This window comes from Pelmatolapia mariae, linkage group LG20 (genome assembly GCF_036321145.2).
Source record: "Pelmatolapia mariae isolate MD_Pm_ZW linkage group LG20, Pm_UMD_F_2, whole genome shotgun sequence".
Classification (NCBI taxonomy): domain Eukaryota; kingdom Metazoa; phylum Chordata; class Actinopteri; order Cichliformes; family Cichlidae; genus Pelmatolapia; species Pelmatolapia mariae.
In genome coordinates, this window is record NC_086244.1 from 9,786,549 (window position 1) to 9,922,263 (window position 135,715).

At 40.3% G+C, this 135,715-nt stretch overlaps 5 protein-coding genes across 5 annotated transcripts; 4 read left to right on the forward strand and 1 right to left on the reverse strand.

Moving 5' to 3' along the window:
• Positions 1–18,348: 18,348 nt before the first annotated feature.
• LOC134618376 (zinc finger protein 501-like) lies at positions 18,349–22,279 on the forward strand. Its single transcript, XM_063463743.1, has 3 exons — positions 18,349–18,380; positions 19,623–19,886; positions 20,919–22,279. The coding sequence occupies exon 3, from the start codon at positions 21,107–21,109 to the stop codon at positions 22,277–22,279; it is 1,173 nt and encodes a 390-aa protein (XP_063319813.1). The 5' UTR covers positions 18,349–18,380; positions 19,623–19,886; positions 20,919–21,106.
• Positions 22,280–26,195: 3,916 nt separating this feature from the next.
• Positions 26,196–119,944, forward strand: LOC134618430 (PAN2-PAN3 deadenylation complex catalytic subunit PAN2-like). The gene is made up of 25 exons (XM_063463815.1): positions 26,196–26,389; positions 29,958–30,057; positions 30,407–30,634; positions 30,732–30,901; positions 30,990–31,107; positions 31,229–31,306; positions 31,384–31,639; positions 31,776–32,064; positions 32,274–32,391; positions 32,496–32,606; positions 32,736–32,855; positions 32,954–33,082; positions 33,208–33,407; positions 33,533–33,675; positions 33,853–33,959; positions 34,056–34,154; positions 34,260–34,388; positions 34,648–34,785; positions 34,868–34,927; positions 35,018–35,266; positions 35,516–35,659; positions 35,758–35,937; positions 118,818–118,911; positions 119,566–119,769; positions 119,886–119,944. The coding sequence occupies exons 1-25, from the start codon at positions 26,196–26,198 to the stop codon at positions 119,918–119,920; spliced, it is 3,693 nt and encodes a 1,230-aa protein (XP_063319885.1). The 3' UTR covers positions 119,921–119,944.
• LOC135932278 (adhesion G protein-coupled receptor F5-like) lies at positions 44,747–88,014 on the reverse strand. The gene is made up of 14 exons (XM_065469680.1): positions 87,975–88,014; positions 67,025–67,117; positions 65,680–65,835; positions 65,400–65,567; positions 63,105–63,260; positions 62,825–62,992; positions 61,563–61,718; positions 61,283–61,450; positions 60,634–60,783; positions 51,546–51,724; positions 48,176–48,352; positions 46,708–48,075; positions 46,572–46,613; positions 44,747–44,755 (listed from the first exon to the last, which is right to left on the reverse strand). The coding sequence occupies exons 1-14, from the start codon at positions 88,012–88,014 to the stop codon at positions 44,747–44,749; spliced, it is 3,030 nt and encodes a 1,009-aa protein (XP_065325752.1).
• LOC134618378 (trace amine-associated receptor 1-like) lies at positions 89,311–90,300 on the forward strand. Its single transcript, XM_063463745.1, has one exon. It carries the CDS (start codon positions 89,311–89,313, stop codon positions 90,298–90,300), a length of 990 nt encoding a protein of 329 aa, XP_063319815.1.
• LOC134618377 (trace amine-associated receptor 1-like) lies at positions 98,678–99,667 on the forward strand. The gene has a single exon (XM_063463744.1). The coding sequence runs from the start codon at positions 98,678–98,680 to the stop codon at positions 99,665–99,667; it is 990 nt and encodes a 329-aa protein (XP_063319814.1).
• Positions 119,945–135,715: the final 15,771 nt, after the last annotated feature.

Sequence of the window (135,715 nt, forward strand, 5' to 3'; positions counted from 1 at the left end):
CAGTCAGCAGCAGATGAGCTTGTAGCTTGTTAGTTTGTTGTCAGCCTTAATTTGTGAGTGTTCTATAAAACTATATTTACTAATTATTCTGAGTTATTTCTACTAGCAGTTCAAATGTTTACATTTTTCCATTATAACCTTGAAAATAAAATACAGAGGTCTGTATTGACTTAAAATGTTTAGACTTTCCAAAAGAATTTTACAGATATTTGTCATAAATTTCCAAACTGTCTTTTTTTTCCTAAGATAGTATAAATTAGACACCGTTTTGTGAGTGAGTTGATTTTTTCAACGTCGTACACACACTCACACCCCCTGTGTGAGTACGGGGAAACTTGTGAACACAAAAAATAAAATAAACCATATGTATAATAATATTTGAAATCCATAAATGACAGCCAGTGACAAAAATAGAAACATGATGATTTATTTATTTATTTCTAAGCCACACCTGCAGACACATGATCTCTTTGTTAGAGCACAAAATATAAACGTTTGTACAGGAAAGATAAAATTTAAGGCACGTTTTATTTCCCACGCACAAACAGCAAAACTGCAGAAGCGCATGAAGCTGCTGAAACTCAACTCCCTTTAGCATAGCCTGCCAACACCTGGACCCAACACCTGGACTCTGGTTGTTCATGGTAAAGCTCAGGTGTAGGGCTGGGTTTCAAGTAACGATTTTCCGATTAAAATAGATTCTAGCTTTAATAACTCGATATCGATTCGTTAAAATCCTGAATCGATTTTTAATTTTTTTTTCCTTTTTTAAATTTTTTTTCTTTTTTTTGTCACAATACAAAATGAAAACGTTGCGATTATACATAATAAACAAAAAACAAAAAGAAAAAAAACAACAAAAAACAAACAAACAAAAAAAAAGCTAAACAAAATCGATTTTTAAATATAAATGTATTTTGCCAGAAACGCCAGAATCTCAGGTTAAAGCTTTAATTTCAACAACCACCAAATCAAATCAAATCAAATCAAATCACTTTTATTGTCACATCACATGTGCAGGTACACTGGTACAGTACATGTGAGTGAAATTCTTGTGTGCGAGCTTCACAAGCAACAGAGTTGTGCAAAATACAATAATGTAAAACAAGCAAAATATAAAAATGGCTAATCTAAAAAGTAATAAATATATGTACAATATGTAAAGGTATATACATTACTGAATGTGTATACTAAATATGTTTTTCTACGTGTGTGTGTTTGAGTGTGTATATAGTATGTATATACATGTTTTATACATGTTTTACAAATGAAATAAAGCAAAAATAGCAAATGAGAGCAGATAAACAGATTCCACACAAAGACATAAACACAAAGCGTGGCCCCGATGCATCAGAATCTGTGACATTTCAGCTTCCTCACCCGATGGCACGTACACAGACACGCCGTCGGGGCTGAAAGCCGACAGCTCACAGATTCTGATGCTACAGGTTTCATCTCTCTCCAACCAAAAATAGCTGAACCAGCAGCAAAAGAAGATCAAAACTATGCTTCACACTTAATTAGCATCGTCATTAATTCTCTCTTACCTTTGCTGTTGTGCTTTCACCACGATATAAATAAAAATATAAATCACACTTCCTGCACAGCTCTCTCTCTCTCAGTGCACTTCAAGAACAGTTTACCATCTCAAATCTCTTTTTTCTGCATTATTTGCTTGCTCATTACCCATCAGTCTACTATTGTGTACAGTACCGAAGAAACTTTTTAAAATGATGCCGAACTGCAAAACTCTTAGTTGTGTCTCTAATAAAACCTCTGTAATTTTGCTCTGCTTCACTTCTGCAGCATCAGGTAATGTTAATATGTTGGTTCATGGTTTTCTTCAGTTTTTGATCTACTGCAAAATATTTTTAAGGTTATCTGCTATAAAAAGCTAGGCCAGGAAAATCCCCCTTTTTTGTTTTTTTTATCCTCAGTTACTTTGACACAAAGGCACCTGCTGTGATACTTAAAGTAAAAGTAAAATTTTATTTATATAGCACCAAGTGCTTCACAGAAGCTAAAACATCAACAAAAATCAACCAAAAGCAAGTTTAAAAAGAGTTTTTAGCTGTTTTTTTTAAAAAGAGATTGCACAGTCCACAGATCTCAAACTCAATGGGAGAGAGTTCCAAAGTCTGGGGGCCACAGTTAGAAAAGCTCTGTCACCTTTTGTTTTCAACCTCATGTGCTGGACAACCAGCAAGCCCTGACCTCCTCCATCACCGTGTGGTACGCTGGAGCCACCACCAGGGACAAACAGAGACTGCAGTGAGTGCGCAACTCGAGTGTGGGAGAAGTCCGCAGATGCCATGGAAAAAGACTTTCGGACTACCTCAAAGAGATTCTGGCCAATGGTCAGGCGACTCAGGAGGGGAAGACCCACCTGCATTGTGTATAGTGTGGGTGGAGCGCTGCTAATGTCGACTGAGAACATTGTCGGGTGCAGTGGCGGTCCTAGCCTGTTTGGCGCCCCGGGCGAACACGCCCTCTGCCCCCCCCCCCCCCCCCACACACACACACACACGCACACACGCACACACACACGCACACGCACACACACATATATGACCCTATATATGAAAAGAGAGAGTATGCATAGTATGCAAACGGCTACCAAACAGACATCATAATTCGTCATACAATGAGAACAGGACAATTCAACAATTGACACTGACTAATTAATATTATATTATTGTATATATTGTTTGGAGTTTAGTCTCTTACTGTTACTATTTTTACCATTTCTTCTTGGAGGAACTGTAACCCACATAATTTCCTTAGGGATTAAGAAAGTATTCTGATTCTTAATGTTTTAGGATACATGACCTGCCATTATCCAATGACACATCTGCTTACCTGTATCTTTTGCTCGTTTCTCCTTGTAGGAGCCATAATTAAATGTATTGAATTTTAATGATCACTGGGTTTTCATTTGTTTGGTTGCTATGGTGATGTGTAACGGGAGTCACGTGGGTGCTAGCGGTGACATTAAGAGGGCGTTGTCAGTATGTCTTTCACTGGTTTGATTTTGACAGAGAGGAGGGCTGGGTAGCCGTAGTTTTTGTTGACCGCAGCACAACGAGTTTCCCCTTGTTGCATTAGAGCTGTGATGTTTTAAGAGTTTGAATCGCGAGCCGATCACATTGCTCTGTAAACTTTTCAAGCACTTTAATAAACAAGCAAGCAATTCCACCTCTCGCATTATTGCGTAAAGTTGACAGCGCGTCAGGCAAATAGGCAGGCTCCATCCCCGGCCTCTAGCGACTGTGGAAGTCGCTACACTCCTCCTCTTCTTTTCTCTTTTTTTTAAACTTTAAAAACGGGTTGTGTGTGAGACTTTAAATCAACAAAATATAAAATATACATTTTAAATTGTTATTGATCCCTTTACCCCTGGTCCTAAAGTGTATATTTATTTTCTTACTCTTCTTATATTTATTGTTTGTTTACTTGCACTGCTGTAACTGGAGCCTCGTCGTCTCGTCTCTCTATGTACTGGACTGTAGCGGAGATGACAATAAAGTTTACTTTGACTTCAGCAGCGAGCAGGCGCACCGAGGGCTCTCGCGCTCACTTTTCACGTATAGAATTTCGAAAAAACATCGGTGCAAATTATAAGTCTGTATCATAATGTCTGCTGTTTTCGTGTTGTTGGTTTGTTTTTATTTTGTTTTATTTTGCAAGTTGGTTATTAGATGCTGCTCCAACCAGCCAGAGAATCCCCCGCCGCCCCGCCCTCTCCTCCCTGTGCCGCAAGCAGCAGGCGCACCTGGCAAACGGAGGGCGCCCTTACTCCCAGCAAATGGGCGATAGAAAACCAATCGGTGCCTATGCCATTCCCAATATGCGCTGGCATGATGTCGGGGCAGCATGAGTACAAGCAATTTTTTTTTTTTTGCCGATGCCCGTGATGCCGCCCCCCCACCACTATGCCGCCCCGGGCAACCGCCCGTGTCGCCCGTATCTAAAACCGCTACTGGTCGGGTGGTGGAAGGAATACTTTGAGGGCCTTAATCCCACTGGCATGTGAGTCTGGGGACATTTTTATCTGCTATTCTTATCATTTAATTTCATAAATTAACTTTTTATTTATTTGTAAATGTTAGAATTTTAAAGTTTTTGTTTTTTTCTGTTCCTATATTTTATGTTTTCAGATTTGATGGGAGGCGATGAGTTTGGTTTCTTTATTCACACGTTATTACAGTAATTTTAGAGGTTCTGCAGGAGACACACAAACACTCCTCCTCCTCACCTTCCTCGCCGTGGCCGGGTGCAGGCATGATGCAGTCATCGCTGTCAGACTGAGCGAATTCCTCTGCAGCTGCTGGGACGCCCTCCACATCTGGACAGGAAGAAGAATCGAGCAGATGATCAACAAGCGTCAATATTTTATATATATATATATATATATATATATTTTTTATCGTTTAGACCACAAATTTATGTCCGAATTTTTCTCATGTTGTTTTTTTGACTTTTTTGACATTTTTCTCTGTAATCTTAAATCATTTGATCACTTTTCTGATTATTTGTCATATTTCTGCTTCATCTCACACCTTTTCTTAACTTGTATTGTTTTTAGACAAAATGTGTCATGACCAGACGGTCCTTCCTGGGGCGACCTGCCTGTGTGTGTGTGCGTGTATTAGTGATGGTAAATTTGATTCTTTTTACTGAATCGAGTTTTAATGAGTCACTCACCAAAGTGAATCGGGTTTTTTGAGTCATTTGATTCACTGAGTCAGTTGACCAGAGAGTGCAAAAAATGTACATTTTCACTCAAACTTAATTTCTTTTCTCTTTTCATGTAAATCCTACTGCTAAGATGAGTGATTCTAAAAGAAAACAACAATTTTATAAAGCAAAAAAATTTCTAAAGGGAACATTTATCTTGTTTATTTTTATTTTATTAGTATTTTCCTTAAATGTGTCAAGTATATATTTTCTCATCTAAATGTCCACTGAGCCGTGAGCCAGGGGGCGGTAATGCGCCTTAACATTGGTTGCCAACCAAGAAGAAGAAGCTGTGAGCCCGGAGGGAGGGGGTGAGTGAGTGAGTGATTCGTTCGCTCTACGATTCAGCACAGGAGGGAGGGGGTGAGCGAGTCCTGAGTGACTCGCTGGCTCTACGATTCAGCACAGGAGGGAGGGGGTGAGCGAGTCCTGAGTGACTCGCTGGCTCTACGATTCAGCACAGGAGGGAGCGGGTTAGCGAGTCCTGAGTGACTCGCTGGCTCTATGATTCAGCACAGGAGGGAGGGGGTTAGCGAGTCCTGAGTGACTCGCTGGCTCTATGATTCAGCACAGGAGGGAGGGGGTTAGCGAGTCCTGAGTGACTCGCTGGCTCTACGATTCAGCACAGGAGGGAGGGGGTTAGCGAGTCCTGAGTGACTCGCTGGCTCTACCATTCAGCACAGGAAAGGAGGGGGTGAGTAGCTCAAATGTGCTGTTAGCATGTTAGCAGAGCGATGCTACTGTGAACCGAGGAGCTATTGTCTTGATGTGAGCTTCTACTCAGGGTTTTTTCTTCCAGTTCAGAGCAGAAATGTTTTTGTTAAGATACTGGATGTTGTGTTTTTCTCCACAATTTTAATTATAAGCTAGATATATTGCTGCTAACAGCAACAGGGATGAGTCAGTGAGTCAGTTGGGCTTGTGAATCATGATTCATGAGTCAGTAAAGTGATTCTCGAGTATTGAACGATTCGTTCATGATTCGCGCATCACTAGCGTGTGTGTCTCTCTCTCCTCCTCCCTACCCTTGCTGTCTCCACCCAGCGGCTGACACACCTGCACCTAATCGACCACCCAGCTGTCACTGATCATCCTTCGTCATGAGCTGGGGTATTTAACTGTGTGTCCAGACGGCAGTCGACGCTGGATTGTACTTGAAGCTCGGTAGTTAAAAGTGTTGTTAACTTCAACTTAGCTTTAGCCGGCTAGCCTTCTCACCGGTTTTGTGTCGCTCGTTTTCAGGAGGAGGAAACACGGAGCAGGAGGTTGGGGAGAAGGAGCCCGCGGAATTAAGCTCTCGGAGGAGAAGAAAACACACTCGGATGATCACTGTGGAAATTCACCTGTGCACCACTGGGAGTTGGAGGAGATCACCATTGGACTTTGCACTTCGCTTTGTTTTGGGATTGTTTTTGGGCACTGTAAATAAACACACTGTCTGCTTCGCATCAAAAGCTCCGCGACTGAGTCCGTTTTTCCCATTACCCGTGACAGAACAATCCAGCCAGCAATGGACTCAGCGGACTCAACTCCCGTCCAGCGCGAGCTCGCGCTTCAAGCTGAACGGTTGGAACGACATGAAAAAATGCTGCAGCATGTGGCCGAGGAGCAGTCCGCGCTACTACAGGTGGTATCTGAACTGAAAGGTATGTTGCTAGCTACACCTAGAGCACCCGTTCACCCACCAGAGCCCGTTACACAACCACAACCACCAGTAGAGCTTCTTAATGTAGCAGCGGCCTGTCCTCTTCCTCCATCTCCACCTCCGCCGCAGCGAGAACACACATTACCTGTACCTGAAAAATTCAGCGGAGATTTGGACAAAAGCCGGGGATTTTTGACTCAATGCTCTCTGATTTTTAGGCAGCAGACTCGAGCTTATGCCTCTGATATTGCCAAGATCACCCTCATGGTTGAGCTCATGACCGGACGAGCACTGCTATGGGCTCAAGCAGTTCTGAGCGCCCAGCCTTCCATCTCATATAGTGATTTTTTGAGCAAATTTCGGTGTGTGTTTGACAAGGGATCAAACCCAGACAGTGCTGCTCATCGCATGTTTACTTTAAAGCAGGGCCGGCGGAGCGTGGCAGACTTCTCCGTGGACTTTTGGATCTTGGCCGAGGAGACTGGCTGGGAGGAGAAGGCGCTCCGAGGAGCATTCCTAAACAGCTTAAATGAGAATGTCAAACGTGAGTTGGCCACTAAAGAGCTTCCTAAATCACTAAGTGCCCTGGTTAACATGTGTATCAGTCTAGATGACCATATGCGGGAGTTTGGCAGGCGGACTGGAGAGGGGCGACGGTCAGTAGGGGGCGTAGGAGTTCCTACTGGACTCCCATCTCTCGAGTGGAGAGAGGAGGAACCGGATTCACATGCTGACGAGGAGCAACCCATGCAGCTGGGACGGACTAAAATCACCCGGAGCAGAAGACAGCTGGTGGGTGAGTGTTTTGCGTGCGGGAAGAAGGGGCATTTCGCGGACGCCTGTCCCTCACGGCTAAAAGACTCAGCCCGTCAGTAAAGGTGGGGATACTGACGGGTGCGCCGGTTAAGACATTCCTCCACCTCAGCTGCCCCGCTAAATTACGGTTTCTTTCCCGCACCCATTCTTGTGATGCACTAATAGACTCGGGAGCTGAACAAAGTTTTTTGGATGAGGCTTTGGCCCGCAAGATGGGGTTGCCCGTTGTTCCTCTCCCTGAAACGCTTCAAGTGTCAGCGCTTAATGGCAGACCGTTAGCTGCTGTCACTCACCGCACGCAAGAAATCACACTCACTCTCTCCGGCAATCACACTGAGCAGATGTTCCTTTTTCTCTTCGAGGCACCTGACACACCCTTAGTTTTGGGATTCCCCTGGCTCCAGCAACACAATCCACAGATCGATTGGGCCAAGGGATGTATCGTGGGGTGGAGCACCCGTTGCCATGAGCAGTGTTTACGCTCTGCGGTGCCGGGTTGTATGTCAGATGATCCTGCTGGGCCGCCCACTCGCCCCGACTTGTCAACCGTGCCTGCCGAATATCACGATCTCGGTGAAGTCTTTAGCAAAGACGGGGCCCAGTCGCTGCCCCCCCATCGTCCGTACGACTGTGGGATTGATTTGCTCCCAGGCGCCCCCTTGCCCACTAGCCGACTCTATAGTATCTCTAAACCTGAGCGCGAGTCTATGGAGCGCTACATTACGGACTCCCTGGCAGCCGGCATCATCCGTCCCTCCACTTCCCCCTTGGGCGCAGGCTTCTTTTTTGTTGAAAAGAAGGATAAGACCCTACGCCCCTGCATTGACTATCGGGGACTAAATAAAATCACCATCAAAAACAAATATCCTTTACCTCTGCTCGCCTCAGCTTTTGAACTCCTTCAAGGAGCCACCCATTTCACCAAACTTGATCTCCGCAATGCTTATCACCTGGTCCGCATCCGCGAGGGGGACGAATGGAAGACGGCCTTCAACACCCATCTGGGTCACTTTGAGTACCTGGTAATGCCGTTCGGACTCACAAACGCCCCTGCTGTTTTTCAAGGCCTGGTAAATGATGTTCTACGAGATTTTTTGAACCACTTCGTGTTTGTTTACCTTGACGACATTCTGATTTTCTCCAGGTCCAGAGCTGAGCATGTTAAGCATGTGAGACTGGTGTTACGCCGCCTGTTGGAGAATCGGCTGTTTTGTAAAGCGGAGAAATGTGAGTTTCATGCCTCAACTGTCTCTTTTTTGGGTTTCATCATTGAACAGGGCCAGTTGCGAGCGGACCCGGCTAAGGTCAAAGCTGTGTTGGAGTGGCCTGTGCCCGGCTCCCGGAAGAAGTTGCAAAGTTTTCTGGGATTCAGCAACTTCTACAGACGTTTCATCCGGGACTTCAGTAAGGTAGCATTGCCTCTCACACAACTTACGTCACCCAAACAGCCGTACCTGTGGTCTCCAGCAGCCCAGCAAGCATTCGACCGTCTCAAGAGCCTTTTCGCCTCTGCCCCCATCTTGGCCCAGGCCGACCTCGCCCTGCCGTTCGTGGTGGAAGTGGACGCTTCTGATTCAGGAGTTGGGGCGGTCCTCTCTCAGCGCAAGGAAGGTAAATTACACCCTTGTGCCTTTTTCTCCCGTCGTCTCACTCAGGCCGAAAGGAATTATGACGTAGGCGACCGGGAGCTTCTTGCCATCAAGTTGGCGCTGGAGGAGTGGCGGCACTGGTTGGAGGGGAACGAACATCCTGTTGTCGTGTGGACGGACCACAAGAACCTTGCCTACCTCCAAGCGGCGAAGCGCCTGAACGCCCGACAGGCGAGGTGGGCATTGTTTTTTGCACGGTTTAACCTAACCATTACCTACAGGCCCGGGTCCCGGAACACGAAACCAGACGCCCTATCACGCCAGTTCGCGCCAGACACGGACCCCGAGGAGAAGGAGAGACCCATTTTGCCGGCCTCGTGCATTGTGGGGACCCTCACCTGGGAGATAGAAAGGGTGGTCCGAGATGCCCAGCAACAAGAGCCTGACCCCGGCACCGGTCCAGCAGGTAGATTGTATGTACCCTCAGCGGTCAGGGGTAAGGTCATCCACTGGGCACACACTGCACGGTTTACCTGCCATCCGGGCAGGAATCGAACTGTCACCTTTTTGCAAAGGCTGTTTTGGTGGCCCTCTCTCTCTCAGGACGTCCGGGAGTATGTGGCCGCATGTCCTGTGTGCGCCCGAAATAAGACGTCCAACTCACCTCCATCGGGACTCCTTAGACCACTGCCCGTCCCCAGCCGGCCCTGGTCGCACATCGCTCTGGACTTCATCACTGGTCTCCGGCCGTCTTCTGGTAAAACTGTTATACTCACCATCATTGACCGTTTTTCTAAGGCTGCCCATTTTGTTGCCCTTACTAAACTTCCCACCGCTCTAGAGACTGCCCAGCTCTTAACCCAGCATGTTTTTCGCCTTCACGGCATTCCTCTGGACATTGTTTCTGATCGTGGGCCCCAGTTCACCTCTCGGGTGTGGAAGATGTTTTGTACCGAGCTGGGGGTCCAGGTCAGCCTGTCTTCTGGTTTTCACCCGCAGACTAACGGGCAGACTGAGCGGGCGAACCAGGAGCTGGAGGCCATGCTGCGCTGCGTCGTGTCCTCCAACCAGTCGTCATGGAGTGAGCAGTTGGCGTGGGCCGAATACGCCCATAACTCCAGCACGTCGGCCGCTACGGGTGTTTCTCCCTTCGAAGCATCCCTGGGGTATCAACCCCCACTCCTCTCCATCACGGAGGGAGAGGTGGCCGTACCCTCTGTACAACATCACATGAGACGCTGTCGACGGATCTGGCGGGCGACCCGAGCGGCTCTGCTACGTACAAGCGCACAAAACAAGAGACTGGCTGACCGCCGCCGCGTCCCTACACCGGCCTATCGGGTGGGCCAGCAGGTATGGCTGTCCTCTAGGAACATCACTCTGCGGACTGAGTCCAAGAAGCTGGCTCCCCGGTTCCTTGGACCCTTTTCTGTGCAAGCCATCCTGAATCCGGTGACTGTCCGGCTGGCCCTCCCGCACAACATGAAGGTACACAATGTGTTTCATGTTTCTCAACTTAGGCCGGTCCGGACCAGCCCGTTGTGCCCGCCTCCCGGGCCCCCACCACCCGCCCGGGATATCGCTGGTGCTCCGGCTTATTCCATTACTCGCATAATGGATGCCAGGCGCCGCGGTAGGGGCTTCCAGTTTCTGGTGGATTGGGAGGGGTACGGTCCGGAAGAGCGTTCCTGGGTGCCGCGGTCCGCGATTCTCGATCCCGGTATGGTGAGGGAATTCCGCCGTCGGCACCCGGACAAGTTTCGTGGGTCGCCCGGAGGCTCCCGTTAGAGGGGGGGTACTGTCATGACCAGACGGTCCTTCCTGGGGCGACCTGCCTGTGTGTGTGTGTGTGTGTGTGTGTGTGCGTGTGTGTGTGTCTCTCTCTCCTCCTCCCTACCCTTGCTGTCTCCACCCAGCGGCTGACACACCTGCACCTAATCGACCACCCAGCTGTCACTGATCATCCTTCGTCATGAGCTGGGGTATTTAACTGTGTGTCCAGACGGCAGTCGACGCTGGATTGTACTTGAAGCTCGGTAGTTAAAAGTGTTGTTAACTTCAACTTAGCTTTAGCCGGCTAGCCTTCTCACCGGTTTTGTGTCGCTCGTTTTCAGGAGGAGGAAACACGGAGCAGGAGGTTGGGGAGAAGGAGCCCGCGGAATTAAGCTCTCGGAGGAGAAGAAAACGCACTCGGATGATCACTGTGGAAATTCACCTGTGCACCACTGGGAGTTGGAGGAGATCACCATTGGACTTTGCACTTCGCTTTGTTTTGGGATTGTTTTTGGGCACTGTAAATAAACACACTGTCTGCTTCGCATCAAAAGCTCCGCGACTGAGTCCGTTTTTCCCATTACCCGTGACAAAATGTGTTTTTATTGCACTTTAAACAATTTTACCTTTAAATTTGAATTGTTTTCCACTTTTTTCTTATGCCTTGAGTTTATATTTAATTAGTTTCATTTTTTTTGTTACATTTTTCTCATAGTATCGTCTTTCTAAGTCATAACGTCATCACTGACATATTTTTGGACATTGTAATTTCATAATTTTAACTGAAATTTTGAGTTGGTTGCAGGTAAACCATAAATTAATTATTGCTTACTTATTAGGTCAGACCTGTTTTTAAAGTGTGTTAAATAAAGTTTGAATTTTGATGTATTTGTTTTGTGTCTTTTGTTGAGCTGCATGTCCAGATTTTGCTCTTTTGCACCATCTGGTGGTGAACTGTGGAGGGTACAGTTGTTTGCAGTTTGGGTCTCCACCCAGCCACCTTTTTGCTAGTTCACATGGTGTCTGCATGCTGCAGCTCTCGGTTAGCTCCACATATGGAGACAGTAATGTTCAAAGTTAGATAAAGACAAGAAATAAGTGAGAAAGAAGACAGAGAAGAAGATATTAAGGCCATAAAGGACTATTTAGCCCCCCTGGATGTCAGCTCACAAGGTTTGTGTATTTTAAATGTTTCTTGTGATTAATGACTTTTGATTGATTTACACAAAGTACAAGAATGAATTCTGATGTTATGGGTTTTTTTTTTATCGTTTTCTTCCGTGAGCAGTTCTCACGGGTTGTCAAGACCAGAATAAACCCTGTTTTATAACTCTACATCTTGCCTATGTCAATCCTTGAGGGTGCTACATTTGATGTAATGGTTTCTATCGGGGTTGTTTCTGTCTGTGTGTGTGTGCTTTAATCAGGTTACCTGTACAGGTGCTGCAGGTAGAGTCTCCACCCCCTGTGCCGCTGAGCTCGAAGCATCTAACTGAAGAAAGATAAAGCAGAAGAACATCAAACTTCATGTGTTGTTTTATCCAAACTCCACCTGAGCCTTGAATGGACCTGCTGAGCTGCAGGTAAACTCCTCCCTCTCTGATCACCTGAGAGAGGCAGTGCCTCTCACCTGTCGGTTGGCAGCGATTTTTTTTTTTGGGGGGGGGGTCCCTTCACCTGAGTCTTCGGTCTTGGTTTGGGCCTGAAGGGGGAAACATTCAGAGAGGTGAGGGAGGAGCACACCTGGACAGAGTTACTGCTAAACATCTGGTGAAGGCACAGGAAGGTCACAGCCTTCAGGAGAAACAGGTTCATCTGGGAATTATGGGAATCGTTCACAGTAATGGTTTATTTTTGGATCATCTGGACGATCTGATCTGAGATTCGGCAGGATGACGGTGGGCTTCCTTGTCCGTCAGCATCTGCTTGCCGTCCGGCTGTTGTTTGGCCCCTGACATTGAAGGAGGCTTCTCATGGCTCTCCTTCAGCAGGTCTCTCTCCTGCTCCAGCTCACCAATCCTCTCCTGCAGCTGAACGCACACACAGACAGGTGAAACACCCACACCTGTACAGCAGAACACCCCGACAGCGGACTCGGGTGCGTCTGCCGGTTCACCTGATCCATCCTCATCCTGCAGATGCTGGCACTCTGCAGCTGCTTCTCCAGCTCCAAACTCTTCAGCCGCTCGTCTTTCAGATGAGCCGACAGCTCATCCACCTTCGCCATCGTCGCCTCATGACTGACCTTTAGCATCTGGAGACTCTGGAAACCGCCGCTGTTAGCTCTCTGTGCACACACACCTGACATCTAGTCAGACCTAGTTGATCTCGTCAGGTAAGGCCAGATGTGTCTACAGATGTGTGCCACAGTCAATGCCATTTTATTTCAACTAGAATTATAAACCAGCAGCAAGAAGGGACGCCGACATCAGGAGGGACATCATGTGTCACATGACCTTTGAGCTCATCATATTCAGCTCTGGTGTTTTGTCCCTACTGTTCTGCATGATTCACAGTTCAAAACAATCCTGTGCACTGAATCAAGCCCCTCCCCTCTTAAGAAATGTTTCTCCTGATTGGCTGGATTTGATTGTTTTTGAAGCTGCAGCATTGCAAAGAAAAGTCAAACCTGCTGCAGCAGTGTGATAATTTGTTGTCTCACAGACAGACAAGATCAATGCTGATTACTGGATATTGATCTCGGTCCTGCAGGGTTTCACTGAAGAGGAAGAGGAGGAGGCCGTCTCCTGCGGAACTGGCTTTTCACCTAAATGGCCTCAACATCATGGTCTAAAAATAATATTTATATACAACTAAATTTTCAGTGAACATTTTAACCCCACTCGGTCGCGACAGATGGCCACCCCTTCCTTAGCCTGGTTCTGTCGGAGGATTCTCCCTATTAAAAGGGAGTTTTTCCTCCCCACTGTTGCCAAGTGCTTGCTCATTGAGGATTTTGGGGCTTTTTAAAAACGAACCGAGAAAAACAATAAATAAAAAAATTTAAAAAAATTGATGTGTACTTGTTTCATATAGATTTTAAATAACATACCAGTTAATATTGACATATTTTTGTTACATTTGCAGTGTTGTGGTGTTATATTGTCATGATTCTGTTCATTTTATGAGTATATCCTTCTGCCTTGCTTCAAAATTTAATGCTGCTTGGCTAGTTTTAGTCATGCTAGCATCAGTACAGGTAGAAACAGAGAAACATCAGAGAATCTGGCATGCATCGCCCCATCTAAATACAAATGGAAAGTACGAAAATAAAAATATAGATAACTTTCAGATTATTAAAGCAATCAATGTTCCCAGTTTTCCCATGTTGAAAACACATTTTTTCATATTATGTTCAAGTCAGTTGTTATCCAATTTTAAAACTATAAAATATAATAAAGTCTATTTTTAGTTTACTTTGTTAATAAATAGATTTCTTTTAGGGTTTTCAGAAACACTAACGTTATACATAGCAAAATATCTGTAGCCGTATGACAGCCATAGTAGAAGTCCAAGATATAAGTCTACTAGCGTTAGGTCCTTCCTGTCAAACTTTTTCCCTCACTGTAGATTTCTTGCAGTGTTTGTGTTTGTACAAAAGTGTTGCTCCTTCATACTAACTGGGGTGTTTTTTCCCCCTTCTTTTTCGGTGCTTAACGGCAGCTGGTGCTTAACTGAGTAAAAAGAAACCAACTGATAATTCAAAAGTCTTTTTGACAATCAAAAACAATAATAATTTTAAATTATAATATAATTAAAAAAATTAACACAAAAATTAAACTTGGCTTTAGCAAAGTTGCCATTTTTTTTTTTAATTTAAATACAAAGTGAATTACCCTTGTTTAGAGGCTCTAGACGAACTTGGTCATACACCCAGGCCATTTTATCCTTCTATAAAGCTTCCGGAAAGTTTTCTCTGTCTTTGAGTTTTGTTGGACATGTTTTCTTTCGATTTAGAATAAGAAAAAATATTTCTTAATCGCGACATTTTTGCTCCTTCATACCAACTCGGGTGTCTTTTCCCCCTTCTTCTTCGGTGCTCAACGGCAGCTGGCATCCTTTTCGGCGCATTACTGCACTATCACTTTGAGGTCACTCAGTACTGTCGCCCTTCCTGTGCCACTGTCCTCCCACTTCACTGTACTTTCGACATTATGTACTCGAGCCAGCCGCCGTAATTTCCACCACCTTTAGAGTTACCTACCGTGTATGGCAATGGGAACAATTTATTCTTACAAACTTCTTAAAGTATGTTTATAAAGAACAAAGAAAACAAAATGAATGCATATGAAATATAAAATACTAAAACAAATATAACAAACGAGAGTAGATATACTAAACCTGTAGGCATTAATTATTCCATGCCTGTAGTTATTCGTGACTGCGCTACACACTGAAAGCAAACTACTGACAAGCGTCATAATTCGGTTAGAAGAAACTTTAAAGTTTCATAACTGCATACCTGTGTCTAATAACAAATGCATAAATGTTTTTTTTTCACTATCAGTCGCTCGGAAGTAGCTGTCAACGTACGTAATCTGGGCGCTGCAGCTTTATAAGCAGCTGCGCGCGCTCACGGCAATCACTTTCTGGCAGACAATCACTTTGTCTGCCAGAAGTTCTCATTCCCACCGCTTCGCACTCGGCTGCGAACCGTTCGAGTGCGAGCCGGAGGCCATCACCCGATGAAGCGGGTGATGCGAAAAGCATAGATGAGATTTTGAGACCACCCAAGTGAAAGTCTTCCGCCACTTGGCTACGCCTAGACATTCTGTCCATAAAAATTACGAACAGCATCGGTGACAAAGGGCAGCCCTGCTTAATGATATACAGCAGGAGAATGCATGGAGCACCTGTAATAAATACTGTATCAATAACAAGGTTAATAAAGTGTATTTCTTAACCTTTCAGTTTGTGGGTAATGTCGCATATTTTTTGTACGGACCTGTTTACACTGTCTCTATAAGTTTTGAAAACCAAAAACAAACAAACAAACAAACAAAGGCGTCTGTTTAGTCACTTGGCCACACAACAACAACTCACAGCAGAGCAGGAGTGGAGGGGGAGGGGCGTGATTGGCCGGTTAGGCTGTGACTGGACAGCAGGCGGGAAAGTGATGTGACGGAAGTGAAATGAGAACAGTAGATGGCGGGAGAGATGATGTAGAGGTGAAATAAGATAACGGGAGGAGGGATTTCAAGTGATCATAAAATCCAGAATGGCTGTCGTTTGGTGAGTGGAACCAGATTCAGCAACAACACCAATAAATAAGCATGTAGGGAGATTAAGAGTGCTATCTGAGCCGGTTCTAGATGAGGGGGCAGACAGAAATGTAAAGGGGGCACATGATGGCAACAGAGGCGGGAAAGGAATGGGGTAGGTGGTGGTGGGGTGCTCTGGATTACAGTTTTTGTCATGTAAATGGATTACACTTTGTCAGGATCTACCCTAACCTCTGACCAACTTGGGTGGTCCAACTGAAGGCTAAGCTTATGCTGGTGTAGCTCTTAGGGTCACTGAGGCACGCAAACCCTGACTGAGCGATTTCTGGAAAAATTAAAACACACAACTCTGCTATCACTTGCGACATAAATTAAGAGAGAAAACTAAATAGCAGTGATGTTTGTAGGGTTACTGAAGTTGGGCTAGCTGGTATATAATGATGTGCTACGTGGTGGCTAGCTGCACAGCTATGGTTAGCATAATATAAACAGTGAAGCTGGAAGATGAATGCTAACTGTTTTCCACTTGATAAGAGTTAATGTGAGGATTCCCGATGGTTAGGGACAAATGTAATCACATGGCAGGATGCTGTAAAGGGACCAAACTTCAGTTAGCAGAACAACAATGGGCTGGGCTGCAGTTACATCGTAAGATTTTAAAAACTGAGCTTTAAAATGAATGGTGGTAATGAAACCGAGAGAGGCCGACAGTGATCACTGACTGTTTTTAGGTGCTTGTTCAGATTAAATAAAACAAAATACAAAGGATTAAAACATGTTAAACGCACAACAGCCTTAATAAATGCAGAGTAGCTTATATCAAATATGACATTAACACAATGCCAATATTAACAAAACTAATAAGGGTAGGCCAAGTGTTATGACCCGGCTTGGGGTCGTGGGAGGTAACATAAACGAGCCCATCACAAGGGAGGTCAATATAAGAAAAGGGTTTATTACAAACACACAGAACTGAAAACTGTTAGTGTAGCTCACAGCGAATCACTAGGCAATTAAACAACACAAAACAACTCTCACACGTTCAAATACAAATGAAAACTAGCCACTCAGGTAGAAACACATCTCAAGGCTACTCAGGCAGAATTCCAACGCTTAACCCGAGTAAGGCAAGGCGGGGTCAAAGACAGAGGCAAGTGGGACAACCTGCACGCTCAGTCCAAAAACATAGTCTCCCCCTGAGTGAAGGATCCTCAGGCTTTCGTTGCCACAGTGAACACAGTTAGTCGCTTCATTGGTCCCTGGATCACCACAAATCCCCAGGCAATCAATGGTCTATGAGGACTGGCACATTAAAATCTACATGCAGGTGGGCGGGCACGAGTCCCCAGCCAGCCAATCGTCTGTGAGTCCTGGCACGCTTGGATTTCTTTACAGGATGGCCAGCCACTTCCTCCGAGGCCAGGGGCCTTAATACCAAGTTATTTTAAAAAAAGAAAAAAAAAAGTAAATTCAGCAAAGCTTGAAAAATAAAACTGAAAACTAGAATAAAAAATAAAATCAAATATCCATCAAGATCTTTACAACCAACAACATAAAATTTATCTTAATTGGATAGCGTAATTCAAATAAATAACCCCTAAAGCCCTGCCTAATGAGAAACCTGAAGCAGGGTCATTTGCATACTAACAGTGATTGGATGTTTAGCTCGGGGGAGGGTCACTGCTGTGTGAGCCTGCGCACAAACAGAGCACAGAGGGAAAGAGCGAGGGAAAGAGCGAACGAGAGGTGAAACCTATAATCTCATGTGTGCCTTTTCCAGTGGATTTTTCAACTACTGTAGTAAATCTTGTCCATGTTCAGTTTGTGGGTAATCTATTAATTTCTTTCTCAACTTCTAAAAGAAAACAGATTAACCTGATTTTTAGATACTAACAGTCTCTTCTCTGGGGATCAGAATGGGTTTCATAAAGAAAGGGATGATGGATAGTTTATTATGTTTGGAATCAGAAATCAGGAAAGCTCAAACAAATAAGGAAATGATGAAAGCTGTCTTCTTTAATACAGGCATACAACGTGTTATGGAAAACATTAAACCCAGAAATCTAGGCGTAAATGGAAAATTGTACTATTGAATTATAAGACTGATGAAAGAATATAATTATACTTGTCTTCCCTGCTATTCTCCTGTTCACACTCCAGTCCAGAAGGTGGGATAAATGCATCGGTAAGCTGATATGTCAAACGCCATCAAGCCCCAAAAAAGAAGGGAGTAGGACAGCACTACTGTGGTAGAGGAGCAGTGTGTATGCAGACATAGCTGCTGCTGATGAAGCGGACTGAACTTAGAGAAGAGACAGAAGCTAAAGTATTGATCCCGTCAAGTTAGTGTGGATCTGATACCATTATCAACATCTGTGTCACTTCTATTGATGCTTGTATCGATCCGCCCAGCCTCAGTTGAAGCAGCAATGGGTTCAGTACAGTATCTGAGAGAGTTCATCAAGGACAGACTAACTGCTGTTTGTGAAGAAATCTTCTCAGAGGTTCAAAAAACCATCATCCAGTATGAGGAGGAGATCAACCGTCTACACAGACAGGATATCAACCGGAAACCTGACAGAAACTCACACATCATAGGTATGGACATGTTTTTAACAATGTGCTGTTGAAGTTCAGATTCTTCAGTGTGATTAGCTTTACTAGAATATGTTAAACTGGGTATCCTTCTCTCACCCCAACCGGTCGCAGCAGATGGCCCCGCCCCTCCCTGAGTCTGGTTCTGCCGGAGGTTTCTTCCTGTTAAAAGGGAGTTTTTCCTTCCCACTGTCGCCAAAGTGCTCGCTCATAGGGGGTCATGTGATTGTTGGATTTTTCTCTGTATTTGTTATTGTAGAATCTACTGTACAATATAAAGCGCCTTGAGGCGACTGTTGTTGTGATTTGGCGCTATATAAATAAATAAATTGAATTTATCAGTGCTGTAGTTCAATGTTCAGTGATGGACTATGTTGAACTGGTGCAGGTCAACATAGTCAAATGTAGGTTTTAATGTAGGTTTTAATACATTTTAATTCATTTATTTATTAACCTTTTTTCTCTAACAGATTCCAATGTTGAGTACATCAGGCATTAGTGTTTTAGATCAGGGGTGTCAAACTCAAATACTCAGTGGGCCAAAATTCAAAACTGGAACAAAGTCGCGGGCTAACATTAATATTTATTAAAAAAAATCTTCCTCCAGATATAAGAATTAATCTTTTCTTATGGACTCAAACAAGTTTTGCTGAAAAACTGAATATGGAACAAGCAAAGCTTAATACTAAACAATATATATATTAGCTGTATAATACCAGTAGGCCAGCTCTAATAGTAATTTGGTATGGCTTCGCGGGCCAAATGTAATTAGGCTGCGGGCCAAATTTGGCCCGCGGGCCAGAGTTTGACACCTATGTTTTAGATCATCTGTAAACACTGAGACTGTGCAGTAAAGATATAGTTAGATGTCAGCGGAATACACATTTAACAAGTTGTTAACAGCCTTCTCTGAAGTTGAAGTGAAACTTCATTTTAAAAATGATTTTACACACTGATGTTTTCATGGTGGTCACATTGCAGTTTAGTTTGGTGAATTTTGTGTCTTTGCTCACAGTGAGGATCCTTGCTGTGAATGTGCACAACTATTTCCCTGAGCTTTTGTGTGTGTGTGTGTTTGTGTGTGGCTCATGATGGGTCATATGATAGGCTGATCACAATTTCTTGGGTTTTGATTCATGCTTTTAAAAATATTAGTTTTTATATCACTAAATATATATATATATATATATAGTTCTTGTATCACACAATAGTGATTATTGTTCTTGTGTTTCTTTATTCCTCAAGACCTCCCAAAACAACATGACTGTAAGGAAGAGGAGGATCTGGATGAGCAGCAGGTCTGTAACCAGGAGAGGAACTCCAGTCTGGACCAAGAGGACCCAGACACTCCACAGATTAAAGAGGAAAAGGAGGAACTCGGCAGCAGTCAGAAGGGAGAGAAGCTTGGGCTGAAGCAGGAGGCCGAAGGCATTATTGTCTGGACTGATAAAAAGCAGCTCAGACTGCTGGAGACCATCTGGAAACCTGTGATAAAGTTACACAGAATAGGTATGTTACACTGTGTTGATTTAATAAAAGTGAATAAAACTCACAGACAGCACAGTGGACCAGTGGTTAGCACTGTTGCCTCACAGCAACAAGGTCCTACTCTACCAAGTAGCCAGGCCTTTCTGTGTGGCGTTTGCATGTTCTCCCCTTGTTCACTCTCCAGAGACATACAGACAGCCGGGTTAGGTTAGTTGGTGATTTTAAATTGCTCATAGGTGTGAATGTGAGTGTGAATAGTTGTCTGTGTTTCTGTGTTGACCCTCTGACAGACTGGTGAACTGTCCGAGAATTGAAGGTCAAAAAGTAATAAGCAACATGAATGAATCTCTTCAGCCTGATTTTCTGTTCTTTACTTAAACACATTTCCACCATTAACTTGTGCAAAACGGTGAAAATTAGTGCGTAAAAATTCACCAGAATGAAAGACGTGAAACATCTGAGTTTCAAATTTCCACTCACTGGTCAGACAAAATCTACACAGAGACACAAAGTCAACAACACAAGTTTAATTTTGTTCTGTTATCAGTTAAAGAATTATGTTTCCTCTGCAGCATGGAAATGGTAAATTTGAACAGTTTACAGGTCTGGGTAATATGAATAAATATTTCTATTCTGTTTTGGAAAATATGAAATTCAGAGTTTCCAAAGTTAAATTTGTTAGACAAGAAGAGTGTTTTCATGGCATTTTAAGCACAGCCAAAACGTTTACTACTGTGTAAGAGAGCTCTTCCCCAGCATGCCTTCTTGTAACTGTAGCTAATTCAGACATCCACGTTCATTTAACAAAAGACAACATCTATTTATTTTATATATCACAGACATAAGAAGCTGAACTTTGATCTTTGCTAATAAGAGTGTCAGAACTAAACATTTGCATCAGTGCCCAAATAATTTGTCACGTTTGTACACTTAAATTTCAGTGGTATATGTGAGCAACAGGCTCACTATGTAGAGACCTGCTAATGGTTCAGACCAGTAAATATTTTCTCAAATGTTTGTTTTGCTATAATTTTTTCCCCTTTGTGTATTCAGATGTCCTACAGCAGCATGCTTTTGAGGAAGAGGTGGTTCTTACAGACCAGCACGTCTTTAACCAGGAGAGGAACTCCAGTCTGGACCAGGAGAAACCAGAGAATCCACAGATTAAAGAGGAACAGGAGGAACTCTGCAGCAGTCAGAAGGGAGAGCAGCTTGGACTGAAGCAGGAGGCTGATACCTTCATGGTGACACCCGCTTATGAGGAAAGTGCCTACAGTAAACCAGAACCAAACAGTGAGCAGCTCCTTTCTCACAGCTCTCCTGAAGCAGAGACCCGAGATAATGAAGAAAGTCAGCATGTGGACTCAGGAACTACTAGAAATACAGAGCTGAATAAGAGACGTCACAGTCAGAGAGTAGACAACCTACCTGTGTCATCGAGTAACTGTAGAACGGACACAAAGAACAAGTCTGTACAATGTGAGGTGTGTGGAAAAACTTTACAGGATAAATACAATATGATTACACATCTAAGAGTTCACACAGGTGAAAAGCCGTATTCCTGTAGCACCTGTGGGAAAAGATTTGCTGACTTATCAACATTCAAAAAACACAAGAGAATTCACAAAGGTGAGAAGCCATATTCTTGTGACACCTGTGGGAAAACATTTGCTACTTCATCAGAAGTCAAAAAACACATGAAAAGTCACACAGGTGAGAAGCCGTACCCTTGTAGCACCTGTGAGAAAAGATTTGCTACCTCATCGAAGGTCAAAAGACACATGAGAATTCACACAGGTGAAAAGCCGTATTCTTGTAGCACCTGTGAGAAAAGATTTGCTACCTCATCAAAGGTCAAAAGACACATGAGAATTCACACAGGTGAGAAACCATATCCTTGTAGCACCTGTGGGAAAAGTTTTGCAACCTCATCAGCATTCAAAACACACACGAGAATTCACACAGGTGAGAAGCCGTATCCTTGTTGCGCCTGTGAGAAAAGATTTACTCAATCAACAACATTAAAAACACACATGAGAATTCACACAGGTGAAAAACCGTATCCTTGTAGCACCTGTGGGAAAAGTTTTGCTGACTTATCAACATTCAAAAAGCACATGAGAATTCACACAGGTGAAAAACCATACTCTTGTAGCACCTGTGAGAAAAGATTTGCTACCTCATCAAAGGTCAAAAGACACATGAGAATTCACACAGGTGAAAAACCGTATCCTTGTAGCACCTGTGGGAAAAGTTTTGCTGACTTATCAACGTTCAAAAAGCACATGAGAATTCACACAGGTGAAAAACCATACTCTTGTAGCACCTGTGAGAAAAGATTTGCTACCTCATCAAAGGTCAAAAGACACATGAGAATTCACACAGGTGAAAAACCGTATCCTTGTAGCACCTGAGGGAAAAGTTTTGCTGACTTATCAACATTCAAAAAACACACGAGAATTCACACAGGTGAAAAACCATATTCTTGTAGCACCTGTGAGAAAAGATTTGCTACCTCATCAAAGATCAAAAGACACATAAGAAATTCACACAGGTGAGAAACCATATCCTTGTAGCACCTGTGGGAACAGTTTTGCAAACTCATCAGCATTCAAAACACACACGAGAATTCACACAGGTGAGAAGCCGTATTCTTGTAGCACCTGTGGGAAAAGTTTTACTCAATTATCAACATTCAAAACACGCACGAGAATTCACACAGGTGAAAAACTATATTCTTGTAGCACCAGTGGGAAAAGATTTGTCGAGAGGAACAAATTAAAGAAGCACATGAGAATTCATACTGTTTAAAATGTTAATACTTATAAAATGTGGGACCGCTGTGAGTCATCGCTGAACACCTGAGTGAAAAGATGGTCCATATTCAATCATTATTTTTCTATCCAGAGCAGTAAAGAACTCTCAGCATTGTTTTTTCAGTTTATTACGTTATTCTATTAATTGTTTCAGGGAAACTCTGATCTTACATTTCATGAAAGTTAGAGTTCTTCGTGCTCCTGTTCTATTGGTTCATTGTTTAGCTCTGTTCATTAGTATTGCTTTATACACTATAATAGCACAAATGGACCAAAAACCAGTCCAAATCTTCTGGGTAATAATTTTAATCCTTTGGTCAAGTGAGTTTTTGCCACAATAAAAATGAACAAAAATGAGCAACAGTCAAGAATTGTGTTTATTCTTGTAAGGGAGCAAAAGTATGAAATACAAAGTTTCATGCTTGAAGGGGGAAGTCCCCAGTACATTTTGTCAGTCCCACCCTTTTTTTGCCTTAAAACTGTCACACAATAGCGCTTTTCCTTCTAGGGGCTTCTCACAGGGACAGTTATGAGTGTGTGTGCACTATAATGAGCAGATAAAATATTTTTGAAATCTGGGCGTATTTCCAGGCACTAAGTGTATTCTTGACTATCATACAGCTCCCACAATTAGAACATTGCATAACATTTTTTTTCCATCAGTTTTCAAATCCAAAAAATACATTGTAGCTGCAGTGATTCCTTAATTAGTCAATGATTGGAGTTCAATTCAGCTGGGAAATATTAACTGCTGTCTTTGAGAAGTAGTGTTTTTAACACAGGAAACATAAAAAGAAAATATGAGAGAGAAAAGATGGACGTTCAGCTTTAGAACTTTTCTGCTCTGGTTCAAAAACGTCCTCCTGTTGGAGCAGTTTAACTGCAGCAAACCAAAGGTGAACACGGTGCACACGGGCAGAAAATAGATTTGTTTGTTAAAGTCACAACCTTTGGTTTAAAGTTCACTAGGAAACTGAAGTTCCTGGTTTATTGGAAACCACAGTATATATTAACCACAACCAAGTACTTTATTGACAGATATGACAGTGAACAGTGAGAAAATATACATAACACTGTTTTGTTATATTTTTGCATGTATCAGAGACCTGATTAAATACTGCATAGGTCAGTATAAAGATTTCAATGTGTTGGTGACTGCATAAAACACAAGTTAACACCAGAGAATAAAAGGATATAGTTTAGCTAGCAATCATTTTTGCAAGCCAGAATTTTATAGTTAGCTAATTTAGTTGGCCAATTTACCAGCCAGACAAGCCCTGGGAGTTTTTGTGTTTCGATAACATTAGCAAGAAAGGCAGCAGCTCAGTGCTGGTTTTGATCGCCGAAACCAAATGAAGGTTCCTCCATTATTCAAATTCCTACTGATGCTAAATAGAGTTGACCCTGATAGATAAATTCCATGACTGTTCCCTTTCATGATTGAGTGATATTGGTTTTTGGTGTCTTCTCCCTGTCGTATGATGCAGGTAGAGCTGTACATTTTAGTTAGAACATGGTTTATCATCTTTAGGTTGAAACTAACTTGCTAAATTCATGTGAACTTCTAACTCCACTGAACTTGGTGAAGTCCTTATTGTAACACCTCTGAGAACAGCTGCACATTGAAAGACCATTTTTAACTCTCAGAGGTGCCTCAGTCGGTTTGACTGTGGGGACTGAAGGAGCATCTGGATCTGGAAACTTCTAACAACATCAAACAACTTCAGACAGGACAACAAATCTTTCAGCCAGGTATTGCCCCTTGGAGAGCATAAGAAAGAATGCAGCTGTAAGACACTTCTGTGTCAGCTTCACTATTAAAACCCTAAAACACATCCATCTTTAATACGATCTATTATTGTTACCGATATAATGCCTGAAGCAAGAGAATCACTTGCATTTTAAATGAAGCAAATGTGAAAATCAACCATAAATTAAATTATATAATAAAACAGTATCTAAAAAGAGCTTCTTGCATTATTTTAATAATCAAGATCAGCGCCTCTTAAAACTTAGAAAGAGAAATTTAAGACCAAACCACATCAACACAGACAAATTCAGCGTTTATTCTGATCTCAATGCAGCTCCTACAAGCAAATATAAAGTTTTCAATCCAGCTACTGATTAAAGTGAATAAAATTTGTCATTATCAAACTTGTTGCAAAGCACTTGACAGCAGTCAGACACTTTTCTTTTTCCCTGCCATGTTTTCTTTACAGCCCAGGTTTTACCGCTCAGGAAAAATAACTGTAAGGGGAAGCCTTTGTTACTCAGTGAGAAGTCAAGACCAGGGTTATTTTTTAAGCTCATTTAAAATACCTGCTGTACAGGCTATAAAAAATGCCCATTTATGATCACTATATCAACAAACATGCACAGAAATACACAATAAAAACATAACACTCAATAAAACATCAGATAAAACAGCTGAAACAGCTAAAGCTGAAAGCCAGTCAGAATAAACTGATTTCTAAAAGAGTCTTAAAATGATCAGACCGCTCTTATGTTAATCGGGGAGGTTATCCTAAAGATTAGTGGCGGCCACCAAAAAGACTCTGCCACCATGTTCACTAGATACTAGACATATTTCTTTGGCTGAATGTGATTGTGCTGCTGATTTTATTGCGTCTTAGTGAGCTGGATGTTTCACAGATGTGCTGAACAGGCTCACTTTGACTTAAGCTACCACTGTACTGATTCTTTGGTAAGTGTTGTGTTTCCAGGTGCTGAATTGTACTATATGCTGTTTAGCCAACAGAAATCTGAATTTAATTAAAAATACACTTAATGACAAGAGATACTTGACTGTTGATTTGGTTTACCATTAATAATCCTGGAAGTTAGACGACCTCTGGAAGGTGGACTAACTTTAGATGAAAACCATTCTCAGGTCTCTCCACTTATGCTTATTTTTAACAGTGGACGTCTTTCAGGATCTCTCTCCACCAACCAACATGGAATCTACTGCCTTTATCAGATGCTGCTCTCCACATAGTTTCATTTACCTTTCATGTTAAAAGTGACCACTCCATGAGAACTATGAAATACTCTTCAGTGTGTAACACAAATTTCACTCTTGAATTGACAATGTGTAGTTTCATAAGCATTATATGTCTAAATGATGTAACACAGATACTCATTTTTTCTTGAGCCACAAGCATGTCTGCAAGAAAAATGTCATCTTCCCTTTCTCTCGCTGAGCAGGCATTTCAACTCTACTAAAAGAATATGTAAATGCATACCACCAGCGGACCTGATCAAAACCAGGTTTAACCAAGTGGAACACAAAATAAATCTTCAGAAGTTTTCATATTTAATGTGAAACTTCTGAAGATAAATTAGGAAGATAAATGAAAAAGACCAAACAACAGATGCAGGGCAGGCAAAGGCACTTCCATGCTCACGAACAAGAGAGTGCAAGGTGAAGATAAGGGTTATTTGAAATCAGCAAGGCTTCCAGAAGAGCTTGTGAAAGAGAGACTGAGAGAGAAAGAAAGGAGAATTATTCCTGATCATGTCCACAGGCCTCAACATCCAGGGAGAAACCCATGACAGCACGGAGGACTCATGCACGGCCCTGAAGCTTTACAGGAAGTACCTGGAGCTGTATCAGGAAGGAGGGAATCATTACGTAACGAAGGTGCTCTACGAAGTCTACGACAAAGGCTTCCAGCTGAACTGGAAAGTCCCGGATTCGGACATGAGATTGTCCGTCTGAGTGGACTGAATGCACTCTCCTTCCATCCACAGGTGCTGCTGTGCTTCCCTCTGTGATGGGACTGTGAGCAACACCATGACCTGAAGATGCTCGGGCTGCTTATTCTGTATCATATTTTATAGTTATTTGCTTTGAGTCAGTGAGTCAGTTGTTTTTATCATATCTAAATGTAAGCTTTTTATATCAGAGAGGTTTACGGGGGGTGATCATTCAAAATATGAATTTGAAGCATTTTTGTTTAAAAAAAGAAAAAGACAAAATTGTTGCATGTAAATGACGGCATCCTGAGCACTGTAAAATGTTTGTTGTTTGATACCAGGAAGTGGAGAATGTGCATGAATCCATGAAAATCTTGATTAAAACAGATTCCAACCACAATTCAATTTTTTTCTCCAGCTTCTGTGAAATCTGTTGCACTGTTCATGTTCCAGCTAACTTTTTGTAGCTTTCTTAGAATTCAGATCCATTTTGAATCTTTTAAAAGCTGTTATTTCTCTTCTGTAAATGACACATTTAACATGTTTGAAAAAAGTGTCCTCAATATTTCATCTTGAGATCTTTAAAATGCCCTAACTGGTAAGGACTGTGCTTCAAGTGCAGCATTTACATCCACCACCTTTGAAAAGTAGTAACTATACTTGATTAGACGTGCTTCATTTAATAAATCTTTAAGTCACATTTGAAAGATATTTTGATATAATGGTGCCCTCTGCTGGATGATCTGCACACTCTTACCGTTTCCACAGTTGTTTTTAAAGGTTTATGACATTATTTTCATTGTTTTTCAGCTTGTTTTAAAAAGAGCAGTAGCTTGCCGCATTTAAGGGCGTAACATGTACACCGTGATATCACTTTTGGCGCAGCTCCATTTGGGAACCATAAAATGAAATTGTTTGAGCTCCTTGTCTGGTCTTACCAACAACTCTATAAGTAAAACCAAACATACAGTTAGTAATGATCCAGGAGATATGTTAAAAATCTACACAACACAATGGATTTCAATGTTCCATGAAAGAATGTGTAAATCTACACAGAGTATAGTGATCCTGTTCAGCTGGATATGAGGAGGTCAGGGATGAATGTGTTGTGTAGTCTCAATAATATTAAAGCAATAGTGTAATCACAATACTGATAACTGGGAGGTTTAAAAACGAGCTATTACAGTCTCAGAAATATTGTAATATCGAAAATAATACTAAAATAAATTATACAATTTTCATTCAATATGTGGCGAGTAAGACAATGAAGACCTTTGAACCAATTCAAGGCTCCAAAATCAACAAATTCTGTGAGAGAGAGGAAGCATTTTTTCAGGGGTGCCAGAGTATTGTTTAAACTTATTTTGGTAAAAGATTCTCTCTGAAAACAGTGTGACAGTTCAGATAAATCAGAGGATGCTGCAGGAGAATCAACACGGTTTTCTATAAGGATGAGCTCGCCTGTTAGAAATGGTTGGGACCAATGACTGTACAGTCATTGGTTGGGACTGACACCAAAGACACCAACTTAAGTTGCGCGTGTAGCAATGTAACTGCGTGAAAGGTTGAACTGATTGTTAACATTCATCAGATCACAGATCAGGTTCTGTCAAACCAGCAAGTAAAAACATTTTTGAGACACTAGAGGATGTTACCTTTCAGAGGTCCTACAGATGCATTATTTATGGGTCTTAAAGTTTTTCTGAGGGTTTTCTTTTGGGTTGTGCAAACATACTAAATGTAATTGATAAATATAAGTAATTAGCCAGTAAATGACTTGGCAATGTTCATGTAATACAAATATATGTATTTTTTTTTTCCTGGATGGCAGCCATTTTTAAAAACAAGATGGCAGCTGCAGTGTAAGTCAGACTGTGAAATAAAAGATCAAAGAAGACTTAAACAGTATTTAAATATTCAGGCTTTTTCAACATTTAGAAAAAATGTGTTTGAAATTCAAACTAATCTGCTGTACAGCTTCTCTAACTCTGCTGCCACAAGGACAGATACAGGAAGTCTTTCAAACCACATGAAATAAATCTTTTAAGTATTTGTTTTATTTTATTTCAGGAGCAAAAGATGTTTTAGAAAAAATGGGACAAACTGTTGTTTAATTTTAGGGTTGGTGTGGTCCTGAGAATCGTTGAGCTTGTCTTTGTTTTTAGGGTCACAGGTTTCAAGCTGGTAATCGAGGTGTGAATCAAAAAGGGTCAAATGAGCCCCTCCTGGTCTCCGACAAGCCTGCCCCATAAAGGACTTGTTCTTTTGTTTCGGCCCAATTCATGTCTGTGGATCTTTTCTTTGTTTGTAACACTAAACATGTTAAAAGCTGAATTAAGGCTACACAGGGTTTATTTCCTCGCCTGATGAGTTAAATTTTTTGCTAAAAAAGTTAAAAAGCTTAAATTTTCATGTTCTGTTGCTGTGACACAGGTGAGTGGGTCAAATATGAAACAGGAAGTTGACCCAGAAAAGCACAGGCTGAGGAAAATGACTTAAGCTTCTTTATTGTAAGATCAGAAACTTGTTATAGCTAGTTTGTGTATGTATGTGTATGCATGTGTAATGTATATATAGACACGTGTGTGTGTGTGTGTGTGTGTGTGTGTGTGTGTGTGTGTGTGTGTGTGTGTGTGATTTACATTGCTGTGCTTGAGAGCCACCATCTACCGGAACCAAATTCCTTGTATTTGTCTGCACATATACTTGGCCAATAAACACGATTCTGATTCTGATTCTGATTTGTTGAATAAACCACTGATGGAAACAGAAATATGATGAAATCAATAAAAGTGCTCATTTTTGTGTTTTTGGATGTTGGTTGTCATTTATTTTATTCACACAAATACAGTTTGGACAAGTGCTAATGGTCCTTTGTTAATTAAAACCAAACAATCACCATTCCAAGGTTAATCAATACCACTGAAACAGATAACAGACAATAGCTGAAACTATCTTTAATCAACAGTCAACTATCAGCTTCAATTGAACTGACTTAACCAATGAGGGCATCAAATTTGGATTATATGGTTTCAGCTAGGGCTAAACCAAAAGTTGTATTTTTCATTGAGAGGATGAGAAAATAAAGCCTGTAAAGTTTAAAACTTTAATTTTATTTAATCAGTGTTGAACTCTGAGATTAATCCAGTCAACTTTTATTTTAATTGTTACTGAAATGTTGAATTCACCGCTGACGATAATATTTTTCATTTATATGGATCCATTTCCACAACTTTTTGATCACCACTTCAGAACAATAATTACCTGACTACACAGGATCAAGACTGAACTCTGACATTAATCCAGTGAATTTTAACAACAGTCACACTAAAGGACTATTTAATTTATTAAATCATGGTTAGTTTGTTACAATATGTGTAACATAACTGTCGTCCAACATGCAGCAGATTTGTTGGAGAAGCTCAGAAGAATCAAACTCAACATCTGGTGCATCTCGGACACCAAGGAATTTGGTGCTTTTGATGACCTGTTGACGACGGCTGTTAATCAAGGTGTGGATTAAGCGTGCTAAACGAGGTCCTCCTAGTCTGATCAAACTCAGTATCTTTGTGCTATTCAGAAACAACACGCTCAGGCAAAAACTGGGTCAACCCCCCACTGACACCTTAAATGAGCTTAATGAGGACACGATGCCCACGTCTCCCAAAGAATTCACACCTGTATTCATGTAAACTCAGCCACACCCACTTTGATTCAGACCCTGAAACCTGTGAGCCTAACGTTGAATACAGGGACAGTCAACGACTCTTAGGACCGCCTTGAATCCCAGTGGAGGTTAAATGCCCGGCTCTCTCCATCAGACTTTAGATCTGGACTCCAGTTTTCTTCATTTCAAGAGATCAGGATTAAACCTGCAAGTACTACTATTTACAGAAGTTGCTGTTCCTCTGCAGGCGGATTTAGCTGAAGAAGATTTTTGAAGCTCTCAACACAAGATTAGGTGAATACTGGGCCAGCCATCACAGCACTATGAACTCTCCTCACTGGACTCCTCACTGGTCTCCTCAGTGGACTCCTGGGGTACTGGAGCCCTCCATGAACTCATATCTGAATCCAAACCTCCACCAAGATGTGGGAATGAACACACAGGAGCTGGCTGTGACCGTTCCTAAGCCTGTGCACGTAAGGAAGGGGATGTTTTCTGAGCTGCACAGTAAAGTTTCAGAAGCTGGCATCCCCGTCACTGCAACACATTTTGACCTGCAGCGGGAAATGCTCTGGATGGGAAACTACACAGTAAGAGCCAAAATGATGCTTCGGCAGATTTTGTTTCTTCTACATTCACCTTAAACGTTGCACTCTGTAATATTTTATATTTGTGCTCTTCTCTTAGGGTCATGTAAAATCCTTCCTTGGACCTACGATGGCACGCTACTCTTCTTTCCAAGTGCACGCAACTGATGCCATCAGACACATGCAGAGTTTGGACACAGGCATGCTGTTCCTTTCTAAATGCAACCTCAGATGTTACACTCGTGGAGGCCTCGTCATGTTTGATTATCGGTAAGTGTTACATTGACTTTTGATGACCTGAAGCTGTGAAATTATTCCTTATGTTATTGAATTAATGGCCATTTTTGGTGCTTTGCAGGATGGAAGAAGGAGCTGACATGCACAGTCTCCTCATGACTGATAACATGCTGCTCATGGGGGGATTACAAAACTATGTGGTTGAAGTTGACTTGAATACACTTCAAGAAACTCAAAAAGTAAGACACCAGGCTTATGTTTATCAAAATCCACAACTATCTATGCTTACACCACTGGCACATCATACAACTGACTTCACAGCGAGTGTCTGACTGTCTGCTGTCTTGATTGTCCTTCCAGTTCACAGTGGAGGCACCTGGAGTGACAATAATGCGTCAGACCAATCGTTTCTTCTTCTTTGGGCACCCTTCTGGCAAAGTAAGTCTCACCTGATTGCATCAGTTTGATGAGGTTTGGTTTATATCTCTCTAACACTGACCATCTCTTGATAACAGGTGACCCTTCGAGACTTACGTACCTTTAGGACGCATGGTTTTGACACATTTCCTGGCGGCCTGTCAGACTTTGATGTTCACGGAAACCTTTTGGCTGTGAGTGGGTTCTCCAGCCGAGGGCTGAATGAACGTTTCGTCATGGTGTATGACCTCCGCATGACGCGAGCTGCAACCCCCCTTTGGATGCATGTGGATCCCTTCTTCGTGCGCTTCATTCCTACCTACACGTCACGGCTCGCAATCATCTCACAGACAGGTATGAAGCTGGCTTCAGGTTTTCTGTAGCATAGTCTTACTGTTTTTAGTATGTTTGGCCAATAAATGTGACACACAATTTATTTGTGTGCTTTGTGGCTTTGCTATAACTGCCTGCATTCTGTGTCTTTTTCCAGGTGAGGGTCAGTTCTGTGAGCCCACTGGCCTCGCCAACGTGGCGGATATTTTTCACGTCAACACAAACGGCCAGTTTCTCACAAGTTTTGAGGTCTCATCCAGCAAACGAGCCTTAGCCTTTGGAGATTCGGGGGGATGTGTGCGTCTCTGGTCCGATACTCGGGACATTATGTTTAACGTCTACTCCAGAGAGCCCTGCATTGTGGATGCACTGCCTCAGCTGGCCTGGAATCATAACCTGCAGCCCTGCTCTCCCATCCCCACTGTCCAGGCTACACCCAGCTCAAGGTAACACAATCACTAACGAGACTGAAGAGTTTGCATTAGAGCATTCATAAATATTGTTGTCAGATCCAATAAAAGTTTGTAAGATAATGTTGAGTCTTCCCCAGTTGATATAAATGGTTTGGTCAATATTTTAAAAGCAGTTCTCAAAATGAGAGTCTCATGTAGTTTCCATTAAAGGTTTCCATCTAAAACATGTTTCTTTTCAACAGATGGGCTCCTGGGATGGAGCCAGAAATCCCACAAACTATTGAAACTGTTGGCTTCAACAGTTATGTGGAAAATCCTTACGCCTGCCCCTGTAACCAGGTATGTAAAAAACTTGTTGCTGTTTTAAACGGTCACTTTTACAATATTGTAATAAATTTACAAAAAAAATTAAACCCATCTCCACGTGGTGTATTTTAAGTTTTTTTCCTGTTTGTTGTTTGCAGGTCCCTGCAAATGAAGAAGGGTCACCTGGTTATTACAACCACGTCCCTGAATCTCCAACAGAGAGTGATGAAGAGCCGCTCCTTCACACTGTTCCAGAAAAGTACAGAAAGGTTGGACTTGCTATGTTTTACCCTGGTGTTCATAGAGATACAGTTAAATATGATATGTAACAATTTATAGAGTGTTGCTACAGGCTTTGATTTCCAAAACGTGATGAAGATGTGTTTGTTGTGCTTCAGGTGACAATTAAATACTCTAAACGTGGACGGGAAGATTTTGACTTCAAACATTACAACAGGACGTTGTTTGCTGGCCTGGAGCCGCAGATTCCCAACGCCTACTGTAACTGCATGATCCAGGTAAGAAGCTGAAGATTCACAATGTGTTTGGTACATTTTAGTGTTAATATGAGACAATTTATAAAACTTTCTATGTGGCTTTTATGTTTGCATCTTAGGTGTTATATTTCCTGGAGCCAGTTCGCTGCCTTGTTCAGAATCATTTGTGCCACAAGGAGTTTTGTTTGGCTTGTGAACTCGGCTTCCTCTTCCACATGCTGGATTTGTCACAAGGAGATCCATGTCAGGTAAGTTTCTTCCTTCTTTTAGCCACAAGCAAATTTTCAATCTATTTGGGATTGCAAGGCTCTTACATTGAAACCTCATTTTGTTGTAACTGCCCAAAGTAACCTCTAATGTCTTCTTCCTTAAGGCCAGCAACTTCCTCAGAGCACTTCGAAACATCCCTGAAGCCAAAGAGATGGGCCTGATCCTCTCAAACTGTGAGGAGACGACAGGAACAGTCGAGCTAGGTCGCTTAATCCAGAGATGGAATCACTTCATCCTCTACCAGCTCTTCCAGGAGACACAGGAGCAGGAGGATCCACGGGCCCAAAGGACGACCAGGAGCAGGTAAAACACTTCGTTGTTGACCTGCAGTCTTACTGGATGCTGTCCCAGTCTTGTCATTAAGTTTGTTTATAAATGCAGAGTTTTCCTTCTGGTTTCTGAAATTGTGATTTGTGTTTGTGTTGCAGTTCTCTGGGCTCCAATGGCGACTCTGTCATTAGAGAGCTGTTTTGTTCTGAAGTTGAGAACCGCAGCCTGTGTCTCTGTGGCATAGAAACAGTCCACTCCTCCCTCATGTCGCTGTTCAACATGCATTACCCCGACTCTCAAGGTGAGTCTGAGAGCACTGAGAGCATGGATATCTGCACTGTGAATTACTCTGTCTTTGAAGCTTGAACTATTAATGATTACATAACGGTTTGAATGAATTTAGTTTTTGAATGAGCAGAGGGAAATATCTGCTTGACCTGATGTATACACTGATATTGATTGTACTTTGACACTTCAGGAAAAAGAATAAGGGAGTATGACTTTGCTGAGATCCTGAAGAAAAGCATCTGCCTGCAGCAGAGATCTCACACATGGTGTGGAAACTGTGACAAGTATCAGCCCACAGTGAGTTACAGCTTTCATTCACTCATAATGACAAATCATTTATGGTTGATTGTTACCTGTTGTGCAGGGTAATCATTTCTTTGTGTTACACTGTAGGTGCAGACTCACAACATTCGACGTCTCCCAGATGTTTTGGTCATAAACTGTGAGGTGAACAGCATCAAAGAGGCCGAATTCTGGAAGGTTCAGGCCGAGGTAAGCAACTGATTCACCGTGTTTAAATACAGTTAAAAGAAACAAAGAAACTAATGATTTAGCTGTTCATTATTTACATGATTGTCCATGTTTATGTTTTTATAGTACGCCTTCAACAAATTCATGCAGAAGACAGATCAGGATCAGCATCATGTGTGGATCCCCGCCACTCTCAAGATGTCCCTCAGCAAAAGTCAGAGACTGGAGATCAGCAGCTGGCCTGAGGGCGAGGAGGTGAGGACTTTAGATTTTCAGCTGATCTTTGCACTTGAAGAAATAATTTGAGTAACTTATTATCACCAAGTTAAAATTTGACTTCAAAACAAATCCACATTTCCAGGAGCAATATTAAAACATTATTACGCTAATCTGAAGCATTATAGATATTGAACTATAGGTTGGTTTTAGTGTTTTTGTTTAACACATGAATTTCTCAACTTTTGTGAAATGAAAGTTTATTTTACCTTTTATTTTGCATTTTCTCTGTTACTAGTTAAGTGTTGCTGAAGAGGCGGAGGGAGCTTCTCTGTATGACTTGGTGGTCATGGTGCCGCACATCCTGGATGCTGGCACAGGTGGTAATCTGGTCGCACACATCAAAGTGGGTGAGACCTACCATCAAAGAAAAGAGGTGAGTGACACTTAGATAAGAAAAGTTCTGCTGACTACAAAAAGTTTAATTTTTAACATTCAAAATCATTTTATTATTTCAGGGAGTCTCTCGCCAACAGTGGTACCTCTTCAATGACTTCCTCATTGAGCCGATTGAGAAGGTAAGGATCCTAGATAAGATTCCTGGTTGTTTACTCATGCTAACCTTAATGCGTGCAGTCGTTTAAAAATGTTTCTCCTTTTGTTTTCAGGCTGAGGCTGCACAGTTTGATGTGAGCTGGAAAGTGCCAGCCATCCTGTGTTACACCAAGAGAAACTACCACAACAAATACGACCTCCGCAGTGAGTGTCAGCACAATCAGTCTGAAGTCAAATCTGATTTACATCGGACTCAGAAGCAGAGCAAGACAGAAGCCACTTTCATCCCACTCACAGTCAGTGAGATGCCGCGGGCTGGTGACCTGGTGGGGCTGGACGCTGAGTTTGTAAAGCTCAGTGAGGTAAGTCTGGCTATGATGCCATCATTTATTATAATATAGGATTAAAATCTATTTAAATATTCCTAATATATATATATATATATATATATATATATATATATATATATATATATATATATATATATATATATATATATATACATATATATATATATATATATATATATATATATATATATATTCAGTAGTTCAGCTAATCTGACTCATGCATTTAAAACAAATTTGACCCCTGCATGTGTGCGTCTGCAGGAGGAAGCAGTGCTGCACAGTGACGGCACCAAATCGACCATTAAGCCCAGTCAGATGTCTGTGGCCAGGATCACCTGTGTGAGGGGTCAGGGACCCAACGAGGGGGTCCCCTTCATCGATGACTACATCTCCACTCAGGAGCAGGTGAGAAGCTGCAGAGAGAAAAGACCACGATGACCTAAAAGAATGAATATATAATGTTTCAAGGATCCACCCGCTAACTTGTCAATTTGTTCTTTCAGGTGGTAGACTATTTGACACAATACTCTGGAATCAAACCTGGAGACCTGGATGCCACAGTATCCTCTAAGCACGTGACCACACTGAAGTCAACCTACCTGAAGCTACGCTTCCTCATCGACGCAGGAGTTCGCTTCGTCGGCCACGGCCTGCAGAATGACTTTCGTGTCATTAATTTAGTGGTACGTTATTTCTCCAGTTTTAAATTTCAAATTAGTTCAAAAAGTTTAAAGATGTGATTTTGTTTAGATGTGCTGTAATTATAATTTTTGTTTTTTTAATTTTCTGTTTCTTAAGGTTCCCAAAGATCAAGTTATCGACACTGTCCACCTCTTCCGATTGCCCTACAAGAGGATGATTTCTCTGAAATTTCTTGCTTGGTATTTTCTTGGTAAGTTAGTAGAAATAAAAAAACAGAATCAAATCCAAATAATCCAAATATGAGTCTGTAATCAAATTAAATCACATTATTACTGTGAGAGGGATTAGGATCCAAACTGGATAATCCACTCATATTACCGTCAGTATTAAGTTAAGTATTCAGTATTAAGTCAGTATAGTTCATGATGTTTTAGTTGCCATGAAACCCAACTTGGAATTAAATCTGAAGACTAAAGTATTAAGAGACTTTTTTGAGTTCATGCACTAAAGCTAGTGTTAATTCCTCATATCCACACTGTAATCTGAAGCTGAACACTTTCATTTTAATCATTCCTGACCTTTTTTTCATGTCCACAGGCCTCACCATCCAGGGAGAAACCCACGACAGCACGGAGGACTCATGCACGGCCCTGAAGCTTTACAGGAAGTACCTGGAGCTGTATCAGGAAGGAGGGAATCATTACGTGACGAAGGTGCTCTACGAACTCTACGACAAAGGCTTCCAGCTGAAATGGAAAGTCCCGGATTCAGACATGAGATTGTCCGTCTGAGTGAACTGAATGCACTCTCCTTCCATCCACAGGTGCTGCTGTGCTTCCCTCTGTGATGGGACTGTGAGCAACACCATGACCTGAAGATGCTCGGGCTGCTTATTCTGTATCATACTTTATAGTTATTTTCTTTGAGTCAGTGACTCAGTTGTTTTTATCATATCTAAATGTAAGCTTTTTATATCAGAGAGGTTTACAGGGGGGAAAGTGATCTTTCAAAATATGAATTTGAAGCATTTTGGGTTTTTTTGTTTTGTTTTTTAAAAAGAAAAAGACAAAATTGTTGCATGTAAATGAAGTCATCCTGAGCACTGTAAAATGTTGTTTGATACCAGGAAGTGGAGAATGTGCATGAATCCATGAAAATCTTAATTAAAACAGATTCCAACCACAATTTTTTTCACCAGCTTCCTTGAAATCTGTTACACTGTTCATTTTCCAGCTGGCTTTTTGTAGCTTTCTTAGAATTCAGATCCATTTTGAATTTTTCAAAAGCTGTTATTTCTCTTCTGTAAATGACACATTTTACATGTTTGAAAAAAGTGTCCTCAATATTTCACCTCGAGATCTTTAAAAAGCCCTAACTGGTAAGGACTGTGCTTCAAGTGCAGCATTTACAGCCACCACCTTTGAAAAATAGTAACTATACTTTAATAGACGTGCTTCATTTAATAAATCTTTAAGACACATTTGAAAGATATTTTGATATAATGGTGCCCTCTGCTGGATGATCTGCACACTCTTACCGTTTCCACACAGTTGTTTTTGAAGGTTTATGACATTATTTTCATTGTTTTTCAGCTTGTTTTGTTTTGGGAACCATAAAATGAAATTGTTCGAGCTCCTTGTCTGGTCTTACCAACAACTCTACAAGTAAAACCAAACATACAGTTAGTAATGATCCAGGAGATATGTTAAAAAACTACACAACACAGTTGATTTCAATGTTCCATGAAAGAATGTGTAAATCTACACAGAGTATAGTAATCCTGTTCAGCTGGATATGAGGAGGTCAGGGATGAATGTGTTGTGTAGTCTCAATAATGTTAAAGCAATAGTGTAATCACAAAACTGATAACTATAACATCGAGTAAGTAAGTGCATGTATTCGGAAACATATACTTCAAAAATACTTTTATTGCACCATGTTCATTCACTCATGAGCTGCTGTAACGTGAATCAAATGGCTGAATTGCCAACTCAGCATGCAGTCAAGTTCTATAGTCTTGCTAATGACCTACTAGGTGTGTTGCAACAGGGACACATGGAAAAGTTGCAGGACAGCGGCCCTCGAGGACTGGGGTTTGAGACCCCTGCCGTATAGTGTTCATGCAGTTTTCTACCCCACAGTTACAGCATGTCTGACTGCCTGTTCAGCATATGCAAAAATATATGATGAGTTTAAGCATGTGATGACAAACATTACGGTGTTTGTCATCACATGTCACAGACATCTGGATGATCATTTGGAATAAAAAAGAAACTAAAAAGTTGTTACTTCATCTTTTACCTTTATTATAATTATTATTATTATCATTGTTCTTATTTTACATTTTTCATTGTTAGGCATTAGGTTTATTTTTAGTAGTCCTTTCCAACTTCTTTCCCTCTTCCATGTTACTGTGTCAGCTTGTCAGCATCTGTTTGGGGTTGGGAGTGGAACAGAAAGTAAGGAAATCCAAAGTGCCATTAAAACCAGGAGAGGTTCTTATATTTCAGAAGAAGGCATTAATTCAAAAGAAATGACCTTAATGCCATATTTTATTTAGGAACCCTAGAGAGCACTTTGAAAAATAACACATTCTTATAATTTCACCCTCAGATGAGCCAAGCTACGACTGTCAGGGAAGGTGATGTAGGTACAGAGCATGTGAGAGTGGTTTAGTTAATGTCTCTTGTCTAGATGAAGGCACAAGAGGGATCAATGGCAAGGCGTAGAGATTCAGTGTCTTCAGTCTTCAGTGGGCACTCCATTTCTGGCACAAAACACCTGTAAAAGATGATCGATTTAGGAGGTGACCCGACAACTTCAGCCTGTCAAACATAGCAATGGAGCAGTATGTTTAAAAAAAACAAAAAAAACCTAATTAAGCATGCACTCAGTACCCTAAGAATTATTATGGTAGTTAAACGCAGTGATAGTCACATATCATATCACTTCAAACAGAGGTGATCCAGTAATGCTGCACTAATGAATTAGACTAACTATTCACTTTAGCTAAAGTTATTAAGTTAGCTAAAGAGTTGGGATGCTGTGTAAGACATAAATAAAGCTAAAATACAAAGGTTTGGACACTGTTTTGCATGTTTCCCTACTGTAGGGGTCTCTGCAAGCATACAGGGCTCTGACAGGGTACAAGATGACAACTTTGGAATTCTACTAGAAATTCCAAAGTTGTTTGTCAAAGTTTGTTTGTCAAAGCTGAATCCAGGGCAAACTACGCTAAATTAGCGTTTTTAGCTAACAGCTACAATAAGCACAAAAGTTACTGTACGGCTATCATTTGTTAACATGACACTTGTTCTTATACATGTAATACATTTATTACCAACCTAAGAGTTTATCTGCTGGTCATTCGACATGACGAATGACTTCTGAAGTCTTAATTCAGAATTCATTCGAAAGGCGAAGAAAGATGCCCAACGGATTTACTTTACCAAATGGACCATCCCAGCCTTGCCGTAATGGTCTATTTGATTCACCTTTTATTGTTTATTTTATTTTATTTTATTTTATTTTCACTTGCTAAATACGGGACAGACACGACTGAGGAAAAGAAAGGGGAGAAAGAAAGAGGGAAAGAAAAACAGCGGAGAAGAGGGACGGGGATAAAGGGCAAAAAACAAAAACCAACAAAATAAGCAGACAAAAAATACATATATCAATCACCTGGATCACCTGTTGAGAAAGAAAAAAGAGAAAACAAGCAGAAAAAAAAGAGAGCAATATAATAAACAACATCACGATGATCTATGTGTATATAACAGTAAATACTAAATATTAAACTTTATTGTGCAGCACGTAAGATCGACAGCGCACAGTGTGCTTTGAGGTAGGAGCCAAAAAGGGTGTAGTTTGTGTGTGTGAGCACCCGTGTGTACACCTGTGAGCATGAGCGCGCTTGTATTTAAAAGGTTCCTTCATGTAATGATCTGCTAGAGGGTGTGGGGGGCCATAGCCCTGTCCTCCAGGGCATGAAGCAGGTATGGAGGAGATCAAAACTCCAGACATCCAGAGGCCCCCAGAACACAAGAGACCAAGGAAGACCAACAGAGGGGCAGCCGCACCACTATCCCAGAAAGAGCTGTTTCATTGTATTTCATAATACAATATATAATTGCATTATGTAATTGTAATAATAATATAGCTTCATAATGATTACAGGACATCAGACTACTTGTTCTTATTGCTTAATGATGCAGAATAATCACATAGAAATAAAAAACCTGAAGTTGTGCGCTATTTGAGCATGTTGCCTGCCTGCAGCACTAAAGGACTCCGCGAGACGTCTGTCTCTGTCATGGTCCCCGCATTTCGCCAGCTGACGTCATGTTTTGTTTTGTTTACTTTCTCTCTCTCTCTTTCTCTCTCTCCCGCTCTCTCCCTCCTCTGCTGGGGCGGAGCTCAGTGTGGGCTCCCGCCCCTGGCCCACGCACCTGGGGATGATTAGCACACCTGCCGCTGATTTGGACAATTAGAGTGCTACTTAAGATGGCGGACCTGCTCTACTTGTCGCTGGATCGTTGAGCCATCAGCGTCAGTCGCCCTGCAAACCTGTAATTTGAACTGAGTACTTCTGAACCTGGAAACTAACTGATTTTATGTATGTGTGTAGATCTCCCCTGGACCCGTTCCCTGTGCAACTGTGACTGAAGAGTGGTGGAGAAAAGAGGAGCTGTTTGTGTGTGGAAACCCCCTCCCCTGGACTCCTGCCCCTTTCACTCCTGGACCCTGGCCCTTTTTCCCAAACACCTTTGTATATATATTGCACTGTGGGAGATCACTGTAAACAAATTCACTCTTGTATGAAAGGAGTTTGTGGTCTGCTCCTCTAGTCGTGACAGAACGATCCAGCCACAACATGGACTCAGCAGACCAGAATCCCGTCGGACAGGCACTGGCTGCCCAAGAAGCAGCGTTGGCCCGCCACGAACAAATGTTACACCAGTTGTGGGGTGAGATTGCCGCATTAACCCAAGCTGTTTCTCGTTTAACCACACTAGGGAGCGCGCAGCCGGGGAATCTCCAGCCAGCTCACAACAGCCAGCCCCCTGCTGACAGCCACTCCATCGCTTTCATGATAATGACGGGGCGAAGATTGCATTTTTCGTACAGATGCTGAGGGATCGTGCTTTGAAATGGGCCCAGGTAGTACTAAACTCTGACCCTGGGATTCCTTTTGAGGACTTTTAGGCTAAGTTCAAGACTGTGTTTAACAGGGGCTCCGGGGCCAAAGCTGCTGCGCTCCGTCTCCTCAACTTCAAACAGGTTAAGCGGAGTATGGCAGAATATTATACTGACTTTTGGATTTTGGCGGAAGAAACCAGTTGGGGACCGGATGCGCTCAGGAGCACCCTGTTAAATAATATTCGTGAGGATCTGAAAGATGAACAGATTATGCGGGGCCTTCCCACCTCTTTTGATGTACTTATGTCTTTGTGCAAAAAGGTGGATGAGCAGCTACGGGCGCGCCGACAAACACGGAATTCCAGCTCCCAAGAGGGACACCTCGGCCGAATATCAGGCCTCTTGGACACCAGAGGGCGCTGACGGAGAGGTACAACCAATGTAAATTGGCAACTCCAATCTTTCAGCTGTGGAACGCCAGCGACGCATCTTGGCCGGTGAGTGCCCGTCACAAGCAAAAGGCCGCGCCCGTCAGTGATGGTAGGAGTACTGGTGGGCGGTTTAAATCAGGACAAATCTCCTCCACGGCTAGCGCTAATGGCTAAACTGCTAGTCCACTCCGAGTGTCATTCACTTTCAGTACTCATTGATTCTGGAGCAGAACAAAACTTCATTGACTGTGAATTAGCGAAACAACTCTGTGCAACTGTGGAACTGCCTCACGCCTTACGCGTCACGGCTTTGTCTGGGCAGCGCCTCCCCGACATCACACACATCACTGAACCACTCACACTGTCTGGCAATCATTCTGAGGAGATGAGTTTTTTTGTTTTTCACACCCCCCCAAACACCGCTAGTTCTCGGGCATCCCTGGCTCCAGCAACACAACCCCACAATTAATTGGCAGAAAGGATGCATCACTGGCTGGGGAGAGGAGTGTCGTATGACCTGCCTTAAGGCTGCCTCACCTCCTAGCACGTCAGTCTCCAGTCCAGAGCCACCGCGGTCCTCCGATTTAGCTAATGTACCTTCTGTTTACCACAATTTCGGAAGGACCGAGCCCAGTCTCTGCCACCCCATCAGCCCTACAATTGTGCCATAGACCTCCAGGAACTCCTTTACCCACCAGTCGCCTCTCTAGCCTCTTGCTGGGAAGCTATGGAGAAATACATAACCAAATCCCTCGCTGCCAGCATCATCCGTGCCTCTTCATCACCCATCGCGGCGGGATTCTTCTTTGTATAAAAGAAGGATAAGAGCCTTCGACCCTGTATTGATTATCGAGGCCTCAATAACATCACGGTTAAGAATAAATATCCACTGCCTCTGCTCACATCTGCTTTTGAACTTCTCCAGGGAGCGACCATATTCAGTAAACTGGACTTAAGAAACGCCTACCATCCAGTTAACCGCTCCCAAGATTGGGTGGCGTCATTCCACTGGAAAACAATCAGCCTTTCAGGAGCTCAAGAAACGGTTTGCCTCAGCACCCATCCTGGTCCAGCCTGACACTACTCTTCAGTTTGTGGTAGAGGTCGACGCATCCGACTCTGGGGGTGGGGGCCGTCCTCTCCCAACAAAAGGAGGGTAAGCTGCATCCCTGTGGCTTTTTCTCTCGTCGTCTCACCCCTGCAGAACGTAATTATGATTTTGGCGACCGGGAGCTGTTGGCGATCAAGTTTGCTTTAGAAGAGTGGTGGCATTGGCTGGAGGGCACCACTCAACCCTTTGTTGTCTGGACAGATCACAAAAACTTGGCCTACTTCCAATCAGCGAAACGTCTCAATGCTCGACAAGCCAGGTGGGCTCTGTTTTTTACTCGCTTTCACTTCTCAACCACCTACAGACCTGGTTCCCGGAATGTCAAACCTGACGCCCTCTCCCGTCAGTTCTCTGCTGCTGAAGACAAGGCGGATCCTGACCCGATCCTGCCAGCAACCTGTACTATCGGAGCCATCACCTTGGAGATTGAAGCGGCTATCCGAGAGGCCCAAGGAACCGAACCGGATCCGGGAGGAGGCCCCGCCCAACGACTTTATGTGCCTCGCTCCATCATGTCCCAGATTCTGCAGTGGGCCCACACAGCCCGTTTCACCTGTCATCCAGGTATTTATCGCATTTATCGCACCCATCAAATTTCTCCAACGGTACTTCTGGTGGCCCTCTCTCGCCCAAGATACTCGGGAATACATCACCGCTTGTACTGTCTGTGCCCGAAACAAACCGTGGAACCAACCTCCGGTGGGCCAGCTCCATCCATTATCCACTCCTTCCAGACCATGGTCTCACATAGCGCTAGACTTCGTCACTGGGCTACCCCCTTCGGCAGTAACACCGTCATACTCACCATAATCGATCGCTTCTCCAAAGCGGCACATTTCATCGCTCTGCCTAAGCTTCCCACAGCCCACCGCACGCCTGCTCGCCACTCACTCATTTGCATGGGATCCCGGAAGACATTGTGTCCGACAGAGGGCCTCAGTTCACTTCACGGGTCTGGAAGGAATTCTGCAATTCCATGGGAGCAAAGGTCAGTCTATCCTCTGGCTATCATCCACAGAGCAACGGCCAGTCCGAGAGGGCCAACCAGGAGCTAGAGGCCGCTCTGCGCTGCGTCGCCTCCACCAATCAAACCATCTGGAGTGAGGAGTTGCCGTGGATCGAGTACGCCCATAACAGCCTGACTGCCTCTGCCACCGGCCGGTCTCCATTCAAAGCCTCCTTGGGATATCAGCCTCCTCTATTTCCTGCTGTGGAAGGTGAGCACTCTGTACCCTCCGTCCAGGCTCATTTAAGCATGTGTTGTCGAGTTTGGCGGGCCACTCAAGCAGCCCTACTACGCACAAAAGAGAACAACAAACGCATCGCAGATCGGCACCAGACCCGTTCCCTCTACTCATCTTCAGTTCGCCTCAACATAAGCTCATCATATTCTATGATATGATTTACTCTCAGGTGTTTGACGAGCTTAGTGGTGCTGCCACAACACCTCACTGTCTTGCCACATGTATCGCAAACCGCGTCTTGGCTGTTTGTGGAGGTAAAATACATCCACACATGACTCCGTTTACGCTCAGCTCAGAGTGCGCGCGCCAGGGGCTGCGACACATTTATCCAGCCGTATTTCACATATGTCTATGAAAGGCGTAAGAGGAAGTAGTTCCTTCCAATTTAGACGATCTGAATGATATAGTTTCTTTCCACCGTTCCTGTTAATGAAACACTACAAATTTACCCCAAAGTACTAAAATATCGATATTTTAATATGAGAATCGATTCTAGAACATAAATTACTGGTATCGGAAGAATCGATATTTCAATATCGATCCGCACACCACTATTATGAACTACGTCTGTGTGTCATTCCAATTCAGTTTTTTTTTGTTTCTTTTTAGGAATTTGGATTTTAGGATACTTCAAACAAATCTGCCAGATTAACAGGGTGTGTGAAGCTGGAGTTTGACACAAGATTGGGATTTTTAAAAGATTTTAATCACCAAATTCTGAATAAAAGTTTAACAAATTCAGGACATAATTAGTAATAGAAAGCTAGTTTTAGTTTTATACATTATTAATCAGGATCAAAATTAAGGCATGTCAAAGCTATCCAAAAACATACCACATTAAATGCACAAAAGGCGCACAGAAAGCATACGTAGTTAATCTTTTAGTAGCCAATAAAGATTATGAAGGTGCTAATTAGAATAACAGTTATCTGGTCTGCAAAGAAAAAAAAATATGGGTAAAATTAACATGAGTATGAGAAATTTCAGCATTTTCAGTATTAAGATCTACCTAATGTGCAACAGTGCCCTGACATCTGTTTTATATTTACAACACAGGGCTACTTCACAAAATGCACAAAATAAAAAATTACCAGAAATTATTGAATAACAAATGAATGAAATTGTTACAGCTCAATTAATAGTTTTCATGAGGATCTTTGTGGGACTGTGCCATGATACATACTGACACAGAATGAAACGGCAAGATTTTGAGACAGTAGATGTCCCCAACACAAAAACTTAAAAAAAAAAAGGTAGTTTGTATTTCTGTGTATATTGCGAGTACAATGTTTTACTTATGTTTACATCAGACATCAAATCTACTCACTCTTCAGAATATAAGAACACTCAACTCTTTTCTTTAAAAACATATATAGATTGATAAAAATCTATTAGAATAACTACAAATCTATGCTCTGTGCTGTGTTGATAATCATGCATGCAAATCAAAATCAAAGATGACAAAGATTACATAATTTTTTTTAAAGTTTGATTACAATTCCAAAATTTATTATGCCATTCAAAAATATTTTGGTGATCACACATTTTTCCTTATTTGTTTTCCTTAAAAACCAAGCCAAATTCTTCTGGGATTAAATATTATATAAGCTATTAATAAAACCATAAAAGATTAACTTACTGATACTATGGGAAAAAGGAACAAAGAAAAGCCTGACTTCTTGTTGGTTATCTGAATAACCATAGATTTCTGCATTCATTATGTGTTGCTAGCCGAATGTAAATCACTGGATGCACTGGATGTCATGTTGTATCCATCTAAAAAAAACAGAGCAGTATAGTTAATCTGTGGCAAAAAAATAATACACAGTAGACACAGTACTACAACAGGATGTTGACGTAAGAAGTAAAATAATTGTATGAATAAATAAAATTAAAAAATACATTTTATATGTGTTAATGTGCAACCCATCCAATTGTTTTCTGTGTTGGACTGCCTAATTAAGGTACAAGCACATCTAACAACACACAGCTTTTCCTGCATCTTTATATGTTCTTTTTTTAAATTGTTATTTACCTCTTCCACGTCTCCAGTTCCTTAAAAATCGAAGTCCACTTGACGATGAGTTTCCAGCACTTGTGCTCTAAAAAACAATACAAAAAACAAATCATGCAATATTTGAAAAAAACAAAACAAAAAACAAGTTGGCTGAGATCCAAAAATAAGGAAAGAAAAAATGAAGACGAAAACTGTTCTTACCCCTGTCCTACTTCTGGACGGTTGTGCATATGATGCTATTGCTGACCGCACCTGATAAGTGAAATCTCAAGTGTTAGAACACTACAATGGAAGTTGCACAAGTTAGCTGTAAAATTAAATTAATTCATGATGCCCAGCCGAACACTAAAAGGAATCTTGTATTTTTGTAAGTCTATGGTGATGTTTATCTTGCTTTTTTGTGTGCTTGTGTGGGATATGAACACATACATATAACTGTTATTTAATGAAGTGTGGGCCCACCTGCTGTTTGCTACTTTCACCATCAAGTCTGAATTAGTCATTTATATGGACTTACAGAGAACCCATGAAATGGCACTAAAAGGCAGAAGTTTGACTTGACAAGAGGATTTTAGTGTAGTATTATTACAATTCATATTCCTTTGTCAGTAAAGGTTTGTAGACAATAAGCACTTTGTTGGTTAAACCAAATTATATCATTTAACATTAATTTAAAGTAATTCAACAATAAGCACTTATTTATTAACCTGACTTAAAATTGAGCTGTACATACCTTACCATCCAGCAGTGTCCCAAACACCAAAATAAAGAAGCCCTTTTTTAAAAGACAGAGTAATGTCCGTTATCAAGGATTCAGTGATTAAATATTCTGCTATTATGGTATAAAGAGGTAAAAAGTTTATTTGTACCTGTAGCGAATTGAAGAATGCGAATGCAATATTGATTCCCATGTTTTTTGGATCCGCCAGAAGTCCAGCTCCCAAACCCCAAGTTATTCCAAAAAATGGTGTAAGCACAGCCAAACTCTTGACAATAACCAGTAAAACGCTCCTTTCACCTGCTTGTGCAGCAGTTGTTCCAACCCTTCTCCTTATAATTTTGTACAAAACCACAACCAGGATAATGAGATTTATCAGCACTATTGAAAGTGCAGGAATCACAAATGCCAGTAGAGCTTTGGACTCATCCCAGTTGAGCCAGCAGATTACATTTTCTCTGATATATTTGTTGTCAGGTACAGTTGCAGCTATAGTTACTATTGCTATGATTAGAGGAGCTCCGTAGCCTAGAGAAAATCCAATGGCCAGCATAGATGCTTTAGACAAACCCCCACCAAAGACATTAGTTGTACGGTAGAGCAGCAACAGAGCTGAGGCAAACATCCAGAAGAACAGAGCTAGGTAGAAAAAATGGATAAAAAATGTAGCTGCAGTGCATGCTGAGTGGTTTTTTGCATGTGAAATGGCTGCTCCAGATATAAACCAAATATCTGCAATCAGGAGGGACACAGCAATGTTAACTATGGAAACATGACGCAGGTAAGAGGTTTCATTCGTTCTTATTTTTCTCCATATGAGTCCTTCAATGATGAGACATATGACCAAGGAACCCATGGAAATGCCAACTCCGATGTAGGTTATATAGTCCAAAATTGGGCTATCTGGACTGTTTGGTGACATCAGGATAGAGAATGAGGTCAGGTGGTTGCAGTTGCAGGTGACAGTTCCAGTTTCATTTGAATTTACCACTTCACAGCCCTCATCGTCCCATCCTCCGAGATTATTAAGGAGACTGAAGTTCCAGAAGACACATTTTGGATTTCTCAGTGTATCAATTAAAATATCAAATGTCAAAGAGATATTATTGATTTGGCCACTTGACTGAACAAGTACAACCCTGCCACCGATGACCTTAATCGATGAATTGTCTATTTCTCTTGCAGGGAGTACATTATTCAGAGAGGCAAATGTTATCACTGTGATTGACTTATTTTTACCCTCATTCTCTGGTATTTCTATCTCCACTGAAGAATTAAAATCACCAATGATAGGGTTTGTGTAAATAGTTCTGTTCAAGATGATTAAAGGCGTGTCAATACCAGAATTATTGAAACTGGCAAGGTGTTTTGTTATATTTTCAAGAGACTGCAATAATGATGAACTAACAATGTCAGGTTTAGAGATGTTATACGAGATACTTTCATCTTTTTTGTTCAGAATGTTCCATGAGTCCCTTGCCTGATCTGTGGTGAGAACACCTGCAGTTCTCAGGATATCCTATAGTAAAAAAAACTGTATTAGATTAAATAAACAAATACAAAATTTAAAAAAGCATGTATTATTTAGAATACTCAAACTTCAGTAAACTAGCATGTACCTTCATTGAGTTTTCATTGATTGAGATGTTTAATAATTCTGTTCTGTCTGCTACATTTCTGAGGATTTGAACAACAGCATCAATATTTTTAGGTGAGTTAACCACTTGATTAGAATTCCCATTAGTAACATTACTGAGCTGTTGCAAAAATGCTGGCAGTGTAGTGGCAGTCAAGACCTGCAAGAGTTGAAGAGAAAAAGTATTTAGTTTCACAATTTAACTCAATGTTGAAGTTAGAATGACAAACTTGGGCTTCCTATTTACTAATTCCTATCTCAAAGGTTTTTGTTTGTAGAAATCCTCACAGAATCCGGCTTACGTTTACTATACTATAGTCTTTTAACCTTAATCTGCCTGCAGTTATAAACAGAACAGTGAATAATGTGTTTCATTTGTGCTTTCCATGTCTTCTGATCACAAATTGTAAATAGTGCTGTAGTGGCAAAACAAAGAAACACTACTTACTTAGTGGTTATTTATTTGACAAGTTTTATTTTTATTAAATGGGTTTATTTTGTATTAACAGTTTGTCTGTCATCACAAATGGTATAAAACTGTAAAACTTGTATTGCACAAAGTTAAAGGGCTTGATAATCATTGACTCATTGCAACTTACTTTAATTTCTGTTGGGTGGGGTTTTTTAGTACAGTAGTTATCCTTTTTTTAAATCTTTTTTTTAAAACTTTCTGAGGTTTGTACTATGAAGCAGAATGTTGTCTTATCCGGGTAACTATATATATATGTTTATATATAAATATATACGGTGGGCCCTAGAGACAAAGCACGTACAAACTCCAAAGCACATACAAGCTCCAAAGCACGTACAAACTCCAAAGCACATACAAGCTCCAAAGCACGTACAATTTAACAACAATTTTAAAAAACCCCAAAAAACACCCATCTCGCCCCTGCGGGCGGTTTATCCTTCAAGCTCGGGTCCTCTACCAGAGGCCTGGGAGCTTGAGGGTCCTGCGCAGTATCTTAGCTGTTCCCAGGACTGCGCTCTTCTGGACAGAGATCTCCGATGTTGTTCCCGGGATCTGCTGGAGCCACTCACCTAGCTTGGGAGTCACCGCACCTAGTGCTCCGATTACCACGGGGACCACTGTTACCTTCACCCTCCACATCCTCTCGAGCTCTTCTCTGAGCCCTTGGTATTTCTCCAGCTTCTCGTGTTCCTTCTTCCTGATATTGCTGTCATTCGGAACCGCTACATCAATCACTACGGCCGTCTTCTTCTGTTTGTCCACCACCACTATGTCCGGTTGGTTAGCCACCACCATTTTGTCCGTCTGTATCTGGAAGTCCCACAGGATCTTAGCCCGGTCATTCTCCACCACCCTTGGGGGCATCTCCCACTTTGACCTCGGAAATCCAGGCCATACTGGGCGCAGATGTTTCTGTATACTATGCCGGCCACTTGGTTATGGCGTTCCAGTATCCAGCTGTGGGGCATTGAGTCGTAGGCCTTCTTGTAATCAATCCAGGCTGTGCACAGGTTGGTCAGTCTGGTCTTGCAGTCTCGGCTGACTGTTCTGTCTACCAGTAGCTGGTGTTTTGCGCCTCTGGTATTCTTTCCAATCCCTTTCTGTGCCCCGCTCACGTATTGACCCATGTGCCTGTTCATCTTAGCCGATATGATGCCTGACAGGAGCTTCCATGTAGTACTGAGGCAGGTTATTGGTCGGTAGTTGGATGGGACCGGTCCCTTCTTGGGGTCCTTGGGGATCAGGACCGTCCGACCTTCGGTTAGCCATTCCGGGTGTCTCTCGTTAACTAGCAGCTGGTTCATTTGTGCTGCCAGACGCTCGTGGAGTGCAGTCAGCTTCTTCAGCCAGTAGGCGTGAACCATGTCGGGCCCTGGTGCTGTCCAACTCTTCATACTGGAGACCCTTTCTTGGATGTCTGCCACTGTGATGGTTACTGGACCCTGTTCAGGGAGGTGGCTATGGTCTGCCCTCAGATCCACTAGCCACTGAGCATTGCCGTTATGGGTTGCGTCCTTCTCCCATATGCTCTTCCAGTATTGCTCCGTCTCCAGCCTTGGTGGTGCTGTTCTCTTATTGTTCCCTTGCCACTGAGAGTACACCTTTGCTGGTTCTGTGGAGAACAGCTGGTTTATTCTCCTGCCTTCTATCTCTCTGGTGTACCTCCTCAAGCGGCTGGCTGGCCAAGGCTGTGAGTCTTTGCTTGGCAGTTTCCAAGGCCTCAGGTATGGACAGCTTGCTGTATTTCTTATGTCGCACCTTTCTGCAACTCCGTTAGTTGGCTAACCTCCCTCCGTGCTACTTTGATCTTGCCCTCTAGCCTCCATCTCCATGGAGGGTACTGCCCCTTGTGGCTGTTCAACTTGTAGCCAAGCATCTCACTGATCACTGCTGCCGTATTGTAGATCAGCTTGTTAGTGTCGGTAATCGTGGTTGTAGGTATCATCCGTAGTGCTGTATTAACATCATCTAGCAGTAATCTTGGTAACCGGCTACGGGGGATCCAGGTTTCAAGCTTGGCCATGATCCTATCTTTCAGGTCAGTTCCTCTTGCACTCAACGATCCTTCTCCTATCGCACTTGGGGCTATGTACCCAATCTCGGGTGGGGGTGATGATATCTCCCCCCTGACCTGAGCTACTAGTTGTTTCGCCGTCATTGTGGATGTTGGGTATCGAAGAATCCATAGGTCCCTCATCCTATTCATGTAACCCCTACCCCTTAGTTGTTGTGATGTTTGATGTTATGGCAGTTGAGTCCAAATAATGGAAAGAATCCCTGTATATATTTAACTTACTTTGTAGTACATAGAGCCCTGGAACTTGAAACTAACACTAGAAAACTGAAATCAACTAAAACTCAAGTATGTTCACCAAGAAATAAAAACACCACTTAATCCTAAGACATGATCGTTTTGCTGTCTAACAGGATACCATCCATTTGAAAACTGGTTGAAGGAGCTGTAATAATTTGAGAGGTGGATTCATCTTCCATTATAGCCCAGAATAGAATCAACAGGATTGTGTTGAGAACCATTTATATTTTACATTACATTACATGGTCATTTCCATCATCAGCAAAATTGAAATGTATAGGAGTAGAAAAACCTAGTCATTTAAGAGCCTATCTTACCATTTGATATAATCTAGTTTTGAAATTTATAGTCACAGTTGTCAAGTAAAACACACAGCAAATTAACTTTAATTAAAAGAGTAACTTAAAGAGAGGTTTGTGTAATATTTTTGTGGCTTCACTTAGGTGAACTTTCTAAAGTGTCCAATTACACAAACTCTTTAAAATATGTAATACTGTGATTTATCTCCAAGGTACATTTTCCACAATACAAAGAACAAAAAAGAACATGGCAGTTTATATAAGTCACCTCAGACTGGTCAAGCAGCTCCTTAATGGGTTGCAGTATGCAGGTGTCTTGTCTATCAGTATATGTTCTGTTGTTGCACAATGCACTCTTTTCTCCTTCCTCATTGTTTGCACAGGGTATTCTGGCTCTGAAACCACTAACTGCCTTTCCAAATGTTACATCATCACATATTTGAGGATCTAATAAAACAAAAACAAAAAAAAGACCTTATTAAATGTAGATAATTTTTAACCTGAAATTAATAAATTGCTTTGTTATGTGTTAATACTCACTGCCTTTGTAAAATCTGAGTGTTATTGTCTTTTTGAATTCAGGATAGGTATTTGATTGACAGGTAATTGTATCCTGCTCTTTGCCTGCACAGCTATCAGTTTTATATTGATAGGAAATGCTTGTTTTACCTTTGGATAAACCACAGAAACAACAAAGTCAATATGAATAGCAATACAACCTAAACATTCAGATCTGATGTAATATTAATCAGACTAGTTTTTAAAAAGTTTTGTCTCATATTAGTAAATAACGTAAGCATTGCAAGATGAGCAGAGAAAATATTTCCCAATAGCTGATTTGCATTTTGTTGATTCTTTGTTTCAGATTTACCGCTAATATTCGTGTTTGTGAAACTAATATTGTCGTCATTGTTGACAATGCAATTTAGTGGCACATTTTCACCACTACACTGCAAAAATTTTTCAATTGGGTCCACTCTGATCAAGGGTTTCTCTTTGAGTGTGAAGGCTCCATTGGATCGTTGTCGATAAAATGAATCATCCTTTTTCCGTATGAGCCTGCATTCATAATTTCCTGGAATGAAAGTAAATTATTATATACATAAATGAAATAGTATTGCCAAACAAAAATAAGAATATATGGGATGACAGTGTCACTTATTTCTGTATTATACAGTTGTAATATGGCTGGTTCTCCTATACAGATTCAGTGTTTCATTTTACATCCTACAAAAAAGCTGTAATGTAGCTAATAACGAGATTGTGCTTCATTTTGTTTAAACAATACCATTCTCTGTCTAGCAACATTTTATATTACTGTTATATTATTAAGAGCTCAGCAACCACTTATTTCCAAATTTAAATAGGATTTCTAATAAGAATTAGTTGACATCTGTGTTCACACAAGTACACATTTACACTGGCACTTGTAATTTGGTATTTCTTTCTCTTGAGAAAGGCTTGTGCAACAGCAATGGTTTAACTATTTAAATCAAATGATTTCAGTCCTTCTACACTAATATTGATTGCTCCATTGCAGTAATAAAGTTTTCCTTAACCCTCTGGGGTTGCAGCGACCCAGCCAATCAGAATGTTGTAATTGCACTTGCTGAATCACTGAAAAATGCTGAGACTGCACTCGCATTTTAAATGTATATGATTTGTGAATTTCCTCAAGGAATGCAGTTGTGTGCTTCTTACCACTGTCGGCACGAATGAACTGCGACACAGATAAGACTGAGTAACTTTCGTTTTTTGAAATGCTGTGTCCTACATCTGGAGCTATGACATTGCCATCACGTCTCCACTCTGCTCTCCAGTCAGTACCAAAGAGATCCAATGGTGGAGGGCCACATGTTACAATGACTTTATCCTCCCAAAATCCAGTACCTTCAATTTTAAAACCCAGAGACCCTGGGTCTTTAAAATGAACATAAATATAAAAAAATTATCAAACAATCATATGATCTCATGTGTTTTTTGATATGACATTAAACAAATACGTAAAATTGAATAAAATCACAAATGTAGACAAATGCTTACCATCTGATATCATAGAGTAGATTTTTGCTAGCTGGTCAAAAATTCCATTGTTTAGTGTTTGGATGACTGGTAAAGTAGCAGCAGTGACATTGTATTCAGCGATGGTGCTTCCACGCCTATAATATGGAAAAGGATTGGAAACGCTAACATTTCTGGCATGTAATGTACATTTTCACTCTCACACCTACAGATAAGTCAATGATAGTTGAGTCACAGTTTTATATTTTTAGTCTACTAGCACTTGGAATCCAATCCCCTAAATAGCTTTGCACTATACCTAACTTAAAAAAGAATTCTCGAAAAATTTACAAGTTAGTAGTTTACCATTTGGTAAAATCAAGTTGTTGTTATTATTATTATTATTATTATTATTATTATTATTATTAATAATAATAATAATAATAATACATTTTTATAGGTTCCATTAAGACCCCCAAGGTCACCTTACAATAGTACAACAATACAATATAATAAAATATAGCAAAACAAAATTTAAACATAAGGTAAAAAAAAAAAAAAAACAAGCATGAAAGTATATAAACAAGTATAAAAGGGTATGGAGTTCTGAATAGATGGGTTTTGAGATGTTTTAAAAGTACAGAGAGAGTTTGTAGTTCGAAGAGCTGGTGGAAGTGCATCTAAAGTCTAGGGGCAGAACAACTAAAAGTCCTGTTAGAGAACTGTGCATCAATATGGTCGTCATTGTGCAAGATGATTAGATCTTTAGCAAGAATGCTCAGCTCTGTTTTCTAAACACTGGTTTGTTAAAATGTTAAGCCATATATGGGGTGACTGAGGATATTGGTGACATCACATGCTCACACATCGCAGACACACACGTCACATGTTCACAGGTGGGTGTCTTATCTGTCGCATGATTAATGAGATGTTTGTGTAAATACTGATGTTAATAAAAGGACTGTGAGATGGCCCCAGAGTTTGGAGTTGGCTGAGATCAGATGAAGCGCTCAGGCTCCCCTTGCAGCAAGTAAAAGACAAAAAGCACTGTGGTTGTACACAAATGATTGTTCTCTGAGCCAGCGGCGTTTAAGTGTTAGACCTAACAGGTCCCATTGTAGTCAGGCATACATATGGAGGAGATCAGATAAATATGGAGGAGCGAGGTTATGAAGCTCTTTGAAAGTAAGAAGCAGGATCTTGAAAGTGACACAGGTGAATTGGAAGGAAATGGAGCTGTTCAAGAACAGGCGTTATAGGTTCAGTGGATCTAATTCTGGAAAAAATTCGAGCAGCTGTATTTTGAACCAACTGCAATTTATGGAGATATTTATGAGGTAGACCATAGAGAAGAGAATTTCAGTAATTTAAATGAGATATAACAAGAGCATTGACAGGTATGGAGGTACTGTTTGGAGTGAGTGAAGGAATGGTCGCCTCTGTCAGTGCGCCCCAGGGCAGCTGTGGCTACAATGTAGCTTGCCATCACCAGTGTGTGAATGTGTGCGTGAATGGGTGAATGACTGAATGTAGTGTGAAGCGCTTTGGGGTCCTTAGGGACTGAGTAAAGCGCTATACAAATGCAGGCCATTACCATTTGGTCAAAATGTTTAGATCCCTATCCTTTTTACTGAAGTGTAGATGGATCATATCCCACAACATCCCAAAGATGCTCTATTGGATTGACATCACGTGATTATGGAGCCCATTTGAGTACGGTGAACTCAATGTCATTTGAAATTATTTGAGCTTTGTGATGTGGTATAAAATCCAGATCAGGCAACATTTTTTCCAGTCTTCTGTTGTCAGATTTAGAATATGTACAAACTATTTGTCAGTGTTAGTTGACAGAGGTATCAACCTACATGGCTTCTGCTGCTGTAGTGCATTTGCTTCAAAGTTTGATGTGCTGTGCATTCACCAATGTCTTTACTAACTAATGTATACCATAGTTGCAGTGCTGGGAAGGTTACTTTTAAATGTATTCCACTACAGATTACAGAATGCATGCCCCAAAATGTATTTTGTAACATATATATTATATTGGTATTGGATCGATACTAGCACAATTGGATCGATACTTTGCTTTTATCGTTCGAGTTGAATATGTAGACCTTTGTTCCTTTGAAAAAAATAAACCTCAACCATGCACAATGAAAAATGTCTGAACCATTTTGCTCTACAGACAGAAACATTGACATACCAGGTCGCCAAAAACCCAGTTTCAAAACACATGTAGAGCTGAAAGGTGTGTTTTGTTGTGTTAACTAATTATTTTGGAAAGTAACAATCACGGTGATATAGTGGTGATTAAAATGTGTTCAGAGATTTCATCTCATAAGTCACGGCACACTACCCTTTACCCAGTTAGCTGCCTGATTGCCTTTGTAGTGTGGCAGAGCACTACTGTGAATGAGTGAAAGTGTGAATGTTGTATGTTTTTGTTGAAATGTCCAGGCAAGTATATACATGTAAAATGAAAAGATAAACGTGTTCAAATAGCGTCAATTAACACACAACTTCAGGTTTTTTAATTTCTATCTGATAATTCTTTCATAACTAAACAATGAGAACAAGTAGTCTGATGTCCTGTAATCATTATGAAGCTATAATTTGAAATACAATAACACACTAAGTTTTTGAACAAAGTATCGGTATTGGATCAGTATTGTCAGTACCAGCCTGGATTTTACTTGGAATTGGATCAAAAAGGATATCAGTGATATCGTACATCACTATAAACAACCAAATGCCACATGTTGCCATATCATTTTTTGATTGGCTAACATGGTACACTTTAACACCAATAGGGAAGGGGTGTTTTTTCTTTTTCCACTCGCAAGTGGAGAGTGTTTGCTAGCGCTGTCCTTAGAAAATGCTGTTTTTACCATTTCTTACTGCTGTAAACACCACTGTTTTGTTCAGAAAAAAACATTGCGTGTATCTTATATCATAACTTCGGTTTTACATGGCCTATTGACACAATTTAAAAACTGGTATATAGTTTGAAGTCCGCACTTTTGACCCAAGTTGAAATGGAGACTCTGGGTTGCTGCATCTTGTTGCTGTTTCATCTTAAATTGGTCATGTGATTTTGATGCTCCGGCGCGTTCGTCGACCCCAGTGGGTTAAATAATTTTTTGAATAATAATTTTTAAAAATATTTCTTCATGTCATTATGCAGGCCGCAAGTAGGGGTGACATGGGCCGCAAGATTGAGACCCAGGCATTAGATCCTCTTAATGCATTTTTTGTTTGGGTTTCCACTGGCGTGGAATTACCAAAAATAGAGAGGGCATTGCCTAACATATGAAACAGGAAAAGACCGCTGTGTAATCCTTTTATTTGTAACTGTATTCTGAATATCACCATTTTAAATGGTAACTGTAATGGAATACAGTTACTCATATTCTGTATTTCAAATACGTAACGCTGGTACATGTATTCCGTTACTCCCCAGCACTGCTTAGTTGCAACAAGTGGTTATTTGAGTTGCTGTTTCCCTCCTATCTGCTCAAAGCAGTTAGGGCACTTTCCTCTGAGCTTTGATATTAGCAATGCATTTTTTAAATTCATTTATTTATTTATTTTTTACAGAGAACTGTCGTTCACTAGATACACAATATTGCCAAAGGTTTTCACTCCCCCACCTAAATCTTGGACACAAGCATTTCACTACATGTTGAACTGTGTATGTGACAAATAAAATCTGAAATTGAACACTAGTGAAAAAATGGGTCATTCTCGGAAGCTCAGTGAATTCTAGAATGGTACAGCTGTGAACCTTTCTTAGTACTCAATATTCTACAGACAATTATTAGTGGCAAACAATCAGTGGGTATTTTATGTGATGGGTAATGTAAAATAGTGCTCAGATGTTGCCAAGTTTCAGCAGAGTCAATTGTTACAGCCAATGACTTGTCAGATACTTAGACAAATCTGTCTAATCTTCATGTGGCCTCCAGGTTAGCTCAAGAACAATGTGTAGAGAGCTTCATGGAATGGGTTTCCATGGCCAAGCGGTTTGCATTAAAGCCTTACATCATCAATTGCAATGCAAAGTGTAGGATGTGGTGGTGTAAAGCATGCTGCCAGTAGACTCAAGAGCACTGGAGCGATTAATAACGCTTCTCTGTATAGCAATCTTGCTCTGGTGGTTGCCAGAAAAACTGTATATGACTGACTGTCGAAGAGACTGAAATCCTCAAAGCCTCATCCGCCTGAGTCGGTCTAAATAAGGGGCTTAATGTTTAGCTGTATAATTATTGGTAAAGTATGGAGTTCTGGAATATATAAAAGTTGTTTGCGCTATGGTTATTTTCTTAAAATTCAGCATTATAAATGTAACAAAATAAGTGGAAGTAATCATTCTGTAATGATTCTGAATTAATGAAGTGCAATAGTATCATGAATAGGAGGTGTTTTTGTACAAAGGTTACGATGAACAGTAAAAAAAAGGATTTAAGCATGGTGCAACTGGTGTCATTTGGGTCAAAAGTGATTTCAACAGGACTAGGGAAAGGGGAGAGTAAAGTTTGTGAAAGAGTATAAAGTGATGTTTCTCTTAATAAAGAACTGCTCTCCGGATTTTGTCACAAGCAGATGAACCATTCAGAGAGCAAACTCTTCCTCGAAATGGTCCATCTGCTTCGTTTTTAAAGCGAGGAGCACTGAAGGATTAGGCATGGCAAAGCAAATGTAATCTAAAAATTGGATTTACAAATTGGCCCTTTCTCTGCTCATCTTACTGTTTTGGATTGAAGCCTTGAGTAAGCTGGGCATTTAGTACTGATTCACTAGATCTACATTTGGCCAAGAGAAGATTATGTCTGCAGCCTGCTAAATTGACTAAATAAAATATCCTATCTCCATTTAAAGTCTAATATTGTGGACAATCCTTTTTTTTTTTTTTTAATTCTTTGTGAAACATCAAAAGTAAAACAAGGGTATGAATATCACATCTCATAATGCTTCTTACAGGTTGTTCTAGCTCTTAAAATTAACAGATCTCTGGGACCTATTTTCCTGGGCACTAAAGTTTAATCTTGCTATTCAACAAGTCCATAGATGACTCAGGAAAACTGATTTTATAGATGTGGCAGTTGAATGTGCCTTTAAGAGCTTTAAGATTGCTCCTGGGTTGCATCATCTGGATTTACGTGAATTTCCTCACCACCAGCTTAGGCTACGTCTAGACTAATCCGGATAAATTTGAAAACGGTATTTTTATCTAGAAACACTCCGCGTCCACACTATCGTTTTCAGTTGTTTTCATCCACACTGAAAAAGCTACGTTCCTGTACTGCCTATGCATGAAACGTCTGCCGTTTATTTACTTTACGGCTCTTTGAAATGTTGCGGCAAAATGTCGAGGAAAAGTGCTGAGTTTTATCTGAAGCTTTCTGGAGCATGTAGAAACTTATATTATTTTTTAATAGGGCTGTCAAAATTGAGAGCAAACAAACAACTGCTGTACAATGCCGTCCGCCATCTTAGTTGAATTGGTCACATGACTGCATCATATGACTAAAATGCGTCATCGTTTTCAAAAGCCTCCGTTTTCGCAGCCCACACTGCGACGCATACACGGCGTTTTTAAATTTATCCACTTTGGAGAGCGTTTTCAAAAAGCTCCGTTTACCTTGACCAAAAACACCATCTCAGTGTGGACGGAAGGCCAAAACGGAGAGAAAAAGATGCATTTTTAAATGAAAAGTGTGGACATGGCCTTAGATCAGTTTCTGATAACCTATTAGCATAATATCCCTAGGATCAGTAACACACAGATCCGGTCGAGACTTCCTGTACAGGGGTAACTGGTACCTAACTGAATATATTGTGCCAAGTGTAGATAGGATTTTGGTGTGGGGTAGTTTTATTTAGAAGGAAGTAGTGATGGGATTTTCGGCTCTTTTTAGAGAACCGGCTCCTTCGGCTCGACTCACTAAAAAGAGCCGGCTGTTTTGGCTCCCAACCAGCTCTTCAGGTTGTTTTGTTCCTTTAATTAATTTATTATTAACAACAATATAAAATTATGCACAACAGGAATTACTAATGTAAAAAAAGTAGTTTTATTTATATATGTTTATATATAAATATTTACGGTGGCACCTAGAGACAAAGCACATACAAACTCCAAAACATATTTCTAGCGTTAACTGAACTTCCAAAACAGAGCTACCTAGATCACTTAAATTACACAATTGAAAGCATATATGTATTGTTTGTGTATTTATACACAAGCACTCCTATATATTCAAATAATTTAAAAAAATTTTCATTTACCTGTTACTACCACACACCAAATCCGATCGTTGGTACTTCCTGGCTTGTGTAGCCACTATGTAACAAAAGCTCAACACTGCGCCTAGCATCCTGGAGCACTTCTGTTGTGTTTTGTACATGTTTGGGAGTTTTTACGTGCTTCGGGGTTTGTATGTGCTTTTTTGTTTGTACATGTTTTGGAGTTTGTATGTGCTTCGGAGATTGTACGTGCTTTGTTGTTTGTACGTGCTATAGAGTTTTTACGTGTTTTGGAGTTTTTACGTGCTTTGTCTCTAGGGGCCACCGTAAATATACTTTTATTTATTCACTCCACATAAAATGTAATAAATAAATCATATAATACAAAAACCAACTATTTACATTTCAACTTTTAACTATTTAAATTTTCAGCTTTTTCCTTTTAAACAAATTTAAAGTGAACACAAAACAATATTTTAAATATAAATTAAAATATGAAAACAAAAAGAAGATGCACATTCTCTGTCATATGGGCCTGCATGAATAAACTTTCTGAATCCTTTATCATCTGCAACTGAAAATAGTGGTGGAAGATTACAATACCTTTCTAGTGTGACGTTGTTGCCCCTGGCTCTCTTTCCCTCCCGCTCTGTTCCTGTGCTACTGCGAGTGTAACCAGTGTTGCCAACTCCTCAGTAAGGAAAATCGCTATTGGTTGTCCTAATAGGGTAGGGTTAGGGTTAGGGGTTAGGGTTAGGGGGTTAGGGTTAGGGGTTAACCTAAATTTTCAAAGTTTGTTTGTTTTTTTTACAACTGTAAAAAAAACAAACAAACAAAAAAACCTAAACAAAGAAACAATTGTTAGGATTGGTATATTAAAAAAGATAATGTGACTTACCGGAATTGAATTAATTGTGCTGTGATTTTGTTCTTCTGTGCTTCTGCTTGAATCTGTTTGAGATAGTGACATTGCCAAACATGAATTAAACCACCTGAATCGAGTAGATTGAGATTATGTGAAAACTGAATGACAGAAAGATGGGGCTAATTGAGACTTACAGCAGCGCTAACATTTCTGAAAAAAACACTGTTTGGATCATTGTATGTGTTACTAAATTCCACATTTATGGTCATATCAAATTTATCTGTTTTAACAAAAGCAGTAGTTGATGTTGTTGTAGTAGTTGACATTGCTGTGGTTGTAGTAGTTGGCATTGCTGTTGTTGTTGTAGTTGACATCGCTGTGGTTGTAATAGTTGGCACTGTTGTAGTACTCCAAACCCGTGTTGTTGTTGTGTCTGTCATTGGTGTGTTTGTATTTGGCATCAGAATTGTTGTATTAGTTAGAATTAGTGTCGTTGCAGTTGTTGGTAATGGTTTTGTTGCAGTAGGACCTGGTGTTGTTGTGTTTGGCATAGGTGTAGTTGTGTTTAGAATCAGTGTTGTTGTAGTTGTTGGCATTGGTGTTGTAGTAGCAGGATCTGGTGTTGTTGTGTTTGGCATAGGTGTAGTTGCGTTTGGAATCAGAGTTGTTGTAGTTGTTGGCATTGGTGGTGTAGCAGCAGGATCTGGTGTTGTTGTGTTTGGAATCAGAGTTGTTGTAGTTGTTGGCATTGGTGGACAGGGAATGAAACCTGGGGAGAAACATTCAAGAATTCCTTATATTGTTTTAGTGACATTGAGAACACTCATGACACAAACTTGATGAATTTAAAGTGAATAAAAAAATACATTTTGTTATAAAAACGACAAGGTCCTTACTTGTGACTGGTTCACAGAATTCTCCATCAGGAGGAAATCCCTTTATGCAATCACAGGTTTGTGAGGTGACATTACTGCATGCGCCGTACTCATCACACTTGTCGCATGACCAAGCAAACTGGTCCTCACACTGACACTGGAGTCCTCCAGTGGAGTTTGGATAGCACCCTTTTCAAGACATTTAAAAGAAGAACAAAACACAGTTCACAACTCATACAGGACCATATGAACAGCATTAAATCTGTTGGAGTGCAAAAGTCAAATAAGATCAGGTCCTTACATGTGGTGAAGTTCAAGTCTTTCAGTGTTAAAGACCCAGTGATGATTTTGGGGAAGGAGAAATTTCTCAGAATATTTCTGAGCACAACACTGAAATTTTGGGGCACACTAGATGCTGGGATGTGCAGTTCAAGGTCTATATCAAAGTCCACTGGTGCTGTGAAGGAGAAAAGGGGAAAATCCATCACATACAACTGTTATAATGATGGGAAACTATATTTACGTGAAAATGTGAAACTGACCCAAGTTCGACTCATGCACGTTTCAGATTTTCAAATATCTTTATCATTTAAGAATGCATTATTTATTAAAGTATGTTACTTGTCTAGGTTTATCCATTAACAACACATGGGTTTAGGTTAATGCCTAAAAAGCTACTTGGTAAGTTTTAGAAAATTAGCAGCGACTGAGCTAAAGCACAACAGTAGCCATATCTTTTGAAAGTGTTTTCTTTGTTGTCAAGTTGATGGCCCCCATGTTTTTCTCTCTAAATAAAATATTGTATACACTTTCCATTGTAAAAATGATTTCTTACATATTGATATTTGATAACACACCCAAAATACAAATTAAACATAACAAGATCATTTGTGTCTTTGAACACAAACAATCAGATAACTGTGTAGTGATGAATTCACAAACTGCCATGAGACTGGGCTGCTCAGTTCGTCTGGTGTTTCTTCAAATAAAATTTTTTATGTTTTAATAGTTTACACTATATCTCAGGCATACAAAGAAACAATAGAGGTGATGTTTTGAACATCCTGTACAGTATTCTTTTAAAGAACAACAATATATAAATGTGTGTCACATTTAAAGAATTTGCAAATAATAAACGCAGTGTTAGATCTGTCAATGTTTCTTTAATACAGTGTGTATAGAATGAATTGAACTATGCTTCCACAAATGAATAACAAAGATGTTTGTCATACCAGGAGGTGGTGTTGGGCAAGGAGCGACGCCTGTGGAAAAACATTATATGTTTAATTATTTAATTTTCAAGCCAGAAACTAAACACCATGACTTTGGTTATGTCATAGAAATGTCAGCAAGGATAATGAATGCAGTGTCAGATGTGTTAATGTTTCTTTAATACAGTGAGTATAGAATGAATTGCACTGTGGAAACACAGTGCAATTCATTTCTAATGTCTATTGTCTAATCACTCTCATAACACAATGTTAGCTAATCAGACAGTTCATTTATTTATTTGATAAAGGCAGTAGTCTGTTCATCCAACAGCTAGATGATATCAGTTCTTACTTGTGATTGGTTGACAGAACTCCCCACTCAGAGGAAATCCCTTTATGCAATCACAGGTTTGTGAGGTGACATTACTGCATGCGCCGTACTCATCACACTTGTTACATGACCAAGCAAACTGGTCCTCACACTGACACTGGAGTCCTCCAGTGGAGTTTGGATAGCACCCTTTTCAAGACATTTAAAAGAAGAACAAAACACAGTTCACAACTCATACAGGACCATATGAACAGCATTAAATCGGTTGGAGTGCAAAAGTCAAATAAGATCAGGTCCTTACATGTGGTGAAGTTCAAGTCTTTCAGTGTTAAAGACCCAGTGATGATTTTGGGGAAGGAGAAATTTCTCAGAATATTTCTGAGCACAACACTGAAATTTTGGGGCACACTAGATGCTGGGATGTGCAGTTCAAGGTCTATATCAAAGTCCACTGGTGCTGTGAAGGAGAAAAGGGGAAAATCCATCACATACAACTGTTACAATGATGGGAAACTATATTTACGTGAAAATGTAAAACTGACCCAAGTTCGACTCATGCACGTTTCAGATTTTCAAATATCTTTATCATTTAAGAATGCATTATTTATTAAAGTATGTTACTTGTCTAGGTCTATCCATTAACAACACATGGGTTTAGGTTAATGCCTAAAAAGCTACTTGGTAAGTTTTAGAAAATTAGCAGCGACTGAGCTAAAGCACAACAGTAGCCATATCTTTTGAAAGTGTTTTCTTTGTTGTCAAGTTGATGGCCCCCATGTTTTTCTCTCTAAATAAAATATTGTATACACTTTCCATTGTAAAAATAATTTCTTACATATTGATATTTGATAACACACCCAAAATACAAATTAAACATAACAAGATCATTTGTGTCTTTGAACACAAACAATCAGATAATTGTGTAGTGATGAATTCACAAACTGCCATGAGACTGGGCTGCTCAGTTCGTCTGGTGTTTCTTCAAATACATTTTTTTTATGTTTTAATAGTTTACACTATATCTCAGGCATACAAAGAAACAATAGAGGTGATGTTTAGAACATCCTGTACAGTATTCTTTTAAAGAACAACAATATATAAATGTTAGGGGTGCAACGATACACAAAATTCACGGTTCGGTTCGGTTCGATACTTTGGTGTCACGGTTCGATATTTTTTCGATACAAAAAATGTTCATGCTTTTTTAATTTGTCATTTATTAAAATTATAAATATATATTTTAACTCAAAAGTACAGTTTTTAAATTTAATGTTGCTGAAACGACAAAGTAATAAAAACATAAATATCTCATGGAGAAATCCCTCATCTTTGGAAAAGAGAGTTTATTACAGAGAAATGGCTCTTTCCAAAATAAAAGCTATACTATACGCGTCTTCTGGGCTATATTCTCAGCAGCATATTAAACATATCAGGTCCCCATAAGGAGAATCATGTGCTAACGGCTGTCTAAATGACTCGGGTAAAGTTTGTAGCATGCGTGCTTGTTGTTTTTGTCTGCTTCCACTTGTCTTTGCACTAGGATGATGTCGGAGTAAATGTGCAGTCATATTCGTTGTGTTCCCACTAGTGCTGCCAGCGTTAATCTGAAATGACATTAATGCCACAACACGGCAAATCTCCGTTAACGAGCTACCGCGGATCGCCCCGTGCGTGGGGCTGGACAGCGTCAACACGTTAACGAGCAAACTGCGCTAAGCACTAGTTCCCACCCATGTAATTGAGCATTGCGTGGCACATCCGACATACTGTTTTACTTTTGTCCATGAAGCGCTTACCTTCAGGGTCATACTTCACATGAAGACCAAAACAGTTCCAAAGGCCAGATCTGAATGAGGGTGGGGGAGGTTCAATTTGCCATGTTGCAACGAGCTAAGCTTCTGTCTTGCTAGCTTGCGCTGCGCTCAGTGGATCTGCGCTCGACAGTGCAGCCTAGGCAGAGTAGTCGAACGCAGATCCACTGAGCTCTCAACACAGACAGCATCGTCAGAAGAAAAGTTGATAAAATAAATTAAAAATTTTGTATTGTTCGATACACATGCGTACCGAACCGAAAGCACTGTATCGAACGGTTCAATATCGATACGAGTATCGTTGCACCCCTAATAAATGTGTGTCACATTTAAAGAATTTGCAAATAATGAACGCAGTGTTAGATCTGTCAATGTTTCTTTAATACAGTGTGTATAGAATGAATTGAACTGTGCTTCCACAAATGAATAACAAAGATGTTTGTCATACCAGGAGGTGGTGTTGGGCAAGGAGCGACGCCTGTGGAAAAACATTATATGTTTAATTATTTAATTTTCAAGCCAGAAACTAAACACCATGACTTTGGTTATGTCATAGAAATGTCAGCAAGGATAATGAATGCAGTGTCAGATGTGTTAATGTTTCTTTAATACAGTGAGTATAGAATGAATTGCACTGTGGAAACAGTGCAATTCATGTCTAATGTCTATTGTCTAATCACTCTCATAACACAATGTTAGCTAATCAGACAGTTGAAAAGTTCATTTATTTATTTGATAAAGGCAGTAGTCTGTTCATCCAACAGCTAGATGATATCAGTTCTTACTTGTGATTGGTTGACAGAACTCCCCACTCAGAGGAAATCCCTTTATGCAATCACAGGTTTGTGAGGTGACATTACTGCATGCGCCGTACTCATCACACTTGTTACATGACCAAGCAAACTGGTCCTCACACTGACACTGGAGTCCTCCAGTGGAGTTTGGATAGCACCCTTTTCAAGACATTTAAAAGAAGAACAAAACACAGTTCACAACTCATACAGGACCATATGAACAGCATTAAATCGGTTGGAGTGCAAAAGTCAAATAAGATCAGGTCCTTACATGTGGTGAAGTTCAAGTCTTTCAGTGTTAAAGACCCAGTGATGATTTTGGGGAAGGAGAAATTTCTCAGAATATTTCTGAGCACAACACTGAAATTTTGGGGCACACTAGATACTGGGATGTGCAGTTCAAGGTCTATATCAAAGTCCACTGGTGCTGTGAAGGAGAAAAGGGGAAAATCCATCACATACAACTGTTACAATGATGGGAAACTATATTTACGTGAAAATGTGAAACTGACCCAAGTTCGACTCATGCACGTTTCAGATTTTCAAATATCTTTATCATTTAAGAATGCATTATTTATTAAAGTATGTTACTTGTCTAGGTTTATCCATTAACAACACATGGGTTTAGGTTAATGCCTAAAAAGCTACTTGGTAAGTTTTAGAAAATTAGCAGCGACTGAGCTAAAGCACAACAGTAGCCATATCTTTTGAAAGTGTTTTCTTTGTTGTCAAGTTGATGGCCCCCATGTTTTTCTCTCTAAATAAAATATTGTATACACTTTCCATTGTAAAAATAATTTCTTACATATTGATATTTGATAACACACCCAAAATACAAATTAAACATAACAAGATCATTTGTGTCTTTGAACACAAACAATCAGATACTTGTGTAGTGATGAATTCACAAACTGCCATGAGACTGGGCTGCTCAGTTCGTCTGGTGTTTCTTCAAATACAATTTTTTATGTTTTAATAGTTTACACTATATCTCAGGCATACAAAGAAACAATAGAGGTGATGTTTTGAACATCCTGTACAGTATTCTTTTAAAGAACAACAATATATAAATGTGTGTCACATTTAAAGAATTTGCAAATAATGAACGCAGTGTTAGATCTGTCAATGTTTCTTTAATACAGTGTGTATAGAATGAATTGAACTGTGCTTCCACAAATGAATAACAAAGATGTTTGTCATACCAGGAGGTGGTGTTGGGCAAGGAGCGACGCCTGTGGAAAAACATTATATGTTTAATTATTTAATTTTCAAGCCAGAAACTAAACACCATGACTTTGGTTATGTCATAGAAATGTCAGCAAGGATAATGAATGCAGTGTCAGATGTGTTAATGTTTCTTTAATACAGTGAGTATAGAATGAATTGCACTGTGGAAACACAGTGCAATTCATTTCTAATGTCTATTGTCTAATCACTCTCATAACACAATGTTAGCTAATCAGACAGTTGAAAAGTTCATTTATTTATTTGATAAAGGCAGTAGTCTGTTCATCCAACAGCTAGATGATATATGTTCTTACTTGTGATTGGTTGACAGAACTCCCCACTTAGAGGAAGTCCCTTTATGCAATCACAGGTTTGTGAAGTGAAATTACTGCATGCGCCGTACTCAGCACACTTGTTACATGACCAAGCAAACTGGTCTTCACACTGACACTGGAGTCCTCCAGTGGAGTTTGGATAGCACCCTTTTGAAAAGTTTTAAGAGCATGACAGAAAGTTAATAAATAATGCACCATTTTGTAAACAGCATTTAATTTTAATGACCACAAAATTCTTACATGTGGTGAAATTTAGGTCCTCTATTATTAAAGACTGAGTGATGAGATATGGGAAGGACAAATTTTGCAAAGCGTGTCTTATTTCATCATTGAATTTTGGGAGCACACTGGATACTGGAATTTCAATGTCAACGACTATTTCCACTGGCTCTGTGGAGAAAAGAAGACAATTCATCAAATGAACTGCTCACAATCACAGGACCTGATATTTACATAAAACAATGACAGTTTGCGCATAGATTATTTATTGTATGTTCTTATAATCTTACAATATAAAGTGCCCTGAGAAGCTTGTTGTGATTTGGCGCTATATAACCAAAACTAAATTGAACTGATATAGGAAGAATTGGTAATGAGAACACTAAGGACAGTTATATAAAAATATATATTGTCAGTTCTGGGTCATTTTGACCCAGCATTTTCTTTTTCTGTTTTGGTGTTTTTCTAAATTATGATTTGTTCGTATTTTTGAGTTGTGGAGGTTTGATTTTGTATTAAGGGTTATTCTTGGTTTTGTTCTCTTGACGTTATTTGTTGTTCTGGCCTCTAGTTTAAGTCACTGTCTTCTCTGTTTCATGTGTTATATTCTTTCATTCTTTCTCTCAGTGTCAAGTTTGCGTTTTTGTGATTTGTTTGTCTTTCCCAGCTGTGTCTCCCTCCTGTTTCCCATTCCCTGATTACTCCCCTGTGTATATAAGCCCTGTGTTTTCCTTTGCTCTCTGTCACGTCGTATCCTCAATATGCTGTGTGTTTGTTATGTCCAGTCTTCCAGCGCCTCTGTTCTGAGTTTTGTTTTGTGAGATTTATTTAACGAGGAAGTTTTGCCAGCAATTATGCTACTTTTTGAGTTCCAGTCCCGTCTTGAGAGTCCTGCATTTTGGGTCATTTTTCCTGCCTGCCTGCCACACAGCCCACCATGACATATATATAATATATTACGCCTGGCATGGCCTACAGTACGGTTTGGGAAAGCTTAAAAGCATCCTTACAGGGCCATATTATATCATACTGATCCTTCTGCTCCAACGGCTATCTTTGGGGTAAGACCTCGAAACATCACTTTGCCAAAATACTATTCGAATTCTATTGCCTTTGCTTCTCTTATTGCAAGGTGCCTTATACTTTTAAGATGGAAGCAGGAAGTTCCTCCCACACATGAACAGTAGCTTGCAGAGCTCATGAGGTTTTTGCATGTAGAAAAGATGAGATATACACTGGCAGGTTCAACCACCAAATTTCTTAAGGCATGGCAGCCATTCCTGATGTACATGGAAACATTTAAAATGACCACCTTATCATGACCGGATACCATATCTCTATATTACTATCCTAGTTAACTGTACACTGAATGTCCCTTATACATTTTATTTTTATATTTGTGTTTGTTGTTTGTTTGTTTGTTTTGTAGGGGTTTCTTTGGTTTGTTTTCCTTCTCTTTTTCTGTTATCTTTTGGGGTATTGTAAATACTGAACAGCAAACTACTGTATGTTCAAAGTTTTGTTGTTAACATGCTGCTGTGACTGAAAATAAAAAAAAGTTACAGTTTCTCTATTTCCTACGGAGACAAAAACTTAATATTTAACAAAGGATATGGAGAAAGACATAAGATAGTTTTCCTCTCCAGTCCTCTCTATTTTAAAAACCTGTGCTTAAAAACAATTAATGAGCAAAACTTGCATCACCAAGGACTGAGGCCATGGACTGAGGCTTTCAAAAAGAAAGAAAGAAAAAAACCCTAAAAAGATTCGTTACCATTTATATGCAGATGAAGAACAATAGAATTTAGATTTTCTGTTCTGTGATCACAGCTAAAATTATTAGGATGAGCTTTTCTTTCAGACTTTGTCATACTGACAATACTACATGCTGCCAGTGCAACAGCTAAATAATGGGTTTAACTATATCTATGGATCAAGACAATTAAAAAAAAAAAAAAAGTTTTCTCATACCAGGAGGTGGAGTTGGACATGGAGGAATACCTGTAAACATAAAACATTCAAATTAGTTCATTTTCTACCCAGAAATAAAACCCTATGACTGTATAACGTGATACATGATCAGTGTTGGGTAAGTTACTTTAAATTAGTAACTTAGTTACATTACTAGTTACTTCTATCAAAAGTAACTCAGTTACTTCAAGTTACTCATTACTTTCAAAGTAACTAGTTACTAGGGAAAGTAACTTTGGTTTTACTCAGAATTCTCTTGTTAATGTGTTGCTTCCGTAACTGGATATCCAGCAAGATTGCCAGTCTTCTAGTTTGCTTACTTGCCACAAGTGCAGTGTGCCACCTACCAACAGAAAGGAAAAAATAATGTGCATATTTCCACGAGAGAAATCCCACGCCTGGACCGTCGTTGACCGCCGCCATGATTCTAGCCTACGTCACAGCGTCATGTGCGTTTTTTTACATCCAACACGAAAACTGCAGGTGTGGTGCTTTCGATTGTACTCAGAACTCGAAAATTCTGCCTTCCGAATAGGAAGATGTAGGTAACACCAGATTGCAGATGAGCTGCATACAGGGCTAGACTAGGACAAAGAATCGGCCTGGGCGTTTTGACTAGAGACCGGCCCACCATTATAGGAAAAATCATAAAGCCTTTGAATGAAAACAAACGCTGTTGTGACAGTGATGTACACTGTTTTGATGGTATATATGCATCAATCTATCAATCGTTTGTTGTAAGATTCAGATAATTATTTTTTAAAAGCTAGATATTTTAAATGATAATAAGAAAGAAAAGTACTTTGTGCCCCCCTTTCCCTGTTAATGCCCTACCTGGCCCCCCTGGCAAAACTTTACTAGACTCGCCCCTGCACAGTTACCAGCTGTCAGCTACATAGAAAAGGATCCTGGTGTTATTTGTCTCTCAGAAACAGTTCATAACTTCTCTTCAACTCATTCATGTCACCTAAAAGTTAAACCTGTTTCTCCATCACCTGTTCAGCTCTGATGATTCAGTAAGGACATCTCCTGGTTTTGTCTTCATGTTTCCCTCTCACCACATATCCAAACCGATACCATGACCAGCAGCTTTTACAGCTGTGGCTCCAGCAAACATCAACTGATACTAGAAATTAATATTTAATAAATTCTAACAACAGCTGATCAAGCTTAAATGTGCTGCTGTTGTTTAGCTCAATACGAAACGCGTAATATTTTCTCTTGGCCGCCTCGGGTCTCTCCGCATCCACCTGCTGGCCTCCACCACTTGCTAATGTTACTGAATCTGTGGAAGCTCCGTGATAGCCACCACATGAAGTACCGAATAGCGAGCCTATCTAAATCCCAGTAACGATTAACGCGCTCCTGATTTTGGCATAATAACTAGTTACCGTGCTCGTTACCACAATAATAACGTAGTTACTGTAACACGTTACTTAATAACGCATTAGTCCCTACACTGTACATTATAGATCATTGCTATTTACCGTATTGGTTTCCACACAATCAGTAATAGTATGCTTACAGTACTTTTCAACATGACTGCATGAAGAGGAAACTTTGTTTTTCACATTACTGTCCATTTAACAGAAAATGTTACTCAAATGATATTCACAACAGCATCTTAATCGTTCACATGTATTTGAGAGGTTTTGTGTTAAAAGTAACAAAGTTTTTTTGTAAGAGCTAGAATCTTCCTAATGTGTTCTCAGCTTGTTATAATTCTAGACAAAGGGGAGTAGCAATTTTAATCCATAAAAAAATTAATTTCACAGTACTCGATACAGTTATAGATCCAGAGGGCAGATTCTTAATCATTAAACTATCTATACTTGATAAAAAGCTATAAGTGTATATGGTCCAAATGTTGATGATCCCTCATTCTTTCACGGTTTTTTCAGTGCACTCTCCGAACACTTAGATGGCACACTTGTTCTTGGAGGCGACCTCAACCTTGGACTAAATGAAGAAATGGATAGGCTCAATACAGCAGGAACTCAGCGTAATTGGCAGTCCATAAATATAATCAAACAGTATATGAGCGACTTTGGTCTTTGCGATGCATGGCGCTCCCTTCACCCCACCAGTAAGGAATATACTTTTTTCTCACATGTCCATCACTCCTACTCTCGTCTGGATTATTTTTTGGTCAGCAGCTCACTGCTGAGGGACATTTCAGACACTGAGATTCACCCTATAGCTGTCAGCGATTATGCTCCTGTATCTTTAACACTAATGCACAAGAATAATACTACGCCTAGTAAAAACTGGAGATTTAATACATCACTGCTTAAAGATGAAGACTTTATTAAATATTTTAAAAAAGAGTGGACTTCATATTTAGACTTTAATGACACTCCCGGAACATCAGCTTCTGTTCTATGGGAAGCAGGGAAAGCTGTGATGAGAGGTAAAATAATTTCTTTCTCATCACATAAAAAGAAAAAAGAAAACAAAAATATCCAGGAATTAGAAAAAACCATCAAATCACTAGAAGAAGCCTATGCGTCCGACCAAGATCAGGAAACATTGAACAAAATACGCAAAACAAAACTAGAATTAAATGAGATAATTGATAAAAAAACAAAATTCTTAGTACAAAGACTACGCTTACAAAATTATGAACATGGTAATAAATCCAGTCAATTTCTAGCAAACCAGCTAAAAATAAATAAAGAAAAAACAACTCTATGTGCTGTCCAAGACTCATCTGGAAATACAGTATATGACCCGAAACAAATAAACAACATCTTCAGGGATTTCTATAAAACGTTGTATTCACCACAAATAAACCCATCTAAAAAGGAAATTGATCAGTTTTTAGACAACATAACTCTCCCAAAATTATTAGACTCTCAAGCAATGGCATTGGATTCGCCACTGACACCAGGTGAACTCCAGGAAGCCCTGATAAGTATGCCCAATAATAAGGCTCCAGGTCCAGACGGCTTTCCTGCAGAATTCTACAAAGAATTCTGGACGATTTTAGCCCCAATTTTTTACAGAACGCTGTTGGAAATCAAAGAAAATGGCAGACTCCCATCAAATATGAATTCTGCAAACATTAATCTCCTGCTAAAACCAGGCAAAGACCCTGTATATCCCTCAAGCTATCGTCCAATATCCCTTATAAATGTAGACCTTAAAATAATCTGCAAAGCTCTCTCGAAGAGACTAGAGAAAATAACCCCCCTCTTAATTCATCCTGACCAAACTGGTTTCATAAAAGGTAGGCACTCATCAACAAATACACGTAGATTACTTAATTTGATAGACTACTCATACAGTAAAAACCTTGAAACTACAATATTTTCTTTAGATGCAGAAAAAGCGTTTGACAGAGTTAACTGGAAATTTCTATTTGCAACTTTACACAAATTTGGTTTTGGATCTTCTTTCATCAGCTGGTTAAAAATATTATATAATTCCCCAACAGCTTGTGTCAGAACAAATGACCAGACATCCTCCAGCTTCTGTCTCCTGAGGGGCACCAGGCAGGGATGCCCACTCTCCCCTTCACTGTTTGCAATTTTTATTGAACCACTAGCAGCAGCAATTAGACAGAATTCAGTAATTAAGGGCATAAAATGCAAGAACGTGGAACATAAAATCAGCCTTTATGCGGATGATGTGCTACTCTTTCTCCAAAATTCACAAACCAATATCTCTGGGGTGATTGAATTGATAAACTCTTTTGCAAGAATATCAGATTACTCAATTAACTGGTCAAAATCTACAGTCCTTCCGATTAATTGCTCCTTCCATAATTCCTCTTCTACTCCACTGCAATCGGGAAATATAAAATATTTAGGTATTAATGTTTCTCCCAAGCTTGCAGATCTAACTAAATTAAACTATATCCCACTTTTAAAGAAAGTAGAAGGCGATCTGGCTAGGTGGAAATGTCTACCCATATCACTCATGGGAAGGGTTGCCACTATAAAAATGATGGTCTTACCAAAAATAAATTATTTATTCTCAATGATCCCAACTAAACCGCCACAAGATTGGTTCAGATCTCTAGATTCATATATGTCCAAATTCCTTTGGAAAAATAAGCCCCCACGTATAAGCTTAAAAACACTACAAAAGACCAAGGATAAAGGAGGATTAGAACTACCTAACTTTCAGCACTACTTCTTAGCCAACAGGCTCCAATTTATCTCAGGATGGCTAAAACATACCCTCTTAGATGAACCTTGGCTAGATGTAGAACAAGCACTTTGCAATAATCTAGAGATTTCAGATCTACCATTTATCAGCTCAAACATTCAACGACATGAATGCTTCAAAAGCGTCAACATTAGCTCCTCTCTGACAGCATGGTGGGAGTTTCTGAAGTTGACAGAGTCTTCATTAATCCCATGCAAACGTACACCTATCTGGAACAACCCTGACATATTACAAAACAATAATATGATAAACTTTTCAGATTGGAGTGGTAAAGGAATCAAATATTTAGAACATATATTAGAAGGAACAGAATTTATTTCATTTGACAGACTAGTTACACAATATGGGATCAACAAGAAAAGATTTTTAGAATATCAACAAATTAAATCCATAGTAAAAAAGAAATTTAAACCGGGTCAAGTTGAACTACAAACACCACCAAGTGTGGTTCAATTTCTTACTCTTAAAACCCCCAAATTACTATCCAAAATATACAGAATGCTTTCTAAAACAGATGAATCAATATCACTTCCTATTGCAAAATGGGAAGCGGATTTATCAGTTAACTTAGACCAAAACTTCTGGTCTCAGATTTGCTTAAAAACCTTTCATCTAATTAGTAATCCCAGTCTTCAATTAATTCAATACAAAATACTACATAGAGTGCACTATACAGGTCATCGGATGTTCAAGATGGGCTTTACATCTTCCAACAACTGCTCACACTGCCAAACCAATTCACTGGACAATTATATCCACGCTCTTTGGTTCTGTCCACCAGTTCAGAAGTTTTGGCGTGAGATATGTGAAGACTTATCGAAGTGTCTGAAATGTAACATTCCAACTTCTCCTTTAGTGTGTTTGTTGGGCAGCTTAGATAATGTCACTTCAGAAAAGAATATAGCCCACATGGTTTTCACTGCCCTATGCATAGCCAAGAAAACAGTCCTCATGAACTGGAAAAATAAAAATAATCTTAATTCTAACCAGTATAGAAATTATCTATTAGATTACATTAGTCTTGATACAGCCTCTGCCACCACATCAGATCAATTGCTCTGGGCTCCTTTGATCAGCTCCATCACCTAGTGGGGGTGGGGGGTCATAGTTTGGTCCCACCTTTACTGTTGTGATTGGTGTGGGGGTAGGGACAGGCTTAGGGCGTCGGGGGGTTCCCCAGGAGCATCTTCCTTGGGGGGCTCAACCCGGGGTAGCGGTCATGGCCAATTAAGGGCTCTGTTGGCTCTTAGGTGACGGTTTCCTCGTGGCTGCGTGCAGCGGGGCTAGGGGAGGGTCTGTGCTGACGGACGTGGGTTACTGACCTGGTAGCCTGGCTGCCCCTGGGTGGGTCCGGGACGGGCGTGAGGTTCTGGGGGCGCTCCGTCTCTGGGCTGGGGCCCTGGCCGGGCCTCGGGGGCTCGGGTCCTGGTTGGTGTGTTGCTGGGGTTGTGGGCGGGTGGGTGTACGGGGGCCCAGTCCTGGCGCAGGGCGCCGCCAGTGCATCGAGCCACCTGGGGGACTCTTCAACTGGTGGGGGAGGTTGTCACATCTTGCAGGAGCTTTCCTCTCCTCAGGAATTCTCTCTGCAGGAGGGGGAGATATAGGAGAGGTGGAGGAAGATCTCAGCCTGGGCGTCTATTGTCTTGTGTAGTCTGGAAGATGAGTGGATGATGGGGTGGGTGCAGTTTTCTCTGTAGTGGGGTCGGGTGGGCTGTCCCGGGCTCTGTGGGGCCGGGCGGCGCTGCTGCACTGGGCCCTGGTCCGGATGGGCCTGGGCCCCCTTTCCCTGGCGGGTTGCAGAGCATGGGGGTGCCTACTGGGGTCAGCGGGGGAGCTGGCCCCAGGGAGGGGTCACTTGCCCCTCCCTTTCTTCCCTCCCCATCTCCAGCTGCCTCCCTCTTCCCGCTCCACCACAATCACCCACACATGCAGGGCCTTGGGGTAGGGGTGTGTCACCAGGGTGCAGAGGAGGCATCCCCCCCCTCTGTCCCCTTCTGGCTGCCTCTGCCTCAATTTTATCTCACAACTTAGACATTCACATTACTCACACTCTCATAACACATACATATAGGATCTTGGGGGTGGGCTCACAACACGGACTCCAAATTACCATCAGGGTGTACACCTCACCCCAGGCGTCATTGCCCACCTCTCAATTTTAAATACACGTAGACATTGAGGGCTATCAGGAGGGGCTATGCACTTACCTGCTGCTCTCTGGCAGGTAGCTCCATGCCCTCCTGGGTTTTAATTGCACCTTAGAACACATATACATCAACACTACATATGAGCGGGTAGAGGGAGGTTTGGAGTCTTCTCACACCCCCGGTCTCTGCGGCCTGCTGGAGCGGGGGGGCTAGGAGGAGGAGTTGGCCGTCCGACTGGGGTCTGGTGTGTGGGGCCTCCCTGCTGCTGCGGAGTCGGGGCAGTCTGCTTCTCCCCACTGCAGGGAAAAGGGTAACACCACCTGGGTCTGGGTGCAGTTTCCCCCTCCAGGGGCAAGGGTACCTAGACCCGGTTCTTAGAGTACGCTTGGGGAGTGTGATTGTGTGTACAGCGTCTCTTTATGTCTGTCTCCACGTTGGTTGAGTGTGGAGTAATTGCCTATGAGAGCATGAGGGTGGGAATGGATGTTTGTATTTGAGTGTGCCTGTATGTCTGTGTCTATATGTCAGGTTGGGTATCAGACGCCACCTCTCTGGGGACATCTCAGGCCCTCCAAGGTTTGGAGGCCTATCTCCCCCCACCACTTCCCCTGCCGGTGGCAGACGCCCTCAGACATCGATGCGTTGGTGGTTCTTTGTGTCCGGGGGTGGGCGTCCGGGTACACACCGGCTCACTCCTTGGTGGCTGCTTATCGGGGCCTGGAACCTGGGGCTCGCTCGGGCCACTTCGGGGGTGGGGTGCCCTCGGCCTCTCGGCCTGGGGCTCGGTCACTCAGGCACAGCTGGCTGCCGGCGGAGCTCACGGGCACGTCACTGCAACCCCCCCTGGCTTCTGCTCCGCGGCTGCTGAGTGATCCCTCATCTGGGACTCTCCTCAGCTCTTTCTGGGACAGTGGCGCGGCTGCCCCTCTGTTGGTCTTCCTTGGTCTCTTGTGTTCTGGGGGCCTCTGGATGTCTGGAGTTTTGATCTCCTCCATACCTGCTTCATGCCCTGGAGGATGGGACTGTGGCCCCCCACACCCTCTAGCAGATCATTACATTAAGGAACCTTTTAAATACAAGCGCGCTCATGCTCACAGGTGTACACACAGGTGATCACACACACAAACTACACCCTTTTTTGGCTCCTACCTCAAAGCACACTGTGCGCTGTCGATCTTACGTGCTGCACAATAATGTTTAATATTAAGTATGTAGTGTTATATTCCCATATATCATTGTGATGTTGTTTATTCTATTACTCTCGTTTTCTTCTGCTTGTTTTCTTTTTTTCTTTCTCAACAGGTGATCCAGGTGATCGATATATGTATTTTTTGTCTGCTTATTTTGTTGGTTTTTGTTTTTTGCCCTTTATCCCCGTCCCTCTTCTCCGCTGTTTTTTTTTGTTTTGTTTTGTTTTTTCCCCCCTCTTTCTTTCTCCCTTTTCTTTTCCCCTGTCCCGTATCTAGCAAGTAAAAAAAAATAAAATAAAATAAAATAAACAATAAAAGGTAAATCAAATGGACCATTACGGCAAGGCTGGGATGGTCCATTTGGTAAAGTAAATCCGTTGGGCATCTTTCTTCGCCTTTAGACAATAATTCTGATGGCAAAAGAACCAAACGGGACAGGTTTAAAAAAAAAAAAAAAAAAAAAGAGCTAGAATCTTACTTGTGATTGGTTCACAGAACTCTCCACCAGGAGGAAGCCCTTTGATGCACCCACAGGTTTGTGAGGTAACATTACTGCATGCACCGTATAGGCCACACTTGTCACATGACCAACCAAAGTGGTCCTCACATTGACACTGCATTCCTCCGGTGGAGTTTGGATAGCACCCTGTTAAAGTCATTCAAAACAATGACAAAACACACCTCATAAATCATGCACCAGAGTATGAACACATTTAAATCTGTCCAAGTACAAAATTCTTACATGTGGTGAAGTTCAAGTCTTCTATTATTAAAGACTGAGTGATGGTTTGGGGGAATGACAAATTTCCCACATAGTCTCTGAACAGATCAATGAAATTTGGGGGCAGACTGGATACTGGCAAGAGCAAGTTAAAGTCTATATCATACTCCACTGGCACTGTAGAGGAGACAAAAAACAAGCACCCCAATTTATTTAAGATGTTTCTACTTCTGTTGCGACTTTATATATTATATACATGTGATATACAAATATCACATGTATATTAAATTACATGTGATATATCATTTAGTGATATAGCTGTTGGTGTAGCTAGTGTTGACACTGAGAAAACATTTTTCAAACATTTCATAAATTTTAAATATCTCTCGTAAACAAGATATTTGTGACTACAGCTACTGAATCTTTGAAACAAACTTCATACAATTATGGCTTTAGGATAGAATTCAAATCAACATCCTTTACACTTTAAAAAAAATTACATTATTAAATCCTTTCACAGAACACAGAAGTAGAAACCTCAGTCTAACTACATATGCTGGATAAATGTACTTACATTTACATTACATACTTACTTACCTATCACATGTGATACATGTTTGCCTAGTCCTACCTGGGTTGCTGGTGTTTAACTGGCAATATTGCCCATCTGCTGGAAGTCCATTAATGCATCCACATGTATCACCAACGATGGCATCACAGGCCCCATAGTTAATGCATTTGTTATATGACCAAGCAAAGCTCTCCTCACATGTGCACTGGTATCCAGTTATGTTTGCAGTTATGTTTGGTGAACACACTGAGAAGAACACAACATAATGGTTCAATGTGACACTTTGAGTGAATAAGATTGGCAAGCAATGGAGAAGCAACATAAATGGATGTTTTACCTGTTGTTGTATTAATGCTTGTAATTTCACCAGTGCCGTTGATCGATAAAGGAAAACTGAGAGTGTTCAGTATCAACTGGAATCGTTCCAGATTTGAGACGCTTATAACAGCTTGGAGCTCATACTCAGTGGAATTTGATGAAGCTAAAGGTAAAAAAAAAAAAAGAAAAAGAAAAACCCAAACAAACCATAAAGCAATGATAACACTGATAATCTGGACTTGGTCAGATACTGTTATTGCTATTCAGTTCTGCTTGTTCATTGAATATCCTCCCTCGTCTAGTTTTTCAAAGCACTTTGCAAAGCATGTTTTTTTTAATAATTAATAATTATATTATAAGTCATCAAACGTGTTACATTGTAGTAACACTGCTAAAATTTTACTCACTTTCTCTTTTTTGTCTTAGATGAATGCTGGATTCTTCTGCACTTATTAACTCCTGGAAGAAAATCCAGGAGGAAAATGATTTGTTTCACTGTATTTTTTCATCATTATACATTCATTCATTTTTATTCTTACCTCAAAGAAGCCATTTAGAAACTCTCTGTGTCCCTCATACTTAAGACAGTTCCATATGACTAGGAGAATAACGATGCATAACGAGACCTTTCGTAATGTCATCCTAACTAAAGAGAAAAGAACACAATTCCTTTTAATAAAATCAGTCATTATTCAAGGTGTCATGCTGCTGGCATTCCTTCTTTAAAATGGAAGCCAACAGGAAGGCAAAAGGTTTTCTGCCTTCCAGATCATGTGCTGCTCAACATACCAGCCTGTCAATGTTTATTTGTTAGCATGCAAACAGAGTTTTGAAAATGTTTAACTTCAAACATTGTCAAAGTCAACAACTTGTAATACTAAGCAAAAAAACCCCAAAAACTGATGGTCTATATACATTATGAGAATTTTCGAGTGCCAATAATCTTTCCTGTTCTTAGATAAGAAAATAGTAACTGATCTTTTAATTTTCTTATCACAGTTGTGTCACGGTATTGGGTCGTGTGACCCAGCGTTCTGAGTTTTCCTTGTATTTTGATATTCATTGTTTCTTTCTTTTGGTATTAGGTTTCTTTAGTCCTTGTTTAGTAGATCTATTTATGTAGTCACCCCTGTGTTAAGTATTCCCTGTTGGCTCGTGTCCCCATGGCTCCTATTTTACTTTGAAAGGTCTTATGTTTCTTTGTACTACATGTTTAGTCTTACTCTCCCCTTTAATGTCATTATGTTTCATTCTAGTCAGCTGTGTCCTCATGTGTCTCCACTTCCCCTTATCACCTCATGTGTGTATTTAAGTTCCTGTGTTGAGCATCTTGTCATCTGTGCTACCTCCCCATGTCACAGTTTTCATAGTCTTCGTCACAGTAGTTAAAGTCATAGTTAAGTCATAGTTCAGTCATAGTTAAGATCATCGTTAGAGTCTTAGTATTGTTTTCTTCCTTGTGTTTCTGTTTTCCCTCGTTCTGCCTTGTTTCATGTCTACGAGTATCAGCCCCAAAATAAAGGCTCGCTTTTCATTTAAGCTCAGTTTTGTCTCCTCGCCTGTGTCCTCACTCAATCACACCGTCTGCCCCCGCAAACCGTGACAAGTTTTGCAAAGGAAACGTTACTTCTCAATGACTGTAAAGTTCTCACTCACTGAAAAGTTTGCTCACTCAGTGAGTGCGAGTGTGTAAAGTTAAACTAAAGCTATTAAACTATTCTAGTTAAGATTCCAACTGGCAATCATGTAAGCTTTCAGCCTAAAGAAGCTGCATCTATTTTAGTTGTACTGGAAAACACATTGTTTTTGTGACTAAGCATGGAGAAAAAAACATAAACACACAATATGTTGTTTTTATATTCTTATACAACTTAAAGAATCTAATGGCTAAAGATGGGCCACTGGGCACATTTTTTGTGTTTAGACAGAGGTGGACTATTGGAGGACTATTATCTATTGCACAACATTTTCACCAAGCAAAATCTTGGTTTAACTTAGTCTCTAACAGCAAATTTGAGCACTCCAGCAAATAGTAAATGAGAGATATTTTTATTTTTAAGGTGGACCTGTTTTGGTCATTTACAGCTCTATATTTTCATATTCCAGAAATCTTTTGGAGCTGTTTTGCATCATTTACATTTGAAAATAATCTTATAATCTGTTCATCTCATACTGGACCTTGCTGAGGGTGACTGAATAACTCAACTTTAGTCCCAAACCCTAACAATAAAGCTAAGCCTATATTTTGGAAATTAACAGTATTTCTTGGGGGAAAAAATGCTGAATGTGTTTGAATGATCACTTCTTTGATGTATGATTGCCAAGACTTGTAATAATATATTCTAACAACAAAAGTTACCTGATCTGATAGTACAGTGTTAGGTTTTTGGTCAATGATAACTTAATGATAACACCTTAAAGGGCCAAAGAAAATAATCCCAATTGTTACAGAATATTAGTTAATATTAAGTAATTGTTGTGTATTGAAATGTTTCATATATCAGATTTCAGGAAGTACATCAGTCCTTTGTGACCACAAAATTGTTCCAAGGAAAGAGTCTGAGTCTCTCTTATGTCAGACTTTGAAACAAAGACACTGTGTTTGCAATACATACTAAGTGCATTAAAATAAAGTATATATGTACAGCAGTGGCAAAGAATTTAAACACTCACTTTTGACTTTAGCAGCACAGTGTGAGTAAAATTTCGTTAAGTTAGAGAAATGACACAGACATAAAAACGTAACAATGAGATTAGTCTAAGTTTAGGTGAAGATGGCGTTTGGTTTGCTGAAATGTGCCCATGTTTATTAGTTGTTCTGGATCATGAACCCGATAAATGTTTCACAGTTCTTAGCAGCATTATACCCCAAGAGTTCAACCTTACTAATAAGATTTTTGACTTATAATTTATTTTAAAAGGAAACTAATGAGTTAATGCGCATATGTACCCCTGAGACTGTCTCAGATCTGTTATTGATGTTATTGATGCTTGTTCCTGAATTGAAAAGTGTATTATCTCCATCCTTCCATCCATTAATCCATCCGTCTTCCTCAACATACCCTATTCAGGGTAGCAGGAGTTGTAAGCTTGTCTCAGCTGTCATACGATAACAGATAGCAAACACCCTGGACATGTTGCCAATATGACACCTGGCTAACACATAGAAACAGACTACACGTGCAGTCAATAATAATTAGTGACAGTGCTATCTACTGAACCACTACGCTGCCCAGAAATTCAAAATATTTAATTTATTGCTGTTTGCTTGCAAAGTTAATTATTTGTTTGTTTTAGGAACAGCAGTAAATGCAAAATAGCTAGATATTAGATATGTCAGTAAACATTCTAGGATACTTCTTTAAAATTGGTCTGAAGATATGAGGAATAATAATACAATATAAAAGACACTGAGTAATGGTAATTCTACATTAAGTTGATTACCTTTTGCCGTTGTTGCCGTCTGTAAAGCCTCTTGTCAGGAGAGCATAATCATTTTGCAGCACACCTTCACATACAGACTACAGCATCACATGAGAAAACAACTTCCTTGATTGCTTTTTCTGAGTCACAAACCCGTCTGTCTGGTTTCTTTGAGAGAAATGTAGATCATACACTTGATAAACTTCAATGTGTTGATGATTGTCCTTGTTGAGGCAGATAGTGCTTCATGGTCTTCGTTCAGTACCTCAAATTGGCAAACAGGTGTTTACAAACAGAAAACCAAACAGGGGTGCCAAAGCTGAAAATTTCTCTCATAATACGCATGAATTTAGCTCCTGGATCCAGAAACATATCTGCTTAATTTTATTAGTTTGTGATATTTTCTTAGGATGTCATGCAGGTTTTTTTTTTTTTTATCATTATTTGTCATTCAATTTGTTTGATGAAAAATTTCATATTTTATTGTTCATTGGTAAAAAGCGTTTTTAAAGAAATATTTCGAGCCATAACTACAGCAGACAAAGATCCTCAGTGGAGACAACACGTGGTGCATTAAATATTTCTAGAATCTTGTTATTTGGCAGAGGTATGCAATTTTTATTTTTATATTTTGCCCAAAATCTACCAGTTCATTAAAGTATGTCAAGAACTGCAGTGTGTAAGAAATAATATCTTTATTCCAAATTAGTGCACTGGCCTTGGTATAAGGGGCTCAAGTGCTTCCTGTATATTGTGCCTTCTTATGCTTCTTTTTTTTCATTTTCTGTTTCTATTTAAATCTTGGGATCTTTTTAAACATATTCAGTACACAAAACACAATAGGATTTTTCCACTGACAACAGAAAGCGAGACGAAAATCAGCCTAGAGAGACTTAAAAACCACAGTGAAACACCAACTCTACTGTAGAAATACATACAGGTCAAAATGGAGGCTACAATTCTACAAGCCAGAAATGCCCTGTTTCTTCAGACTTCAATCATCAAATCCAATGGGTGACACCAGATAACAGTAGATACTATAGCAGAATAAGCTATTTGGCATTAGCAGAGAAGATTTGGCAAGCATTCATGGGCCCAAACCACATACTAAACTCTGCTGCTCCACACAATGCATTTTCCTTAAAAAATGTGGCACCATTTAAGGGGAAATAAATGGGCTTTCCAGTTGTATAAGATTTATTGCCAAGAACCATTGTTGCAGAAAAGAAACAATGAGCCAAACATGGTTTAAGTTTTGTGGTAAGTTTATGTGTAATTATTATACATATCGCCAGTGCTATAAAAGTTCCAAAGTTGTGGTACTCATCTGATAGTTATTTGTTTAGATATCTGTGTAACTAACATCATAAAGTGGATGAAGTGAACTTCTGGTGTGTTCCTGTAAATACACAGAATGTATTCCCTTGTGTGTTTTCCTTTTTTCATGTTAATTGGACTCTGTGGGTATAATCTCACTTTATTCAGATTTAAATGGCCATTAATTGGTTTGTTTTTTTAGTTTTCTTATTGCTGGGAAAGAGTGAGGCCCCATGTTGAACACCTCAGATGATCTGGGGAAGGGGAATATATTTGTGTTTTGTTGTTTGGTAACATATTAACTCAGGGCCCAGCAACACTCACACTATATATTCACACCTTTAATTGAAGGCTTTTGAGACATAATTAACACATGAGTTTGCATTTGCGATATCACATATTAAACTATTTATTTTAAATCATGTTGTATATTACTAGTGCTGTTATTTATAATAATTTTAGGGGAAAAAAATAGAAATGAAGCAAAAATGTAATATTACAAGAAAATAAAAAAAATAAAATCTCAAAACTGTAGATAGTGATTATTACATTTTTTTGTTTCATTCAGTTCATTAGTGAAGTCAGCTACATGTTACAGTACCATACTATACTAAGTTGCAGTAAAACTAAGGTCCCCGAACCCAACAACTGTACGAACCTGATTAAAACCTGTTTGCAAAATTACAAAATGAAATATATACATTATACTTGTGTGCATGATATATATCGAGTTCCCATATTTATGTATTTATCTGTGGTACCTGGAACTTAAGGTCGGGGGTTCGACTCCCAACCAAATAATGGTCTCTAGGGTAGGACCCCCATGCAACCCAAGCCTACCTCAGATATGAGCAAGATATATAACTGAAGCCATGCCAGCTCGAATGTCGCCTGATTAACAAGGTCTGAATCAGGTGTTGAGGAACTAAGACACACTGATAAAAAGTGGGCTACTACCATCACCAAAACCAACCAGCATCTACACCAATACAGGAATGATCACCGAGATGCTTGGCTATAAGATGAACAGCCACAACAAGCAGTACTCTAAATGGATAAGGAGACTAGAGACCAAGATCGAGTATGGAGAGAAGTTAACCATCTACTGAAGCTGCAGAAAGGTGTGATGAAGAAAGGGCTTCCTTCAGCTTTCTTTAAAGAATGTGGCATAGCTTTAATTTCAGAGAGTATTGTATAACTTTAATAATTTTTCTATAAACACAACACATAACAACTAGTGATGTGCGATACCACTGATTTCCTTTCCGGTCCAATACCAAGTAAAATTCAGGGTGGTATCGACGATACTGATCCGATACCGATACTCTGTACAAAAACTTAATGTTTCATTGTATTTCATAATACAATATATAATTGCATCATGTAATTGTAATAATAATATAGCTTCATAATGATTACAGGACATCAGACTACTTGTTCTTATTGCTTAATGATGCAGAATAATCATATAGAAATAAAAAACCTGAAGTTGTGCGCTATTTGAGCATGTTGCCTGCCTGCAGCACTAAAGGACTCCGCAAGAGACGTCTGTCTCGACCTAGCAGCACCTGTCCCTCTCCTCCTCTTCAGTTCGCCTCAACATAAGCTCATCATATTCTGTGATATGATTTACTCTGAGGTGTTTGACGAGGTTAGTGGTGTTGCCACAACACCTCACTGTCTTGCCACATGTATCGCAAACCGCGTCTTGGCTGTTTGTGGAGGTAAAATACGTCCACACATGACTCGAGTTTTCAGAGCCCCTTAGCGACTTTTTCTAAAAAGCGACTAGCGACAAATCTGGTGACTTTTTCTGGTGTTATTGGAGACTTATTTCTGACAACTTTTTGACGTGAAAGTGCGTATCGCTCTTCTCAACAAGCAGCGGGTGCTGCCGTGGGCACCTCGCCCGTGCCAAAGCACTCACGGGCGGAGGATAGTCCTCCCCCAGCTGCTATCAGGGCAGGAAATGTTCCCACCTATGCGTCCAAACTGCAAATGAATCGTGCATGAGTGAAAGTAACTCCACCAGAGTGCCTATTTCGGGTCACTTTTGCCGGTCCAAGCCCAGATAAAGGAGTAGGGTTGGAATTGTGACATTAAAAAAAAAACCAATAATCGCTAAAAGAAATTTAATTTGTAGTTCTAAATAAATTCTAAATGCATTTAGGATGTTTTTTTTACTCACTTTATGTCTCTTCTTCTTTTCTGTCCTACAACGTGGGTTACAATTACATTAGCATGACCAATTATGCAAATTAGGCAATTACGCTATTTAGCGACTTCTAGAGACTTTTAGGATAGCCAATAGTGATTTTCCTTACTGAGGAGTTGGCAACACTGACCAGGGGCTGCGACACATTTATACAGCCGTATTTTGCATATGACTATGAATGGCGTAAGAGGAAGTAGTTCCTTCCAATTTAGATGATCCGAATGATATAGTTTCTTTCCACTGTGTTCCTGTTAATAAAAAACTACAAATTTTCCCCAAAGTATTAAAATATCAATATTTTAATATGAGAATCGATTCTAGAACATAAATTACTGGTATCGGAAGAACTGATATTTAATAACAACACTGCTCAGTGGCTAGTAGATCTAAGAGCAGACTAGAGCAAACTCTCTGAACAGTATCCAATAACCATCGCAGTGGCAGACATCCAAGACAGAGTCTCCAATATTGTATGAAGAGTTGGACAGAACCAGGCCCTGACATGATTCGCACTTACAAGTTAAAGAGGCACCAGTGTCTGGTGGCACAAATGAACCTGCTGGTAATGGAGAAGACACATCCAGAGTGGCTAACCGAATGCCGGACAGTCCTGGTCCCCAAGGATCGCCAGAAGGGATTGGTGCCATCCAACTACCAGCCATCTACTGGCCAATAACCTGCCTTAGTATGGAAGCTCTTGTCAAGCAACATAGTGGCTATGAATAACAGGCACATGGCTCAATACATGAAATGGGCACAGAAAGGAATTGACAGAAACATCAGAGGGGCAGAACACCTGCTACTAGTAGATAGAGCAGATCAAACTGACAAACTTTAGTCTGGATTAACTACAAGAAAACCTATGACTCAGTACCTCAAACATGGATCAAGAAATCCCTGGAACTATACAAGAGCACACCTTCACATACAGACTACAGCACACATGAGAAAAGAAACTTCCTTCATTGCTTTGTGTGAGTCACACACCTGTCTGTCTGGTTTCGCTGAGACGAATGTAGGTTGATACATTTGTTGAATGTGTAAAAAACTATGTTGATTGTCCTTGTTACAGCAGACAGTGCCTCAAGGTCCTTGTTCAGTATCTCAAACTGGCTGATAGGTGTTTACTGTGTGGCCAGTCTGTTTGTCTATTCACAAAGTGCTTTGTGCACCTTTGTTACAGAATATCAAAATCAAAAACTCGCCTGCAGTGTCATACTAATGGTTGGTGTCAGTAAGATTCATTTAGAAACTCTTGCCAGTGGTGCTAAAATAAATAAAAATCTGCAAGGCTAACTTTATAGTGCTTTTATCTGAGCTCAATCTGTGCTCTCACCTTAGCTAATGCTGTAACACGATCTAATCTGTTATTTACAAATTGGCTGATAACATATGTTTAGAAAGTACACCATTCTTTTAGACAGCTCATGAAATGAGGCATCCAAAAACAAACAGAAAACCAAACAGGGCTGCCAGGAGCTAAATTCATAATATGCATGCATTTAGCTCCTGGATCCAGAAACATATTTGCTCCATTTTTTAAAATTTGTGATATTTTCTTCAGATGTCATGCAGTTTTTTTTTTATTATCATTATTTGTCATTCAATTTGTTTGATGAAAATTTTCATTCTAGAAGCTAACCTCATGACATTAAGGAGTGAATGAGATATCAAATAAGTGATACACAACCACGAGCACTTATAGCCATGATATCGGAGTGTAATTGTATGGTATCAAAGAGAGGGAAAGTAGTCACAACAAAGGGCATTGTGCTATTGGAAGGCAAATCCAATCACAAAGGCAAATCATGAAGAGGCTGCTAGGAAAGCTGCAACCACCAAATACCTGCAGAGGGTCCGGCAAGTCCTGAGGAGTCAACTGAATGGAAAGAACACAATTAACACCTACGTCCTGCCGGTTATCAGATACCCTGCTTAGATAATAAGCTGACCAAAGAAGGAGGTAGACGCCACTATCATCAAAATAAGAAAGCTCCTTACCGTGCATGGAAGTTTTTACCCCAAATCCAGTACCCTGAGATTGTATGCTAAGGAAGGTGACTGAGAACTAGTGAGTGTCAGAACCACTATCCAGGATGAAACAACGTGGTGGAGGGTGAAGGCAACAGTGGGGCAACAGTGGTCACTGGTAGTCAGAGCTCTTGGGACAGTGACCCCTGGCTGGGCGAGTTGCTCCAAAAGATCGCAGGAACAACATCCAAGATCTCTGTCCCAAAGAGCGCAGTCCTAAGAACAGCAAAGATCCTGTGCAGGACCCTCAAGCTCCCAATCCTTTGGTAGAAGATCCAGGCTTAAAGGATAAAGACCACCTGCATGGCGAGTGGCGAGAACTTTTTAAAATATATATAGAGAGAGATTTACAAACCTTTGTCACTCACTAGTGGGTAATTTTCCTCAACAAATAAATGAAAAAGTAAATTTCCTTATTTGTTAATGAATTTTACTTTGATCTAATTTTAGACTTTTTTTTTTTAAAACTTTTGGCGTTTGAGCCATCATAGGTGACAATTTTAACCCTAACTCTACCCTAATTCTATATTTAGAACGGCACAATCGACTCTTTAAAGTGTGATTGTTTTTGATATGTAACTGTTAAATTTATTATTTTCTTTGTTACCTAATTACCAACAATTTAATAAAAAGATTATTTTTTTTAAACAGGAGACTTAGTGAAAGATAGGGGAGACTCTGGGTTTTCTGTTCGACAAAGAGAGTTACCTAGATCTCTGAGACAGTCACCTGAGTAGTGAAACTGCATGCTGGCAAGGTATCTTCAACAAACTCTGAGTTTCTCTCTGACTCCTCCTGTCCTGCTACAGCTGATCCAGCTGACTGACTCGGTTTCATGTCCTCATTCACACAGCCTTTGATAAAGTATTACTCTGCAGAAATTCACATCTTTGCCAACATAATAATCTGGTTAGATGTTAGTTTCTTGTTATATTTAACATGACAACTTTTATTATTGGTCACTGGATAGCACTGATTTATTATCAACTCAACCCCACCCCACCCCATATATGTCTTAACTTTAGCAATTACAGTTTAAAAAATCTTTATGATATGGGGCTCTGATTATTATGTTTTCAACACACCTTTTTTCCACAGGAAAAGTTACAAACATTTACACTTGAATTCAAGTGTTATGACTGAATGTTAAATTGAAATATTTACTATAATAATATAAAATTGATATTAAATCTAAATATTTTTTAAATCTAAATACACTGACACTGATTAGTGATCAGTTATTTAGATATTTCTTTAAGCAACACTGAATTGTGCCCTAACCCTAACCCTAGTTAATGGTTGGTCTGTTTTCATTCAGCACTTCCTGTACCAAAATAGTACGTAAGGAAGGTGACAAATCAAACTTAAAACCTTTGAGTCCTTAAAGTGAAGGAATTATCCACCAATTATCTACCCTACTACCTTATCCACCAATTTCAGATCAATTGGTGGATAAGGTAGTAGGGTAAGTTCACTTCCCTAGCAAAGAAGAGTCATTACAAAACCAGCATGATGCTCTGGATCTTCCTATATCCAGTGATAAACAGTTTCTATGCAGATGGCACTGTTTCCATTTACAAAGCTTGAATCTATTGGTGAGTTCTGTGATGAAAATGAAAATAATGTGAATCTTGTGCTATGGCCTTAATATTTAGAAAATGTACCAAAACACCACAATTACCAGAAAATTGCATGAGAGAATGGCTTTTGAATAAATTATGATTCATCCTTCCAGTACGTTGTTTACACGTTACATTGTTTTTTATTCATATATTTTTTTGTCACCTTTTCTGACAAGAGACTCCTGATTGAGTCCTTCGGGTATTCTGGATGCTCCCAGTTTTGTTTGTTATCCTTTGAGCTTGTGTAATTGGCCAAATCTCAATGCTGTTTCCCTCTTCGACAACCTCTTTTAATTCTGTCTAGACTCTCACTCTTCTTAGCAATCAGTAGTTGGCCTGTACTGAAGGACAATCTACCTCAAGTCAAGTCCCAGGTTAGTGCAGCAGAAAAAAATCATATTGTTGGTTTAAACTGTTTAATTATGGAAAAAAAAGTTAGTATGAACATGACCGACATTGTAAATGATCTACATCCCTGTTATGTAATACAAGACTCCAAATACATGCTGACAAACAGCCCTTCCATTATATGTGTATTCTTGTATGCATTCCTTGCATTATTGTCTGTTATAACAATATGTGGAAATCTCCTTGTAATAATTTCTGTGATTTACTTCAAACAGCTCCATACTCCTACTAATTTTCTCATCCTCTCTCTTGCTGTGGCTGACCTGCTCGTTGGGATTATAGCATTTCCTCTCAGCATGGCATTCTCTCTCAGCTCATGTCTTTATCATGAGGGTTTGTTTTGCAAAGTGCGAGGGACCTTTGATATTTCACTGAGCACATGTTCCATCCTGAACCTCTGCTGTATTTCTATTGACAGATACCATGCTGTTTGCCAGCCTCTGACATATCAAACTAAAATCAGCCATCGTGTTGTTGTGTTCATGATCCTGATGAGCTGGGGGGTTTCTGGGCTAATTGGAATTAGTGTCACCATTGCTGGATTTAATAATGAAAAATGTGAGGAATCATGTTTGATTGATGTTTTAATGGAAAGCACTGTTGGACCCATGTTATCATTTTACCTGCCAGTGACCATAATGCTTTGTATCTACCTAAAGATTTTCTTTGTTGCTTCGAGGCAAGCAAACAGCATCCAGAACACAACAAAGTGTGGACGAACTGCCAGTATCATGGAGAGAAAGGCGACCAAAACTCTGGCTATTGTTTTGGGAGTTTTTATATTTTGCTGGAGTCCTTTTTTTCTTTGCATCACATTCCCACCATTTACCAGTGATTCTGTACCAGTTCCTGTAATTGAAACTCTTAACTGGCTTACATTGGCAAATTCAATGCTAAATCCATTTATTTATGCTTTCTTTTATAGCTGGTTCAGGTCAGCCATCAGAATGATTATTTGTGGGAAAATATTCCAAGGGGATTTTACCAACACAAATATGACTTGATAAAATATACACATATTAATTAAAATTTCACAAACCTTACAGTAAAAACAAACATAAAACAGCCACTGAACCCTACCTGAAGCGTCACACACATAATGTCTCAACAGTGACTGAAAGAAATAATCTGAGTAGCAAATACGTTTTGTACACATGTACAAACACATTGTTTGATTGTTCAAATAGTTTTGCAAATATTGTCATCTCTTATCGTTATAGAGGGCCAGGAGTGACAAAATGAATGAATTAATAAATATTTTATTAATTAATTCAAATTTAAATTAATTATATTAAATAAATATTTCAATAATTATTGAAATAGCGCTCAAGCTGTTATACCGCCAGCAAAGTGCAGGTCCCAGTACACAACTGTCATAAACCCCGCTGACTGTCACCTCTCAGAGGTTGAACACCGACTTCATTTACTGAGAATATATCCATCGGGTCTTTATTTCCTGATGTTCGTATGTGTCATACTTTGTTTCAGTTGCCAATTCTGAATTTAAACTAACATTAAGAATATGTTTAAGGGGGAGGAAATAAATAATCAATAATCAGCGTGCCCTGTGTATTCATGCATAATCTTTATAAAAACAGATAACATTGTTGTTTCCATCATGTAGTAACTGTTAGGTTTAACTATACAAAGCTTGTTAGAAACACATACAGACTTCACGATGTTCGACTAATATTTTCATTGTGAATATTAAGCATGAGGGTAACGGACAGTCGAGCTGCTGTCTCAGAGCCCTGCATACTACAGAGTGAGGTCAGCATATCCAGGATATCTTTCCGTTATCTGGAATCACTGACCCTAACACTGGGAACTGGATAAACAGTCACACAAAGCTGGTTCTCAGCTCTCTAAGTTAACCCAGTGTTTCCCAGCATGGTTAAATAAAAGTGTTGGCAGCATCAAACTAATCTAACATCATCTACGAGTCTGATTAATTGGTCATATAAATACTGTTTTACAGAAAATCATCCTTATTAGTGCCAACTATTCCAGAGAAGTGTAAATCTCTGGAATAAAGAAAATAAAGGCATACCAGCCAAACACAACACTGTTGTAAAAGAAATGAACGCTTCAGGTTGTCGCAAAGTGGAATGAACATGATTGGTTGAACAGGTGTTCCTGCATGTTCTGTGTTATCTGCATTTCCATCAGCATAAGAGACTCAGCAGCAGATTAGAATATAAGTGTTATAAGTATAATGTTATAAGTATAATATCATTTATACATTTAATAAATCACCAAATTAATTAACGCATGTTCCCGTGACAGGACGAAGGGGATGACCTGCCAATCTCTGGGGGTGAGGTCACTGAGGCAGTTAAACAACTCCTTGGTGGCAGAGCCCCTGGGGTGGATGAGGTCCGCCCCAAGTTCCTGAAGGCTCTGGATGTTGTAGGGCTGTCTTGGTTGACATGCCTCTACAATGTTGCGTGGAGATCAGGTTCAGTACCCCTGGACTGGCAGTCCGGGGTGCTGGTCCCCATCTTTAAGAAAGGGGACCAGAGGGTGTGTTCCAACTACAGGGGGATCACACTCCTCAGCCTCCCTGGGAAAGTCTATGCCAGGGTGCTGGAGAGGAGAGTCTGTCCGTTAGTTGAACCTCGGATGCAGGAGAAACAATGCGGTTTTCGTCCTGGTCGTGGAACATTGAATAAGCTCTTTATCCTCTCAGCGATACTTGAGGGTGCATGAGAGTTTGCCCAACCAGTCTGCATGTGTTTTGTGGACTTGGAGAAGGCATTTGACTGTGTCCCTCGGGGGGTCCTGTGGGGGGTACTCTGGGAGTATGGGGTTTCTGACCCGTTGCTATGGGTCATTAAGTCCTTATACAACCGCTGCAAGAGCTTGGTCTGCATAGCCGGGAATAAGTCGGACTCGTTTCTGGTGGGCGATGGGCTCCGCCAGGGCTGCCTTTTGTCACCGATCCTGTTCATAATTTTTATGGACAGAATTTCTAGGTGTAGCCAAGTAGCGGAAGGCTTTCACTTTGGTGGTCTCAGGATCTCATGTCTGCTTTTTGCAGATGATGTGGTTCTGTTGGCTTCTCCGGGTGATGGCCTCCAGCTCGCCTTGGAACGGTTCGCAGCCGAGTGTCAAGCAGTGGGAATGAGAATCAGCACCTCCATGATCCTCAGCTAGAAAAGGGTGGAGTGCCCACTCCAGACGAGTTCCTGCCCCAAGTGGAGGAGGTCTCGGGGTCTTGTTCACGAGTGACGGGAGAAGGGAGCGGGAGATGTAGTAGCTGTATGTATGTGAACAACAGCTGGTGTACAAAACACAGTGATCACAGATCGTCACTGTTCACTGGACAGAATATCTGACTGTCAAATGCAGGCCCATCTACATTCCAAGGGAGTTCACCGTTGTCATAATAACAGCCACGTCCCACCAGATGCTAATGCTAACTTGGAGATCCCACTTTTGCATACAAACAGGAATAAGAAAAAGAGCATATAGCCTGATGCTGTACATATCATAGCAGGGAATTTTAATCATGCAGATTTAAAAACAGCAATCCCTAAATTCCACTAGCACGTTAACTGTGCCACTAGAGGTGACAATATTCTGGACAAAGTTTAATGGCTACAGGGCCAGATCTTTACCACACTTGGGCCAGTCTGACCACTTGTCCTTGTTTCTAATTCCTGCATATGCCCCCCTCAAGAAAACTGCTCCCACCAGCACAAAGACTGTTACCATATGGCCAGAGGGCACCTCTCAGCAGCTGCAGGACTGTTTTAACAGGACCAACTGTCTTTGAACATCAGGACCTGGAAATGTTCACAGGCAGTGTTCTCAGTGTCATAAAATAATAATAATGATTACTTTATTAATACAGTAGAAAATTAGTCCCTAGGAAATTAGTCCTCAGCATTTAAACCATTCACTCAGTGAAGCAGTGGGCAGCCATCAATCCAGCGCCCGGACTGGTGGCTGCCCACTGGATAGACACTGTCACAGTGGACAAACACGTCCAGGCTTATCCCAAACCCTGGATCACCCGGGAGATCTGGCAGCTGCTGAAGGAGAGGAACATTGCTTTCAGGTCTGGAAACAGGGACCACTACACCATGGCCCAAGCCAACCTGAAGAGAGGCATCACGGAGGCCAAAGGGAACTATCCCTCTGGTCTTGTTCAAAATCACCACCCTTTCAACTTGTTCGTGGCCAAAAGTGGCCACCAACAGATTAGGTCTGTAATTTTTATTATTTTTATGTTTTTTTGCCATTTTTTCTGCATAAAGCTTTAAAGTAACTTCAGTTCTTTCCATAAATATAAAATAATTATTACTTTTTTATTTTTTAACCCTTTAAACACCAGTTTGTTTGTCCACTGCATCAGCTGGACGACAACCTCAAATCTCGCAATTTTATATAATTGCATTGCTACGGAAATTTCTTGTATTATTAATAGTAGAGTCTGGGGCATATAATTGATTCACATCAACATTGATTATAATGCATTGTTATTTTAGTGCAGAGAGAGCAAAAACATAAAAACTCCCTCTCAGCTTGTTCGTGGCCACAAATGGCCACCCCCTGTTTACATTTACAAAATGCTATAAAATTCATATATGTTAAGAAAAATCTCCCCTTTTTTTGACTTGATTTTTTAGATTAGTATCAGTGCTGTTCATCAAGAGCAAAATTTCAATCAAATTCATAATTTTAACCCTTTAAATACCAGTTAAATCACATAATTTTAATGATTTACATAGGGATAAAAGCATAAAATCCCCATTTTTTTCTAAATAATAAATGCAAACTGATTTATTTTCTAATCATGATGGAGGTTAGATGCATAGCAATAATTAAAAGTATCAATGAGTTTTATGCATCTTTGTTTTTTTGTGCAGTGAGAGAAAAACAAAAATAAATCCCTCTCAGCTTGTTCGTGGCCAAAAATGGCCACCCCCTGTTTACATTTACAAAATGCTATACAATTCATATATATTAAAACATTTTTCTACTTTCATTGACTTGATTTTTTAAATTAGCACCGCTTCTAGTCATAAAAACCAAAATATAATTCAAATTCTGATATTATACCCTTTGAATACCAGTCAGATTATGTATTATTATAGTAAAAATAGTAATAAAATTCACATCTTTTAGCATATAAATGGTGAAAACTAATATGTTTTTTTATCATCATTGCAGGTCAGTAACAGTAACTGTTACAATGATTTATTTTTACTTTATTTATTTATTTATTTATTTATTTATTTATTTATTCTTTCTTTTTTTTGGGGGGGGGGGGGGGGGGGGGGGGATGAATGGCCAAAAGCAATGTCACACATGGTGTGTTAGTGGCCAGAAAGGCAATTTAATGACCAAATAATCCCTGCAATCACCAATAAAATGATCAAAATTTATATTCCAGTATCTGTGTGCTTCTGTGTGCATCCTCATTAGCAGCAAGATGTACTAACCACATTAGAGTGGTTTTTGTAGGCACACTTTCTACACCTGGTGCAAGGAGCTGCTGTTCCAATCCTGGAGGTGCGCCTTTTGCACCTTCTTCTCATTTTGTTGGTGGGGTGTGGGTCACACTCTGGTTCAGACTACTCTATCTTGAGATCAATGGCAGAAGTGGCTGAGAATCAGGGACAAGGGTGTCTTGCAGTTGTTGAGGTCACCAGCATGTGTCCCAGCTCTCCCAGGATCACTCTTCATTTGTTGGTTGTAGAGGACTCCCCCACTTCAGTGAAGTTGTTTCCGGCGGGACAAAGGCATCGTATCCCAAGACATCCAGGAGATTGGAGAAAAGAGTCAGCAGCCATCAGTTAGTTTTCCTTCAACAACTCGAGGTGCCAACATCCTCTCTAAGTTATCCAATCTGTATTTGTGCCTATTGTAGTCCAGGATTGCTTCTTGCTTTCACGCATCCTTTATTCCCCATCACCGCATGCTGGTTCCTTGTGTGTTGCTGTCAAAAGAAGCATATTCCTCCGTTGCTTTGGCATGTGGGATATTGCTGTGGTAGTTTTGGTGAAGCCAAAGACAGACAACAAAATCTTCCTCTGTTGCAACTGGAGGAGCTGAGGAGGAAGCTCTGGGTTGTTTCCCCTGTGCCGGTTTTTATCTGAGGAGTTCCTCTGCCAATGTGACTGAAGGAAAGACGTTGTCCTCGGAGCTCCTCCGTCAGTTGGAGTCTGAACCCCATGCCTTTTTTACTTCCTGAGAACTTCCAGTGTTTTCATCCAACATGCTATGTATTGCTTTATTCTGGTGTAGGTTTTATCTCCACGTCATCTATAATCCTCCAATCCTCACACCTTGGCCTCCCGTGCAGGTTTGTAAGGGTGCACAGCAGCTAAAAGATCTCCTTTGTTATAAAAAAGTCAAAAGTAGATCTCAGGCTGCTAATGCAGGAAACTGAACTGCATACAGGGTCACCCCTAGTTTGATACCAGTGGGTACTGGATTGTGGTGCAGTCTCTCTTCAGTAGTGGGACCCACATGGTTTTCCTTTCATGGCGGATCCACTGAGTTGCCGGCTCCTCGGTCTCAGAAAATGCTCCTATGTTCCTTGGGGGGGGGGGGGCATGGAGGTGCACTGGCTAGAACTCAACATCAGTGGTGATGCAGTCAGCCTCTTTGAAGATTGTCCGCTCATCTTCTGGAGAGGAGGTTTCTTCATCTTGGGCAGATGTATTTTCTTCAAGGGCAGAGGACTGCTTGCTGTCCTTGCTCTCTGACCAGATCATATAGACAGTGCTTGAAGCAGTGATGACCTTCTTGCCATATTTCCAGAATAAATGATCTGGAAGCTGTTAGGCTTACTTACAGCAGTAGCACTGTCTGCACCTGCATAAACTCCAGGACACGTTTACAAATAGTGTTTGTTGTTGTTTGCGCTCCAGCTGCAGCTGCAGATTTGAACTCTGCAAAATGTCCTGTGATTGGGTTTTTTTTTGTTTTTGTTTTTGTTTCTAGAGTTGATATTTTGGGTATGGTATCTTTTGATGAAAAATACAAGAGTAAAAGTGCTTTTAACATGTGCTTCAAAGCTAAGTTTGACTGGGAACCTCAAAGCTCAATATCCTGCATCCACAGAAATTCACTGCAGCCTATGTAATGTTTGAATTTATTCCAGTCTATCTTGCAAATACATGTTTGTACTGCAATGTCATGCACAAACACAAACTATTAGATCCTTAAGATCAAACCTATGTCAAAATTGTTTCATTATTTTGGTCCATTGGAGTGTGGTAGGCCATCAAAGGCCGCTACTAGAAACTCAGAATATTACATGAAATTGCTTGCTTGGCCAAAAATGGGTAAATGATGTAATTTGGTAAAAAACATTAAAAACTACAATTTTCATGTGTTGAGTTTAGAATGAAAGCAATTTTACCTAAATCGCATGATATAGTACTGTCAGTAACAAGGAATCAAAAAAGGTGGTTATAATGGGTTTCAATTGGCCACAAATGGCCACGATAGAGCCAAGAGGAACAATTCTGTGTATAATGTATATTATTGACATTATTAAGGAGCTGATGTTGAAAATTAAAAAATCTGAAAGGAATACACACCTTTGGGAAGTTTCATTTTATTTGCATTAACAGAACAAAAATGGTTGAAAAAAGAAAAGCAATTTGGAGTGTAACAGCAGCTGGCAGGTGTGGCAGGGCGTCCTCAGAGCTGCTGAAGGTGGCCTGGTACTGGCAGAGGAGCTGAACATCTACTTCGCCCACTTTTAGGTCATGGTACTGGAGGCACTGGAGTCACAGCAACAACACACGGCCCACAGCAGCACCACCTTCACCCTGGAGGAACATGAGGTGAGTTGCACTGTGCGGGCTGTTAATCTGAGGAAGGCCGCTGGTTCTAATGGTGTGCTAGGTCAAGTATAGAGGGATTGTGCAGAACAGCTGAGGGCCCTCATAACGCTGCTTACAGCTTTAATTTTCTTTGTTACCTGATTACCAACAATTTAATAAAAAGATTATTTTTTTTAAACAGGAGACTTAGTGAAAGATAGGGGAGACTCTGGGTTTTCTGTTCGTCAAAGAGAGTTACCTAGATCTCTGAGACAGTCACCTGAGTAGTGAAGCTGCATGCTGGCAAGTTATCTTCAACAAACTCTGAGTTTCTCTCTGACTCCTCCTGTCCTGCTACAGCTGATCCAGCTGACTGACTCGGTTTCATGTCCTCATTCACACAGCCATTGATAAAGTATTACTCTGCAGAAATTCACATCTTTGCCAACATAATAATCTGGTTAGATGTTAGTTTCTTGTTATATTTAACATGACAACTTTTATTATTGGTCACTGGATAGCACTGATTTATTATCAACTCAACCCCACCCCACCCCATATATGTCTTAACTTTAGCAATTACAGTTTAAAAAATCTTTATGATATGGGGCTCTGATTATTATGTTTTCAACACACCTTTTTTCCACAGGAAAAGTTACAAACATTTACACTTGAATTCAAGTGTTATGACTGAATGTTAAATTGAAATATTTACTATAATAATATAAAATTGATATTAAATCTAAATATTTTTTAAATCTAAATACACTGACACTGATTAGTGATCAGTTATTTAGATATTTCTTTAAGCAACACTGAATTGTGCCCTAACCCTAACCCTAGTTAATGGTTGGTCTGTTTTCATTCAGCACTTCCTGTACCAAAATAGTACGTAAGGAAGGTGACAAATCAAACTTAAAACCTTTGAGTCCTTAAAGTGAAGGAATTATCCACCAATTATCTACCCTACTACCTTATCCACCAATTTCAGATCTATTGGTGGATTAGGTAGTAGGGTAAGTTCACTTCCCTAGCAAAGAAGAGTCATTACAAAACCAGCATGATGCTCTGGATCTTCCTATATCCAGTGATAAACAGTTTCTATGCAGATGGCACTGTTTCCATTTACAAAGCTTGAATCTATTGGTGAGTTCTGTGATGAAAATGAAAATAATGTGAATCTTGTGCTATGGCCTTAATATTTAGAAAATGTACCAAAACACCACAATTACCAGAAAATTGCATGAGAGAATGGCTTTTGAATAAATTATGATTCATCCTTCCAGTACGTTGTTTACACGTTACATTGTTTTTTATTCATATATTTTTTTGTCACCTTTTCTGACAAGAGACTCCTGATTGAGTCCTTCGGGTATTCTGGATGCTCCCAGTTTTGTTTGTTATCCTTTGAGCTTGTGTAATTGGCCAAATCTCAATGCTGTTTCCCTCTTCGACAACCTCTTTTAATTCTGTCTAGACTCTCACTCTTCTTAGCAATCAGTAGTTGACCTGTACTGAAGGACAATCTACCTCAAGTCAAGTCCCAGGTTAGTGCAGCAGAAAAAATCATATTGTTGGTTTAAACTGTTTAATTATGGAAAAAAAAGTTAGTATGAACATGACGAACATTGTAAATGATCTACATCCCTGTTATGTAATACAAGACTCCAAATACATGCTGACAAACAGCCCTTCTATTATATGTGTATTCTTGTATGCATTCCTTGCATTATTGTCTGTTATAACAATATGTGGAAATCTCCTTGTAATAATTTCTGTGATTTACTTCAAACAGCTCCATACTCCTACTAATTTTCTCATCCTCTCTCTTGCTGTGGCTGACCTGCTCGTTGGGATTATAGCATTTCCTCTCAGCATGGCATTCTCTCTCAGCTCATGTCTTTATCATGAGGGTTTGTTTTGCAAAGTGCGAGGGACCTTTGATATTTCACTGAGCACATGTTCCATCCTGAACCTCTGCTGTATTTCTATTGACAGATACCATGCTGTTTGCCAGCCTCTGACATATCAAACTAAAATCAGCCATCGTGTTGTTGTGTTCATGATCCTGATGAGCTGGGGGGTTTCTGGGCTAATTGGAATTAGTGTCACCATTGCTGGATTTAATAATGAAAAATGTGAGGAATCATGTTTGATTGATGTTTTAATGGAAAGCACTGTTGGACCCATGTTATCATTTTACCTGCCAGTGACCATAATGCTTTGTATCTACCTAAAGATTTTCTTTGTTGCTTCGAGGCAAGCAAACAGCATCCAGAACACAACAAAGTGTGGACGAACTGCCAGTATCATGGAGAGAAAGGCGACCAAAACTCTGGCTATTGTTTTGGGAGTTTTTATATTTTGCTGGAGTCCTTTTTTTCTTTGCATCACATTCCCACCATTTACCAGTGATTCTGTACCAGTTCCTGTAATTGAAACTCTTAACTGGCTTGCATTGGCAAATTCAATGCTAAATCCATTTATTTATGCTTTCTTTTATAGCTGGTTCAGGTCAGCCATCAGAATGATTATTTGTGGGAAAATATTCCAAGGGGATTTTGCCAACACAAATATGACTTGATAAAATATACACATATTAATTAAAATTTCACAAATCTTACAGTAAAAACAAACATAAAACAGCCACTGAACCCTACCTGAAGCATCACACACATAATGTCTCAACAGTGACTGAAAGAAATAATCTGAGTAGCAAATACGTTTGTACACATGTACAAACACATTGTTTGATTGTTCAAATAGTTTTGCAAATATTGTCATCTCTTATCGTTATAGAGGGCCAGGAGTGACAAAATGAATGAATGAATAAATATTTTATTAATTAATTCAAATTTAAATTAATTATATTAAATAAATATTTCAATAATTATTGAAATAGCGCTCAAGCTGTTATACCGCCAGCAAAGTGCAGGTCCCAGTACACAACTGTCATAAACCCCGCTGACTGTCACCTCTCAGAGGTTGAACACCGACTTCATTTACTGAGAATATATCCATCGGGTCTTTATTTCCTGATGTTCGTATGTGTCATACTTTGTTTCAGTTGCCAATTCTGAATTTAAACTAACATTAAGAATATTTTTAAGGGGGAGGAAATAAATAATCAATAATCAGCGTGCCCTGTGTAGTCATGCATAATCTTTATAAAAACAGATAACATTGTTGTTTCCATCATGTAGTAACTGTTAGGTTTAACTATACAAAGCTTGTTAGAAACACATACAGACTTCACGATGTTCGACTAATATTTTCATTGTGAATATTAAGCATGAGGGTAACGGACAGTCAAGCTGCTGTCTCAGAGCCCTGCATACTACAGAGTGAGGTCAGCATATCCAGGATATCTTTCCGTTATCTGGAATCACTGACCCTAACACTGGGAACTGGATAAACAGTCACACAAAGCTGGTTCTCAGCTCTCTAAGTTAACCCAGTGTTTCCCAGCATGGTTAAATAAAAGTGTTGGCAGCATCAAACTAATCTAACATCATCTACGAGTCTGATTAATTGGTCATATAAATACTCTTTTACAGAAAATCATCCTTATTAGTGCCAACTATTCCAGAGAAGTGTAAATCTCTGGAATAAAGAAAATAAAGACATACCAGCCAAACACAACACTGTTGTAAAAGAAATGAACGCTTCAGGTTGTCGCAAAGTGGAATGAACATGATTGGTTGAACAGGTGTTCCTGCATGTTCTGTGTTATCTGCATTTCCATCAGCATAAGAGACTCAGCAGCAGATTAGAATATAAGTGTTATAAGTATAATGTTATAAGTATAATATCATTTATACATTTAATAAATCACCAAATTAATTAACGCATGTTCCCGTGACAGGACGAAGGGGATGACCTGCCAATCTCTGGGGGCGAGGTCACTGAGGCAGTTAAACAACTCCTTGGTGGCAGAGCCCCTGGGGTGGATGAGGTCCGCCCCAAGTTCCTGAAGGCTCTGGATGTTGTAGGGCTGTCTTGGTTGACATGCCTCTACAATGTTGCGTGGAGATCAGGTTCAGGACCCCTGGACTGGCAGTCCGGGGTGCTGGTCCCCATCTTTAAGAAAGGGGACCAGAGGGTGTGTTCCAACTACAGGGGGATCACACTCCTCAGCCTCCCTGGGAAAGTCTATGCCAGGGTGCTGGAGAGGAGAGTCTGTCCGTTAGTTGAACCTCGGATGCAGGAGAAACAATGCGGTTTTCGTCCTGGTCGTGGAACACTGGATAAGCTCTTTATCCTCTCAACGATACTTGAGGGTGCATGAGAGTTTGCCCAACCAGTCTGCATGTGTTTTGTGGACTTGGAGAAGGCATTTGACTGTGTCCCTCGGGGGGTCCTGTGGGGGGGGTGCTCTGGGAGTATGGGGTTTCTGACCCGTTGCTATGGGTCATTCAGTCCTTATACAACCGTTGCAAGAGCTTGGTCTGCATAGCCGGCAATAAGTCGGACTCGTTTCTGGTGGGCGATGGGCTCCGCCAAGGCTGCACTTTGTCACCGATCCTGTTCATAATTTTTATGGACAGAATTTCTAGGCGTAGCCAAGTGGCGGAAGGCTTTCACTTTGATGGTCTCAGGATCTCATCTCTGCTTTTTGCAGATGATGTGGTTCTGTTGGCTTCTCCGGGTGATGGCCTCCAGCTCACCTTGGAACGGTTCGCAGCCGAGTGTGAAGCAGTGGGAATGAGAATCAGCACCTCCATGATCCTCAGCTAGAAAAGGGTGGAGTGCCCACTCCGGACGAGTTTCTGCCCCAAGTGGAGGAGGTCTCGGGGTCTTGTTCACGAGTGACGGGAGAAGGGAGCAGGAGATCGACAGACCGATTGGTGCAGCGGCTGCAGCGATGTTGTAGCTGTATGTATGTGAACAACAGCTGGTGTACAAAACACAGTGATCACAGATCGTCACTGTTCACTGGACAGAATATCTGACTGTCAAATGCAGGCCCATCTACATTCCAAGGGAGTTCACCGTTGTCATAATAACAGCCACGTCCCACCAGATGCTAATGCTAACTTGGAGATCCCACTTTTGCATACAAACAGGAATAAGAAAAAGAGCATATAGCCTGATGCTGTACATATCATAGCAGGGAATTTTAATCATGCAGATTTAAAAACAGCAATCCCTAAATTCCACTAGCACGTTAACTGTGCCACTAGAGGTGACAATATTCTGGACAAAGTTTAATGGCTACAGGGCCAGATCTTTACCACACTTGGGCCAGTCTGACCACTTGTCCCTGTTTCTAATTCCTGCATATGCCCCCCTCAAGAAAACTGCTCCCACCAGCACAAAGACTGTTTCCATATGGCCAGAGGGCACCTCTCAGCAGCTGCAGGACTGTTTTAACAGGACCAACTGTCTTTGAACATCAGGACCTGGAAATGTTCACAGGCAGTGTTCTCAGTGTCATAAAATAATAATAATGATTACTTTATTAATACAGTAGAAAATTAGTCCCTAGGAAATTAGTCCTCAGCATTTAAACCATTCACTCAGTGAAGCAGTGGGCAGCCATCAATCCAGCGCCCGGACTGGTGGCTGCCCACTGGATAGACACTGTCACAGTGGACAAACACGTCCAGGCTTATCCCAACCAAAAACCCTGGATCACCCGGGAGATGTGGCAGCTGCTGAAGGAGAGGAACATTGCTTTCAGGTCTGGAAACAGGGACCACTACACCATGGCCCAAGCCAACCTGAAGAGAGGCATCACGGAGGCCAAAGGGAACTATAGGAAGAGGACTGAGGACAATTTGGAGTGTAACAGCAGCTGGCAGGTGTGGCAGGGCGTCCTCAGAGCTGCTGAAGGTGGCCTGGTACTGGCAGAGGAGCTGAACATCTACTTCGCCCACTTTTAGGTCACGGTACTGGAGGCACTGGAGTCACAGCAACAACACACGGCCCACAGCAGCACCACCTTCACCCTGGAGGAACATGAGGTGAGTTGCACTGTGCGGGCCGTTAGTCCGAGGAAGGCCGCTGGTTCTAATGGCGTGCTAGGTCAAGTATAGAGGGATTGTGCAGAACAGCTGAGTGGGATTTTCAAGAAACCCCTTACACAGTCACCTGTCCCAACCTGCCTCAAGTCCTCCACCATAGTCCCCTTGTTCAAGAAGCCCCACCATCACTAAGCAAAAATAGGTTGACAGGCAGAACAAACAGCATGGTATGATGGAGATCGCAACACAGACTAAAGAAAACACAGGGCTTAAATACACAGAGGGAGCAATCAGGGAATGGGAGACAGGAGGGAAACACAACTGGGACAAATGAGGGCTAACGAGACAAGGGAAGCAAAACCAGGCACATTCACATAAGACAAGGCCCTTCAAAGTAAAACAGGAAACACACAGACACTGCAACAGGGGGAACACAGGGACGTTGGACCAGGGCAGGCACAGAGACACAGACTACAAGCAGAACAGAGGGAGTAATGGAAACCAAAACCTAAGAACTACAAAATCCCAAAACAATAAGAACTGGAAAAATAGAAATGCAAAACAGAAACAAAAACCCTTACATTCATAAACCAAGATGAGAACATAAATAAAAGTACCAAACTGAAAACACTGGATCAACAACCCAGGTACCCTAACAGGTGGTCAAGCTACAAGACCTGGGGCTTCGTCATAGCACCTGCATGTGGATTAACAGCTTCCTCTCTAGTCGTAGACAGAGAGTGAGAGTTGGCCATCGCACATCCTGAGCCCTGAGTCTCAGCACTGGCTCAGCCGAATTAAATGTGACCCGACAGACAGAATCTGAGTGAATTAAGTCTAGTGTTTAACCTCCACTGAGAGTTAAAACTCACTGAAGGTTTTAAAGCTGTGTGCCGGTGATTGGATATCAGCCGCTGATAAAGTGGGTTCGCCTATAAAGTACTCTGCAGTTTTTTAAGTGTCCATCCCTCTCCGTTTAAATCCTGTTTGTCATCTTTAACCCAGATCAGCCACTCTGAGGGAAACACAAGCACCAGCAGCTCTGCACTCAGGAAACAAACTACATTTACTTATCTTGTGCACAATATTGTGATGAGCAACACTTGCTCATGTTAAACTGTGACTATCACCAGGTAACGTGGGTGTGTTTCCTGGTGTTAAACAGCTGACAGGTGAGCAGGATGTATGCAGATAAACTGAGGGTCCATCGAGCTGATTGCTGGTGTCATGAGGAAAATGTTGGCTCGTTATTTATGTTACCGAAAGGCGGAGTTTTAATTAAAATAATTTCATTATTGGCTGAAGATAATATTGATACATGTATGCATTTGTAAGAGCTGGAGAGGACAGAGACGTTTTTTTGCTGAGGTCTTTAATCTTATTAAACCGTATGACCGTACACACTGACAGAAAGAGACCACTTTCAGCTGACTGTTAGCGAAGCTAGCGACATCTCCAAAGACATCGGCGCACTTTTACAAACATCTTAACATTTATTTAATTATTTAATAGCGTATTTAATTCATTCATTTTGTTACTCATGGCTCTCCATATATGTGTGTGTATATACACACACACATATTTATATATTAATAATCAGGTTATTAATTTATATATTAATAACAGTCCTGTCGTGTTCACCCCGCCCCTTACTTTAGTGTTCCCGGTCAAAATTGACCAGTCTGTTTTAACTTCTCTGAAATTAGCACAAAAAACATTGTTCACCATCAAATTCCGTTCAGTGGGTCTTTCATTTGGTCATTCATTGGGTCATTCAGTGAATGAGTGAGTGAGTGAGTGAGTGAGTGAGTGAGTGGGTGGATTCCCATTCATTTTCTATGGCGGTCACAAGGTTGATTAAAACACTCAAAATTCAATGAAAGAGGTGATCATCACAGGAAGGATAATGTGTTAATAGTAACTATTACTTGTAAATATTAGTCCACAAATACTGTATATCCAACATGTCTATACTCCTCTAAATGTTTAGATGATGAAAAATAAATATGATATATTCACTCTCTTGTGGCCTTAGGTGAAAGTTAAAGATTGTGCAAAATGAATAGTTAAATCTAAATAGAAATGTTGTGGTGCAGTTAAATATTGTTATTATGATACAATTGATAGACTGCCAGAATGCTCATGTATTCTTTGGTCCAGCTTTTGAATGATTTACTCTATCAAAAAAATTCAAATCTCTGATCCTATGGTAGGAAATACTATGATGTGCAGATCGATACTGAAATATCGATTCCTCCGATACCAGTCATTTATGTTCTTGAATCGATTCTCATATTAAAATATCGATATTTTAGTAATTTAGGGTAAATTTGTAGTTTATCATTAACAGGAACACAGTGGAAAGAAACTATATCATTCGGATTGTCTACATTGGAAGGAACTACTTCCTCTTCCGCCTTTCATAGTCATATGCGAAATATGGCTGTATAAATGTGTTGCAGCCCCTTGGCATGCGCACTCACAACAATGGCTGAGCATGAATGGAGTCATGTGTGGACGTATTTTACCTCCACAAACAGCCGAGATGTGGTTTGTGATACATGTGGCAAGAAAGTGAGGTGTTGTGGCAACACCACTAACCTCGTCAAACACCTCAGAGTAAATCATATCACAGAATATGACGTCTCTCGCGGAGTCCTTTAGTGCTGGCAGCGTGTTCAAATAGCGCACAACTTCAGTTTTTTTATTTCTATATGATGAATTCTGCATTATTAAGTGATAAGAACAAGTAGTCTGATATCCTGTAATCACGATGATGGTATAATTTGAGATACAATAAAAGATACAATAAATAAAATACGTTTTTGTACAAAGTATCGGTATCGGATCAGTATCGTCGATACCACCCTGAATTTTACTTGGTATCGGATCGGAAAGGAAATCAGTGGTATCGCACATCACTAGGAAATACAAAGCGCAGATGGACCATGACAGGTGAGGGGACTTGCCCATTACTCCTACTGTCTCCATTAGCCACTGTTAACGACGGCTCCCCTCTATATCAGTGAGCTTTAAAACTGAAAAATGTAGTGTTTCTGTAACTTTTAAAGGTTTGGGGTATCCTGTAAGAGCTATTTACACTAAAATGTATTAATATTCAGGTTTCTACCTTTATGTATGTACATCTTCGGAGACGACATCTGGCCTCACCCACTTTGACAGCCAATCATGTTGTTAACCTCAAATCACCTGATGTCCAGCCACCACTTATCATCATCTTTACCACATACATGATTTAAAGCAAAGTTTTAAACTTTAAAATCATTTCACTGCTTTTTCTTCTTTTCAGTGTCTTTCTTTAGATTATTGGCTGCTCATCTTCCTCACACATACGCACAGAACCAAGGTCAAGCCTTATTTGTCATCTTGGTTAAAATTCTGTATAACGATGGGTTGGCTGCACATTTCTTATCTTTTCACATTCCTACAGCCACACTATTCTGCCAAGGTCAAAGGTATATAATTTGACACACAAAACATAGAAAAGAAAAGACTCATTACTCAGACTAATTTCTCTTTTGACATATTAATCAGAGTTGTACTTCGATTTATCTATTTGAATAAGAATAAAGATGATTTACTGTCATGGTCCTGGGTCGGTGACCCAGTGTTTTGTGTATTATTGTTGTTATTCTATGATTTCATCTTTGTAAATGACTTCTAGTGTTCTGAGTTCTGTTTTTGTATTCTAGTTTTGAGGTTTTTGTCTGGTGCCACTGTGTCTAGTTCTTAGGTTTAAGTCTGTGCCCAGTCTGCTTCCTGTTTTACTTTGAAGGTCAACGTATTCTGTTAACCTTCCTCCAAATCTTATCTTTGTAATTAGTGTTAGCCGTGTTTCCCGGGTGTGTGCTCACTGCCCTGTTCCCCACCTGTACTTAGTGTCTGTGTGTGTTGTCCCTCATTCTGGCCTGTGTTGTTTTCATGCAGTTTTCTAGCTTTCCCAGTTTAGATTTTGTTTTAGTCTTTTGCCAGCAATAAAGCTATGGTTTTTGAGTTTAAGTTCCACATCCATGAGCCTGCATATTGGGTCCATTTCTTGCCTGCCTGCACACAGCCATGACATAATGACGCGACCATGACATGGACACAGCGGGCTCAGCTCGGGAGAGCAGCGGCAGTGCACGGAGCTCTCCGCAGCGCAGCCAGCGGCCACTACAGCGGAAAGGCATTTCCATGCCGCTGCCGTGGAATAATTCACCTTGTTGTGACTTTATTGCAATTTATTTGATTTGATGACAGCATATTTTGGTTATTGTGGGTGATTTGTTGCCAGCCATATGTTTTTTTACTGCCTTACTTTCGGTTCATGTATTTTGTTTTGCATTATGCACATTTTATATGCCATTAGGTCATTTATTGTAACAATTCTCAGGTAGGAACTATTGTGCTACATGTTGGTTCCACTGGTGCACCGGAGGGAGATGCACGTCCATGTTGATGTGAGCATGGCAAATCGAAGCGAGAGAAGCTAATTTAAGTCAGAGAAGTTTGTCTCTTAAAGCATCTGTAAAGTGCTCATTTCTGCCTCAAGGCATGGGTCAGCCAGCGAGGTACGTTTATATGTCATATAGATCATTTTATGTCTTTATTTCACTCGTCTTACTATTTCATCGAATTGTATGTTATGTTTTAGTTCGACGGTGGCGTAGTTGTGATTAAGGTGAAGCTGTAACAACCCCAAGACCTTACAACGAACATTAAAGACAACTTCATGCCATCAGTAAAAGGACTCTTTATTGACGTTAAGAAGAGTTAGAAGTGATAGTCGAACTCGGACCTGCATGATTCCCGGCCCCCTGGTGGTGACATCGTGCCAATGCACCAAGGACCAAGCTGCTGCAAATGTTAATGGACACACAGGTTCACAGTTGCTTCTTCATAAAGACATCCAGAAGCCAGACATTAAAGTTCATGTTTGGAAAGATGACACAAGGAGGGAGAAACAACAAGGAACTGTGTTAAGCCTGACAACAACAGCATCACAAGTTAGCAAGAAGGGAATTAATGCACCCAAGTTCACAATTCATTACTCAAGTCAAGTTAAAAGGAGATTTTGCATCAACAAATAAGTGCATTACAAGAAAAACAAAATGTCAGACACAAATGAGACAGAAATTGAAGTTCCCAGTGCAGAACAAGCTGCAAGGCAAGTGGATGAAACCTCTTTAGAGCAAACAGTGCAAATAGAGCAACGTAGAACTGAAAGGCCTCGCATGCTCACAGAAAAAGGAAAAGAATTCCATAAAGAAAGGTTACAAGGGCTGCAACGTCGCTTTGACAGTATTTATGACAGATGGAAAGCATTAATCAAAGTGGCAAAAAAATCTGTTATAAAAGGAGATCCAGCTGACATTCTTGAAGGTCACATGAACGTTGTACAAAGAGAAGCAGCCGAGCTTAATGATATTTATGATGAATACAGAGCAATGGATGGACCACCTCATGATATGCGTTCCAAGCTAGACAAATGCACATCAGTGACTACAGTAGTTTTGCAAAAGATCAAATGTCACATTAAAGGAGAAACTCAAGAGGAGATAGTATGGCCTGATGCAGGCTCTATATTTACATCCTCTAGCTCTGTTATTGTCTCAGTTCATAGTCCATTTAAAGCCAATACAGTTCTCTCTAATGGTTCCTCCTCCAAAAGACAAGAAGCTGCAGCAGAGTATGAAGCCACAAAGGCTGTGCTTCAGATAATGACAGAACAAGAGAAGTACAGAGAAAGAATGCAAATGCTTGAAGAAGAAGACAAACGCATATCTGCAGAGCAAGAAGCTGCTGCAATGTCACAACGTCTCCTAGAGGAAAAGGAGGAAACTGAGCGCAAGTTACAAAGAGAAAAGGAGAAAGCCGCCGTGATAAAGAGACAACAAGAAGAAAGTGCTGCAAGGAGAAAGTCAGTTGAGGACTTAAGAAGAGAAATTGAAAGATTGGAAAATCTGAAAGGACTCAAAGCAGCACAGGCAAAACTACAAGTTTATTAGGAAGACTACGTTTCAGTAAAGCAAGAAAGAGTCACTCTAAACCCTGCAAACTTACAGGTAACAGAGTCCAAGAATACTGCTAATCAACCCTTACAACCACAAAGAGAGTTAAATGTCACTTATGAGAGCACAGGTGAGCTTGTAAAGGTTTTGGCAGAAGCTATGTCAGCTAATAGACTGCCTATTCCAGAGCCCTCGGTATTTAGTGGGGATCCACTTAAGTTTAAGCATTGGAAGGCATCCTTTCAGACTCTAATAGAGAGAAAGAACATTCCCACTGCCGAAAAGATATTTTTTCTACAGAAGTATGTTGGTGGCTGTGTTAAGGAAGCCTTAGATGGCTATTTTCTGATTGGCTCTGAAGATTCACATGAGGCAGCATGGAATATGCTCAATGAACGTTATGGAGAGCCTTTTGTCATTGCTAAGGCCTTTAGAGACAAGTTACACACCTGGCCAAAGGTCACAGGAAAGAATAGTGCAGAGTTAAGAAGGTTTGTGGACTTTTTACAAAGCTGCCAATCTGCAATGACTAATAATGAGAATCTGAACATTCTCAATGATGGCATTGAGAATCAAAGACTTGCTGCTAAACTACCAGACTGGTTAACTAACAGGTGGAACCGAAAGGCTACAGAGTACCAGCTGGAGCACAAAAGATTCCCACGTTTCAGTTACTTTGTAACATTCCTGTCAATGGAGGCAAGTATCGCATGTAATCCCATTACATCATACCAAGCCATAAGACAAAGTGACTTTGACCAACCAAAGACAAAACCTCAACCTTCATCCATTCCTAAGAGACAAGATACAGTGAAAATCTTTACAACTAACTCTACTGAAGGAAACCCAGCATCAGGTAACACAGTCACAAGACACAGTCAATGAAACCACATCTAATAGAGTGACTCATGAAAGTAAAAACACGCAGACATCTGCAATAGTCCCAGTCTATGTATCCACACAAAATGAGCCAATTAAAGAAGTACTGATCTACGCTCTGCTCGACACACAGAGTGATTCTTCATTTATTCTTAATGAAGTAGCAAATAACTTGGACACAATCAAAACTCAAGTTAAGCTTAATCTATCTACTATGTCATCCAAGAAAACCACTGTACCCTGTACAAAACTTGAAGCTCTGCAAATAAGAGGACTGTTTTCCAAGAAGAAACTCACTGTACCAGTTGTTTACACACGGGACTTTATACCCGCTAATCGTAGTCATATTCCTACTCCGGACACTGCAAGGGCATGGCCACATTTGGAGCATCTCACTGAACATATTGCCCCCCCTTTGGACTGTGAAATAGGACTTCTGTTAGGGTACAACTGCACACAAGCCTTAATGCCCAGAGAGATTGTATGTGGTGAAGAAAACCAGCCGTACGCTCAGAGAACAGATTTGGGTTGGAGCATCATCAGCTACTGTGATTCATGTGATACGGGTAATGATGTAATTGGAGTAAGTCACCGCATCATTGTAAAACAAGTTATACCAGAGACTGAGCCACCCACAAAACTAAAGAATAAGGTTCATTACATCTGCAAGACAAAGGTAAAGGAAGTAACATTTCCAGATGTAATCAAAGCACTTGAATCAGACTTTACAGAGAGAGCGGTGGAAGAGACAAGCATTTCGCAAGAAGATGTCCGCTTTATTACAAAGCTACAAGAAGGAATAAAGCAAAAGTTAGATGGACACTATGAAATGCCACTGCCTTTCAAAAGCGACAGACCAAATCTTCCCAATAACATGCCAAGTGCAATGCAACGTTTAAGTAGTCTCGAACGCAGATTCAAAAGGAACCAAAGGTACTACACAGACTATGCAAATTTTATGGCGAACATGATAGCATGTGGTGATGCAGAGAAAGTGCCGGAGAAAGAACTCTGTAACACCCCTGTTTGGTATATCCCCCACCATGGGGTATACCACCCTCAGAAGCCTGGCAAGATACGTGTAGTCTTTGACTGCTCTGCACAATATCAAGACACCTCGCTGAACATGCACCTGCTTACAGGACCTGACCTCACAAACACTTTGGTGGGAGTGCTCTGTAGGTTCAGGAAAGGCTCCGTTGCTGTAATGTGTGACGTGGAAAGCATGTTTCACCAGTTCCATGTAACACCTCAAGACCAGGACTACTTACGCTTCCTATGGTGGGAGCATGGTGACCTAAGAGTTCCACCGTCAGTCTTTCGAATGAAGGTTCATCTCTTTGGCGCTGCTTCTTCTCCTGGCTGTGCCAACTTTGGTTTAAAACATCTAGCCACGCAAGGTGAGGGAAAGTTCACTCCAAACACTGTAAGGTTCATTCAAAGGAACTTTTATGTAGATGATGGACTTGTTAGTGTTATGTCAGAAGCAGAAGCCATAAAACTAGTCAAAGAGGCAAGAGAGCAGTGTAGCACAGGTAAACTAAGATTACACAAGTTCGTATCAAACAGTGAAAATGTGATAAAGTCATTGCCAAGAGAAGAGTGTGCCGAAAGTATTAAGGATTTAGATCTGGCACTTGGAGAGCCATTAATGGAAAGGGCACTTGGTGTCCAGTGGTGCGTTTCTGCTGATGAGTTTCAGTTCAGAATAACTGTAAAAGAGCACCCAATGACAAGAAGAGGAATCCTGCGCACAATAGCATCAGTGTATGACCCACTGGGATTTGTGGCACCGTTCATCCTAAGAGGAAAGCAAATCCTGCAACAGCTATGTCAAGAGAAAGTTGGATGGGACGAGCCACTCTCAGATGATCTCAGCACACAGTGGGAATCCTGGCTCCTAGATCTTCAAAACCTGTCAAAGGTGAAAGTTCAAAGACATGTCTTACCTGCAAACACAGACATTGCACAGTGTGAATTACACCATTTTTCAGACGCTAGTGTGACAGGCTACGGAGAGTGTAGTTATTTAAGAACAGTAACATCAAAAGGTGATATTCATTGTGCCCTGGTCATGGGAAAGGCACGTGTAGCCCCAACCAAGGTCACTACTGTGACTTGACTTGAATTAACGGCTGCAGTTGTTGCAGCAAGAACAAGTGCAATGTTAAGAAATGAACTGGAGATAAGTGATCTTGAGGAACACTTCTGGACAGATTCCAAGGTAGTGTTGGGATACGTGAATAACGATGCAAAGAGATTTCACGTGTTTGTGGCAAATAGGATTCAGAGGATACGGTCACTCACAGACCCACGACAGTGGCATCATGTACCATCTGAAAGTAATCCCGCAGACCATGCATCAAGAGGACTCAGTGTCCAACAGCTACTCAACTCTAACTGGTTTAAAGGTCCAGAGTTTTTGTGGCAAAGCGAGCTACCCACTGAAAATGACAAGTGTACTGAAGTCAAGCCCAATGATCCAGAGCTAAAAACAGTACATGTGTTCAACACCAAAGTAGAAGAAAGGAGAACAATACTAGATCGTCTCACCAAATTCTCAGACTGGAGAAAAGCGGTTAAAGCTATTGCTCGTCTACAGAAATTTGTGAAGAATTTTAAAGGACTCACCCAAACAAAAGCTGAAAACACAAGTGTTGAGGATAGACAAAAGGCGGAACTGTTCATAATAAAACTTGCACAAGAAAACACATTCAGCAAAGAAATCAGAGACTTAACGAGAGGAAACGACATTCAACTGAAGGATAAGACACACAAGCTGTACAGCCTAAGTCCATTTGTTGATGAGCAGGGAGTGCTTAGGGTGGGAGGACGTTTAACAAGAGCAACTCTGCACCCATATATCAAACATCCTGCCATTATTCCCAAATCAAGTCATGTGTCGTCTTTACTTATTAAACACTACCACGAAAAGGTGCAGCATCAAGGAAGAGGAATAACTGTCAACAAGCTGCGCTCCAATGGACTATGGATCACAGGGTGCAGCAATGCAGTTGCTTCTCACATCTACAAGTGCACAACCTGCAGAAAGTACAGGAGACATACTCAAGATCAACGGATGTCCGATCTACCAGAGGATAGAATGGAAACAACACCCCCATTCTCCTACTGTGGCATCGACTGTTTTGGACCTTTTTATGTAAAAGAGGGTCGAAAAGAACTTAAAAGGTATGGTCTTCTTTTTACATGTATGTGTTCTAGGGCAATACATATTGAAATGTTGGATGACCTTACCACTGATGCCTTTATGAATGCATTACGTTGTTTTATTTCTATTCGTGGACATGTAAGACAAATTAGGTGTGACCAAGGTACTAATTTTGTGGGTGCTAAGGGAGAGTTTTTGAATGCACTAAAGGATTTTGACAAAGAACAGTTGAAACAATATGGATGTGAGTTTGTTCTGAACACCCCCTCTTCAAGTCACATGGGAGGTGTTTGGGAGAGGCAAATTAGAACTATTAGAAGTGTTTTAACTTCTATTTTGGATCACACTTCTAACAGACTTGACAGTTCCTCACTCCGAACATTTCTTTATGAAGTCATGGCTATTGTGAATAGCCGGCCATTAACAGTAGAGAACCTAAATGATCCAAATTTAGAACCTCTTACACCGAATCATATTCTCATGATGAAGTCCAGTGTTATTCTACCTCCTCCTGGTGAATTTGTGAGCCAGGACCTGTACCTAAGAAAGAGATGGCGCCAAGTTCAGTTTTTGGCCAATGAATTCTGGACAAGGTGGAAAAAGGAATACCTTCTCAATCTTCAACAGAGACAGATCTGGCAAAGAGATAAAAGGAATGCAAAGGTGAATGACATTGTTATTCTCCAAGAGGACAATTCTCCAAGGAACAAGTGGAAATTGGCAAGAGTAACAGAGGTATATCCAAGTGCAGATGGAAGAATTAGAAAGGTTAAGCTTTTGCTCAGTGATTCAACCTTGGATAAGGATGGGAAAAGGACTGTCAAACCAGTGTACCTTGATAGGCCAGTACACAAAACTGTGTTATTGCTAGAAGCAGAATAAATGCTAAAATATAAACATGTTCCTATTATAATGTGTTTAAGTAGAAATCACAATAGTTTAGTGATTTGGTGGGAGTTTTACTGCCTTACTTTCGGTTCATGTATTTTGTTTTGCATTATGCACATTTTATATGCCATTAGGTCATTTATTGTAACAATTCTCAGGTAGGAACTATTGTGCTACATGTTGGTTCCACTGGTGCACCGGAGGGAGATGCACGTCCATGTTGATGTGAGCATGGCAAATCGAAGCGAGAGAAGCTAATTTAAGTCAGAGAAGTTTGTCTCTTAAAGCATCTGTAAAGTGCTCATTTCTGCCTCAAGGCATGGGTCAGCCAGCGAGGTACGTTTATATGTCATATAGATCATTTTATGTCTTTATTTCACTCGTCTTACTATTTCATCGAATTGTATGTTATGTTTTAGTTCGACGGTGGCGTAGTTGTGATTAAGGTGAAGCTGTAACAACCCCAAGACCTTACAACGAACATTAAAGACAACTTCATGCCATCAGTAAAAGGACTCTTTATTGACGTTAAGAAGAGGTAGAAGTGATATGTTTATTGAGCTGTTGGTTATAGATTTGGGCTTCTGCTAAGAAAGAGCATTTACTGTATGTGTACATTGGGGGACTGCATTTCCCGGTATCCTTTGCGGGAGAAGTGGGAAGGTACTCAATGTTAGCTAGAAAAAGAAAAGGTTTTCGGGAAGCCATTATGTTTTATCTGTTGGACACCTCCCTTTTTTTTTGAAGTCTAATATAAAGACCAACATTTCTACATCTGATGTCTTGTCCATTTTTTGACTAAATAGATTTGCCACAATACACCTCCCACGCCCTGCTCCGACCGTCAATCGCCAGCCACTTTCCGCGCACCAATGTGGTCGAAGGACGAGGAGCTGGCCGCCACTTCCGCGCCACTACGCTCCAAAGTGTTTGGATAGCAACATAGCAGCCACAAGTAAAAACACATGCTTTAATATACTTGAGTATTTTCCTGGTTTGAGGTGATTTTAAAAAAAAAAACCCCAAAGAGAAAGGCATTGTTGAGTTAATGAGCTTATAGTTAAACTGTGGGTCTGCATGTTAAAGCCAGCAAAACTTGTTCTGTCACTTTGGTTTATAGGAAGGTGTTTTCCATACAATAGATATTAGATACAAAGCAAAACACAGCTCAGAGCTAATCCCGCTCCCATGTTTCTTTCCCTTTCTTGCACAGCGTGTTCCAACACTTAATTCAGGTGGATCCAGACACCTTCTGGTTTACTCTAAATGAGCTGCACTACCCGTCCTCTTACATCCCCAGCAAAAAAACATTTACTGTGTATACACATGAAAAAGTGAAGTTTCTTTTTAACCAAATTAACTACTAAAATAAACATTTAAATTCTACAGCTCATATCTTTTATTAAGATTTAAATGTTAGTCTATAATATTTAGATTGGCAGCTATTTATTAAGGTTTTGTTATGACCCGGCTCAAAAGCTGCAACATAATTAAGGAGACGAACACAAACAAGGCCACCCTGAGGGGAGTCAGTCAATAAAAAAAATAAAAAATAAAAAAAAGGGGGGGGGTTATTACAAATTTTAAACAAAAAACTGACAGGGCTGTGTTCAACATGCCACTGGGCAACCAATTAACTCATTAGGCAAACACAGGTGAGTAAAACAAAAGACAACTCTAAACAGGCTAAGCTCAACCATACACCCGGGTAACCTGCAAAGTTCACCACTATGAACAGAGTTGAGCAAGCACGGTTCACAGAGGGCAAGCTGCACACTCTCCAAAGCAGCCGCCCTGAGTGAAGGTTTTCCAATATTTTGTAACGGCAGGTGAGCACGATCAGCCACTGATTGCTTCACAGGATCCTCCAGGCACCCAATCGCCTATGTGGGTTGACACAGTGCATGCTCAGGGGCTGGCACAAGTCTCCCGCTAGCCAATCGTCAGAGAGTCCTGGCACTCTTGGACTTGCTTGAAGGGAAAAGGGTGGTCTCACTCCTTCCGAGGCCCAGGGCCGTAACAGTTTCTACCCAAAAAGCTTCAAATAGATCACATGAAAGACCAAAACTAACAGGTGAGTACATCATCTTCATAAATATTGTTTATTCAACCAAAACCTAAAAGCTCATCAGTGAGTCGCACTGTCACAGTGCTGGATGTATTTGTGATGTAGGCACTGGGTCAGTGTGGCTACTTCACTGATCTATTCATTACAGTGAAGTACTTTATTTATCATCAGTCTGACACATGGTGAATGTCACAAAACATACCTAGCAGCACATCTAAAATACTACCCATCAGGTAAACTATTCATTACTATATACGTTGCAGGAAACACATCATATAGTATATTACAAATATAACTTAAAGTTTTTTTGAATACATTAAAAAAGCCCTGGCACGACAGCAGCTATGTCATAAAGCTGATTGAAACTCTTTCTGTTTTAAAAGCAAAGAAAATGTTTAAAGCTTTTTTTTTTTTTTTAAGAAAAAGACTAAATTGTTGCATGTAAATGACGGCATTCTGAGCACTGTAAAATGTTTGTTGTTTGATACCAGGAAGTGGAGAATGTGCATGAATCCATGAAAATCTTGATTAAAACAGATTCCAACCACAATTAATTTAGTTTAGTTTTTTTCACCAGCTTCTGTGAAATCTGTTGCAATGTTCATTTTCCAGCTAACTTTTTGTAGCTTTCTTAGAATTCAAATCCATTTTGAATTTTTCAAAAGCTGTTATTTCTCTTCTATAAATGACACAGTTTACATGTTTGAAAAAAGTGTCCTCAATATTTCACCTCGAGATGTTTACAATGCCCTAACTGGTAAGGACTGTGCTTCAAGTCCAGCATTTACAGCCACCACCTTTGAAAAATAGTAACTATACTTTAATAGACGTGCTTCATTTAATAAATCTTTAGGACACATTTGAAAGATTTTTTGATATAATGGTGCCCTCTGCTGGATGATCTGCACACTCTTACCGTTTCCACACAGTTGTTTTTAAAGGTTTATGACATTGTCATTGTTTTTCGGCTTGTTTTGTTTTGGGAACCATAAAATGAAATTGTTCGAGCTCCTTGTCTGGTCTTACCAACAACTCTACAAGTAAAACCAAACATACAGTTAGTAATGATCCAGGAGATATGTTAAAAATCTACACAACACAGTGGATTTCAGTGTTCCATGAAAGAATGTGTAAATCTACACAGAGTATAGTGATCCTGTTCAGCTGGATATGAGGAGGTCAGGGATGAATGTGTTGTGTAGTCTCAATAATATTAAAGCAATAATGTAATCACAATACTGATAACTGGGAGTCTTAAAAACGAGCTATTGCAGTCTCAGAAATATTGTAATATCGAAAATAATAATAAAATAAATCAATATGAATATTTTTGTCAATATGTGGCGAGTAAGACAGTCAAGGACTTTGAACCAATTCAAGGCTCCAAAATCAACAAATTCTGTGAGAGAGAGGAAGCATTTTTTCAGGAGTGCCAGAGTATTGTTTAAACTTATTTTGGTAAAAGATTCTCTCTGAAAACAGTGTGACAGTTCAGATAAATCAGAGGATGCTGCAGGAGAATCAACACGGTTTTCTATAAGGATGAGCTCGCCTGTTAGAAATGGTTGGGACTGACACCAAAGACACCAACTTAAATTGTGCGTGTAGCAATGTAATTGCGTGAATGGCTGTTTACTATTATTATTATTATTATTATTATTATTATCATAGTTTGTTCGATCTTTATTATTTATTTTATTTTATTTTGTTTTATTTTAAATTACTACAATCTAAACAGACAGGACAGGGGAACAAGGAAGAGAAAGACGAGAGAAGTTTGGAAGAGGCTCCACAAAGGAGATGGAAAGAAAAATAGATGGAAGAGAGAGAAAAGATACTAAAATTAACTGGATCACCTGTTGGGAATAAAAAAACATGCAGGAAGAGAACAAAACAGCAGAGAAACTACAGCAACAACCAACATAACCATACATTACAGTAAATACAAGCCCGACAAGTTCAGCTCAGTTTGGCTGTTCCATAACAGATCAGTATTATTCCTGAAGAGCAGAAACGGAGAGACAGAGAGGGAGCACAACCTTTTGATCCCTCTCTCATATTCAAAACAACAAGGAAAGAATATCTGTTTGGGACCTGATTGAAAAGCTGAGTAAAATGAGAAATGTATAAACAATTTGTTTTATTGTGCATATGTATGAAATATAATGTAGATAAATGGGACAAAGGTTGAACTGAATGTTAACATTCATCAGATTGGTTGTGTCAAACCAGCAAGTAAAAACATTTTTGAGACACTAGAGGATGTTACCTTTCAGAGGTCCTACAGATGCATTATTTATGGGTCTGAAAGTTTTTCTGAGGGTTTTCTTTTGGGTTGTGCAAACATACTAAATGTAATTGATAAATATAAGTAATTAGCCAGTAAATGACTTGACAATGTTCATGTAATACAAATATTACATGAACATAAAGGATCCACCCGCTAACTTGTCAATTTGTTCTTTCAGGTGGTCGACTATTTGACACAATACTCTGGCATCAAACCTGGAGACCTGGATGTCACAGTATCCTCTAAGCACGTGACCACTCTGAAGTCAACCTACCTAAAGTTGCGCTTCCTCATTGACACAGGAGTTCACTTTGTAGGTCACGGCCTACAGAAAGACTTTCGTGTCATCAACTTATTGGTATGTTGTTTCTATAAACTAGTGTGTATAATTAAAGTCAAATTCAGTCACCTCACAACTCTTAGAGTGATTAGACATGATTTTTAAGGTTATTTTCTTTTTAAGGTTCCAAAAGATCAAGTTGTCAATACTGTCCAGCTCTTCCATTTGCCCCGCAAGAGGATGATTTTTCTTAGATTTCTTGCCTGGTATTTTCTCGGTAAGTCAAAATATAGAGCTTATTGTAAGAACAAACAAATCAGAAAACGTACAAAAAACAAAGGTTAGTAGTTAACACAAGGTGTAAGGGAGCAGCTGACAGTAGCATCTTCTACAGAAGCCCATGAGCCTTACCTGCCACTCACGTCTATATACAGCATTAAAGTCTTTTTGCATTCAAAGATCTTCAGACATACAGATGAATGCCTCAAAAAATAATCCTGTACTTTTTATTTAATTAAATTAATCAATTCAAATATGTGTGAGTTTTCCTTTAAATCTTAAGTCTTAAACCAACCAATCAAAAAATAAATAAATAAATAAAATCACAACTTCCAACATACATGCAGTGTAAAAAAAATCCCAGATGGTAGCAGATTACAGTACACTGATGATGTATGAGTTTCGTGGACCTTTCTGTCAAGGTTATAGACACATTTCAAAATGAAACACTTAAAAATGTATAAACATAATCGTTTTATTTCACTCGTTATCAATAAATGTAATTCTTGCACCTGCACTTTAAATAAATTAGAGGAGTTTTTGGATTTCCTGCACTAAAGGATCTGTTTACATTCCTCATATTCACGCTGAAATCTGAAGATAACAGTTTACCTTAAGTCATTTCTGATCGGTTTCTTCTTGATGTCCACAGACCTCAACATCCAGGGGGAAACCCATGACAGCATAGAGGATGCACGCACTGCCCTGCAGCTGTACAGGAAGTACCTGGAGCTGAGTCATGGCAGCGGGAATGATGAAGTGAGGAAGGTCCTCAAGGGACTCTATGAAAAAGGGCGCCAACTGGACTGGAAAGTCCCGGAATCGGACACAGGAGATGGTCAAGGTAGCCCAAAAAGTACGAGACTGCGCTGAAGTAGACGCAGACTGATTCTGATGTCGTGTGAGTTTAGATGACAGGGGTTAATGAGAGACATTGTGAATGGATTGAATGCACTCTCCTTCCTTCCACAGGTGCTGCTGTGTTTCCCTCTGTGATGGGGCTGTGAGCAACACCGTGACCGGGAGATTCTTTTGCTTATTTTCTTCAGATGTGTCACATTTTATACTCGTTTGCTTTGTGTACAGTTTTCATGCCGGTCTGTCTGCATCTGTAAACAGACTGAGTCAGTGACTGATCATTTTTAGTCATGAATAAATTTAGGCTTTTTAGGTCAAAGGTTTTCAGAAAAAATTGGTTTGTATTTTATCTTTTTGAAACATTAAATAAAAAAGATGTTTGTTGCTGTAAATGAATGCATCCTGAGCGTGTAAGATGCTTTTTTTTATACCAGGAACTGGGAAATGTACATGAATACTTGTCAATCTTGATTAAAATCGAATAACCTAAACTCTGTGACTGTTCAGAGAAGTCTATTTACATCTAACAATGACTTTAGTTTGGTCTTTTCCCTATTCCCTATCCAGGTAACTTCTGGAAAATAATTTAAATGATTTCTTACAAATCTCAATGCAGAACTATTTTTTCTTTTCCTGTTTTAGTACAGTTTGTTCTGCTAAAGTATGAAAAAATGTATTCAAATGCAACTATGACCAGAGAACATTTCCAAACACAATGGATCACTGAAGTAAGTTAATACCAATAAGCTAAAACTACATTACATCACTACTACATGAAGTACATCACATCTGGCCTCTCTAGCTTTTTGTCTGGAATTGTCAGAATTAGCTGTGATTTAAATAAAGTGAAGTTTCATTGCCTTTGTTTCCTCATGCAGAAAAAAACAAAAAGGGTACCCTGTCTGGTTGGACTCCTTTTCAAGTTTCAGACGTGTGTTCTGTTGGCTGATCTACTACAGAAACATCTTCCCTCTAAACTTCTCGTTTTTTAAACAAACCAAGACCTGGAAGCATCAAATATTTTAACAGCAGTTACTGGAAAACTGATCTGTAGATTGTTTTTGCTATTACATTAAATTCAATTCTATTTTATTTTTTCAGTGCCAAATCACAACAACAGTCGCCTCAAGGCGCTTTATATTGTAAGGTAGACCCTACAGTAATGCATACAGAGGAAAAATCCAACAATCATATGACCCCCTATGAGCTTTGGCGACAGTGAGAAGGAAAAGCTCCCTTTTAACAGGAAGAACCCTCTGGCAGAACCAGGCTCAGGGAGGAGTGGTCATCTGCCGTGACTGGTTGGGGGTGAGAGAGAAGGAAAACATGCTGTGGAAGAGAGCCAGAGATGAATAACAAGTGTGATTCAGTGCAGAGAGGTGTATAAACATGTAGTGAGTGAGAAAGGTGACTGAAAAAGAAATACTCGTGCATCATGGGAATCCCCCAGCAGCCTACATCTATTGCAGCATAACTATGGGAGGATTCAGGGTCACCTGATCCAGCCCTAATTATATGCTTTAGCAAAAAGGAAAGTTTGAAGCCTAATCTTAAAAGTAGAGATAATGTCTGTCTCCTGAATCCAAGTTGGAAGCTGGTTCCACAGAAGAGGGGCCTGAAAGCTGAAGGCTCTGCTTCCCATTCTACTTTTAAATACTCTAGGAACAACAAGTAAGCCTGCAGTGCGAGAGCGAAGTGCTCTAATGGGGTGATATGGTATTAAGGTCATTAAAATAAAATGGGACCCAGGGGCGGATCTAGAAGGGTGGCATGGGGTGGCAAGTGCCACCCTAAAATGATCCCTTGCCACCCCAAGTGCCACCCCAGTTTTGCATATGACAGTGTTGTTTATTAAAATAAGATAGCATTAACACTTTGAGCGTAGTTACAGTCAACAGTGAATATAAATGCTAAAACTGAATATATTGCAGAGTGTTCCCCCCTCCACCATTAACAAATGGTTCAGCCCATAGCAGGACCAGCTTTTTTCTTGTTTTCAGTAGCAAGCAATGCTTATGATTGTGCCAGAGCACATTTTGAACAACACCATGGGAATTTCGGATTTTACACAGGTGGTTGGATGTTACACTCTGGAAATGGAAGGAAGGTGAGTGTTATTAACCCTCTGTGGTCCACGGACACGCTGCACCTCCAAATCACATGACTGATGTAAGCTGACATAGCAACAAGCTGCAGCCATGCTGAGTCTCTATTTCAGCTCACATTCAAAGTTCGGACTTCAAAGTTTTTAAATTTTAATTACAGGCCAGTAAATCCAGAGTTATGATAATATATATAAGCCACGCTTTTTTTCTAAATACTGTCGTCACGTTTGTGTGTGTGTGTGTTGTAAGCGTTTTCTAAGGACATCACGAAAACAGTAAATAAAGGGAAAAAAAGCCACCTCTTTCCTATCGGTGGAAAAATGTACCATGTCGACCAATTAAAAAAAAGTCAACACGTGGGGTTTGGTTGTTTAGGAAGAGGGGAAAGTTTTGGGAGTGACGGTGTCACGGCAGCGAGACAGAGCGAGCGAGCGAGAGAGAGTTTTTAGATGTGGGAGATTTGTGTGGAGTATATAATTAGTGTGTTGTGCTGTCTTGTGTAGTTGTTCTGTCGTGTAGTCATTTTGTTTTGTGTGTCAGTGAGGGCACTAATGAATGTCACTAAGGCACATTTGCAATGTAAACACTGTCACTAAGTAGAAAACCAGCGGAGTGATACACCTCCTGTTGTCAGGCCTGCAGGTTTATCCCTGTGCTGTTCTCCTCTGTCTTTTGGTGGACAAACTTTTTTTTTTACTGGCACACATCATTTGTGGGGCATCTTATTGCGACACCTGATTGTTCTCTCATTTTAGTTTTAGTAATATTTTTTAAATGGTTGTACAAAATAAAAAAAATCAGCAGGTGTATTGGCTGCATTTTTAGATAAATAGTTGTATATGTTTACAAAATGTACAATTTATATTTGCATTTCAAGTTATAAAAATTTACTCAACATGTCTGTGGTTTTTTTTACAGTAAAAAATACTACTAGGATTTTAAGTTCTTTGTGTGATTTCAGATCAGAAATATTAATGCAGTATGTCAGTGAAAAAAACAACTAAATTCAGTTGAGCTGAAAAGAATGACACCATACAAGGCAAGGGGAAAAAATAAAATGAAACAATTTGAGGGTGGAATACAAACGTAAACTCAAAAGGAATCAAAAATGGGCAGTTGTATTTCAGACCTCAGTGGGTTAATCCAACAAATCATGAAAAATTAGGTTTAAATTTTTGTTCATGACAGTGCAGATTTCTGACATTTAGTGTAATTTAAGCATGTAGCAATGTGATTGTTTTCTAACAAAAAACAGTGTGAAACTTAAGTTAGACCTGTGTTTGCAAATGAACCGCCCCATGTTGTGTAGCTTTCTGGATTTTATACTTATTGGGCTACATATTTATTTATTATACTATACAGTACATAACATCAAAACTCACATGTTTTATGTAACTAAAGTGTGTAATTATGTGGGCTACAGACAATAATTAAGTTATAGACTATATTTATATGAAAAACGTGTACAGTTACTGCATTTGAATCATTTTAACCATATGTAACCACCTGCATGTGTGTTTGGGGAAATAAAAGGCTTTGATTTTGCCACCTCATTTGATTTTTTTGCCACCCTAAGAAAATTTCTCTAGATCCGCCCCTGATGGGACCTGATCATTTAAGACCTTGTATGTGAGCAGCAGGATTTTGAATTCAATTCTGGATTTAACAGGGAGACAATGAAGGGAAGCCAATATAGGAGAAATATGCTCTGTTTCTAGTCCATGTCAGTACTCTTGCTACAGCATTGAAAAGACATATTATTCTTTATTTAATGTCACATATACTTTGAGAATTGAATGCCTGTATTAAACATGTCCAAAGTATTGCATAATGAGGTTGGTGTATATAGGCTTAATCTCTGTGAATCAAAAGTTGAGTCTGTAGACTGCTCTAAATGTGAGCAGTGGGCAGGGTTTAACTACTTAAAAGAAAATAACCATAACGTCTTTCTATTAAACTGATTATCTCCAAAACAAACAAAACACGGGGAAGGAGCAGCACCCAAACCAAGAATTATTTTACTGATAAGTGGCTTCTGGAGCTTTAAAGAAAGCCGCGAGTCACTTACTTAGACATATATTGCTTAACTTTAATTTTGTGGAACTGTGCGTCATAAAAATTGCACGTATAAATTCATGGGTCCGATGTGATTAAAAAGGAAAAGAAAAAAAAGTAACGCTCGGCTTAAAATTATAGATTGCTATAATTGTAGATAAAACATCTCTTGAACTAGGGCAGGTTTTTAAACATTACATGGCCTCACCCAGGAGACCCAGTCAGGCGTTGATCAGATCCCAGCTTCGATCTTATAGCAGCGACCTGCTTGGAAAAACTCCCTTCTGATTGGTGAAGCGCTCTAAATCACATTTAAATGTAATGGTGCCCCCTGCTGGACAATCTGTGAACTCTTAACGTTTCCACACGGGTGTTTTAAAATATGTATTTATTGAATTCCAAAGGATTGTAGGAAATTTTCTCAAAGACCCGTTTGGCATCTTTTAAAAGGACCTGCGGTTTGTAGCATAAGAAAGGTCTATGATGTACGTCTTGAAATCCCCCAGTCACTTTTTTTGTTGCAGCTGAACCCATGGGCCGGGCTAAGCAAAGTGAGGTAAAATTCAGACTTTTTAGTCCGAAAACCCCCCTCCCTCTCCCCGCTGAACTAACAGCACTGGTCTATGTGTGCAGCTGGCTGTGAGACTGCTGTGCAGGGACCATCTACAAAATGCAACAGAGGAAAAAGATTGTTATAAATTACTCATTCCCTTAAATACTGTCATTTCCCAAAAGTCTCATTACATATTCCCATTGATTGTACTGCCAAGGAAAAATCATAATGTGCTTCTGGATAATTTGGGGTATTTTTTGTTTTTATTAGGAAAATGATTAAATAAGTTAACTTCCTGCTACATGCCGTGAACATCTTATTTAGTATTTCCTCATAAGCCACTTTTCTCTGGCTTTTTTTTTTTCTTTTTAATTTGAATTTACCATAATGTGCTACGGAGAATATGGGGACAGTTAATAGATATCTATCTGGAAGTGCCATTACCAAATTTAAGGACGTGACGCCATAAATATTCCCATAAGTGCCATGTGCCAGTGCAGTGGTAACACTACAAGGGCACCATGGTTATTGCTGATTATGCGTGTTTTACATATTTGGGTGTTGCACTTTGTAGATCGTCCCTGCACACTATTCTCGCAGTCAGCAGCAGATGAGCTTGTAGCTTGTTAGTTTGTTGTCAGCCTTAATTTGTGGGTGTTCTATAAAACTATATTTACTAATTATTCTGAGTTATTTCTACTAGCAGTTCAAATGTTTACATTTTTCCATTATAACCTTGAAAATAAAATACATTGGTCTTACTCCTTGACTTAAAATATTTAGACTTTCCAAAAGAATTTTACAGATATTTGTCATAAATTTCCAAACTGTCTTTCCCCCCCAAAATAGTATAAATTAGACATCGTTTTGTGAGGGAGTTGATTTTTTCAACGTCGTACACACACTCACACCCCCTGTGTGAGTACGGGGAAACTTGTGAACACAAAAAATAAAATAAACCATATGTATAATAATATTTGAAATCCATAAATGACAGCCAGTGACAAAAATAGAAACATGATGATTTATTTATTTATTTCTAAGCCACACTTGTATGGAACGCCAGGACTGCCATAATGAATTACTTAAATACACCATTAAATAATTAATTAAATGTGGCAATAATTAATTAAAATTGGAATTAATTAAATAAATAGTTATGACACATCTAATTAATTAATTATTGACAGACTCGCTGCTGTTTAAATGTTTGAGAGGAAGATTAGATATAAAGCAAACGTCAAACATAGACTCAGTCTGCGTTCACATTTGATATGAGGCCAGCACGTAAAGTGGCTGTGTCCTGTTTTAAGATCATACATGTAAAATTGTTGTCCAGCCGCTCCGAGTTAACTGAAGTTAACTTGGATAAATTATAGTTAAGGAGTATCACAGATAACACCCACGTGAGCTGTGTGACTGTTCACCACTACACTGAAATCAGTAGGCTATTACTGAAATACACGTGCTATTTCATATAAATAGGGAGGTCCTACTAACATGTTTAGTTTTAAAGGACACCTTCCTGCCTTTAGTCTCATTCATGAGCAGTATTAGTTTTCTTCTAACATCCAGAAGTCTGCACGATGTGTTTCATAGTTTGTAACAAACCTTTGACAGTTAAACACAACATGACCGAAAAAGCAAAAAAAAAAAAAAAAAAGAATAAAAAGAGAGAGAGAAAAAAATCACACAAATTATATGTTAACCTCATTTATTTTTAGTTAAGTAAACTCTAAAAATTCTAACAGATAGCTGGTGCTTAGAATACAGTTGAATAACTATTAAAAAACAGATGATATAATATTTCTGTCCAGGTTGCAGTCTGCATTATGAACATGTAGTTGGAAACTCTGCTCCTCTCGGTGGAAATGCGCCTTCTCTTTCCTCTTTGTATAAAACATTTTAAAAGTGAGTTTAATCTCAAAATTCACTGTTAAATCCGAAACACACCAAATAAAGAAAAGCGAATAGTTCAGTCTAACACATGTGCCAGTGAACCATTAAACGTCTGTAAAACTCTGCAGTTATGAAACGTAACTTTAACCTCAGCCAAACCGATTTGCTCAGTTGTAAATAAAACAGCGAAGTAAACGTGACCCGACAGACAAAACCTGAGTGAATTAAGTCCAGCGTTTAACCACTGAGAGCTAAAACTCAGGTGAGGTTTCAAAGCTGTGTGCGGTGATTGGACATCAGCCGCCGATAAAGTGGGTTTGCCTATAAAGTGCTCTGTAAGGAAACAAGCTCCAGCAGCTCTGCGCTCAGGAGAAATACTATATTTACTTATCTTATGCAGAAAAATGCGCTGACATTGCGTTATATCGAGCACCGGCTGCCCAGTTAAACTGTGACGATCACCAGGTAACGTGGGCGTGTTTCTTGAATTAGCAGCAGGTGTTAAACAGCTGACAGGTGAGGAGTATGCATGCAGGTAAACTGACGGTCTGTTGAGCTGATCGCTGGTGTCGTGAGAAACATGTCAGCTCGTTCTTTATGTTACAGAAGCACAGACACACAAGACCAGGCGGAAAGAGACGATCGTTCGGTGAAAATGAGAATCTGCGAATGCAACATGTGGAACACGGAGAGTGGAATATGTAAACAAACCGGTTAACGTAACCCCCTCGGTGCACTCTGCATGCTGACTGTTAGCAGAGCAGTGAAATCTCTGAAAACATCTGAGCACTTTTGCAAACATGTTCTATGTTGACAACCTGACCAGACATGTGAAGATTACGGCGCGACATTCGTGGCTAAAACACTGTTAAAAGTGTAGTTGGTGACAGAAAAACGGGGTATTTTAAAACTACACCACCACCATTGCTGCCTGTGATTTGAAATGCATTCTGGGATACCTGGCTGCCTCAAGTCTACAGAAGCAATCGATTATCTAGGATCGACCTGTTTTGACTTACTTTGCACGGCAACCAATCAAATGTTAGAGAAGCTGCATGGGCAGCGTTAACCCCGCCCCCTGAGTTTGATGGGTGAGGCTGACAGATAAAATTAATTCATGATGAGAGCCAGGCGCCAGGACTGCCAAAATGAAATAAATAAATATATCATTAAATAATTAATTAAATGTGTCAATAATTAATTAAAATGTGAAATACATAAATAATTAATTAAATGTGTCAATAATTAATTAATTAGATGTGTCATAACTATTTATTTAATTAATTCCAATTTTAATTAATTATTGCCACATTTAATTAATTATTTAATGGTGTATTTAAGTAATTCATTATGGCAGTCCTGGCGTTCCATACACTTGCAGACACATGATCTCTTTATTAGAGCACAAAATATAAACGTTTGTACAGGAAAGATAAAATTTAAGGCACGTTTTATTTCCCACGTTTTATTTCCACGCTCTTCTTCTTCTGCAGTTTTGCAGAAGAGCGTGAAGCTGCTGAAAATCAGAATGAACGATAAATTATATTCACAGAGCCACAGACTCACACCAGACTTCAGCACAGTCCTCTTTATTCACAGGTTTAAAACACACACACGGCTACAGGTCTGTTTGCAAGTCCCTTCTGTAAATCTGAGGCTGACCTGCAGTGTGTTCGTGTTTTGTCAGTTTTGTCTTCCAGGCTTTTGCAGAAACATCTGTGAACCTGCTGATGTTCAGCCTGCAAAAACAGAGGACATCACATGCATTCAGGTGCACCTGACGTCTGTTTGCTCACTGACGCCATCGTTAGAAGGTTCATCAGCTAATCACTGACCTTCGTTTACTCACATCACCGCTGACAAGCTCCTGATGTTAAGCATGTACTAAAAGCTGAAACACGGCTGAGACTACACAAACACCTGCTGCAGCTTCTTTTAAACCAGCCACAGATCAGTAAGTAGTTATCTTTTCGGTGCGTGCTGACCGTTCAAACGCTCCTCCATCACGTCTCGCCCTTTCTAAAGGATGTCAGGGATCCTCAGGGAGGCCACGCCCACATCCCCACACTCCCTCTTCTGCTCCTCTTCCTCTGGAGGCTTGCTCACCACTGTGAACCGGATTCTGTTGGGGAAAGGACGGTCCCGATAGCATAGCCTGCCAACACCTGGAGGCCAACACCTGGAGGCCAACACCTGGAGGCCAACACCTGGAGGCCAACACCTGGACTCTGGTTGTTCATGGTAAAGCTCAGGTGTAGGGCTGGGTTTCAATTATCAATTTTCCGATTAAAATAGATTCTAGCTTTAATAACTCGATATCGATTCATTAAAATCCTGAATCGATTTTTAAATATAAATGTATTTTGCGAGAAACGTCAGAATCTCAGGTTAAGCTTTCATTTCAACAGCCACCAACAGCAGAAATAGCAAATGACAGCAGATAAACAGATTCCAGACTAAGACATAAACACAAAGCGTGGACCCGATGCATCAGAATCTGTGACATTTCAGCTTCCTCACCCGATGGCACGTACACAGACACGCCGTCGGGGCTGAAAGCCGACAGCTCACAGATTCTGATGCTACAGGTTTCATCTCTCTCCAACCAAAAATAGCTGAACCAGCAGCAAAAGAAGATCAAAACTATGCTTCACACTTGATTAGCATTGTCATTAATTCTCTCTTACCTTTGCTGTTTTGCTTCCACCATGATATAAATAAAAATATAAATCACACTTCCTGCACAGCTCTCTCTCTCTCAGTGCACTTCAAGAACAGTTTACCATCTCAAATCTCTTTTTTCTGCATTATTTGCTTGCTTATTAAGCATCAGTCTACTATTGTGTACAGTACTGAAGAAACTTTTTAAAATGATGCCAAATTGCAAAACTCTTACTTGTGTCTCTAATAAAACCTCTGTAATTTTGCTCTGCTTCACTTCTGCAGCATCAGGTAATGTTAATATGTTGGTTCATGGTTTTCTTCAGTTTTTGATACTGCAAAATATTTTTAAGGTTATCTGCTATAAAAAGCTAAGCCAGGAAAATCCCCCTTTTTTGTTTCTTTTATCCTCAGTTACTTTGACACAAAGGCACCTGCTGTGATACTTAAAGTAAAAGTCCATCCATCCATTTGCTTCCGCTTATCCTTTTCAGGGTCGCGGGGGGCGCTGGAGCCTATCCCAGCTGTCACAGGGCGAGAGGCGGGGTACACCCTGGACAGGTCGCCAGTCTGTCGCAGGGCTAACACACAGGGACAGACAACCATTTGCGCTCGCATTCACTCCCGCATTCACACCTCTGGGCAATTTGGATTAACCATTACTTAAAGTAAAATTAAAATTTTATTTATATAGCACCAAGTGCTTCACAGAAGCTAAAACATCAACAAAAATCAACCAAAAGCAAGTTTAAAAAGAGTTTTTAGCTGTTTTTTAAAAGAGATTACTGAGTCCACAGATCTCAAACTCAATGGGAGAGAGTTCCAAAGTCTGGGGGCCACAGTTAGAAAAGCTCTGTTACCTTTTGTTTTCAACCTCGTGTGCTGAACATCCAGCAAACCCTGACCTCCTCCATCACCATGTGGTATGCTGGAGCCACCACCAGGGACAAACAGAGACTGCAGCGTGTTGTGCGCTCTGCTGAGAAGGCGATTGGCTGCAGACTCCCATCTCTGCAGGACCTGTACACCTTCAGGACACTGGGGCGTGAAGCTCGGATCACAGCTGACCCTTTTCACCCTGGACATAGTCTGTTTGACCTGCTCCCCTCAGGAAGGAGCCTTTGGTCCATTCGGACCAGAACTTCTCGCCATAGCTCATAGGTACCGACAGGCCAAGCGGAACATGACTCGGGCAGTGGCTGAAGCAAAAACTCGAGTGTGGGAGAAGTCCGCAGATGCCATGGAAAAAGACTTTCGGACTACCTCAAAGAGATTCTGGCCAATGGTCAGGCAACTCAGGAGGGGAAGACCCACCTGAACTGTGTATAGTGTGGGTGGAGCGCCGCTAATGTCGACTGAGAACATTGTCGGGTGGTGGAAGGAATACTTTGAGGGCCTTAATCCCACTGGCACGCAAGTCTGGGGAGATTTTTATCTGCTATTCTTATCATTTAATTTCATAAATTAACTTTTTATTTATTTGTAAATGTTAGAATTTTAAAGTTTTTGTTTTTTTCTGTTCCTATATTTTATATTTTCAGATTTGATGGGAGGCGATGAGTTTGGTTTCTTTATTCACACGTTATTACAGTAATTTTAGAGGTTCTGCAGGAGAAACACAAACACTCCTCCTCCTCACCTTCCTCGCCGTGGCCGGGTGCAGGCATGATGCAGTCATCGCTGTCAGACTGAGCGAATTCCTCTGCAGCTGCTGGGATGTCCTCCACATCTGGACAGGAAGAAGAATCAAGCAGATGATCAACAAGCGTCGATATTTTTGCTCTTTCCATCGTTTAGACCACAAATTTATGTCAGAATTTTTCTCATGTTGTTTTTTTTTTTTTTACATTTTTCTCTGTAATCTTAAATAATTTGATCACTTTTCTGATAATTTCTCATATTTCTGCTTCATCTCACACATTTTCTTAACTTGTATTGTTTTTAGACAAGATGTGTTTTTATTGCACTTTAAACAATTTTACCTTTAAATTTGAATTGTTTTCCACTTTTTTCTTATGCCTTGAGTTTATATTTAATTAGTTTCATTTTTTTTGTTACATTTTTCTCATAGTATCGTCTTTCTAAGTCATAACTTCATCACTGACATATTTTTGGACATTGTAATTTCATAATTTTAACTGAAATTTTGAGTTGGTTGCAGGTAAACCATAAATTAATTATTGATTACTTATTAGGTCAGACCTGTTTTTAAAGTGTGTTAAATAAAGTTTGAATTTTGATGTATTTATTTTGTGTCTTTTGTTGAGCTGCATGTCCAGATTTTGCTCTTTTGCACCATCTGGTGGTGAACTGTGGAGGGTACAGTTGTTTGCAGTTTGGGTCTCCACCCAGCCACTTTTTTGCTAGCACACATGGTGTCTGCATGCTGCAGCTCTCGGTTAGCTCCACATATGGAGACAGTAATGTTCAAAGTTAGATAAAGACAAGAAATAAGTGAGAAAGAAGATAGAGAAGAAGATATTAAGGCCATAAAGGACTATTTAGCCCCCCCCCCCCGGATGTCAGCTCACGAGGCATGTGTATTTTAAATGTTTTATTTCCTGTGATTAATGGCTTTTAAATGATTGATACAAAGTACAAGAATGTATTCTGATGTTTGTTTTTTTTAATCGGTTTCTTCCAACCCTTGAGCAGTTCTCAAGGGTTGTCAAGACCAGAATAAACCCTGTTTTATAACTTTACGTGCCTACGTCAACCCTTGAGGGTGCTACATTTGATGTAATGGTTTCTATCGGGGTTGTTTCTGTCTGTGTGTGTGCGCTTTAATCAGATTACCTGTATAGGTGCTGCAGGTAGAGTCTCCGCCCCCTGTGCTGCTGAGCTCGAAGCATCTAGCTGAAGAAAGATAAAGCAGAAGAACATCAAACTTAATGTGTTGTTTTAGCCAAACTCCACCTGAGCCTTGAATGCACCTGCTGAGCTGCAGGTAAACTCCTCCCTCTCTGATCACCTGGGAGAGGCAGTGCCTCTCACCTGTTGGTTGGCAGCGGTCCCTTCTACAAACATGATTTTTTTTTTTCACCTGAGTCTTCGGTCTTGGTTTGGGCCTGAAGGGGGAAACATTCAGAGGTGAGGGAGGAGCACACCTGGACAGAGTTACCGCTAAACATCTGGCGAAGGCACAGGAAAGTCATAGCCTTCAGGAGAAACAGGTTCATCTGGGAATTATGGGAATCGTTCACAGTAATGGTTTATTTTTGGATCATCTGGATGATCTGATCTGAGATTCGGCAGGATGACGGTGGGCCTCCTTGTCCGTCAGCATCTGCTTACCGTCCGGCTGTTGTTTGGCCCCTGACATTGAAGGAGGCTTCTCATGGCTCTCCTTCAGCAGGTCTCTCTCCTGCTCCAGCTCACCGATCCTCTCCTGCAGCTGAACGCACACACAGACAGGTGAAACACCCACACCTGTACAGCAGAACACCCCGACAGCGGACTCGGGTGCGTCTGCTGGCTCACCTGCTCCATCCTCATCCAGAAGATGCTGGCATTCTGCAGCTGCTTCTCCAGCTCCAAACTCTTCAGCCGCTTGTCTTTCAGATGAGCCGACAGCTCATCCACCTTTGCCATCGTCGCCTCATGACTGACCTTTAGCATCTGGAGACTCTGGAAACCGTCGCTGTTAGCTCTCTGTGCACACACACCTGACACCTAGTCAGACCTAGTTGATCTCGTCAGGTAAGGCCAGATGTGTCTACAGATGTGTGCCACAGTCAATGCCATTTTATTTCAACTAGAATTATAAACCAGCAGCAAGAAGGGACGCCGACATCAGGAGGGACATCATGTGTCACATGACCTTTGAGCTCATCATATTCAGCTCTGGTGTTTTGTCCCTACTGTTCTGCATGATTCACAGTTCAAAACAATCCTGTGCACTGAATCAAGCCCCTCCCCTATTAAGAAATGTATCTCCTGATTGGCTGGATTTGATTGTTTTTGAAGCTGCAGCATTGCAAAGAAAAGTCAAACCTGCTGCAGCAGTGTGATAATTTGCTGTCTCACAGACAGACAAGATCAATGCTGATTACTGGATATTGATCTCGGTGCTGCAGGGTTTCACTGAAGAGGAAGAGGAAGAGGAGGCCGTCTCCTGCGGAACTGGCCGCTTCGGCTTTTCACTTAATTGGCCTCAACATCATGCTCTAAAAATAATATTTATATACAACTAAATTTTCAGTGAACATTTTAACCCCACTCGGTCGCGACAGATGGCCACCCCTTCCTTAGCCTGGTTCTGTCGGAGGTTTCTCCCTATTAAAAGGGAGTTTTTCCTCCCCACTGTTGCCAAGTGCTTGCTCATTGGGGATTTTGGGGCTTTTTAAAAACAAACCGGTGAAAAGTTCACTGGCATATTTGCGAGTCATATTTAGTTGTATATAAATATGATTTCTGGGACACTAAGGCCAACCATAGACTAATTTGGACAATTGAGAAAATAATAAATAAAAAAAAATTGGAAAAAATTGATGTGTACTTGTTTCATACAGATTTTAAATAACATACCAGTTAATATTGACATATTTTTGTTACATTTGCAGTGTTGTGGTGTTATATTGTCATGATTCTGTTCATTTTATGAGTATATCCTTCTGCCTTGCTTCACATATTTAATGCTACTTGGCTAGTTTTAGTCATGCTAGCATCAGTACAGGTAGAAACAGAGAAACATCAGAGAATCTGGCATGCATCGCCCCATCTAAATACAAATGGAAAGTACGAAAATAAAAATATAGATAACTTTCAGATTATTAAAGCAATCAATGTTCCCAGTGTTCCCATGGTGAAAACACATTTTTTCATATTATGTTCAAGTCAGTTGTTATCCAATTTTAAAACTATAAAATATAATAAAGTCTATTTTTAGTTTACTTTTTTAATAAATAGATTTTTTTTAGGATTATCAGAAACACTAACGTTATACATAGCAAAATATCCGTAGCCGTATGACAGCCATGCATAGTAGAAGTCCAAGATATTTCCACAACTCTACTAGCGTTAAGTCCTTCCAGTCAAAGTTTTTCCCTCACTGTAGATTTCTTGCAGTGTTTGTGTTTGTACAAAAGTGTTGCGTTTTTTTTTTAAATGAATTTCACGTTATTAAAGTGCTGGTTAAGGTTAGGAATAAGGTTATGGTTAGGCATAAGGTTATGGTTAAGGTTAGAAATAAGGTTATGGTTAGGCTTAGGGCTAAGGTTATGTAACGGGCTCGGGAGAAACAGTAAAAACGGCGTTTTATAAGGAAAACGCTCGAAAGCACTCTCCACCTGCAAAAACACCCCCCCCCTCCCCTTTTCTTATTGGTGGAAAAATGTACAATCAAAAAAATGATATGGCAACATGGCATTTAGTTGTTTAGGAAGGGGGAAGTTTTAGGAGTGACGGCGGTGTTTTGAGATGTGAGAGATTTGCGACGTTTAGCGCAAATCTTGTGTAGTTAGTGTGTAGTGTAGTCAATAGTTTTGTTGTGTGTGTCAGAACAATGAGGCGACTGCTGAGTGTTACAGGTGTTACAGGAGTGATACATCTCCTGTTGGCAGGCCTGCAGGTATCAGGCTGTTGTTCTCCTTTATCTCATAGTGGACAGAAATTATTTTTTCGAGTGGCACAAATAATTTGTGTGGCATCAAATTTGATGCAGAACAGCTGATTGTTCTGTAAATAGTTTGAAATGTTTATTTAAAAAAACGCCTTGGCTGCATTTTTAGGTAAACGGCTGCAAAAAACGTTGTTGTTTGCAAAACTCAGTTACTTTTTTGAAGAAGTAACTATATAATTAATTGCCCAACATTGGTCATTATATACTGTATTTTGCAGACAGAGTTACAGGACTCTCTCCCAGACCACAGACTCAGACTCATAATACAAGTCAGAGCAAAAAAAAAAAAGAAAGTTGTGTTTTCAAAATTGGAGTTCAAGTTATTTTTACTTCCAATAGTGTTAACATATTACACAGGGCATGAACAAGATTTTTTTAAATTTTCATTGTAAGTGGGCAAAAGCAGTTAATTAAAAGTAGTCTAACATAAATGTAAATGCTGTAATTTGATTATTTTAATAAACCATGTAACTTGGATGGATTCGATGCTGTAGCATCCCCGGTTGAAAAGATGGTCTCTCAAACTGATGGTTCACAATCCTTTTATTAAACAGCCGTGTATGTGAACACACCGTAAGAGCTACAACATACAGAATAACAGACTATTAGTAAATCAAACAGTGTGTTACCTTTAACCTTTTGACTTATTCAATCACAAAGTAATTATCTTTAACTTACATAACATATAACAGTGAAATCGTGGCATCGCTGCCTAAACATGATGAGGTACGTTAGCACCCTCTAGTGGGTGAAAACTTAGCCTTTATCCTTAGTAGCGGTCAGCACCTATATGCTCCGTAAAACAACAAAGTACACCACAAACTTTGTTACAAACCTTGTTCCCTCATCAACCAGGTGCTAAGGAACTGCTTACAACTCAGGATTGCACCTTAATAGCCGTTTTCTCATATTCTCGTCCATTAACCATTGAGCACACCTTCTCTCTGTGCATTAAAACTCGCGCTTCTGCTATATAGTTTACGCCACTTAATTTACGGCACCTTGTCGCTCGGTGACTTTCAAAATAAAAGCATCCACTCCAACAATATAA

Bases quoted from the DNA above. Each gene is read 5' to 3' on its own strand.
- LOC134618378 (XM_063463745.1), top strand. From the start codon at position 89,311: ATGGAAAAAAAAGTTAGTATGAACATGACCGACATTGTAAATGATCTA.
- LOC134618376 (XM_063463743.1), top strand. From the start codon at position 21,107: ATGGTGACACCCGCTTATGAGGAAAGTGCCTACAGTAAACCAGAACCA.
- LOC134618377 (XM_063463744.1), top strand. From the start codon at position 98,678: ATGGAAAAAAAAGTTAGTATGAACATGACGAACATTGTAAATGATCTA.
- LOC135932278 (XM_065469680.1), bottom strand. From the start codon at position 88,014: ATGCAGTTTCACTACTCAGGTGACTGTCTCAGAGATCTAG. The intron at 65,836-67,024 runs GTAATTTCACTT...TCTCCTTCACAG, and splicing joins TGCTGAGTACGGCGCATGCA to CACCAGTGGACTTTGATATA. The intron at 48,353-51,545 runs GTGACTTATATA...CAACTCTTGCAG, and splicing joins AGCTGCTTGACCAGTCTGAG to GTCTTGACTGCCACTACACT.
- LOC134618430 (XM_063463815.1), top strand. From the start codon at position 26,196: ATGTCCACAGGCCTCAACATCCAGGGAGAAACCCATGACAGCACGGAG. The intron at 33,960-34,055 runs GTGAGTTACAGC...GTTACACTGTAG, and splicing joins GTGACAAGTATCAGCCCACA to GTGCAGACTCACAACATTCG. The intron at 35,660-35,757 runs GTGAGAAGCTGC...TTGTTCTTTCAG, and splicing joins ACATCTCCACTCAGGAGCAG to GTGGTAGACTATTTGACACA.